This window comes from Leptosomus discolor, chromosome 1 (genome assembly GCF_034619465.1).
Source record: "Leptosomus discolor isolate bLepDis1 chromosome 1, bLepDis1.hap2, whole genome shotgun sequence".
Lineage (NCBI taxonomy): Eukaryota > Metazoa > Chordata > Aves > Leptosomiformes > Leptosomidae > Leptosomus > Leptosomus discolor.
The window spans coordinates 100,810,255-100,940,155 of record NC_141391.1 but is presented as its reverse complement, the minus strand read 5'-3'; the positions used below and the strand labels follow the sequence as shown (position 1 = coordinate 100,940,155).

Sequence of the window (129,901 nt, the reverse complement as noted above, 5' to 3'; positions counted from 1 at the left end):
AATATGGAAAATAATGTTATGAAACATGTACGGGGTGACAACCAACAGTGGATAAAACAGAACAAGTGAATTAGACATTCAAAAAAATTATTGAAAGAGTCTGGCAGGAAAAGTGACAGGTGAGGACTTAAGAATCAGAAAAAAACCTATAGAAATAAGTGATCATTTTTTCCTAGTGCAAAAGGTTGATATGGGGTGTTGTGATGTTCTGTATGATGATGTGCAAATTCGTATCTTTAAAAATGTTGTGGAAAAAGAAATTCTTAATGGAACAGCAGAATTTGCAGACTTCTGTGTGAGAACTGATTGATAAAAAGGAACTCTTTGATAAGTTGCCGGGTAGCCTATGGCATGATACAAGTATGTGGAATCCAAACAGGAGAAAGTACATTGCACAGTCCTACTGAAACTTGCATATTCTGCCAGCAGTAATACATTGAAGTGGCAGCGTTAAAAAAAAAAAAAAGAAGGTTTTTTTAAAGGATGTTAAAATAATCACACATAATTAAGGTGTAAAATTAACTGTCTCTTTGAGTGCTGATAGCACTTGAAAATAATTTGGTATTTATACAGATATTGACAACATCCACAGTCATATTAAACAAAAAAAATGTTGCCCAAAATTTATCTGGGAGATGGATATTCTGTAACTCTGCATGGTGTTTTTTGTGACAAGTCTATGTAGATAGCAAAGTCTTGGATCAGTCAACTCACTAGTTTGATCTCACTTGATATTTTTTTTATTTCTTTGGTCATTAAGCCTAGTACTTAGGTCAGAGCAGCCACTTAGAGGAGCAGAAATTGCCATGTTTTCCCAGGAAATAAGCATATATGCTTGCTATTAAGGTAATGTAAACCTCACATTTTACATCAGCTTTTATAATCAAGAAGCTTTGCATAGCTAAGTTTTGTAGTGGCCTTAAAGGAGACTTGAATGTAACAGACCTTTTTAATTTTAATGTTTTTAAATATTGATTTGGGACTGGGAAAAAATGGTATCAGTAACTGACATCAACACCCTCAGCTGCTTACGTTTTAGTGTGATATAAATAGCTTTTAAAACTCCAAGTCTAAAATTACAATTTATGGATTCGTTTTTATCCACTGATGTTTCTTTCTGCTAGTTGTAAGGAGTATGTAAATGAACATGCATTTTAAGGTACGTTAATGACTGGATATTTACAACCTTGCTGTTCTGATTGTTGGACTGCGGAGCTAGCTGAGATAGTACACAGATCTTTTTTAGTTTTCTTCTTGTCACATAAAACGATGTAACTTGGTCCCTAAAATATCTTTTTCCTTTGGCTTACTAGAGATATGGTGGCAACAAGATACCATCACAAAACGTTGAATGACACTACACATTTTTAATGACTTACTGTCGTGGGTTGATCTCTTTCAACATTGCAGAGACAAATCCTCAGCTGCTGGTTGAGCGGGACTTGGCATTGACCAAGAACGTCAGAGGAGAAAGTATCCTTTCATTGTGGAGAAGGCAATTTCTGTGGACAGGAAGATGCAAAGTAACTCTTCTGCAAGGTTAATTCTGGCCTTTAGGCCTATTCTCAGGTATTCAAGAGAAACCTGGTTTGCATCCTCTTGCTAATAATGGGCTACTCCAGCTTCTCAGAACATTATAAAGACAGACATAGAAGAAGAGGAAGCCAGCATGCCTAAACGACAAGGTAAGGGAGGTTATTAGAAGCAAGAAGGTATCCTTTGGAAACTGTTATGGAAATGCAGAAAGCAGGTGGGTTCATAAATTGTTTCATTAATATGATAAGGCAGATCACAACTGACCTTGAGGAATGACTTGCAAAGGCATGGAAAAAAAAAACCCAACCAAAACCCAAGTCCTTTTCCGTAAGCATCGGGAGGCTTGCCACAGAGTGGGTAGGGCCTGTGCACCGTCAAGGTGTAAAAGGAACAGCCAGAGAAAGCAAGACCATAGGAGAAAAGACTCCATTCATGTTCCTGCATCTGGGTTCACAGTGCAACAGCTTAGAGAATTCTATGCCAGCACCTTGCATTTTGGGGAATTTAGCAGATCTGTCTCAAACGTGACTGCAGGGCGGAAGAGGTTAGAGAACAAACAGGTAAAATCAGCAAGATATCATGGGGACCGGGAGGCCTCCATTCAGGAGTCCTAAGAGAACTCGGGTGTCAAAAAGCTGAAGTACTAACTGCAGTGTGTAACCCTTCCTCTGCTAACCGGGTGGGAAGGCAAACGTGAAGACCCAGGCAACTACACACGAGTGAGCCTCTTGTGTTGTCTAGGCTGAGCAAATAAGTAATATCTGTCCTACAGAGCACAATCACATGTGAATATGAATATGTCACATTCATATATGCCTGGCACAGCATATATGAATACAACATATCAAGGAAGACAATACAGCTTTTGTTGCATTATAACAAGGATTGCACATCTGTAATTCTTCGGTGATGTTACCATGTATGTGGACAAGGGAGATCTCATGTTTAAGGGTTACTGGGATTTCTGGGGGCAGTGAGGTTCCTAGACAAAGCTGCATTTAAAAAAAAAAAAAATAAATAAAAGCCTTTGTGCAACAAGAAGCGAAAGGAATGAATCAAAAAATGGCTAAATGACAGGAAACAGAAATAAAAGGTCAGTTTTCATAGAAGAGGGAGATCACAAGAGGAGTCTGCAGGGACCTGTGCTGTGACTTGTGCTGCTTAATGTATTCATAAATGATCTGGAAAAAGAGGGTGAGAGTGAGATATCACAGATTGCTAATGATACAAAGCTATTCAGGTAAAGGAAAGTTAGAGGACAAATGGTGATGCAGTTAAAGGGCTGACTGTGAAGAACTGAAGAAAGACCTTACAAGACTGAGTGAATGGATAAGAAAATGGCAGATAAAACTTGATGTAGTTGTGTAAAGTAGTGCACGTGGGAAAAGAATTATGTATACAAGCACGGGCTGTAAGCTGGTTTTGTACTCACAAATGAGATCTTTGGGTTCTGATGAATATTTCCACAAAAATATTGGCACAATGTTCCCTTTTACTCAGAAAAACAAATCAGATATTTGGAATTATTAAGAGTGGAACAGAGAACGAAACAGAGAACATTGTAACACATCCACCCCAGTATCAATCCATACTTCTCTGCATATTGAGTAGTAGGTACAGTTCTTTCCTTCACATCTCAAAAAGGGCATAATGGAACTGGAAATGATTCAGAAAAGGTTTGACAAGAATAACTAAAGAAACGGAATGGTTCTGTATGAGGTATACCTACGGGCTCTTTAACTCTGAAAAACAAATGACTGAGGGGAGATACAACAGAGGTCTACAAAATCATCAGTGGCAGAGAAAATATGAAGATGGAGATGCTGTTACTGTCTTTTTCCAATATGAATACTAAGAATATTAATGAAGCTGGTAGGAAGCCTGTTCAAAACAAAAAGATGGGTTCTCTACATGATTTTAAGCTGTGGAAATCTTTGCTGCGTGATACTGTAAGATGCTGCAAGATGCCAAAGGTTTGGGAGATAAACCCAACCAAACAAATTAACAGAAGAAAAGTCTGTTAAATGTTAAGGGCTGATAAATAAGAAAACATCACCCACCGTCCACACTGCAGAAGCCTCCAAACCACAGATTACTGGACACTGTGAGTGCTTGGAGACAACACGCTTACCTTGTTTGTAAGCTCTTCCTTGGGCATCCTCTGGAAACCAGATAACATACCAGATGAGTTTTAAGTTCTTAATATAGCAGTTCTTCATGCAAATACTATAGAAAAGAGAAGATTAAGAGGCCATGAGGTTTGCCATTATGACATAATTCAGAGTCGTGAAAGGTTAGGAGAAAGACCGATGACTTCAGGAAGGAAAAATCTTAATCCATGTAGCTGGAAAATAGTGTCAAAACCAGTTAGGCAGCGAAGTAGGTCACCCGTGTGTAAATACCTAACACCAGCCCTCTGCAGGGAAGGCATGCTGGTGTCTGAGGGTTCTGCTGGTGATGACTGGGACAGCTGCTAGCCACAAAGGCGTAGCACTGAGCAGAGGGAGAGAATTAACTTAGAAAGCAAGAAAAGAAAGAGCGAGCACATGGTGGAAGAACAGCTACTTCCTTGTAGGAGAAGAGGCCACCTCAAAATCCTTCTCCAAAAGGAAAAGGAAAATCTCCATGAATTGTCCAAAACATTTTGGTTTTGCAGGTGGCCACTGCCATTGTGAGAAACAGAAGAGACAAGAGTGCAAATGTGGGAGATAGTAATGCAAGAGGGAGCATGACTGTCAGATGAGAAGAAAATGTAATTTCTTCCCTTTGTATACTCAGAACTTCTCTCCTTTTAGATGTATGGTAGAACATGGTGTAATACTTCAATGCAGCTGAATGAAAAGCTTTTTATTTATTTGCATAAAGGTAACCTGAAAACAGACTGTATCAAAGATGCTCATCTTACCTCAGCTGTTTGCACATCTCACCAGATTGTGATGCTTGCTGCACTGGGCTGTATTAGCTAAGGTTGTGGTTCCATATCCTTTCTAATCACCCTTTCTCATTATTTAAAAAATCCTTTTGCAGTGGAGCTTTGTGTGCTTTGTTTCAACTCAAGAGTTACTGGGAAACTTAAGCAAAATCGGTTATTTTTTACTTACATAGCATGAAGGAAAATACATTTTCTGTTAGTCGCCAGTTGAAATGTCACACGTCCTAACACAAAAGATGAAATTTGGCTTGTGGGGCCATTAAGGAAAGGAAAACAATCTCAGTCTGAAGAAAATCAAATGAGTATTTTGATGCTGCCAGTATTTATAACTGAAATATCTGTATTGATGCAGTAAAAAACACTACTCATTCAGTGATACACAGCTAAAATTGTTTATGGTGCTATATGAAGATCAAGCTGCTGCAGTGCTGATTACTGTCATCACAAAGTTACCTTACACCCTTAGTAATGGCTTTAAAGGGTTATTTGGTTCTAACTATTCATAACCGAGTCTTCTGCCATTGATGTTTCTGTTGCAAACGCTGTGCCATTTTGGAGGTGGTAGGTCCAAGCCCCTGTCTCTCTCCTACACAAGCAGGGGACTGGAAAGGTGACAGTATTTAGAAGATGAGGCAGCTAGGAAGGGCTGACAGCTCCATCAGCAGTATGTAAACTCTAAAACTTAGTTGTGATCTGTGTGCCACAGGTATGTGAAATCTGCGTCAGACCGCAAACCTTGACACTTGACTAGGAATATGATTAATTTATAAATAGCTTAATTTTATTTAAATAAATGTGTTTATTCTTCTTGTACCCATAAAATGAAACATGTAAAAGAAGCTGTACTTTGGGCATCATACCAAAACTTTTGTCGGCTCTGAAGAAGCAGAGACTTAACACCTTTTCTTTCAGAACTAACTGTGGCAAAGTCACTGACAGAATTTCGTTATACAAATGGAAGCGGTTGCAGAAAGCCCTGTTTTTGTAGTTTATGATACTCTAATGGGAAAAAGAACAACAAATGCTTGGAAAACTTCCCTAGTTCAGAAGTAACTTTTAAGCAATTTTTTTTTCTTCTGTGGAACACATACAGCGACACTTGTGTGTTGCCTGTAAAATAATTGTATATTGTTGTCCCTTTGGCTAAGAAGTAGATGATCCTTAGGGCCCTCTGGGGTTTGGGTAAAAATTAATGACACAGACTTGGGATATTTACCATAATTTATTATACACTGATTTTACTGCCCTGAAAAGCAACATGAAAAAGACAATGAAAAGTTCTTTGATGTGTAAATCTAAGCTAGAAATATTTTTGCTGCTTTTCTCAGCCTTTTAAACTTGCATTTGGTTTGCAGTTGCTTATACATTTCCCAAACGGAAATATTATCCTTTCCAAAATAACCCCAAATTCTCCCTATTCCTTCCCCTTTAAAAAAAAAAAAAAGGGGGAGGGGGGGGGGGGGGGGAGGCAGAGGAATGAAAAAAACCAGCCTGAAGCAACACCCAGGACAGAAAACTTCTTCCAAGTAGTTAAAGCTTGGCAAACCTATAAACAATGGAAAACAAACAAACAAGGACTAGTTGGATGTTTGCCGCAGCCTGAATGTTCTGGACACACACACACACAAAAAACCCAACAAAAAAGCCACCCCAAAACCCCAAAAAAAACAAGGCCAGAAAGGTTTCATCTCTTTCTCACAATGAAGTTAGGGGGAAATATGTTCATTTAAATTTCTGTAAACCCCTTAGAATTTTAACTGAAAACTCAGTCCTCTGGAACCAGGTTTTGATAATCAGTATGGGTGCTGCCCTGGTGTCAGGGAGAGCTTTTCTGTTCCTTTCAGGTTTACCCCAAATCTCACATTATGCGTGCCTAAGGCTCTGACCACTATGCACACAAGTATGGCATGACGAAGACACTCGATGTGTTCCACATGTGCAGAATATGGCCCTCCATCACACATACAAGAGTGTCTGGTCTCAGTGACTACATGCCATGTACATTGATTGATTGTATTCAGTGCCAGGCTTATTGGACACCAGCTTTGGGACCTATTTGAAACTGGGACTTGGTTCTCACCCCAGGGCTTAAGAAGACAATCCTTCTTATTATTGTTCCCCAGTAAAATTATGAATGGCTAAAGAATCACAGTTCCCTGTGCACAGTAGAAACTTTGCTAAATTCCCCAAAGTTCCTGCTTCTCTAATTAATACAGCAGTGGGCTAATTGAAGTTGCTTGCTCTGGCGTGTAGTGGCGTCTGAGTTCTGGTCACCCACACCTCCAGCGGGGAGGATGTCTCTTGTCTCTTCAGGATTGCTGCTGCTGATGTCCAGAGGAGACAGATATCTCACCAAACGTGAGAGGACAAGGAGCAGGGTTACTGCGGGCAAGGCGATAGGTACAAATGGGGGGAAAAAGATCTGTGTGGTATAGGAGATATAGAGTCAGATGGTACAGACAGGAGTTTCAGCAAAAGAAGTGTCTGTAAGACCACTGTCCCATCAGAGCACTGGAACAGGCTGCCCACGGAGATTGTGGAGTCTCCTCCCCTGGAGATACTCAAGGTCCTCCTGGATGTGATCCTGTGCAACCTGCTCTGGGTGAACCTGCTTTAGCAGGGGGGTTGGACTAGATGATCTCCAGAGGTCCCTTCCAACCCCCACCGTTCTGTGATTCTGTGACTCTGTGACCAGCCTTGGGCCTCCTGCTTCTTTCGATAAACACTGGTCTTGCTGTGCTTTCTTGGGTTAGTACTACCAGCCTTTGCTTTACATCTTAGATAGAGCCCATGATGTTTTTGTAGTATTAGGGCTCTGCCCAATTTAATAAAAACATGAGTAACTTCCCGTAGCACAACTCAAATACAACATCTTACTTCACCTAGTTGAGCATTTGATGAGGGTAGCTGGCTTTTCAGTGTATTGGGGAGGAACATGCTCTGTTCAGTGGCCACTGGCAGTAGCCTAGCAATTAAAAGTAGTATTTAGAGTAGTTAAGTACCAGGAAGGGAGAGTTAGTAATTATAAAACAGGCGAGCTAAGTAACACAGTGTTCTACACTGTTTCACATAGGAAAGAAAACTGTACACTGTGTCCATTCCAGATATAAAGTACCTGTGTAAATTTGAGCTCTGGTTTTTTATTAGTCTCCCATGTATATAATTGGCACTGTGTAATCAGTATTTTATTAAATGAATGTAGTCTAGCCCTTCAGAAAATTTATTAATTCAGACTTCTAGGTGTCAAATATGGGATTTACATTCGATACTGATACACCTAGAGTAAACTTTAAAAGTCAGAGTAGGTACATTACATTAATTTTTTATGTACTACTACAGACACATCTTGGCTATGGCAAAGATAGAGTTGTGTTAAAAAAAATAGCTTAAAAATTAACATTCGGGATTTTTCTCTGGAGCTAGTGGGATTTTGATATGAGCATTCACAATTTAGTTTTTAGGCACTTTGAATTTTTTATGTGCTTTTCATTCAGCTTTGTTATATTTTTTAACTGCAAGTCTTCAAAAGTATGTTCTGCCTGAAATTTGGCTACAGTAGTCCAATTTCACATACCTGAGGTAACTCCTTGATCAATACATACACATTTCAGTTGAGGCTTATTGTGAAAAGACCTGCTATGACATATAGGTTGGAAGGGTGAAAAAAAAAGTGTTTGAATAATTTTTCAGCTTTTGTTTTTCATAACTGAGTTTTATATACCAAGAGATAAACTTTATGTGCTGTGAGCATAACTGTTATGTGCTCTGCTTATAAACTCGATGATGTGTGCACTCATAAGCGTGATAGTGTGTGCATTCATAAACTTGATGGGCCTTACACATAAAAATATTAGCTATCTGGAGTTATGTTAATTTTATTCTCCGGAAGGGAAAGAATTTATGGGCAATGCACTTAACAGAGAACAGAGAAGTGGTTTTGTGCAACCACTGGCATAGTGAGTTTCATGCACAGCTGCTGCTGAATGAAATCTTTCACATCTCTACAGACTTGCCACCCTTACCCAGTCCATTCTACAATTTAAAAAATGACAGATTTCTTCTGAATGACAGATTTCTTGGGAAACAGTTTAAAATACTGTTTATCAAATACCACCAGTGGAAATGCACAAAACCCAGCCACAAAAGGAACAGCAGCAGAAGTCCTTTTTCTCCTCCACTCAGTCAGGTTTCACAGCCCTTATGCAAACAATACATCTCATCTTCAATTATGCTACCAATGCTTGCCAATATTCCATCATCCCAAACATAAACCACATTTTTCCATACATCACATAACCGTATCCGCCTTCCACAATTAGTACTGGTGCAGGTAAAGGTGACCTGAAGGAGGTCTATGCTATTTACATACACGTAACAGAAGTAATGTGATTGCCAGTAGTGGCAGATAAAGTCAAATGTAGTTCAACATGCTTAGCAGCTTGAAAGGCAAACCATCGCTGCTTAAGAGACAAAATGCAGATTTAGACATTTCAATTTAAACTAGATCTAAGACTTTATTCAGAAATGCACTCCAGACATCCTGACACTGATAACACTTGACCACAAGTTTAGGCAATCTGTAGTTACGACTTTGTTGGTATGTAAACATATCCGAAACCAATCAGCGTGACTGCAGGAGTCTCGGGCGGCTGTAGCACACTAGTGTACAAGCTGTGTGCTTGTGTTGCTGTAGATTTACTCAATGGACAAAGCCTGAAACCGACCTTAATGAAACAACATGTGACGATACACGGTCCTGCCCAGGGAAAACCACTAATAAAGTACAGTCCAACAATCTATTCTGTAATGCTTATGGGGCCAGTTCTTGCCCAGAAAGTATTACCAAAATACAAGCATCTGGCCCAGCTCAGGATTTCCTGAATCAATCTGGAGATGGTTCAAGCCATGTTCACTAAGGTCTTTTCACAAATTTATCTGCGCTGAATAAATGAATGATCAGACTTCCCGACTGCAGCCGAGGAAGAAAAAGGATGCATTACCCCAGATTCTTTTTTTTTTTTGGCGGGGGGCCTGACCCCTTGTAAGGTTTTTCAATTTCCGGAGGCCTGAAAGCCATCACTTCTCCAACCTTTCTTTTATTGTTTTAACTCATCCTGGCAGTTCAGCAGGCAGGTAGTTTATATTAGCACAAGGGACTTTGGGGTGGAAGTCGCTAACACTGACACTAGAAGATAGATAGCCCTGTACCCTCTTTAAAAAGAATGGGGATGGAGAACTGTAAGGTCCAACAGTGTTAAGCCAGCCTAAGTCACTGCAAATCATCTAGTGACCTTCTGGACCCATCCCCTCTATTCAATCTCTAAAGGGAAGTGGGACTTGACTTAACCACAGGAGGAGCGGGCTGGCTGGCAGGCTAGCACCAAATTGTTCGTATGACATTATTCCTCCCATGCCATTTCAGATTTGTGTCCACACGTGTGCTTCCCCCAGAGGTGCTTGTGGCATTCTGCCCTCCCCAGACTGCTGCAGACAGCCTGGGGAACCTACAGCGGGAATACTTAAGGGATATCCTTGCACTAGCAGAAAAACCCTGCCTGGCAGCCGACGCGCTATTTTAGTAGCTCCGTTCTGGCAGGACTACCCCTGTGGGACTTGACACCGCCGGCCTGGTTGGCTGTACCGCTGGCATGCGGTCGTGATCGTGATGAGGTGGGCAGGGGCATTCTCAGCATAAGGTCAGCCCCGACCTCGCCTGCCCTACCAGTTCCCTGGAATAGCTCGTGGAGGTGAAACTGCAGGCCCCTAAAAAGCATGCCCTACAAAAAAGGAGTGCTAGCCCACATAGGAATTAGCCTACATTAGTGATGCCACGGAACATGCTCGAGGGCCACAACTGTGTGGATAGCCAGGGAACTGAGTCTGAACTACACATTACAGGAAGGTGATGTACACAGAACTGATTTGGTTTACATGCATATTTGAAACAAACAAATTCTTTTAGTCTGCTTTCATAAGGGTGAGTGGACTGCCTCGTGATTAGACCCTCTGTCCATCTCTCATAATAGGTTTTTAACTCCTAGTAATGATCGGCCACCTCACAATATGACAGACCCATCTTGGGCAGAGATCTCGAATAAAAGGGGTTCAAAGGAGTTCTGTGAAGATTGGTTTCTCACTTTAGGAAAAGCTGAACTGTAAGCTGAACTATTAACGCTGCTGTTTGGTCAGCTACCTGGCCAAGCTGCACACGTCTAACCCCAAATAAGTCACAGTTCACAGTCCCTTCTGCTCAATAGCTAGTGCAGGGTCACATGCTGGAGCTTTGGGGTAGTTCAGTGTCTGAGGTACAAAGGGAATCTGAAAACCTGAAATAATATATTGGGCTGGAAGGGGATAGAGGATCTGGGAGGTAAAAGGGATAGAAAACCAAGCATTCTTACTTTTACTGCTCCAAGAATGGTTTCTTAGTATGGTGAAATTCCTTAAGTGGCAAGTTTAGAGACATGCAATTTAAAGTTCATCACAATTTCTTTTTCTTAGCTAGCAGGAGGTTTTATGGTCATGTAGGCACCTAGCAGAACATACTTCTAAGAACTTTCTTAAACAGATTTGTGAAGTCAGGATACTGCAAACATCCTGTGTTGGAACTTCATAGACAATGTCCTTCCAGAGAAAGCACAAGAAGCTTTCTCCTAACATCAAGAACAAAGTTTTCATTTTAGCCAGCAGAGACATACGTTCTGCTACACAACTACAGAGTAAGGAAACTGCATTTTGTATCAGTGGATGAGCTTCCAAAGAAGCTGCCAATGAAGGACCTAATTTTAACAGGACTGAAGACAGTTTTTGACTCTTCCTGGAATTCCTACAGAGAAGCAAAAGCTTCACATTGAACAGGTGTAGGAGATTCAATTTAGCTATTTTATAATCAGCAGAACAAAACACAAATTTTTAAAGGGACATGAATTGTGTTGTACTAGTCGTTTTGCATGTGAGTGAAACTTTATGATTAAATTAGCATAATGTCTTTTTCATCTTTTCAAATACAGGGAAACGAGATCCCTCTAGAAGTTCAAAATTGAGGATGTAGAGAAGTTTCAAGATGGGAAATACTTGACATTGTAGCACTTGATTTGCAAAAGTTTTAAAGAATCACAATTCTTCCAGGTGCCCGATTTTAACAGAAAACTCTTCTGCACTCCTACAAATGCATTTATCATGGAAAGTAGTTTCAGGAGGACTTCTGTGATACAACTTTAAAGTATATGTTTCCCCTAAAACAAGTAACACAGCCTCTTTTCCAGAGGCTTCTTCCCAAAAAGCCTCCATTGTTTTGGGGAAGGACTTTTAAACTGGAGTGAGGAACTTGTCATACTTATGAGTGTGATCTTCAACCTGCCTCTTCATAGACTGAGAACACCAAGGAATACATGACTACCATTCAAGAGAATATCAGAGAAAACTCAGGGAGACGCACATTTTTTTTTTCATAGCAAGCCTCATCCGGCAGCAACAGCAGCAATTCCAGGACCTTCTGGTCCAGAGGCGTGCCAACCTACACAATATGCAGTACTGGCTGTCAATCCAAACCTTGTACTATCAAAGCCGGGCTCTGATGATGACTCAAAAGCGTATCTATCTACATTCGAATAGGTTACCATGGAAACCTCTCTGGCCTAAAAAGAGATGGACCACATTAGTTACTTAGCAGCACCTTTTTGACAGGCGAAACACAAGCTGCTCGCTCCAGATGATGGTTTGATTTAGAATTAAGTCTGTCTGAGAGCTGCCATGCCGTTCTCTGAAGTGTTAATGATGTAACTCGGAGAGAAGAACTTCTTTTGGGACTTTACTTCAGATTGTAGCCTAGTACCAAAGGGATTGAGCTATACGGTCGCTTTGCCTGAGAAACACAAGTTAACAGAACAGCTGACATGATAATATTTTTTCCTGTATTATGAAGATATCCTTTCTGAAGGTCTTCTGAGCTGGGTCTGCTGGCCTATGACGGCCACTCTTGCAGAGGACGTGCAGGATGCCAAGGATTATTTGAATTGCTACTGGCACAACACATCATCTAGACTGAAACATCTATTCCAAGTACAAACATTTAGCCCCGGAAAGATCAGAGTGCCCACGAGTGGTGCGAAGGATGCCTGGAGTTCAGACAGAAATGCACACTCTCCAAAAGAAAAACTGCATGGCTACAAGGGCTTCTTAGGGTTTGGATCACAGATGAAGACTTGCAGAACATATGGTGAAGAGGCAAATGGACCCCTCTACTCAATGTAGGAAGGCTGAAAAGGGAAAAACTGGAACATATCACCCATAACCACACTCCACTATCGGGCAACTGTGTGGCTGAAACAACAAAATGAGTATCTATCATTTGAAGCAGGAAGAGACGGATCCAAGCTGATAAGGTACTAGGCAGCTTCCATAGACTTGGGAAATATTTGGACCTTTAATTAGGAAAACGGCTTCATCCTCAAAATGGTAGAGATGGGCTTACTGCTATAATGCGCACCCAGGAGGCCACAAAAATGACTATTGCCGTAACTATACTGCTTCAATACTAGGACTGGCAGAGCGCTGGATTAAATAACTAAAGCGCTGTTTTAAAATACTAGTTATGTGAGTAGGCATTCCTAACTCTGGAGTTACGAAGTCCTGGTGATCTTCCACAGGAAGTGAGGAAGGTTCTGAAATTACCTATTGCTTCCAACATCTGGGAACCCACGTAAGTAAATCTGGCACCATGTGCAGACTTGTAGACTATGCCCATAATCAGAGGCAAAAAAGCAACAAACAAATGAGCAGAACTGGCCACTGTGGATGTAAGAAGTGCCACGTTTAGCACACCAATAGTCCGTCCTTTCACTACCAGAAATTTTAAAAACAACTATAAAACAAGCAGATCTAACAAGTAATTCCTTTCTAATCTTTACTGGGTAGAAGCCTCCAAGGGTGAAAGTAATGTTATGTAATTGTCAGCTTTCCCCTCTGATTTACTGATCTCCTTAGTCCATTTCTTTGATAAAAGAGAAGGTACATAGGAAACACACAAATATTTATTTTGGCCTTTATATTCATCTGCCATAATGTATCCTATTGTTCTTCACTTAGATGACAAACTGTGTGTGTTTTTTCCCCTTAATACCAATAATAATAATAATAGCCATCGGTCTGGGAAACCTGTTTTTTTCTTGCTGTGGTACTCCTGCACCTTCAGGAACTCTTGAATTATTTAAGTTCTAATTACAACCATTTCTGCACTGGTCCTAAGTCTACTTTGTTAACAGCATAGATCTAAATGCACATCAAAAAATAGAGGAAAACAGGAAGGATTGTATTTCTCAGCATATCATACTGAAAGACATGAGAGGCAGGATAGTCAACCAAGGTTGGCTGTAAGGAAAATTTCTGTCCTGTTAATTTAATGTTTTGAATGTTGTGCATCATGTCACATTGTACCTACTGAACTAAGAAAACTTTTATACTGTTTTGTTGATTCTTTTAAATCTGTTCTGTTTCTCTAGACTGTTGTACATTATTTTCTTTCTTAGATCTTACTGCTCCATACTGTATTCTTGCCTCCTCATTGTCATGTACTTTTTGTCTGATTTTTTTTTCAAGTTTTCTTCTTTTTGTTGTTCTTTTGGGCTCAAAATATTCAGCTTTCTGAGGGGTTAGTCTCTTAGGAAGAGAAAACCAAGTAATTTTTAGGGGTCTGTCTATGAATTCGTAAAGAATGTATGCAAACTCCTATTTTCAAGTGTGATACGGAAATACTGTCAACCTACTCTGGGTGGGTTTTGTTGAAGAGTTAAAAAAAAGGGCTCTCAGTCCTTCCTGTCTTAACAGTCCCTTCCTTCTTAAAGAAAAAGGAATGTTCGATATGATAACTTATTACTATGTTGAACAAAGTAGAAGAAGTTAGCAAGTATTTGATCCTGTTCTTCCAAATCCCAAACTATTTCTCATTGCTGCATCTTCAGTCTCTGTTATCTCAGCTACTTCTCTCCAAACCTGATCTCTTACAAAGTAATGTCTCTTGCTGTCATATTTATTGTTCGCCTGTTGTATGGAGTTCACTAGCGAAACCAGTTGAAGTGTACCTTCATCTTCTGCCCCTTACTCCCACCCCACATCTATGCAATACCGACTTCTTGGTCACACCAGTACAACCATTTATGAGATGCGTTACACAACAGATCAGGAAGCTGACCTGGCTTCAAAATCAACCCAAAACTTCTCTGGATGAAACAAGATTCTGGCTGAGTCCCAGCTTGGAAGACCGTCGCTTCCCAAACGCCAGACCCAACCTTTACCCTAGCTATATCTGCAGCACAGAAGAGGACTCCAGAGAAAGCTCTGTCCTGCTCCTACCCTGTGTGCTAGGTTTCCAGGTGAGGCAGGATTCTGGTAGAGCCCCAGCCTGGAAGATGCTCAGATCCCTAACCCTAGCCCTAAATCTATGGGCAGCAGAGGACACAAGTCCTCCTCCCAACGCATACAGACAAGCAAGCCCATCCTGACACCAGCTCTAATCCTGGATTTGGTGTCTGAAGCAGGATGCTAGTGGAACTGCAGTTCGCAGTGGCCTTGTTCCTGAATTTTAATGATGAACAGCTTCAATACTTTGGCTGTTGAGGACCTAAACAGAAAATGTTGTAGACCATCTGAGGTGTATATACACACTTTTCATGAAATGGACATTTAAGAGAACATAGTTGTACAAGAGAAGAACTATACACGTTATTCATTATCAAGATAATGTTTAGTTGTTTGTGCTGAAAAACAAAATTTTAAAAAAGGCCATCACCTTTTAAAGGAGATTTTACCTCAGACCAAGTTGCCACATACCATAAGCTTGGGTATAGCCAGCAAAATAAAAGTAGATGACTACTGAGCAAGTGCACAAACTCATGAAAATGCCATGATATTTTTAAGCATTAGCAAAAAAAGTATCAAAAAAACCCCAAAACACCAACCCAACAAGTTACATGCTGTAACATACTCTAATACAGAAATCGGTGTGACAGCTTTCTGTGAGCTTTGTAGTTACCTACATTGAGCCATGGAGAAATTATTCCGCCACTGCACGTCACCATTCACACAGAATGGCAACGAGGTTTTAGCAAGGTTTACAAAATCCTGATGGAGAGGGACCCTGCTGTCCCCAAGAGAGGAGCTGCCCTTCCTCACTGATGAACTGGGCAGAGCATATGCAAGACAGCCAACGCTTTTCTGCAGGGTCTGGGTTTCCTGCACAATACACCGTGTGTGCAGGTACCCTAGGCCAGAATGTGATGACACTAATTTGGGAGTCCCGGGGGAGAAGCTGGCGATCCTGTGGGCCTTTGTTACATTGCAGAACACGCCTGGTGGCTTCTCCTCATCCTGGGGCAAGGACTGTATTCTCGAAGGCAAAAAGAGAAGTGTCGAAAGCAGCTCAGAGTGACCTCTCAATCTTTCAGGGGCTGAGGGGAATGAGAAATGACTGCTTAAATCATGGTGCTCCCAGACACCTGCCACGGCTTTAAGGTGCAATTTCATGGCTGATTTAATCTAGCCTAACACCGGGCTGCTACTCAATGGGGTGGTCCCACAGTTCTCCCACCATAAGTTCCTGCTGTCTCCTGTGCATAAGCATTTATCCTGGCCATACAGAGAATTTTTTATTTTGGATGGGTGTTTCAGTCTGTTTGATAGTGCTAGCATTCCCTGCCCCCCCCCCCCCTCCCCCCCATTCAAGAGGGACAGGGAACTAGCTTAGTTGAGGGCTACTAAGATGACTGGGGGACTGGAGCATCTCTCTTATGAGGAAAGGCCAAGAGACCTGGGGCTCTTCAGCCTGGAGAAGGGAAGGCTGAGAGAGGACCTTATCAACGCTTATAAATATCTAAAGGGTGGGTGTCAGGAGGATGGGGCCAGGCTCTCTTCAGTGGTGCCCAGTGACAGGGCAAGGGGCAATGGGCACAAACTGGAGCACAGGAAGTTCCGCTTGAACGTGAGGAAAAACTTTACATTAAGGGTGACAGAGCACTGGGACAGGCTGCCCAGGGAGGCTGCGGAGTCTCCTTCCCTGGAGACATTCAAAACCCACCTGGATGCAGTCCTGTGTGACCTGGTTTAGCAGCGGGGTAGGACTAGATGATCTCCAGAGGTCCCTTCCAACCCCCACCATTCTGTGATTCTGTGATATAGAAAAAACAGGCAGAGGGACTCTGGACAGCTATTTTCAGCTGCAACAAAATAGTAGCTTGGTTGACCTGCATGTGATATTGCATTTGTAAAGCAAAGCTTAGATTATTTGGGGGACCTAAAGCTTTGACTGTTGCTGCACCTGTCTCCCTCTCCTCGGCTGCTTATTTCCACCTTTTAAGCCGAGATAAAAAAAAACTAAAATAGGAAGAAAAGCAAATGGAACAAGTGTTAGTAGTATGTCCTAATTTCTTCAAGGAGGATGGCTGTGAACTAAAATTACTAGATTAAAGTACCACATGTTAGAATTAAAGTATTAGATAAAGGCCATACTCTACTTTTTGATCTTTGCGGGCATTCCAGGAAAAAAAATAAATTAAAAAATCCCCATCACAGGTGTAAGCTAGCTGCAAGTCCACTCTGCAATCACGGGTGGAAGGGAGCCTTCCTCAGCAACCCTTCACAGAGCACACCCTCAACGCGCCTGCCAGATGAGGCAAGTTCTTAGTGTTTGGGTTTTTTTTTTCTTTTTCTCTTTTTGGGGAATATATTTATTTTTTAGCGGGGACGCAAGGAGCACCCCAACCCATCCGAGTCCCCCTGATACCCCGCGCCGCTCCTCCCGCGTGGGAGGGCGGCCTTCCACAACCCCACAGCCCTCCTGGGCCGCTCCCCACCGCGGCCGCCGCGGTAAGCCCGGCCTGCTCGGCCTCGCCTCGCCTCGCCTCGGGCGGCCGGAGGGCCCCGCTGCCCCCGCCCCGCCCCGGCCGCCGCGGTGCCGGCGCCCCCTGCAGGCCGGGGAAGGCGCGGCCACCGCCCCATAGGGCGGCGGTGAGGGCGGGCCGCCCCCTCCCGCGCGCCCACCGTGCGGCGGGGCAAGAGCAGCCGCTCCTCAACACCCCTCCCCCCCCCCCCTTCGCCCCGAGCGCCGTTACCGGCCTCGCACCCCACCCCGGCGTCTCCCCCTCCCCCACACCCCGGCGCGGCGGGGCCGCGCGGATACCGTCACACGCCGGAGGGCGGGGGGCAGCGGTTGCCCGGGCGACCAGAGCCCGCCCTTCACCCGTCGCTCTCTTCCCCGCCCTTCCCACGTCAGCGCCGTCTCCCGCCCGGCCGGGGTGGGGCAGCCGGGCCGCGTGATTGACAGTTGCCATAGAAACAGGCTCGCCCCGTCGCCATTTTGTCAGTTAGCGCTTTTTTTTTCTTTTTTAAAAAAAAACCTCTTCCCGCCCGAATCGTGGGGTTTATTTTTTTTTTTTTCCCCTTCCTCCTTCCCACCCCCACCCCGAAAGCCGCTCTCGCCCAAGAAAACGAAAGAACACCCTCAAAAACTGTCCCCCCGGGGCCCGGCGGGGACGCGCCAGAAGTTGCGGGCGGGCGGGCGCGGGCAGGCTCGAGGCGGCGGCAGCAACAGCAGCGGTGCGGAGCGGTTGCGGTGCGGAGCGGGAGGGGAGCGGGGAGGCGCGGCGCAGCGCCCTGGCGAAGCCGGTTCGCGAAGGAGGGAGGGAGGGGGAAGGAGGAGCGGGCGGGGAGGGAGGGAGGGGGAGGAGGTAGAGGCTGGCAGGCGGGGGAGGGAAGGAGGGAGCGAGGAGTTCCCGGGGGCTCGGTACGGCGCTGCGCTTCCCCCCCACCCCCTCCTCCTCCTCCTCCTCCCCCCGCCCGCTCGCGCCCGCCCGCCCGCCGCCGCTGTCCCCGCGCTGCCTGGCCGGGGCTCAGGCCGCCGCCGCCGCCGCCGAGCCGAGGTGAGGCCGGGCCCCGCCGCTGCCGCCGCCGGGCGCTGCGCAGGTTTGGAACGCGCGCCATTTTGTGAGCGATAGAAAATCCAGCCCGGCCAGGAAGCACCGCGGATCCGCCCGCCGGGCCGGGCCCCCCCCTCCCCTCCTCCTCCACCCCCACCTCTTCTTCGCCGCCCAGAGAGGAAGGCGCGCAGCGGATAGACCCCGCGGCCGGTACCCCCGGCGCCCCGAGCGGCACCGGCACCGCCGCCAGCCGTGCGGGCCCGAGCGCGGCGGGGCGGCCGGACTGCGGAGCGCGCAAGAGGGAGGCGCTGCCGTGCCGGGGCCCCTGGCCGAGGCCGGGGAAAGCGCTCGCTCTTCGCCCTGCCTGCGCCCGCCGCCCGAAGGAAGAGGCCTCAACCGGGAGAAGCCGGGCCGGAGCGCAGGGCCCGCCGCCCCCCACACGGGTAAGTGAGCCGCCTCAGCCGGTGGCGGGGAGCTGCGCAGCGGGACGAGCTGGTGCCACCTCCCGGCCCGGCGCGGTCGAGGGGGGCGCAGCGCAGGGGGCAGCTCCGCTGCCATCTTAGAGAGAGGAGGTGGGGAAATCGCCGGGGCCCGCCGAGCCCCGGGTCGGAGCTGGCAGGGCCGGGACCCGCACCGGGCTTTGGACCTGGCCTTCTTCCCCGCCCTCCGTACCGCCGCCCCCTTCTGGGGCAGGCCGGGCATGGCCGGGGGGCAGCGGCGGCGGCCGCGGCCTCTGCGGCCGATTTCCCCCAGGCGTCCGGGAGAGGCTGTCGCTGCCGGGTTGGGAAGCGGAGCGGCAAGAAGGGCCGCAGGACCGGCGGTGGAGGAAGGGAGCTCGCTTGGATCCTCGGTCGCTCTTATGCGCAACGCCCTGCGGTGGGCGGGTGCGAGGTCTCGCCCCGGTCTGGGAGCGGGGAGAGGGAGGCGAGGAGGGCGTCAGGAGTTGAACCATCAGCTGAGCAGGCACCTGTTGTGGTGGAGGCTTTAGGTGCCCCTGCCCGCACCCGGGTGAGGGGTTTGTGCCGTAGGTAGGTGGGGAAGTTGGAGGCCGATGTAGAAGGAGTACCTGTGTGAGATGACTGTCATCTGGGCGGGGGGTGGGTTGGGGAAGAGGAGGGAGAAGCAGTTGGGTACAGGCACAGGGACACACAGGCACTTCTGTGTTTTAATAGCTGGCTGCAGTCTTTCAGGAATTTAGCTTTGTGTTTCTGAAGAAATTGGAGACCTCATCTGATACGTAGGGTGTTCCTTCTCTGGAGTGGCATTCTCTCCCACCGCCACAAAATCAGAAAACACAATTAAAAGTACTGTAATTTGAAATTTCGAAATTGGTGCATTTTTGAATCTCAGTCAGCTTTGAAGTTTTCGGTTTAGTCTGTCCAAAGACTGTGTAGGGGTTCTTTGATCATGTGTCTAGATTGCTGCTGTTACTTAGTTCTCCTATTACTCCACAGTCATCGGGGGAAATAAACATTCATTGTTCTTTAAAATTAACAAAGACAGAATATCTGACTACAAGATAAATCAACAAGCGTGTTTTTGACAACCTGCTGTTTTAATCCGAATGAGAGTGTGCTGTTAAGTTTTACCAGTAGGTATATGTAGTCGCACTTACATGGATATAATATCATAGGGGGATCTGGATACCTAGAGGTTAACAACTTGTTTTATTATTGTGTTGGTATTTTATACTTTCCTTAAGAAAAGGTGTGTGAAACTGAAGAATCTGTGAATCTGGTGACAAATAAGCAAACATTTTGTTTGCAGTTGTGTTTTAATTACCTGCCTGTAACCAAGCAGAATTTAACTTGCCTCACTGGAACAGTCTGTAGCCCCAAAAAGTTTTGGTAAACTTGTTTCTCTTTTTCTCTGCACCGCCCTCCCCCCAACCTCTGTAGGTTGGATATTTTTGGAAAATTAATTATACTTTATAGAATTAGAATAATAACACCGAAAGTAACTGAGTATAAGATGGTATTTGTTAACTATTATCTAGATATATTTAGTGAACTTGGCGTGTATATATATATAGACTACTTTTGTAGGCTACGCTTCATGTTTTTGGCTTATATGAATTATTTAGAACTAGAGTATTTTTATTTGCAGTCTGAAGAAGAATATGTGTGTGAAGTGTTAAATTTACATTTTCTGCGTGAATTAAAAATTCTGTCAAAGTTTTTGAAGCTTATAGAGTTTTTAAATATTCTTTGACTAAAGCAAGAGTGACTTGTTCAAAATTGAATAAAGGGCATGGTCCTCTTAAATGGAGGAAAAAGGGCAATTCCTTCTGTTAAATTGCTGTGTACGCATTTACATATGACAATAGTTTAATATTGTTTTCAGGCAAATAGGTAAGAAAGACAGTTTGTTACATGAGCAGCAACGTTACAGTTCCTGAATCAATACTTGGGTGGATTTAGAACTTGTCATTGGGATCCCCTCCCCCGTGTTGGACAGTGACGGAGAAGCCACAACAAGGATAATTTTACCTAATAGCAGCCAAGACTTCTCTATTTCAGTGTCAGTTTATGGGTAGCATTTCTTACGTGTGTAAAATAATGAGGTAGTCATCAGGAATTTATCAATTTTTAAAGTATGTGGGGTTTGTGTAGACTGGGTATTAACACGTGATGACCATAAACTGCTTCGACCAAACTGGTTGATAGCTTAAAGTAGAAGGAAAACATGACTGGTACCTAGTAAAAACTGTGTGCCTTGTCCAAGCTTTTAAGGTTTTGTTTAATTAGGACATATTTGCTAACGTGTACCACAGTTTAAAATCTTAATTCTGATAGGGCCTTGCAAAGAAAGATGTGTTGTCTGGGTTAACTATATTATTAGCCTTTGCCTTAATGGACTTACTGTGGTATTTTTGTCATTTTAGTTCAAATTAATGAATCAATACCTTAACATAAAGTGAAAAGGTCCCTTTTAGTTTATGCTAATGTGTTTGACACTGTACCACCTGGTCATATGCTAGTATGTGAAAAGACTACTTAAAACACATGAAACACTGTACCTGTATTTCCTCTGATAGCATTTCAGAGTTTCATCTGAACTGAAATGGGTGGTGATTTGAAGACTAAAATGTACGCTTACCAAAGAAGCAATTTTGTTGCTATAATTAGATTCTCTTTTCAGCATTCCTCTTAAAACCTCTTTATTTCAGGTGTTTTTACCCTGGCTACAGGACTGTAGATTGAAAGTTGTTACGGCTTGTGTTTTTGAGTACGAATTGGAAGACTGGTATATGTTTAGTCTTTGTATGGTAATTTTTAATGCCATTTGGAGAACTCTTCTCCAAAGTGAGGTAAAAAACTTTCTGATACCTTTTTTTTTATGGGAGCATGGGAGACTTGTATAACTTCTGAAATCCTTTTGTAAATAGATCTGTTGTTGTAGAATAGGATTATTTACAGAGAACTGCCGCTTTTGTCTTTATAACTGAGTACAACAGGTTATTTGTTAAGTTTACAGTTTCATCTCTTTATTAAGATTTTTGGTAAGAAACATCTTTAAAAAAAATTATATAATAACTTTTTTTGATAATCAGACCTTACAAAGTCTAAAACACTTGATATGTTTATGCAATGAGACTTCTTTTTTGCTCTAAGACTATCTGAAGTAATACAAGAAACCTTTGTGACCAAACATGCCTTTCTTGTAAGCTTATGAGTGGAGAAAAAAGTAAATGATGTTCTGAGAAGGGGAATACTCTCCTTTTCCTTTCTTACCTCCATGGGTCCTTCAAGAGGAGACTTAGGGGAACTGTAGTCTGTCGATGGTTTAAAAACACTGGAGAAACTTTTGATAATTAGAAACAATTGTTACTTCCAGAAAGACATATTCTGTATGTACAGTTAACTAGTACCCTCTCTTCAAGGTGACACAATATACCAATGGAATTGCAATGACCTAATCATTAGTTGTGTGTAACAAGTAATGTAACAGTTTGTAACTGATACCCGTTGGTTGTTTTTTTCCCTTATGGGGAAGGAAGGTAAAATTCTGTGTTTGATTTGGTTTTATCCAAGCATGACTGAAAAAATAACTGCTTTTGCTGGTACAAATGTATGTCATTGCTTTAGAATAGGTCTCTAGTTCACACTTAGCCCAGCTTTATTTGGAGTTTAGCTCCGTTTCCCCTAATACTCATACATACAAGTCTTGTCCAGTATCTGTGAGTGCCTAATTATGGCTTACTTGCCTGAGAGCACAGATCAAAAAAGGGCTCTTCTGACTAGAAGGCACATAGTTATGAGACAGGCTAAATCCTATTGTCTTCATAAGGTTCCCTTTCTCCTCTCTCACTTGTCCCCCCTCCCTTTTTTTTCCCTCCACTCCCCAGTCTCTAAAGCATAGGTAAGTTTTTCCATTGTTGAAAAGGTTGGGGATGGAATGTCTCAATATGAAAGGTACTGACATTATTGTATCCTCATTCATTCCCAAATGTCCTGTCCGTCTGATTTACAGGGAGAATGCCCACTGAAGGGTTAGGGAGATGTGAAAGGTAGTTCCCAGTCAGCTCTGCTTACGTCCATACAGCGAGAACACTCTGGAGCCTCTGAAGTCTAGGTAGTAGCTATTTCGGGTACCCTGTATGAAGGCAAAACCAGTTTAATTTCGGCTCCGAATGTAGCATTTCTTAAAAGCAGTGAAAATGTTTCTCTAATTAAAATACCATAAGCTAGCACTTGTTTGTAAACACGTTCCTTGCAAAGTTTCCAAGGTCTTAGTAGCACTAAGTACCTGAAAGTGAAACTGAGTAAATGAAAGTGAAATTAACTCCATTAAGTGTCAGTTTTGTTCCAGCTGTGAGAAACCAAGCTTTCAATATATGTCTTACATAAAGTTCCAAAACTTTCTATTTTTCTTCCCCACCCCCCGAGAAAGATAAAAATAGGCTTGTGTTTTGAATCAGTTTAAGGAATATTTAATAATATATTAATACCTGTGTGTGTTGAAAAGTTTCCTCTTTCTTTTTAATAACCATTTGGATGATGAAATAAGAGCGGAATGGGAAATAATACAAATTGATTTCTGATGGCAGAGTTATTCTTTCAAAATATAATTGAAAAAATTTAGAGTGAATTTTGATGAGTTATTGAAAAAAATCAGACAAGTAGAAAGACTAGTTGGCACAGTCACAGTAAAATACATTTCAGTGATTAAATTGAACTTGCCAGTGAAAGTTTTAAATCCTAGTGTCCCCAGACCCTATTGTTCATTGGGTTTTGCCTTCCTGGCTTCCAGCACAGGTAGCTAATGGTTTTGTTCGTTCGAAATCCTGTTTACCTGTATGTGTTCAAATCCTGATTTGCGTTCCTGTGAACTATGTAAATTGCTCATAGCTTCTCATTTACTTTGCTGGTGGACCTGTCGCTGAGAAGCCAATGGGAGCATAGCGCGTCTGCTTCCGTTGTAGAGGAAACAGTTTTGTGTCCCTGCTATCAGTTTACTGTTCAAACTGAAGGAAGGGGAAAAAAAAACAAATATTTTCAGGTAAGGAAGTTAATGTGTCCATACTTACGCAGTTCTGTGTTTTCCTGAACGCAGTGAATTTCATTACACTGATCTCTGTCTGATCTGTCCAGTTGTAACTACAGCATTTTTTCCTATTTACGAATGTCTGACCATATATGTTCTTGGTTTTTAAATACAGTTTTAGCAGGACTTAGACATGTTATACATGTAGGGTATGTGTATGGTTAAAGACAAATCAGTTTCTAGGACGCTCCTTCAAAATCCAGTTGATATTGGAAGCTCGGTAACTTCTCTGGAACGTGTCTCATTCTGGCTTCTGTGTTGTTATTCTTTCTAACTTGTGGATAAGTAGGCATTAATTTAATGGTATGCCAAAAATTGCAAGTTAATGTTTGAAACATATTGATGTCTTTGTTAATGTTACAAGAAGTGATTGTTGCATGAAGATCTTGGCAGTTTCACTTTCTGTAGAAGTTACTCATAAATACTACAAATGCCGGGTCATGGTTGTGGAATAACACAATTGAATGTACGTTTTTCGGCATGATCAGGTGTTCATAAGCTTTGAATTCTGTGCCCTTTATTTAAGGGGACTTTCCTATCAATGTCATAGTGTGCCTTCAGAAGTTGAGATGTTTGTGAGAGGCCCTGTGCAGGAAAATGAGCATTACTGCAAATGCTGAACGTGTACATGATTGCACGTACCTGCCTATGTCTTCCCACTGAAATCAGATTTTTGCTGAAGTAAAGTTCTGTATATGCTAAGGCTACAAACTTACATTACGCTTTCCCCCCAAATCAGAAGCACTATTAGGTGCAGTTCTGGGAAGAGGTCAGGTAACTATGCAGTTAGTGCAGCTTCATTTTGAATGACTCCTGTGTCTCCTTGAACTTTGCCTGATGGTTTATTATTTTTAATACTCCATGCGTTTTACAAACTTAGTTTCTAAGTGAATTAATGTCTTCTGTGAACTATGTCTACTAGAGACAGCATCATGAATGATTCATTTATGTTGAAGGCTGAGTGGAAAGACTATATATGATACTGTGTGATAAACTATACTTGAAGTTTGTATTATAAGGGCGTAGTTAAAAATTACTTGGTTTTGCATTGTCGTACTACTTAAGAGACCTTAGTTGGGATCTGATTTCAGTTTTGTGTTGTACTGTACATACAACATGAAGTGAGTATTATTTCTTTCTCTATTTAACTAGGATTTCATGACTTTGGGACGCATACCCGTTTGTTCCTAACGTTCTTCTATGTTTTTGTTATGGCATTGTGTAAATGCAGACGTGTTTGTGGTTTGTTTTCCTTCTGGTAAATAAAAAGGGTTGTGATAGTCTGTTGTACCAAAGCTTAATGATAGAACATCTAAAACCTAATAATCTGGAGGTGTGAATAGAATCCGTTAATGCTATCTGATGTGGTCCTTACAAGAGGGTTTATCTCTGTCTTTGTAGGATTTGTTTGGGGGTGTTTTCACCTATGTATTTTACGCAGCATGCAGTCATGATTTGCAGTTCACAGTGTCCATATGAGTCTACTTTTGGTCTTTTTACCCATCAAAACACTCATTTACATATCTTTATGGAGTTAAATTAACCAGAGTCATGTTCACAGCATGGACATTTTAAAACTTTATGAGTTCAGTTTTGAAACCTTAAGAAATCCAGTTGCACATGTGGAAACATGTTGTTGGAGTACAAGTACTTCGCTGCCTTACCTTAGTGGTTAATGATAACACTTGACAAATTTTGTTGTCATTGCTAAATCAAGATTGGCTTTGCTTCATCTGATGGGGACCAGAAACTTGTGTAATTCTTTCCTTGTGTAAGGAACCAGCAAAATTGGAGACAGTTTCTGAATGGGAAGGGTAATAACTAATGCCCCTTTACTTAGCGTTGACAGATAATTGCAGTAAATCAAAATATTTTTTTGCTAAAATATTTCCATTTAATTTCTTACAGAAGTTAATAAAGCAAGGAAAACGTATTGACCAAGTTATGTGTTATCTCCAGTTCTCTGTTTTAAAGTACAGTTTAAAAAAATTATTTTTTTCTCTCTTCTTATGATGTGAAGAAGTAGTTGTATACCTGCATAAAGCAGGTATATCATTCTAGTTTTCTGCTAGATGTTCTGTTATTTCAAGAAATGAGGAAAAAAAAGTTCTACCTATAGTTCATAAGGTTCAACCATCATGCTTTGAAATCATTCTGTCTTCTGCACAATGTCTAAAAATGCTACTTTCTGATTGAATGGAGATACTTTAAAGTAAATTTGTTTCAGTTTAGCTACTGTTCTAATGGAAGTGAAGTATAAAAGCGAAATGTATGTGGTGATACACAGGGACATTCAGCTCAGTGTTTTGTATGTGAAGGAAAGGAATGTACACGTGTGACAAACTGACGTTTTTAGGAAGCCTTCTGAAGCTTTGCCAGTGTATGCATGGTGTGCTTTGCATTTGGAAACATCAGAGGTGGTCAGTGACTTAGGATCAGTCTGTATCCGTGATTTGTGTGCATATAGACTATTAGATTTCTGGAGTGTGGGGCTTTTATTTAATAGCAGCAAAAACTAATGTCAATAAGGTTTCTAAATGCTTATTAAAAAAAAATTAAGATAAAGGAAATAAAAAATTGTAGTCGTTCATGTCATTAAATATTTTCCTATTACTGAGAAGTTCATGGTAGACTTACATTCTGAAGCATAGGAGTGGTTTGGTTTGGTTTGGTTCGGTTTTTCGCTTTTTTCCCATTCTGTCCAATATAATAATTTCTAGTTCTTAAAAAAAAAAATAAAAATAATAATAAAAAAATATATTTTTTTTTTCTTCAGGGACGTGTTCTGATTGAGATCAGTAAATAATTTTTGTGTGTGTGAAAAATGTGAAAAACATTTCCTTGGCCTTAGTTTACTTTTGTTGTTTGAAATACACCTTTAGTGTGTATTTCCAAAGTCTGTTACAAGAGAGGGGGTACTTAATTTACCTTCCCTATGTCATTTGTAATCTTGTATGTCTTTACCGCTAGGTTTTTTTTACCTCAAAAGTATCGTCTTAGGCCTACATAGCTGAAACAGTATGTTGTCATACTATTGGCCTTACTCTCTTCTGTTAAGACTTTTGAGTGTCGTTGTTCCTACTGAATTTTACTGGTACGGGAGAATATGCAGTTATTTCTATACAAGAGTTTGAATATGGGATGAAGAGTTTAATTTTTAGACTTACATATTTGAAAAAATTTCCCTTGGTATTTTCTGATATAGGATCGTTTGTATGCTTTGCTTTCATTCTCTTTCTCTGGACTACCGCTACTTTAAAAAAACCCCACCTCTTAATCTTTGTTAAAACAAAACAGTCCGAGATCTCTGGTTTGAGGTGACGTGGAAGCTCAAGATACATTTTTAGCAAACATACAGTGGGCCCGGAATACAGTTTTGAAATTAGTCATTATGTATATTCTGAAACCTTTGAGCTCCCAAATTGACAGTGCCAGTTTGTTTATGTATTTGAAGAAACAGTTATGCATTATATTTCATATGTTGTAAGTACAGTCTTTCTCCTTGTATTTTAATCTTGAGTACCTCTGTAGAGTGATGTTTGACTTTATTAGTTATTTCCATGAAAATTCCCAAACTAAGTCAAGCACTCAAACACTGACAAAAATGGGAAAATTATCTCTTTGCTTTTGCTGGCCTGGACTATCTTTCTTCATGCAGTAAATGCAATTTTATTTTCTTAGGTATAAATTGTTAATAATTTTACACTGTTCAGACCTTGCACTTAGGCTCAGGTTTGTGACTTTCTTATAGGCTTGAGCACAGATAAAGCATTTTAGTACCTGGATCTAGCAAATGCTAACAGATTCTTCCAGCATCTTGTGGAACAGAAATGTTTTTCAATGATTAGGATCTAATGTACTGAAAAAACCCTCCACTGAATCTAGAAATTTTTATGTATCTTGCTTATTGGCAGTCTAACCTAAGGCACTGTTTTTTGGGGTGGGGAGAGGGATTTCAGAGATTTTAGGGATTTTATATAGCACTTAACTTCATGTTGCTTTCCATACACACAGCAGTTTTTGCTTTGCTAACAGGAGATAAATACATGTAACTGAGCTGCTTTTTAGCAAGGGGAATGAAAGCAAAAAAGGTAGTGACTTGCCCAAAGTTACATGGTGACGCAAGGGGCGGAGATGAGGTTAAGGTTTTGCGTGTCTGTCTTCTTAATAGCAGGATGCTATGTATTTGCAGTTGCCTTTGACTTTTTATATTCAGAGTGCTTTGTAACTCGGAGAAGCAGTCTCTTAAGGTTGGAGAGTGACTCAGCATATCCAGATAGAGGTCTGCTCAAGGAACTTAGGATTTGTTTGGAAATTTGGGAGAATTAGAGTTCAAACTCATTTTTCCCAAAGGGAGTTAGCTTGTCTTTTAAAAAAAAATAAATATTTTTTTACTTGCAATCTGTTTCCCCATTTGATACGCATAGCTCAATGTTGGAAGGAACTGGTGGAGTATTTCAGTAGACAGTATCATTTATGGGATCGCTGGCGTTTACTGTATAGCTTTGTTTTCTGTGTCCTGTCCTCCTGATGTACGTGTTAAGTATCTGTTCAGTAAATAAAATAGCGTTTGACTGTGTAAGTAAAGATTTTGTTGCCAAATACATAAAAGAGACAGAAATGTGTATTAGGCTTGCCTTAAACATTTCTTAACTTAGTCTGTGATTTTATGACATTTATAAAACTTTTTTTCACCCAGAAGGAAGAAGAGTCATATATGGTGTTTGCTCAGTTTGTATGATTGAACATCTCTATCTTACTACTACAGAAGCTCCCACCTCTCCTACCTGGTCTGGCAGGGCTGAGTTCTCAATCCGATGGGTGAGCCACTTGAGAGTGAGTGGTTCAGGGAACAGTGGGTTAGCAGTGCAAGCGTATACCGGGTGTGTAAACTACCCTTTTGTATGCTTGGGTTTGGCTGGCTTTCATGAGGGAAAACTGTGTAAATGTCTTAAATGCGACTCTTCTACAATAATAATCTGTGTTTAAGCTGATCAGGCTTGTCACAGAATCTTGAGACATTGGTTGGTAGTAGTGGCAGTAAAGGAAAGCAAACTGACAGAAGCTGATGAGTAAAGGTTGAAACTATTGGTCTTCTATTACTATACCTTCTTAAATTTGAGGGAAATTTGAGAAGACTTCATTATCTTTTTTTCATCCAGATCAATTCCATCTTCTAGCATGAGTTAAGACTGTAGACTGGTACATAATTTCAGTGATGAGGGAGTCTTGAAGGGCAACATGGCAAAGAACAGTGTATTCAGAGAAAAACACAAGCAACATTGATTCTTCTCTTCCCTTTCCTTCTACCCTAAACCATTTTCTCCTTCCACCCACCCAAATCTGTCTAATGTTTTTCTAGGGCTAGTGAAAACTACTTTGCTCTCCCCAAAACTGCATCTATGCCAAATTTGAAATAATTGATAAAAAAGAAGCAAAAAGATGAAAAGCAACAGCTCTTTGGTTTTTTATCTCACCTATGAGGGGTTTGGGACATGCACAGTATTTAATCTGATGATATTATATGTGTTTGTTTTACAGCATAAGTATTAGCAAATTGATGCTGCAAGATGTAGAGGCACTGAAGCACTTTGAGGGAAATTGTTGAAAGAGTCCTTCTAAGGCAAAGTGTGCAACAAGGAGTTCTTTGAAGGCAATTACTGCTTAAGCAGCTCCCCTTCTCTCCAGATTCTGGCTGCTTGTTCCCACCTGCTTTGTGTTGGCACAGCTGTTTGTAAGACCAACCAGTGAATCAGACTTGGAAACTGAGTTGGCTGAAATACATAATTTTATATATATAACATTTGGGTGTGTGTGTGGGTGGAGAATCAGGTTACTTTTCAGTCAGATCGGTTCCCAGACCCAGTACACTGTGCTGCTGCTCAGACATTTGACGAGATAATGGAATGGGTTGTGTGGGTGGACAGGAACAGGGTGCCTAGAAGAGGCAGGGGTTGGTTAACTGGCTCCGATAGCACGGTTACTTAATGGAGAACATCATTCTGAGGAATTTTTGCCACCCCTTCTGTAGTAAATCACTCTCCTGTCAGTGTGTCTGTCTCCCCCCACTCCTTGCTCTACCTCTCTCAGACTTCTGCTTGCTATCTCAAACTTCCATGCCTGCTACCTCTCTAATGTTCTCTGATGCTGTCCTGCTCATGTGCACTCTTTAACACGCGCTACCACAGTCTTACTTGATAACAAGTTCTCTCTCTTAACTCTCCTGCTTGCTGTCTAGCTCTCCTACTTACTCTTGATGCATCTGTTTTCTTGCGCTATTTTAACTCGTAGTCTTCCTCTAGTTTTTCCTCGCTCTTTTTAACAATTTTCCAGCTTCTGTTCATGCCCTTTTTCTCTCATGTCCCTTCTAATGCTCGGTCTCTCAAACGCCTCTTATTTTTCACCTGCTGTCTCTTGCTTTCTCAGTGCTATCTCCTGCTTGTTGTTTCTCACTTGCCCTTCCTTCCCCCCTGTAAGAACAGGGGTTTTATGGGGAAAAAAATACCCGTGTTTTAAAGACTAAAACCTCTTAAGAAACCCAAAGTTTTTAATTTTCTGTTGTGTTTTTTTTTTTTTTTTCTTCCCAAACATTACCACAAAACAATACAATATGTAGATTTCTTCTCATGCACTTCTGAAGTTTTTACTGGAGTTCTATATTGCCTTAAGACACGATATGTGCACACAAAATATATATTGTTCCTGTTTGGACAAACTGAAAGATGAATTGGAGTTTCTGAAGTTAATGTTCTAATAAAAGGTATTTTTCAGCTGTCTCTATAAAATGTGAGCATAGCTTATTGATACCAGAAGCTAAATTGCACAATAAACATGCTTAGTTTTCTTATTCCTGCTACACAAAGGAGACATGAAAAAATGTTTCTCTTGATAGTCCAGTTCTAACATAACCACCAGCTGGACTAGTTATGTTAAAAAACAAACAAACAACTAACTTTTGGAAATTCCATGCTTGCTTGTCCTCTTAAATAAGTGACCAGAGCTGCTGGGATTATGCTGATCTTTCACTTCCATGTATTCAGATACCTAATATTTTTGTTCAAGTTATATAAATTTTGTTGATAACTATTTGCTTGTTAATTGGGAAAGTAGACAGGAGTGCTGATTCCTCAATATCTGAATCCATCCATATTTTAATATCCTTCCATATTTTAATAATCCAAAGTGACTTCAAATAAAAACATGGAAGATTGGACAATGCACTTGCTCTTAAAAGCAGGAAAAAAGCAATGGAATTTTTCTGCACATCTTCTTTGCTTCTCCAAGTCATTGGGTGGGCTGGGGGCAGGAGCACCTTACATACCTTGCAAGGCATGCTTCCTCCACACAAAATGTGATGGACAATATCTTACTTTTGCATTCTTATATGAGAGCACACTTAAACAGATCACTTTCTGAGCTTGCAGGTTTTTGTTTCATTAGACCAGCTGTTCGAGGTCAAGTTATCAAGCAGCCTGCTCTCGGGATGTACATGCTAATAGGGCAAGCACGATATGATAGTTGTCTTTGGAAATGTTCAGTCGGTTCCTTCTTGGTTAGTAAATAAAAGTATTAAGCATAAATGCTGTATCTCTTCAGTGGATTGTGGCTTATATGATCGTATGATTTTATTTTTTTATTATTATTTTTTTTAATCCTATCCATCTCTTCTGCTTTGGGTCTTGTTTTGGTCTACTCTTCAATAAACTTGTTCATCATGCTTGTTTTATGCATGTGGTTTTTTCATGGCTAAAAACTTTTGGCATGTGTTAAACAATATGGCATTGCTCAGTTTCTAGGAGTAGTTGAGGTTTCTTAGTCAAATAATGGTTTAGCTACTTTGATGTTTAGTGCCTGTCTTTCCCCCCTCCCATCCCCCTCTTTAGCAATCCATTGCACTTTTCATAAAGCCTTGTTTATATTTTTCCCTAACTTGCTTTGGGTTGACTATTCTGCATTTCAGAACTTCCCACTTTGTCTTGGATGACATCCTGAAGGGCAACAATCTCCTTCACCCCTTCACGAAAGGGGGGAGGCCTGCTCAGTGGTTTCAGGCAGTGTCTGTGGCAGGTATAATCTGAACAGGTTAGCATGTCTGTTGTTCTTTCCTAAACACATGAAGAATGTCTCTATGCTTTCTAGTAATTCCTGTAAATCCGGTATGAAGCTCACTTGAAATATTTTGAATAAAAATGTCTTTGAGCAAAAAAAGGGAGAGTAGGCCTTGGCTGCTAGATCCATGTGGGGATCCATCTTCCTTGAGATTCAGTGTAGCACCACTGAACTCTGTAGAGGTCTGTTTCTCTTAAGCTATCTCCTTTATGTTCAGTTCAAGTAAAGTCTCAAATTAGCAGTGTGGAGTTCTGGCTTGTTTCCAAAGGCGGTACTTTCTTGCTTTAAAGAAAAAATAAAAAAGTCTTTGGAAGATGGAGGTCCCAGTTTTGAAGCCACTACATGTGGCTTTGCTTCTTCTAACTTACGTTAGAAAGGAAGATGTCAGCGTAGTGTATGGTGTTACGAACTGGGACAGAGTTCTCTATTTTGACCATCTTCATGACTATGCTGTCATGTTCAGTGTTCCCTTTTTGCCTTGCACTGGAAACTGTGGCTCTAGAGATGAGTCTGTTCGGCTGCAATTGGTCTGTTTGGTGCACCTGATATGAGCTGAATCTTGCTTTTCTTACCCCTTTTGGTATGCCTCTGTGATTTCATGCGTTGCTGTGCTGTTTCAGATGTGTCTACAAAAACTGTATTCTTCCTAAGGATACCTCTGCTGGCACCATCCACAGAGTGTGTCACATCACACTTATGACCTTTTTGTTGAGCTCTTTCACAAAATGGGAAAAAGAGCATCTGTATATCAAAAGTTTTTTACAGCAATCTTTCTTAAAAAGCACAGCACATCATTGTATGAAATACAGCAGTTCAGTAACATTAGTAGGAAATTAAAGAAAAAGTGGAGAAGTGGCTTTGTTTTGGAGTCTTTCCATCTAGCAAGCTATTCATGGTAGTCTGCAAGGACTTCAGTGGGATGCTAAAGATTTTCTTGCCTTGTTATTTCCTGGTTACCTCAGATGTGGTGGTCTTGAGTACTGTTTGGAGGCCTGTAAGGTCAGAATTTAAAAGCCTTTTTTTTTTTTTTTGATTTGTCCTCATATCCTTCCTGCAAACCTGACTTATTAAAATCGTTGTAGGAATTTTCATCAGGAAAAAAAAAATGCTACAGGAAACCAAGCTCCTCTGGTCAGAAACCTAGCAACTTCTGATGCTGGCAGAGATACTATTAAATAATCACAAAGTTGTATAATCTTAGCGTGTCCTAGAATTAGTTAAATGTGTAATGTGAAAGTTTTAGTGCAATGTGTGCTTCTTGAACAAGTGACAAATAACTCAGCATTAGATTGGTCAGTTTATACAGAGTCATTGGATGCTGGAATTGGTCAAGTTCATATGAACTGTCCCAAAGATTCAGCTTTTTCTATTTTTCTCATAATTAGACAAAAGTAATCTGAAGGGCCTCTGTTAAAATTTTCCTGGGCTTTTATCTTGATGAGAGCTGTTTTTTAGACTTTTGTCTTATGACTGCCATCAGAGAATATTAAAAAATGAATTCCATATATCTCCATAGTGACTGTACTCAAAAAGGGATTCAAAACATTATTCCAAGTTGACAGACTAAGCTTGAACTACACATTCAGCACCATAATAAAACACAGTTATTTTTTTAAAAAGATTGTCCAAAGTCCTTAAAAACCTCTGGTATATCAAAAAAGTGGCATATTGATTCAAATAGTTTGGCACCTTCTGTGTGTGTGAGAAACCCAGTAAACAAACCTGAAAAAAGTTGGTTTTCTATTGGGTCAATTAGTGCTAGAGCAGTAAGGGCTGGGAAAGGGAGGAATGTGGGCAGAACAGATCCCGCTGCCTCCCCCCTTTTTTTTTGTAGCAGCAAATGATTAGATTGGCTTAGCAATCATGTGCTACTTAGCCTTAACCTTCTTTTTCTGTTGTCTGAGTGAAAGCAGTGTCTCTCACATTTGTTGTGGGCGAAAGCGGTGTGTGTCTGTGTAGGTAGGTGTGTGTGGTCAGTTACTGAGGATAAGCTGACAGAAGGTAACTTGTAAACATGATTGTGAATTTGAACTCTTAGCTGTCCGATTTGGCTTGAGTTACCTTACGGCAGGGGATCTGCAACCGCTTGTTAGATTCATAAAACCTTTTCCACACCAGGAAGTCTGGTCTTCTATATTGATAAGCAGGAAATAATACAGTTTTAATGGTGATTGGCAGTCCATTCCATTTGATGAAAGAGTGTCGTGGTTTTCTTGGTCTCTGAAGGCTTGTAAATGACAGATCTTTTTGTGGGGTATTCCATACATTGATGAAGGCTTGATGAGGAATTACTGGATGAAATTTTAAAAAAGTTGTGTAGAATGTCATATTAGGTTATGATGAGTACATTCTGGGCTTAGTGGTGTGGGGGTTTTGTCCAGTTTGGGTTTTTTGTAGTGTGGGTTGTTTTTGTTTTGTTCTGTTTTGTTTTTAACCTATAGCAGAAAAGGTAATAATTGTATCTGGCAGAACAAGTGTTCTACAGTCTCCAGTGAGCTACCTGTAACCATATTTTGTAGAGGTACAGAGCTGCCATGAATGTTTGATGAAATCTTTATTCAATGTGATAATAAACGTACCCTTGTAAAGCTTTTGTTGGTTGATGTGTACCCACTATCTGTACTGGCTCTTCCCCCTGTGTGTGTATGTATTCATATGCATATATGACTTGAACAGGGTGTCTGAATTCTTCTTAATGGATTACAATACCATATAAAACTCAGCAAAATTTTGTGACCAAGTACCTCTGCAGTATTATCTTGGTATGTCTTGGCATATACCGAGATTTGCTTCAGCGTTATGCTTAATAGCAGGGATGGAGGCTAACAAGATAATAATACAAGACGTTACTGAGTCTGAAAAAGAAGATATTTTGACTTCATCACTAGATTATTTGAAAATTTACTGAAGTTCGTTAATTTATCTCATTCCTCAGTAAGAGTTTTCTAGGTCAGTGGTTCCTTAACCAGGGAATAAGGCCGTGGTACATGAACTACAGGTGGAACTTAAAACCGTGTTCAATTATGTTAAGTTAAAAAGTATTCTGGTAGGATGATTCATATTTTGTTAAAAATTCTTGGGGCTGATGGTGATCTATATTCTGAGAAATGTTAGGACTGTAGTTCTGGAGTGAATGATGTGAGGAACATGTGGAATCTTTATTCATATATTTATTTACTACATTGAGGGAACAAAGAAAACGAAAACCCATTTGTGCATTTTCTGTTGATCTACTTTGGAGACTTCTTCACCATAGTTTTGAAGTGCCTTGTGATGCCATATGCACTGGAGATTACCTCATGAGCATGATAAAAGAGTTACAGTAGTTTTCTACTTCAAAGATGGTTTAGGAGACAGAGAGGAGTTAAGCTAGGGCCACAGATGGACTTGTAGCCCTCATCATTGCAACCCCTCCCTCTTTGGTGCCTGGATGTTGCAGGGCAGTATGACATGGCCATTTGACAGCAGCCTAAACTGGCTCACAAGAGACTGTCTCTGTCCACTTTCTCCCTCAGTTTTAGCATACCTGCAAGTTCTCTTGTATTGGCATTTTTGCTTTACTTTCCACATTGGGCCAGCTTAAGAAGCTAAGTACAAAAACCTACTGATGTAAGTAGGGTAGAAACTTTACTGCCAACTTAGCTACCTAAACTGTTTCATCTTGAGGTGGGGGAGCGTGAGGAAATTGAGCCTCGTCTGCAATTTGCTCTTTTATAAGTAGTAGCCCTGAGTTTGGTGAGCTTGTGAAGGCATGCGCTTGGTGGGAAGTTGTGTGGCATAAACAGAGCTAGCATCTGTTTTGGCCTTTTTGTTCTAGATTTAAGTTTTTCTTAACCCTTTGCTGAGCCAGTTTGGTTTACTAAACTGGCAGAAACTAGGTGAACCTGCTTCAGCAGGGAGGTTGGACTAGATGGTCTCCAGAGGTCCCTTCCAACCCTACCATTCTGTGAAATGAACCTGACAAAGATGTGAACAGTTTTTAATTGCGTTGTTGAGTTGGTTTGTTTCACTGTATGTTCACCGTGAACACTGAAGCTTTCTGACGAAGGGGGCACAACTGTGCACCTGAGAGTTGGGAAAGACAGAGGGGGACTGCTGCCCTTCCTGGCAGTCTGATGTGTTCCTGAGATGGCGAGAATCAGAATTCACGTTGTTCGACTCCAATGAGAATACCTAGATCACCGGGCTTTTCGGATGTTCTTGGCAGCTGTCCTCAAGTCCCGTGTAGTCTGTACTATTGTACAAAAAAGAATTAAAGAATCATGGGACAGAGGGAGAGAAGGGAAACATGACTCTCTAATCTAGTGATTAGTGTGCTTACCTTAAGGGAAGAGGAGAAAAGAAACCTGTCTGGGATTTAATAGTGCTTAGGCATTTTACAGGAAATGGCTCCTGGATAATGTTTTATTTTCTCAGTGGAAAGATATTAATGTGAATTATGGAAATGTAGCACAACCACCAGGTTAGGAATAATATGCAAATAAAGTGGAGAGAGTATAGATGGAACAGAATGCTTTGTAGAGGGGTTATATTCTACTCACTCTTCAGTTATTTAGGGGGCTTTAACATTAATTTTTTTATAGTAGTGAAATTAAGTTAAATTTCTTAAGGACTTAATATGATAAATTGCGTGTCTTTGCATTTGTTAATTTATATGTTGAAATACAAATACTCTGTGATATTTTTTTAAAATGTGTGTAGTAAGTGTAATTCCTAAGAAATAGGTGATATTGTGCTTATGCTAGAGGTGTCTTGCATTTTGAAAACGGTGCGTTTCCTGAGCTCCTCTAAATTGTGATCTTCTAATATAATATAATATAAATAATGTTCACTATGTGATTGCTGCAGTAATCCAAAATAGAATTATTTTTGCTTTAGAATTCACATTTCTCTCCTACTGTTACATTGGTCAACCTGAGCCTGAATTAGGACTTAAAGCATGTTGTGGAAAACTCTCTATATACTTAGGCTGGGACACTGAGAGCTGAATGGTAAGGATGCTGGATTTTACTGTGGTGAAAAATCTTTTTTTTTGTTCATTTCGTTTCCAACATCAGAAGTTTGTAGTTGGCATGCCTGATTAAATTTGTTGCTTCAAATTTATTTATGTAGACTATTATGACAGACACAAACTATATATAGAAAAGCCTGCAAACATTTCACTTGCGTTCTTGAAGTAGAGGTGGGGTCTATTACTATCGATATCAAACCCGCTGTTAGCTGTGGTCTTCAACATGCTCTGTGGCAGTTTGGCAAGAACTATTGGAAATGCTTTAGTTACTTCTCTTGTACTGTGTTCTCAGCCTATACAGCAAACCTTGTTATAGATAGCTGGTTTGTCAGCTTTCTACTTTTCCTGTGGACAAACATGGTCTGTTTAGGTAGTGAGCTTTTTAGGCGAGGATCACCATTTTATTGTGTCACAGAACACCTAACGCAATGAGGTTCTCCCTCCATGAGCAGAATGCCCTGTTTATTACCCCAGCACAGTCCTAGAGCATGGCTGTGTCACTGCCAGTATCAGTAAGTATTTGGACTCCTGGCCCTGATCTGGGTGCTGTGAGTTTTAAAGGTCCAGAACATCAAAGACTGCGGAAAAACACCAATAAAGTTCTCTGTGATCGAGTAGTATTATGCAGAATATAAATGTGTTAGCTTTATGCACACGCTAAAAAGAACAATTAGGTTCTTACTTACTGTGTAGATTTTTAAGCTGAAAGTCAGGCTCAGGCTGTGAAGCTGTGCAGAGTCAGCAGAAAACTGATCAAAAAAGGTGAGTATTTTATATCATGCTAAATTGCAGAACTGACTCAGACTGGGGCAGCTGCCAGACGTGGTGCAAGAGATGGGCCTGCACTGAGTGGTTGAGGGCAAGGAGGGGTGTACGTGGGAACACAGCAGTCAAATCTAAATCAACTTTGTTTTTTTGGGAACTGCAGCCTGAGAATTTTTATTTTAATGAAACAACTCAGTTTATTTACCATCAATTTTGGGTGTATCTGGTTGGAGTCTTGAACTTGACCACTGTCAATTTTCAAAGCTATTGGACTTCATATGAACTGCTATTTGAAAGCTTGTTGAACAAGATTTTTAGGCATAGTGTTTCCTTACTGACGTGTCTGGTGAAAGCTGGAGCTTGGTGTTTGGTTTCCAAGTTAAAAAGAGCTGGAAGAGCAGTTATGGTATAGATAGTTTTGGAAGCAAGAGCTTCCTCCCCTTTTTCTTTAAACAACTTTTAATTTCTCTTTCCCATCTGTGAGCTTAGGGTCCCAGTTATGTTGTCAATATCCTAAAACTGCAGATGTAATCCTAAAATTCCCTTCAAGCGCCTCTTAACATTGATGAATCTAATTAAAAGGCGAATCTGACTTCTGTAAGCAAACTTAAGTTGTGGTTATGTCCCTATTTATTACACTTGCATGGCTATTCCATATTCCATTTTAGTACTATGCAGAAAAAGAGAAATAATGTGGTGGGACTTCAGAGTTGTGCAAATAGAGAAGTGTGTCCTTCCACTTTGAGGAATGTGTTTAGAGTTACTTTTAGGAATAGCCATTTGTGAGCCAAAACTGCTGTGGTTGCTGCTGTCAACCTGCTAAATCAGTGTTCCCCTCGCCTTTCTGGAGAGACAGTGTGTACCCTATTTCTGAAGTACTGAGTTTGACTATTTTAATATGAATCTGAAGCCTGTGAACTTGTCCTGCTTAAAAATCATCGCCTGATGATAAGACAAATTGTGTCTTGTCTACATCTCTGAGAGAAGACCAAAAAAAAGGAGAGAGCTTCGAGCTGGGGCCATCCTCCATGGCAGGTTTCTTAAATGACTGTGCTCTAGATATAGTAATTTAAGTATTTTTTCCTAGTGACTGATGAGCTTACCATCAGAATGATGTTGTGGCTGAAATGTTTTGGAAAGACTTACGATTCACCTAGTTCATTGATTGGTTTTTAAGGGTTAGAGTTTGGTTGGTTTTTTTTTTTTGGTTTGTTTTGTTTTTTTTCCAGACAAGGTTGATATGGAGTTCTGCAGGATTTCCAGGGCGAATAAAGTATATATTTGTAACTGAAGAAATGTCTTGCTTTTTCTGCTCCTTTTAGATGCAGTGGCTCAGAAACATCTCTGAACAGGTGTCCCCAGAAAAACCCATCTGAGTGGGTGAAGTCTGATAGATGCATTAAGGAAAATTCCGATGTTTGAGAGCTAAATATTTTAACTTGGTTTCTTTGGATACAAGGTGGAAGTAGACAAGCTTCAGTTTTTCAGCCTCAACTGAAGCTTGGGCAACTAAACCTGTTTTGTGTTAAATTGGAAAGGGTATCAGCAGTACTTCTGCATTTTCACTTTTTCATATCAGAAGTATACCCGCTTTAGCAGAAGGTATGGGGATTTATGGGGTGAAGTCTAGTTTAAGACCCAGGCATATAGTTAACACTTGACCAGAGGGTACCTGGCTATGTCTGTGCCTATCCAGTCTGAATCCTCTGAATAATGAAAGGCAAAGGTATACTGTGGCGTTGCAGTTGTCAATGGGAGGTCTCGTATGGGGATCAATTAAACAGCATTTAGTCCATGGTGTGTTTGAAAAGGTTAAAAAGTATTTAAAGGCACACAAACCAATGTATGGCTGAAACAAGCCACTTAACCAAAGTCCTAAAATAAGCATAATCTATTTATGGAGCTAGCCAGCAGTTCACAGTTGTGTGTCGTTGGTTGTTTTGCTTTATTTTTTTAATTTGGAAGATTGTAGGTGTTCATGTCTCCATATATTAAAATATTTTGGAAGCCTTCAAGATTAAAGGTACTACTGTATCAGGGCAACAAACATCTAGCTTGTTACACATGTACTTGAAATATGTAACTTTAGATCGTCTTTGAAAGTAGCGTTGGAACTATCTGCTGCCAAAGTTGAAATGGAAAAGAAGTCTTACTTCATTTAGACATGCGATAGCAGCTCTACAGATCCTTTCCTAGGCATCTGTGTAAGCATATAAAGTATTTTTGTAACAGAGTTTGTTGTGGTCTGGGTAAGATTTTACATTCATTCTGGTTTTGGTCAGTTCTGTTACACTAATGTTTACTGAAACATGATGATAACTTCTGAATTTATTAACTTCTGGTTTGTGTTACATGTACATTGCAGCACGATACGGAATTTGTCATGCTTTAGGACAGAATTAAAAGGGGGAAAAGCAAAGAGTTACGGAAGCAGTAATGGTGTCAAAACCCAGTAACATCTGAATTTGGTAAGGATGGGTCACTTAGCTGAAGTCGTAATAGTTTGTTTAAAAACCTGGTAGCTGTGAAAATACTATACCATTCAGATGCCCATTTTAGTTTCTTCCATTTCTTGAATTTTTTTTTTTTTTTTTAAATAGCTATTTTGGCAAACTTTTGGACAGAAACTGTTCTTTGCCTGTTCAAAAACAGTATTTTATGTTTTCATCAGTATAAAGACGTTGCAGTTAAGAGTCTGTATTTGCAGGGAAGGACAACCGTCCTTACCTCGCATAGGCATGTAGTGTGCATGTGTGTGTGTCTGTATGTATGTACAATATGTGTCTGAGCTCTTGCAGGTTTTCAGAGGTAAAAGCATTTCAGTATGTGTTGTTTGCCTGGAGAGCACTACAAGTCCTGTCACAACCCTAGGGTTAAAAAGTTGAAGTAGCTGCATTGGTACAGTAGCTGAGAAGGACAGAGCTTTGAAAATAAAGGGTATGACAAAGAATGGAAGTAGTAGTTAGTGACCAATAAATTGGAAGAATAATAAGCTGTACTAATATCAGGGTTGTAGTAAAGATATGTAAGTTGAGTGATGATTTGCCACATTCTGTGGAAATTTTAGGTGTTCCTATGAGGGAGAAGTAGGAAGGTTGTATTCTCTTGAGGCTTTTTAGGTCTAAAGTTCTAAACTGATGAATGGAAATATATAGTGGCATATGTTTTGCTTTGCATTTTTGAAGTTCTTTTCCCAAGTACAAGGAACAGAAACTGGTTTTGTAAATTAAAGGATCAATCTTTTCGAGGGCATCTAGAAAAATGCCAGCTCTGAAGAGCATTTTACACCTGTGAGAGCACATTACTCTGGATAGACTAGTTTACAGCCCTCACGGATGTTCTGCTTTGAAATGTGACTTTACTCACATGTTACTGTTTAGTTCATGTTGAACATGCTAACTAAAATGGCTCTGTTTCTAAAAAAAAAAAAAAAAAATAAATCAATTAAATCCTTGCTTGTCAAATGTCGCCTTTTAAGGAGGTCATAGGTAAGGAGGCGTGTGTTTAACAGGAAAAAGAATTAGATTGTTATATACATCTGGTTTTGTATGATGACAGAAATCATTCTAAAATACCTGGATTTCATAAATACCCTTCCTTTTCCTAAAATTCTATTGTCTTCATGCTTATGTGAATTTGAGTTAGAATCATATAAATGGGACTCTAGTAATCACATTTGTACAGTGAGGCTGTTAAACAGTACAGAAGCAAGCACTTGTTGTAAGAGTTCAGTGACATCCAACAGTTGCAAATGTTCTAGCTGATATTGCAGGTGATGGATGACAACTGGTGTAGTGTCTCTTTGCTTTTGGATGAGGGAGGGGAATGTAAATACTGTGGTGTGACTTTGCTGATCCAAAACAGTTAAGACGTAACCACATCTGTTTTGCTTGACGCTATTAAGTAACTGGAAAAATAATCACTCCCCCTCTGGTTTGTCATTCCTTACATGGTCAGTATACTGAAAAATATTTTACATTTGTGCTTCTAAAATTAATATTTTTAGTTAATGAGTAAGAAAAGAAGCATATGCAAATTATCTAAAAAATCTGAAGTATTTGAACTTTTGTGTTAGCGAAAGTGTGGAGCTGTTTCCTTCCTTCCCCCCTCCCCCCCCCCCCCCCGCCCCAGTTGTGTCAGTTTAATTCTTCCTAAAACCACAGGCTTTATTCTGGGGTTCACATGAACAAATTGATATTTTAAAACCAAATCCTGAGTTGTCTGGCTGTATGGGTCAAGTATAAATTTTACACTGTTCAGTTCCTTCATATACAAGGAAGGCAGTACATTTTTTAGAAGTTAAGCGTTTCTTTTCGTAAAAACTGAGTTAAAAAATTGTATGTTATAAATCAGATATTTCAGAGATTCGGATTGCACTCAAGTCTTACTGAGTTAATACTGGTGGGACACCATTGTAGGTCCTTCTATGATAAAATTAAGTACACTTCAGCATTTAGTATTTTGACACCAATACTGGCCTAAGAAGCCCTTTTTGTCCCAGCTGTTTGTTCTTGCTGCCAGACTGCTGCACATCTGTAGTGGACCAGATTAATGGACGGATGTGGGATAAAAAAATAGTGGTCTTTTTGTTTGTTTGTTTTTCTTTATTTTTTTCTCTCCTGCTCCCAGTGCAGTTTGGTGAGTGACCCTGTAATAGTAGCACTGTCTGAGCCAAACAGGTAGTGGTGTAAAGGATACAGGCAGCTTAAGCGGTACTGTTGCTGAAAAGAAATTCTTGCTCTCTTGCAACTTGTAGTTCTGCCTTTGCCAGGTTTGAATTTGGGCGAGAAACTTCATGATTTCAGAAAAGCTGCTTGTGCATGCTTTCACACTTAAAGGATGGGTTCTTGGATCAAGTGTTGTAAATTTAGCGTAAGAGTGAAACCAGTAATTCACAGTATCTACTTTTTAGAGGAACTAGTGCTTTTTGGAACACTGAAAATAATTTTACAGTGTGTAAGAAAAATGATGGTTAAGAGTGTGTTGGTTTAGATGTATTGTTTCGTAAGCATCTCGCAGATACTGATCTTGAAACTTACAGTGTCTTCTAGTTCAGCAGGGTGTATTTAAAGTCATTGGGAGCATGCAGTACAATACAAGCTCTTTGAATGAATGGTGTATTGGTGAAATCTAGTATGAACCCAGTTTTGAATGTCTTTTCACCCTAACTTGGAAACTAGTCGTGTACAAAAATGCCCTCTTCCCAAAACTTTAGCATTGCCTTTCTTAAGCATGGGGTAAACTGACATATGAAGGTGACTGTGTGCATAGTTCTGTTGAATACATAAATTGAACTGAAGAGAGGTGTATGATTTTTTGGTTTTTTTTTTTCTTACTGAATTATGAATTCTAAAACTGGAAGATAGTCTTAATGTAGTTGTTGACTATTTCAATAAAAACATTCAGCTTACAGATTTTCCATAATACCAAAGCACTTAAACCTGGAGAAAGGGATGTGTGACTTGTTTGGGAACTTACTGAATGTGATGCTGATCACAAATTACTCATATTATTTGCTATCAGGTATAGAAACAGGCAGGTGACCATAAAAGTGGAGGGATATATTGTGTTTTCCTGCTGAAACTGTATCAGCTTTTAATTTAATGTATGTGATTTTGTGGGTGAACCTGAGATGATATACTGAGTTCTGCTTTGTACATTGGATATATGAAGTAGTCTTTTTTTTTTTTTTTTTTTCTTCCCCCTTTTCATTCTTGTGAATTATTTCTTATATATAACATCACATCTGTTGGTCCTAAGTAGAACAGAAGCGGTAAAACAGAAGCGTGTGTTTGATTTTTCAGATATATGTTGATTTGTACATCTAAACACATGTAATTTTACCTAGTAACAAAACACACTGTATGTGCTGGGTTCTGTAAAAACCATGATTTTGAAATTCCTCAGTTGTGTTTCTCTGGGAACTAGTGCTGGAAGTTTACAATCCCTAGCACCCTGTGAGATTTATTTCTTTGAAATTCCAGCAGTATTGGTTGTACTTCACATTCTGTTATGCAGTATTTTGAATACACCAAATCTGATGTATTTGGTGAATCTTTTGCCCTGTGTGCCTTATGTCAAGCAACATCACTGGTTGTCTGCGTTAGTTTCGGGAATAGGCTGTTGAGATGCAGAATAACAACACCTTAAGAAATTGCTGTTGTATAGATTTATATATGACTAGATCCATTATATTCCAGTATGTTGTTAATCTCAATTTACTGGTGTATACCTCTGGCTCATTTTCCTAGTAAATAAATAAATATTTTTGCTTCTAAGTAAGTATTTATATTTTATGTGGCTAGCAACAGGCCTGCCTGCATTTACCAAAGGTCAGTGACCTGAATTATGTTCATCTCTGACAACAGTGTATATAGTCATGAGATGTGCAGAGATTTCTCTGGTACTGCGTATGACTTTAGAAATCACAAAGTAACATTCTCACAGAGGAAAAACTTCAAGAACTTTGTTACGATTAGTTTGCCAAAGGTGCCATATTGAATCTTACAATACAGTGGTACTGAATAAGGAAAATATATACAAAGTGTTTAATTAGTGAAATGTAAGAAGTCAAACCCTCCCCAGCAGACCTTTAATTTAAGCTCTCGGGTGTGCTATTAGTGATATTCTGAAAACTCTTATTTAAATTTGTCGTGGAAAGAATTCTTCATGTATGCTTAAAATTAAAGAAAAAATTTAGTGAAAATGTGGCCTTTCTTTAAAGGTGTTTATGATAGTTGCCTTTAACTCTTTGCAAACTTGCATTGGTTAGAATTGGATAGAATCTTTTAACTCTAGATGCTTTAAATTCATATAATATGTTGCATATTTAGTTTGTATAATGGATATGACATGTACATTCTTAAGTTTACACAATAATATGGTTTAAAAAAAAATTAGTCTTACTGCTCTGCTGCATCTAGATTCAGCTGAACTGGCTTTCTGCTGTGCTCATGTGTAATAAAATGGTCCCTATTTGCAAAACCTCATGATCTGATGATATCCAGGCAAACACAAAAAAGATAAATGGGGGGGAGGATGATGAAACATCTTCAGAGAGATGTTAGTTATGGTTTTTGCACTTTAACTTTTAGGTTTTTGGAAGAATGACTGCTCTGAAAGCAACTTTGCTTTACAGTGAACCTATTGCCATAAGTTGGGTAGTGAGTGTTTTGAAGGAAGGAGTGGATGCTCCTAAGGAACACAGTGGAATAAAACATTGGTCCTTGAAGAGGCTAATGGACAAACTAGGCTTACGGTGTAAGAAAAAGTCAGAGACATGTTTATGTTCTTCACAGTCACCATCTTTATAATATGGTGAAGTATAACCTGGGATAAAATGTGCTCAGCATCTTTGGCTTATCTAACTAAACATTTTGTAGTAAAGCTGAACTCTACACTTGAAATTATTCATGAATGTGGAATGGCTTTGCATAGATAATCCCATTATCTGTATTTTGAAGAGATCAGAGGAGCATTGTGTGGGTAGGAAAGATGAAGAGTAGAAAGCAACAGTAATTAAAATAGGAAATAAAAGCATGAAGTAAAGTTTTAGCATGGTGGCTTCATACACAGTTGATTTCTAAGAACTGCTCTCTTTGTTTAAATGAGACTTCAGCTTTTATTCTTTTGTTTGCTCTACCACTTTCAATAATTTGCTTTTCAACACCTTTCTTGTCACCTCTTCCTCCCTCTACTCCTTTATTTCCAATTAACTTCTGTTCTGTACCAGTAAGTAGATCAAACTGGGTTCTTGAAGCCCAGTAAATGTTATTACTGAGGGGATTCTTCTAGTAATGATCTTACAGACTGTGTGATGAGTGGGTTTTGTTCTTGCTTCCTCTTATCATCAATTTATTATCTAAACCAGGAAGTCCTTGTACAGACTGTGTCAAAGGCTTTTGATTTTAAGAACTTGGCAATGCAGAGGCACAACAGAAGACACTCAGTTTGATGTGTTGCCCTTGCGGCTATTATAGGCGATTTGGTTGTATCTATTTAAAAAAAAAAAAAAAGTTTGAAATATTACCCTTTTGTGTGTCTGTGATACTGTTACCATCACAGTAACTCATTGTCTTTGTTCTCTGCTAATGTTTTAAAATTACTTTCTATGTTGTGGATCCCTCCTTAGAATACAGTGCTACAACAGACACCTGCCTTTCTGCTCCAGGTCTTAATTCCACGCTAGTTGTCCAGTTCTTCAGAATGTAATAATTGTTGGAGATTTGTAAGGAGACTGAAGAAACTCAGTGGTTTGTGATGGATGTATTTTGCTGGTTAGTTGTGAAGTGGGCAGAGGTATTGATTCCTGGTTAATAAACTGTTAATGACTTTGTAGTTACATCAGCAACTCTTCTTATTGTTGGTAGCTCTAATGTAATTTTCTAAGTTCTAAAATAATTCAGGTCTGTGTGTGTTATCTGTCCAGTTTGTTTTCTCTTTTCTTATACCTTTGTAAAATCTTTGCGAGGTAAATACTTTTTCAGAGTTAGTATTATAAGTGATCTTAAGATTTTCTAGATTAATTTCCAGTCAGCAAAAAAGCATAGCTTCCCCTGTGTATGAAGTTGCTTTACTGCTTTGACAAAATCAGCTGTGTGACTTCAAGATCTGTAGCTATAGCTTGGTCGTCACTGTGTTTGTTGGATAGTATGTTCTTATTGACTGATTGCCTCTTCTTATGGTTTGGAGTAGAGCTGGCAGCCTGTTGCCCACGACAGTGCTTATGTTGCTAGCCTTGCAGTCAGTTTGATACAATATTAGGCTGTTGTAAAGCGCCAGAGATGTGCTAATGTGCTGCTTTTGGAGCTTACCGTTCCCATTGTAGAACGGGCAGAAGACAATGTATGAACGCTCTGCAATCTGTTTTGGCTGCGAATCAGCTAGCTCTGCTCAAACTGTGTTGATAGTTTGAACTAAGCTAGCGTAGTACTGAAACTGGCCTTGTACTGATGCAAATGAGAGGTGATCCTTGCTGTATTAGAGCTACAAGGTGGTAAAGACAAGAGAGTGATGCCTTCAGTCCTTGCAGCTACTACTGGAAAAGGCTTTCTATAATCTTAGTGTCCATAGATACTGCAATTTAAAAAAAAAAAAAAAACAAAAAACAAACAAATAACCACCAAACACAAAAACCCCAACCAAAAACAAACCCCAAAAGAAAACCAAAAGTGTCTTGGCCAGAGAGAGCTTTCGAAATGGGACTATAGCCCTGTAGCCTTAAGACACCCATGTAGGCTGGACATACCTGATGCACCAGGACTCTTAGTGTTTGTTTAAATCCAGGGACTATTGAGTGTAAAGAGGAGAAGAGTTTGTTCCTCCTTCCTTTTTTCTTGTTCTTGAATATAAGTGTCTGCCTCTGCTGAGTTTAGTGAGACTATACTCAGTGCAAGACACTGTGTCAGTCTGTGTGATGTATACACTTAGCATATGTACCAGACTGAATCTTTTATCCAAATTGAAGTGATTTAGGCATGAGAGTGCCTAGTTTGTAGGATCTTGTGTAGCTTTAGGCAATACTCACCAGCCTTGCCAAGTTCATGGCTCCTGTGGATGTGGCAGTGACATTCTAAGTCTCTTTGGAACTTCAGCAGTAAAAAACCTAAGGCTGTTGATTCATGATGTGGGATGGCCAGTTTTTGTTTGCCCCCTCCATCTTTGGGAGGCGTGACAGCAAGAGTTCACCTGCTCTTAAAATAACAATAGAATAGCTGCAACATATGCTCCTACGTGCATCAAAAAAAGTATTTCTTCTTTGTCTTTTTACCACCCCATTTTGTGTCTGTGCATGCATGTTGCATTGCTATGGCACAAGGAAGAAGCCAGTGTGCTGACTGAAAAGTTAGCTGGGCTTAGGGTATATTCAATGCTTAAACAGTCATTGTTGATGAAGAAATGGAGTGAACTGCAATGTTTTCTGCTCAAATTGCTGCATTTAAGTGCATTTTAGCCTAGACACACTTTCCTAGAGTTACATCTGTCGGGAGGTGTTTAGATAGTAGTAATGTAGACTCTACAATTCGAGCTGTTAGGTGATTTTCACAGGTTCTTCAAAATTCTCGGTAATTTGTAAGTGGTTTTGGTATTTTTGTAGGTTGTAAAGCACCAATGATATTTTGTTGGAGAACAAGCGAAAAGCAAATACTTGAAAAGTGCTTTCACCATGGGTTGGTTAGTTGTTGGGTGTTGTGTTTTGGGTTGGGTTTTTTTGGCATAATCCCACAGTTCTTTTTAACTTTTCTTGGAAATTTCTTTGTAGAAAATCATGTCTCTGTATCTCTTTGTCTTGTAGAAGATTATAATTTTATTTTTCTGAGTATATTTCAATTTTGTGTGAGGTGAACCTAGTTCAATTTTGTCTGAGATATGAGGAAAAACCTGATTTGTACATTTATGTGTTTATATGCCTTTGTAGTTCTGTAGTTTGTTGATTCAGTAAAATCCCACAGAAGTTCAGTTGTGCTTTACAAATATTGTCCTGAGTTTCTGTAAAAAAATCCACATATTTAGGGGCTTTGCAAAGATGAGTAACTATCAATAATTTCACTTTTGCATGTTTGAGAACAGCTTTTCTTGGATGAGCTTGATTTTTCAGAACTGTTCAATGACCAGTTGAAACCTGAGTCAATCTCTGAAATTTCGACATTTAGGTAACTTTTTTTCTTACAGTAGATGTCAGTGGAAGATAGTCTTTGTAATGCCTGTCTCTGCTGTTGGAAAACTTCATTTTCTGTTGAAACTTCCTTGGTTTAGCTCTGTGGTTATACCCGAGAGCTAGGGTTGAACTAAGCGCTATGTGGATCTAGTAGATGGAGGTTTATGTTTTTTTCAGGTATTTTATTGGTTTGTATTTACATTTACTTCTTTTTTTCTTCATTTTGCAGTGTTTGCTGCTGGACTCCCCCTGTCCCCCACACCCCTGCAGGATGATATGAGACTTGAAAGAAGACGATGCATACAGGTGATCTTATTTTCAAAGGCTTTTGGAAGGGAAAATCTTGATCTGCTTTTTGCTTCTGTTGCATTCTCTGTACCCTCGACATTATGTTGTTCCAAACTTAGTAGAATGTTTAACCTTACAGAATTTTGAAATCTTTCTTTGCCCTTTGAAACTCTTCTGCAACTGTTGGAAGAAAATGGTATCCCTGAATGGAAATACTGTTTCCAAAGTTTTTATGCAAAAAAAAAAAAGGGGTTGCTTTTAAAGATGCTAACTAAATATACTGCTTTTAGTCTTGTTTGTTATTACCCCCTTTTAATGTCCCCCACTTGCCTACAGATGTATGTCACCTGTTTAGTGAGACACTATTTTAATCATTCATTAACTTTCTTTTAAAGAAATGTTACGGATCCATCTGAAAAAGAGCGTAACAAATTAATAGCTAAGTTCATTATGCCTTACCACATGTTTATGTCCAGTTACTGTAGGATTTCTCAAGAATTGAGATAGGATCTCTGAACATCTTTGAAAGTCAGTAGCCATTCTTAAAATTAATGGGTTTGGAAGTTCTTCCATTTTTCACTAATGAAAATACTCTTAAGTGCCAAGTGTATTTGCAGATTAAATAGCGTATTTTAAACGACACTGTTTTGCTGGAAATATGGTTAATATTTTGACATGAAAAATCGGAAGCAGCAGAAGTAGAATAAAATTTAGGTTGTACAGGAGGTTTGGTGTAGTTCTTTATACCCAAATGCCCTTATTTAAGCAGTGAACAGTTCTGTGACTTATATTTTGAGGTCTATAACAGTGTAGTACACATAATAAGACAGATCTTTTGCTTGCTTGTTCAGCTTTAAAACCCATGAATCCTTGGGGCTGGAAAAAAAGCTAGATAGATTGACGTATGCATGCAGATCATCTCCTGATTGACAGTTTTCAGTTGCATCAGCTGTTCATGCATAAACAGCTTTAGAGGGTATATTTACATGGAGCATGTTGGATTAAGACCAAGATGCTGTAAGTGGATATTTCATTCTGTGAAAACTAAACATTCGTTCATTTCAGTCGAATGTTTGTAAGTGTGTGTTGATAGTTCAAGTAAAACTGGGTCTAAAGAATTCTAGAATTAGGTGGGGCAAAGAGGAGGAGAAACAAAAACTGTTCCAGAGGGGTATTTAATTTGTTTTAAATTTATAAACCTAGAGGAATAGCATTTAAAGTCTCAAAATTGAATCTTTCAATGTCCTGTCAAGTTTGTGGACTCTTGTATAGTAGACACTCATTGCAATTGATAACATTGTAGGGCACTTGTTTGTGGTAAGTTTTGTATTATAATACATTAATCTGTTTTAAAACTTAAGCACTTTCAGTGCTTTTTGGTCAGGATTTCTGATGATGGTGAGCTTGTTGAATTATGAGCGTGAAGACTACAAATGTATACAAGATTTTGAATTTTAAGTAGTAATGCTGTCTTCTAAAGCAAAAAGTCTTTATTTAGAAGTTCCATGCTAAATCCAGAGTGAAAACCAGTGGTACCTTGACAAAGACTTTCAGGCTTCTGACGTGTCATGTAAGTTGGAAGTTAGACAAGTAAGAATTATTTGCAGTTTTCTGTATATTAGGAGAGCCAATCTTAGTATGCTGAGGTTCTGAGAATAAACACAATTTGCATGCTCTCCAAAATAATTACAGTACATTTTTTCATTTTAATGCAGTAACAACAAGAGTCATATGATGACGCTGCTGATACCTTTCTCAAGTCTAAAGTAGCTGGTGAGAGCTCAGGTCAGAAATTGAAAGGTTTTGTGGTTATTGAGGACAGTTCTCTTGCGTTTGCAGCAAGGCTTGGTTCTGAGGGTGATGGCTCTGGGTGACTGATCAGAGGAGCCTGGAGATGTCTAAGCTACCTTTGCCTAAAGGATGAAAGCTTCTATAGGGTGAATAAATTATTTGTTATAATGGGCATAACTTCATTTGACTGTAAACTGACCTACTCTAAAACCCTAAAATTAACCGTGGCTTAACTGGGGGAAACAATCCTCTTGAAGAGGATTTTTTTTTTTTTTTTTTTTTCACTTTTTCTATCTTGGAATACTTGAATTTTAGATCACCACTTAAGCTGAAAACACAGAAATGTATTAAGGTCCATTGCTTTAAAAAAAAAAAAAGTGTAAATATGAAGAAATGGTGAGATTGAATCTTATTTTCCAGTTTGACTAACCGGGAAAACAAATTTGCAGCATGTCTGACTTGTCTTTTTGCCCTGTTCTTAACACCTAAGATATGTAGGACACACATGCAGAAGGGCACTTTAAGATACTGTTTGGAGAATTGAAAGATTTTCAATAATTGCTTTTGTCAGCCTTGTTAACTTGTAGATTTTATATACTGCTTTTCTGTGAAACACCCTGCAAAAAGCAAAGCTGAGGGTTCAGCTCATCATAGGAAAAGCTAAATTTATATTTCAGACATGCTTGTGCATTACAAATGCATGTTGTGATAAAAAAGTTAATGCCTTAGAATGTGCTTTTGATTAAAAAATATTTTCAGAATGTGGATTTTTCTTTTTTGCTTCTTTGTACTTTGAAAGTCACTCTCTCCAGGACATTTTGTGAAAGGAAGGAACCCTAAGTGCCAGTGCCATTACTACCATTATGGTTGTAGTTATTACGCTGATAATCATACTAGCAAGTGTTTACTTCTTATGGTGTAGTAGCATCAAATTTGGGATTGGGCTGTGTATTTACAAGCAAGGATTCATCTTGTATTTAAAAGTTCATGTTTTCAAAGTGATTGCTATGTCTTGTCCTGTACCTGTGAAGCAGAGTATAACTGTGTGGTTGCTGTTACTTTTTTTTCCTCCTCTTTGTGGAGGCTGCCTTATAAAAATGGATGGGTTTTATAACAAAGAACTTTCTGGGTTTGGCTTTGATTTTTCTAGTTAGCTGCAGCCTAGGAATATGTAACTAAAAATAATTAGTTGTCTGATCTTTAAGCTTTTGAAGAGCTTAAACCTTCTTGTCTTTTCTTAACCTTTGTAAGAAAATAACTCGTATCTCGGATTAGAGTATAAGGGACCAGTATAGATCTACTGAACCGAAAGTACAAGTTCCAGAAGGATCCATTCCGTAACACCACATGCTGATCCACTCTGAGGAGATTGACTGGTAATAGTTATTGTTGAAATGTTGTTCTTGAAAGCAGAAGGTGAGGAAGAAGAGTCTGCACGTTCTAAACTCCTTTTTTATGATGATGATGCATTTTGTATTAAAACACAACAGATACCTCCTCCTGATTTAGATCTCTCAGAAGACCATTGAACAACAATGTTTGGGACATATCTGCATACTAAGGGCAGCATGGAAACAGGGTAACTCTTATCAGTTGTGTCTTAGAGACATATATAGTATGTAAATATTATCTTATTTCTGTCCAATTCTTATGCCTGTATAAACTGATCCAGAGGTTTGCTAATGTAAAATCATTTAAAAAAAAAAAAAAGTGAAGTGATTATTTTATCTTTAATTGTGTGGTAGAATTTATTGTGTATTAACTTTTTTTTTAACACATTCACATTTTCATGGATACATTAGAATGTAGAAAACAGATCAAAATAAGTTATATCAAATTCTTCTCTTCATCATGAAAATATACTGAATACGCCAAGGATGTTGAGAACCAAGCGATATAAAATGTGAAAGTGGTATATTCAAGTTTGATAAAACATTCGAAGTGATCATATTGCTCTTAACTTTAAAAGATGTTGTTCATGTTTGGAAAAGGAAAAAAAAGCAAGCCATTCCACTACTACTCAATAAGAATAATGCAAGAACAATGAAATAGTAAATACTTGCATAGATACTTGCCTTTTTTGTTGGTGGTGTTTTATTTTTCTCCACAGCTGCATTGCTTACTAAAATGTAACAAATGCAGAGTAAAGATGTCTGGGAAGTTCTTGGCTTGGATTGAGTTTATAGTCTTGCAAGTGTCTAGGTGTTAGTTTTATGAAAGAGTAGACTGAAAATTTAGAATTGGGCCATGCTCTCGCGTCTTGTATTCCTAATATTTTAGCTACTGATTTCATTGAGCCTGTAGCTGTTTTGAAGATTGTTTTTATATGCATCAGTAGTAAAAAAGCAAACCAAAGCAAAAAAACCCCACTGCTGTTCTTTAGTCAGAAGAAACCAGTGTCCAGTATTGCTGCTCTGTATTTTGAAGTTCATCCGTGTTACATTATATATACCAGGGCTGCTGATATGCCTTTGAACTAGTTTGTTGAGAGTTACAGGGTTTTACCAGGGAATTCCAGAAACTTATTGGGGCATCACCTTTTTATCACTTACCTGTATCTTCTTGTGGAAATGATGACTGTACTATCTATGGTTCTACTTAAGTAATTGCATACCTGGAGTGTCTCTTGTGAGATGTCTGTTGTTGGCATAAAACCAGAACTGGGTTGTAAAGGAGCAAACGTTTGGACTGTGTGCTAATTCCATACTGAAGCATGGTATGGGCTGGTTTCGGTTTTGTTTCTGGTTGGTGACTTTCATTCCTATTAGACTGATCCTGTCCGTCAGTAACTTGTTCACAGATTTGAGTGTATCATTACAGGCAGTTTTTATTGGATATTCAGGTCTTGGCCAGGCAGATAAACAGAAGTTTAACACAAACAGAAGATGCCAAGAAAATAATGTAAGAGACGGGGTTGCTTATTAGTCGTGAAAGTTTTAAATATAGATAGATAAAGAGCACTTTGCATGAATAATAATGCTTTTAGGTTAACCACTATTTTTACATAGATCACTCTCTTTGCAGGAGTTGTTTGTGCTGTCTTTCTGCCTGTTAGTTTTTTGTCAGCAGTTGAGAGAAAGCAGTCAGAAACAAGTTGAACATAGTTGCTTGCTGAAGGGCAACAGTTATCATATTGAAAGTGGGAAGTTCTGCTTTTCAGAGATGGAGTCATTGACCTCAATGAATGATAACCTTGAAGTCAAGGGACTAGATTAATGCTCTACTTTCTCTATTTGAGATCAGAAATGTGAAAACCTGGACAGCTAAAGTTAGACTCATGCATCCATATTTAAAAAGAAGTTGCCTATTTAAAAGAAAAGGGACTCTTTTTCCTCTCCTCCAAAATTGCTTAGTACCCATGATATTGAAGATTTAAGTTTTCAGCCTCAGTTCTCATCTAAGAGGAAACAAATGACAAAAATCCCGTTTCAGAGTTTTAGCATGGAAGTAGAGCCTGGTGGAGAATGCTACTTTTGTTCAGGAAAAGTCTGGAGCATCTAAACAAGAAAATCTTCAGAGGCGTCTGTTTTTGTTTGTTTTGTTTCCTCTTAAGAGAGCGCAACTCTCTTCATCTTGAGAGAAGAATTCCTGTAGAGTGGCCTGTTAGTTGTCTAGGGGTTTTTTTTGTATCCCGAAGTTTCTTTAATGTTTTGCAGCAAAAGTAGTTGAAATATTCTTTCTTAGGCTGTTCATAAGTGGGGCTCACAGGGGCATTGGGTGGCAGTGGTCAACAGCAGCTTGTTTCTTCAGGAGGGCAGGGAGAGGGGGTGATGCAGAGCTCCAGCTGTTGCAACTGAGTCTCCCTCTCCTGTGTTGGTGGAGTTGAGATGTCAGCTCAGGGGACATCGGGATAGGAGATGCAGAGGAGCTTTGCGCTTTGAAAAGCATTACGTTGCTGCATGATGCTTGAACTAAAAGTATCTTAAAGATACCCATCTGTAGTTTTAATATTTTGGAACAGTAATTTCTATTAATTTTGTATCATTATGTGGTCCTCTTTTAAAAGTTTTTTTTGAGGTAACTTTCAACAAAGTGTTAAGTGATGGGGACGTTTCTTTTTAATGAACAGTAGAGCTTCAGCAGTGTTGTGAGGCTGAAATTTATTTCTGTTACCTATTTCTAAGAGCAAAGACTCACTTAGACTTGAGAAAAGTTTGATTTTGAACAAAAAATTCAAACTCAGATTAAGAATTACAATCTTAACTATTATAAAACCCACTACATTTCCAGAATTATTGGTCAGTCCACTGAGAATGCCTGAGGTCTGTGATGAACATAACACTACAAATATAGAGTCTTTCTTGTAGCCGTTAAAGTCATCAAAGGAGCAGCTGTAATGAAGCCCCTGTGGTGTCCGAGTGTTCAGTTTGTGAATGAAAAGTAAAGGTTCTCTTGGGTAACGCAGTAATAGGATGGCTAGACTGCATTTAGAGCTGCTAATATAGTCTTGGCATTGTGCTATATGATGTTGACTTACTGGCTTAGGTGTTTGCTGGTGTGAGCATTCTGTCTTATGCATCATATTGTATAACAGACACCTTCCTTTTTCGTGTTTCGTGTGTGTTTAGTAGCAAACTGTGTTGACACAGTGATACTGTTTGCTTGGGTTGGGAGGCTTGTGAGTGAAGTTAAGAGTGGGGATGGGCTTTGAAGTGAATATTAGCCCTGTGCTTCTTGAGGGAAGGCAATTGGTTTGTATCTAGAGGAAGCTTCCTCCCTTGAACTCAGCAATGGGCAACACTAGTTCAAGAGCTTGCCCTTTACAGCTTTCTAAGAATCACATCTGAAGTTTGCCATTCCTCAAGTACATCCTAGGGTGCAAATCCTTCATTGCACACAGCAGTAGCTTTATTTGGATTTGTTATCTGTGGAGACAGAATACCCTGAATTAATCAGTTTTGACCAGCCTTAGAACTAAACAAGCTAAATAGAGGCTTAGCTTAAACATGCACCACTTCAGTTCCTTAGCATATCCTATGTAGAATCCATAAGCAGGGGAATAAATGTTTGTGGGAGGCATCCTATTTTATAAACCATGCAGTCAGATGTAAATAACCTCTCCCTCCATCCCTGAACAGTTATATTCTTTTGGGGTTAGGTTTTAAGATATGGAGAGAGAGGCCATAGGATGGCTCTCTTAACAGCCAGCAGCCACTCTTGAGTACTTGATAATTCTTGTTAGGAATTCTGTTGATAGTACTTTATCAGTTTGGTGGGGTGAAAGAACTATGTAAATATTGTTCATAAATCTTGCTGAAATTGGACATTATGACTTCTTAAAAACTGTTATTTCTCTGGGTCTAGTCAGCATGCTGTTTCCTATTCAGTTCAATTCATCCCCTGATATATGATTTTTAATATTTTTTATATTAAAAGCTCTTCCAGACAGTGGTGACCACATGTTCCATTAGCTTGGTGCCTAACTGATACGCCAAGCCAGTATGTTACTAGCCTGTCAAAGGAACATACGATAGTTAAGACTTCATGACAGAGTTTTTTGCCTAGCTACATGTAGGGGAGTAAGAGTTCCTTTCATCAGGTTTTACAATAGTTTCCATGTCTTAATATGCAATCAACCATCCATGCTTATTAGCTTGGATAATTCCATAAGACAACTTAAGGATGTACTTGTCAGCCGTTTTATGTCACTAAGTGCAGTTTAGATGTAATTTAAATAGGTCTAGTTAAACCCTTTTGTACTAAGGAACATAAATAATCTTGGAAAATGTCGTAAAACTGAGAATGTTTCAGTTCTCAGATTTTCATCTTGACACTCTTTTCTGAGAAATGAGTATTTGTTTATAAGCTGTTATGGACGATGATTAGATTAGAGAGCAAGAAACAATTGTTTGTTTTTATGAGTGGTGGTGAGACATCAAATTTGCAGTTTTAACCTTTCTGTTATCCTGGCAACAGTGGGTAATACACAGTACAACATATATTGATCAACCAAAGTGATATTCCAGAGCCTTGTTTCTGAGGCCCAGCACTTCATTGATACTTACATCTAACTCCTGTTGACATTTTGCTGAGTTAAGTACCTAATTATCTTTGAAGATCTAGATTTTAGTATATAGCAGATAGAGACAGCTGTTGAACATATTTGCTATAAAGGTGGAACAGGTGGCAGCAGTTTTGTTCCAGACATAGAACAGAGATTTGTTCTCGATTTCCTCCTCCCCCATGGAAATCTACTGGTTCCTGTGTTTTCCTAACAAATTGGTTATTAAGGGTCCCTTAATCCTTGTATCCTCATTTTTTTAAGTTCTAATTGTACTGGTTAGTTCTGGTTCTCTGCCTGGTTTCTTTTTTGCGTATTCCTGACCTATATTTCATTGTCTTATTAAACCCACTTTGTGTGTGAACAGAGAATCCAACCTAAAAGTTCAGTACGCCGCCCAACGCTGTTACCTTGCCTCACAGTGTCTTTACTAACATCACAGCGAATGTTCCATGTTCATGCATCTTGCCTATTTGAGGTCAGTATCTTGGAGTGAACTTGCCACTTGTTTGCACTACCCCTGAGTTGTGGTGTAGAAGGATCGATAGATGTGCTTTGCCAGGAAATGAAGTAGAAGGATCATGTTTGCAAAGATGGGTGAAGTTGGTTTCATTCTTACCTGGTTCATGGACACAAGGGATGTTTCACCTGGTTATGTAGGCAGTAAGGCATTTTAATAGAGAAGAAGCATTGTAGTGCTGTGATTATAGCCCACAGTTCCTCAGGGCTGTCTCACCATACCAGAGGAATAAATAACTATTTCTGGTAGTACATGGATAAATCCAACCATGTTTTGATGGATTCTTTTAAAAATGCTAGCTTATGTGTAGTAGGACTTTCATCCATCTTCATGCTCCTCCAAGGTCACTGAATATGCCTGGATGGTTTAAACTGAGACTGCAAGTTTCTATATATTAGCAAAAGTACATATGATTTCACGTGGCGTATTTTAATGAGTTCTGACTTGCTAGTAATGTCTCGGAAGTAGATCAGATTCTTCTCTGTGAGTTGGATTGAATATAAAACTGGTAAGTGATACCTTCATGTAGGTGTGGAATATTGGCTTACATGTACTAGATCAGCTTATTAAAAATACATATATTAAAAAAAAAAAAGAAACAAATATGTTTACCAAGTTTTGTACCTTCCAGTGATACAGAGGCTTTGTGCTAGCTTGGAATGAAAGTGTGTGTTTGCCTTTTGAAATATTTCACTTAGTAAAGTTTATCAAAATACCTGTGAAAAGCAACAGAGGTCCCTCATGGTTTCATTTACAACTTTGTTTTAGGTAGGGTTCCATGTTTTTATGTTAAAGTGGGCTATGTGTTCACTCCTTAAAGATTGTAAGAAAGCAGTAATCTATTAATTGATTTTCTCTTGTTTGTTAATATCGTTACACATTTCTGACACTTGCTGCTGTAAGGTCAAGTAATCATTTTACAGTGCTAAGTAATTCTTGGATATGTACCTGAGTAAAATGACATATAGTTTATGTCATATAGTTTAAGTGTATTTCTGATGCTTAGTCTCAAAAGGTGGTATACAAAAGCTAGTGTTTCTTTTAAGCTAAACGTTCGCATCTCTGAAATTGTCTCCAAAATTCAGTTTTTAAAAACTGGCATGTTGAGACATTAAAGGAAAACTCTGATTCTAGCATCAAGATGATTCTGATAAATAAGTAACTGAAAAAGTAAAAGGTAGTCTTGTGTACTTCAGTTTAGACTAGTTTGTGAAGATCTTTTGAAGACTCGCAGCATGGCAGGGTTTGGAAGGGACCTCTGGAAATCATCTAGCCCAACCCCCCCTGCCAGAGCAAGATCACCTAGAGCAGGTTGCACAGGATTGTGTCCAGGTGGATTTTGAATATCTCCAGGGAAGGAGACTCCACAGCCTCCCTGGGCAGCCTGTCCCAGTGCTCTGTCAGCCTCAGAGTAAAAAAGTTCCTCCTCACGTTCAAGTGGAACTTCCTGTGCTCCAGTTTGTGCCCGTTGCCCCTTGTCCTGTCGCTGGGCACCACTGAAGAGAGCCTGGCCCCATCCTTTTGACACCCACCCTTTAGATATTTATAAGTGTTGATAAGGTCCCCTCTCAGCCTTCTCCAGGCTAGAGCCCCAGGTCTCTCAGCCTTTCCTCATGGGAGAGATGCTCCAGACCCCCAGTCATCTTTGCAGCCCTCCACTGGACTCTCCAGCAGCTCCCTGTCTCTTTTGAACTGGGGAGCCCAGAACTGGACACAGTACTCTAGATATGGCCTCACCAGGGCATGTATGTCATTCGCATGTGTATGTTTTGTACTTGGTGATCTTCCACATCAACTAATTGTTCCTGTGCAGTTTGATCTCACTGTGCATTTGTCTGATTAGAGCACTGGCTTCTTTTAAACCAGGCACCTCTCAAAGAAACAAATTCACCAGGCCAAAATCTTCAAGCAAGCAGTGCAGTTTTTCGATGATAGCTTTTGACATGTCTTCCTTCCTCTTTCTTTGCATCCCAGTATTTTACCAAAAAAAAAATGCATTCACAATTGAACATTTTCTGTTTTGCCATTTTCACTATTTAGAAGGAGATTTTCTCAAGATAGGTAGAAGGCACTATTTGTAAAGTATGCCGAAAGAGAGCTGCAAGAGCAGATAAGAGTCAGAAGAGATTCAAGAATGAAATTTCGCAGACAAAAAAGCCCACTTCTCTGTTAGTAGATTGAATGTTCCCAGCCACTGAAGCCGATCACATGGAACAGCACACATCTGTGCTAGTTAACTGTCCTAGCCTGTAAAACTGGGTGGCTGCCTGAAAGCTGCCTATTGGGAAGGATTCCTGGAACATGCTGACTGCCACACATTCCCAGGAGTTACTGGGGAAGAGTGCTAGTTGGAGCGCATGCTATGAATGCTCGAACGTTTTACTAACACAGTGGGTCATAGTTCTGTGTTTAGGAACCTTCCTGGGCCCAGCTGAATCTGTTAGTATAGACGTACACAGCTGCTGGCTACTGAACTATTAAGCCTGCTGTTGTCAACTAGTCCTTAAAGGAGGACTGGTGGAATCCTTTTTCCTTTCCCTTTGGACTTACTGTTGTCTTTGAAGAAGATTGCTTTTTTTCATCCTGGTAAACCCAAAGAAAACACTATTAATTTACCTTTTGTTATGTATACATTTTATATATATATATACGTGTGTGTGTATGTGTATATGTGTATGTATATAAGTTTTCCTGACCTGGAGCTGTGGGGATATTCATTTGCTTCCTTCTCACTTACAAAACGCGAGAGAATTTTTGTGTTGCTTTTCCGTAGGATTTCTTGAAAAAAATGTCTTCTTTTCTCTTTTCTTCCATCTTCTGACAAATTGTATCTGTAAAGTTGTTCTTGTCCTCTGGCTTAGGCTGAGTTTATGGACTTTATGGGTCTTCATGACTTGTCTTCTGAAGAAAAGAGATTCTCCTCAGAAAAAGAGGCTGTTTCACACCCAAATCAACTGGTCAATTTTCAAGTGAGGATTCTGCAACTTGAGTTTAGAATGCTATGTTCAGCTTTGTATTCCTACAAAGATACTGGTAGCAAAAGGCCCGAGGCAACAACTGTTTGAATCTTGAGAAAGGCAAAAAGTAGTTGTGTTTTTTGTTTGTTTGGTGTTTTCTGCTATGTCTGGAGGCATGTGGCGCTCCAGGGGAAGGCAAGAAGCGAAACTTCATTTTTTTTCTTGGGAGAAATCCAGACTCTATAGGCTGCCATCCAAATGCAAAAAATTCTGACATGCTGTTCAGAAAAAGTGCCACCAAAACGTAGCTAGCTGAATACTCCACTTTTTCAATAGAAGGCAGTTTCCTTAAATAGAATTCGGGAGCTAACTTCGTCTAGAGCAATGATTTGGGTTAAAAACACTGCCAGATCTATAGTGACGTCTGTTTACTTGAAGTCGTTCACTCTGGCTACAGGTATTCAGCTCAGATGCGTGTAAACACTCAATGTATATTAAGATAGCTGAGGAATAATTTGTGTCCTGTAACTCTGTGATCTGTAGCCTATATAATACGAATGAAAATTTATTTCACCATTCTTTCAGGGAAGGAGGGGAAGGGGTTGGTAGAGAAGAGAATGGAATTCTTGCTTTGCACAAATACACTTGCTCATGATTTACAGCTTGGTTATCATTCAAGAGTATTTTAATACAGTATTTTATTGTTTTACTTTGCATCACACTTTTTTTCAAAAGATCTGAGTTGATTAGCAGTATCTTTTTTCCATCAAAAATCCACATTATCCTTGACAACAGATTAGCAGTAGCTTTGTCTTTCCAAGAAGCTGAAGTAAACCATTAGGAAGATGGTTAATCTCCCTCTTATCTAAGCCTTTTGATCAATTTAGAGAAAAGTGAATTGATGTCTTATGAGCAAGTCTATGTAGCAGGCTACTTAAAGTGATTTGGACTCCTTTCAAGATTAGCTTCACAGTTATTTATCTAATGAGTCAGCTGAATTTCATCGAAGACCAGGTAATTAGACAGGTATTTTACCTTTTGGGTTAACGGGACCTCTGACAGAGTTCTGTCTTTCCTTATTCAGATACAAACTAGCTGCAAGAGTTGACCAGTTTTTGAAAGTAAGAAATAAATGCCTTAAAGTTGTTAGAAGCATCTGTATAAGATGCTCCATGGAGAAGTATTAAGATGCTGATTTTTAAAGAGTCAGTGGATCTCTTTTCTCCAGTTTGTTCTGGGATCTTCAGTACACTTACAGGGGAAAGGACAAGCATGTTACCTTCTAAGAATGAATCTGTGTACCTAACATGCTTCTGACCAGTAATTAAATCCTGTCTGTTTGGTTCCTCATCTGAGTAGACAGAATGACTGTAGTATCTAATACTCTTGATTACAGATGGCAGTTGTATGCATGAGTCCACTATTGATCCTTCTTCAAGTTACAGTCCTTGATTCTCAACCTTATTCTTTGAGACCATGATCTTTCCTTCAGAGTTCAATAAAGTAGTAGGAACGTGTATGCACACGCATACGCTTCTTCCAGGCAAATTGCCCCTTCTGCTGATGATCATGGAGAAGATAGTTTGGATGTGTTGTTCCCAACAGATGAGCCGAACTCAGCTAGCCACCATTTTGGATACACACAAACTGAAGAAGGATGGAAAGTCTTCTAGTGTTTCTCGTAAAGCTTTTCTTTGTTTGAACAGAGTAGAGCGGAGTGGAGTACGAAGCAGCACCATTAAGAAATATTAGCCTCTTTTATCAGAGTTGTCAAAAACTAGCTGAATTTTGCTGGGGATACTCAAGCTAACATATAAAATGAGAGAAGGTGGGAAGGCATCTGTTTTTCCCCGGTTTTGGAATTGAGTCTAGTTTTTAGAGTAGCTCTGCAAACTTTATAGATTATATACATAGATAGCTATTAAAAATGTTTGCTAGTAGTAAATAGATTAGCTCTTGGCAGCATATTCGGTTACACCAAAGGCAAGTAGAGACAGATTGGGACATATATGCATAAATTTGTATTCTTACTTAAGAGCTTTTCAAAAGCTTTGTTTGCACAGCTATGCGTCTGTGATAACCAAATGATACAGCTCCCCATTATCTCAGGAATTTTGGTCAGTGTTGAGAACTTCTAAAATTTCTCTTCCATATGCAGAAACATGTTTGTGTGTTTTCTCCAAAAATTGTGATAGCTTTATTGTCCTTGATAAAGAAAGACAAGAGAATGTCCAGTGAGAGATAAAAGCGGAAATGGAGAAGTGGAAGTGTAACCATTTCTTTTCCTTTGGGGGGCTTCAGTCGGTCTGTGATTTTTGGTGTAATTTTTTTTGTTTGTTTGTGGTTTTCTTTTTTTTTTTCCTCTTTTTTGTTTTTGGTTTTTTGTGGTTTTTTTTTTTTAATTTCTTAATAATAGTATTTAATACAAAGTTTAGGTTCTTACTTGGCACACATTAGCCTAGACATACTCATTATTTCTTTAACATGTCAAGGTTAGATAGTTGAACATTTTTCCTTTGTCATCACTAAGCCAATATGCTGAAGTTTTTTGATCCTGCATTTCTGTAAATAAAAGAATTGCAGCTTCCCACAGCAGAGTTCTTTCCTATTCCCTCTTCAAATAGGATATTGGAAACTTTGAAGAGAAAATATGAAGAGAAATCCTTCTGCATAGACTAAACAAGGCTGTAGGAACCTATCGGGTCACATTCTTGTGTGGAGGTGTTCTCCTCATGACAGGAAGACATGCTGAGCCCAGTCTAGCTCAGTCTTCTATTTACTGGAGTTTTAAACCCTAGGCAAGACAGGACCACCAGCAAGTTTCAATATTCTCTCTGCAGATAACTTTTTTCAGCCTCAGAATCAAGCAGACAGGTCCGTGTCTTGAATCCTGTGCCTTTTGAGAAGGGGTAGTTGGCTCCTGAGCATTAATCCGCAGTGTGCCCAGGTGCAGACTTCTGACTTGCGTTGTGGTCAGAAGACTTAATTTCTCCTGTGAGGTGTTTCCCAAGTTTTTCAGGCCTACTGAGATGTTCACTGTAATGTCATGCCCATGAGTACGATAGAGACAGATGATTTAGAGAAGTCGTAAGAAAAACAGAACATATACAACCAAAACCACAGTCTCTGCAGTTAAACTCTGGACCAATCTTACTACAGTTTCTGCGACTATAGAAAAACCACAGGGCTGTGGCCGAATATGAATGTGCTTAGTCGTTCACTACTGAGGACTTCACTTCCCTTGAAAATCCATGGAGGTTGAAGTGGAGCTGACTGGGGACTTCATTGCTGTTACAAACTTCTTTCTTATGCCCAAGAAGATTGTTTGGCTTGCCTTCTCTATTTATACCATGAGCATTTCAGAGAAATACCTCCATGGCCCTTGGGCATGCTTATGTAGGAAGACAGATCAGGTTATGTTATTCTCCATCTTCTCTATGGTTGTGGAGCCCACAGTGAAGTATTTATCAGCACATGAAGAAGGCTATCTCTGACTTGAGTCCTTTTAATATTGTTTGTCATCATTAGTCTCTGTGCAGCTCTGCCTTTTCATATGATTCCCATTTTGTAGCATAAAGTTTAATTGTTGCTGACATTTTGAAACATTGGATTATTGGATACAGGTGGCCAATAACATGGCAAACTCAAGAGTCTACCATGCTTCCGTCTCGCCAGTAATGGCAAAGGCAATTTCTCCGTTTCTGTCCAGTCCCTTTTGTTCCTAGAGATGTTAGGAAGTTTCTCCTTACCCTTTTGTGGGGCAGAGAGAGAAAGAGGGGAAGTCCTCTTTGGCACCTTCTGTTTGTACATGATGGGGCTCTCTGAAGTTGCTAAGAACTGCAGCATTTCTGCAAATTCCTATAGAAGTCTTGAAGAGCCCGTTGGAGATTGACTGACATTTTGAGACAGTTTTGTGCTAGCTTGTACAGCCATGCCAGTGAACAACACCATATTGCTTTCAACCCAGATGCTTTGGCAAATAGCAGCTTCATGTGTTGCCACTGCTTGGCATAATGACTGATGCTACAAAGCAGTAGCAGGTGGTTTGGATTTTTTCTGCTTGTTCTGCACCAAGTCCCTATTTTTTGCAGTGGCTTTGGAGCATGATAAACAATATTACTTTTTTTTTTTTTTCTGGTAAGGGTTTTAAATGCTTAGATGCGTGTGGTAAAAAGTTGGGCTCAATGGTAGTCTGCTGGAGGAGGATACTAAGTTACCCAGCTCTCATTTTCTTTTACAAACATCTTACAGGTGACAGATACTATGCTTGTTTTATACTTTCCCCCCAAAATGCGTCACTGTAGTAACAGAAAGTCATATTACTTTGGCAATTGTTTTATAACCACTCCAGTTTATGCCCTGCTGTCAGTAACTTTCCTTTTGTACCCCTTTTCAAGCTCCTTTCACCACAGTAGCCTAACGTAGGCCTCAGTGCAATACGTCTGCTTTTTCAGTCATGGGGAGGAGGGCACTTCAAACTTCTTCCCTCTTATCTTAGCATCTACTTGCTAGAGAAGAGTCATGCTGTTAAAAGATGCATCTTCAAGTGCATGTTTGCCAGAGTCCTCTCTGTGGTAGCTGCCTGCCATACATGAAGCATTGGCTGTATATGCCCATTCATTCCATAGAGCTGAAGAGGTAACGTGCCTTATTACAATAATGCTTGGATTAGAAAGTTTACTGTATGTATATTTACTTTTTTAAAAAAAAAGTAATGACATTTTTTTCTAAATCAGTTAAAAAATGATCTTTCATTCTCTTACTTCACTGAGAACACACTTCCAAAATTTACCACGTTGCTGAAGCTCTGAAACGCATTGTTATCTAACCTTTCAAGATAAAGAGATTGCGTGTTAATCACTTCACTTTTCTTGACTCGCAATGCCTAGACCCTTGGTAACATGACAGATTAGGAGATCGTGGTTCTTTTACATTACAGTACAGTCGTGTCTAGTGCCTATAAATGTAATGTTCAGTATGTGCTTATGAACTGGATGTATACTCTGGCCAGACCTCTGGCACAGTTGTGTTTGAAACTCCGTAAGAATTAAAAGCCTGCAGGGGTTAGAACTTTGTTAGCATTTATGCTATGAACTGAACTTGCGATGATCTCTTCACAGAACACAGTTGTTAGCTGAACCTTGAAGAATTACTTGTCTGTTTAGTGTTTGTATTCCATTAATACTTTTACACAATCTTCTTTCCTTAAAAACATCCAACTCTCTTTCCTTAGGTGGAATGTTGTTCTCCCTCTGCACCTCTGTGCAGGCAAGAAAACCCAAACCAAAACCAAAACCGCATCTAACCATCTGGTCAGATTTTCCTTCATGGAGTGGTGGAATGGTTTCTTCCCTCTCTACCCCATTTCTGCAGTCCCTTTGAAGTAACCTGTCTCTTCTGGTGGTGAGGGTGTACCTTGCTGTCTCCGTGTTGCTCCCCATATCGATGCTGCAGATGCATGCGACGGGCAGCTCTCTCAGTAGCCTGCTCTGAGAACTGGGGTGTAGAACCAGAGACTGATGGAGAGAGAGGCTTAAACGTTACAGTTGAGGCATGGCAATTGGAACACGTTGTCTTTGGTTTATGCATCTTCCATAACGTGCCTAGAGGAGAGAGGCGGCACCCCTTGGAAAGGAGGAGCCCAGTCACGGCAAACGCGAACTCAAGTCTCCGCTTACAGAGTTGTTGTACCCCGGGAACAAGATCTACAGATGCATGTAGCTGAAGATATAGATGAAATGTAAAGGCTTTAGATTTGCACAACTCTGGTGCTTGAATGGTGTTGCTCTCATCATTATTCTTGGTGTGGAAAAAGAACTATTTTAATAGTTAGCTGTAATTTTTTAATACCTACTCAGTTACATTAGAAACAGTAAAGCCTTTGAAGGAAATGTGTGAATTATACTTCAAAAATAATTTTCTTCAATCATAGTATTATCCTAAGGGAATAGCAATGCAGTTTTTTATTTTGTTTTGTGGATGTTTGTTGTTATTGCTTTGGTGGTTTGTTTTGGTTGGTTTTTTTTTTTTTTTTAATTTTTCTGTTTTTTAAATTTGTGCTAAAATGAATGCAGTTTACAGTGAGCCCTGCTTTCGGGTCATATTGTTTGGATTAATGAAGCCTGGTATCACTGTCTTTGGTGGTTGGTAGTTGCAAGTATGTATTCGACCATACTTAAGGTTTTTTTCTCATGAAAGCTAGTACCTCAAAATGAGACAAATCCAAAGTAATTACTTAAACTTAAAAGTGTGTATACTAAATACAGAAGTTATTACAAAGGCAGGAAATTGGTCTTTCAAATATGTGGTTTGGAATTGCGAGGTTTCACTGTACTTGTGAAAGCTTGGTTTTATTTCTGATTGTAGATGGAGTTCTCTGTGATTAGCAGTAGCTGGATATGGAAATGTTACAAGTTTTTACTGGGGAATGATTTGTTGTTTAATGACTGAAGAAGTCCGAATGCAGTTCATCAGGAAGTAAGGACTGGCTTGAGACGTCTATTGTAAAATGCTGGTGTCAGAATGTCAGTTACCAAATCGTTGAAACACAGTGAAAAAATTATATAGTTACAGTTTACAGCTTCTAAGTATTTTTTAGAGGAAAATAGTTCTGGTGCTTCCAGTCATCTTTGGAGTTCATAAAAATAGGAAGCAGTGACGCTCTAACTCGATAAGTTACTGGCATTTTGCTTATTTGTCTTGTCCTGCTAGATACACTTCTGTCTGGAAGTCTCAAAGGTGCTTTGACTGCACCACCAGCTCGGTCGTACAGTGACCGCTCTTTTTGCTGGCGTCTTTTGATGACCTCAAGGTATTTTAAAGCTCACATGTTTTTAGAAGATATTTGCTGAAAATACAGTTTTGCTGCCTATGTATCAAGTAATTTCATTTTTTACAGTTGGTTATTTTTTTTTTAAATTTTCAGCACTGTATCAGATGAAATCTACCGTTATGATAAATACTGGAATGTAAGTTGGATTGACATAACCTAATGAAATAGTTTGAAAATACATGTGATTATTTAACTGTGGTGTAGAGTGAGAAAGATTTTGCATCAATTCACAATACTGTATTTATTCAAACTACAAAAGTACTTTCAGATCCTCCCCCTCTCTCCTGAAAGCTGTTTTCTTTGGTCAGGTATTGAATAATTTATATCATGTGAGACTATTGCACATGATGTATTCATCCCTTGTTTAGCTCTTACATTAATGGTTTGGCATGCTAGCTGTACATTGATATGGTAGATGCTTTCCATTTTTTCTGTAGCAACTGTTTAAATATATCTTGTGCCTCAGTAACTACAAATGAGAAATGACTTGAATTATTCTATTTCCCTTGATGGTTTTTATGCGTAGGAAAAGATTCCTTTTTTAATATATATGTGTTTGTACAGCAGATTAAAGGAGAGCTTTAAAAATGATTCAGATATTTATGCTAACCTTATATTATGTTCAGCTGGAAATGCATGTGGAGTCCGAAAAGTGAAGTTCAGACGTTAGGCTAGCTGTTAGCCACAGGTATTGATTAGGTACAAGATACTTGGTGTTTTTCACATCTTGTACGGATCGTGTGGTTTGATGTGTTGCCATGTAGCAGGTAATTTGTATTCAGCCTTTAATTAGCTTTGCACTGTAAACCAAAAATTGTAAGTAATGTTATTTATATTTTCCTTGGAGATGGGGGGAAGAGAAGGCACTGTACCAACACAAGAAACTCTTACTTAACAGCTGATAAAAGTATTACTTTGAGAGGAGGACAGTTGCACAGACTAGGAGAAGGATTAGTGCCGCAAAGTACTGGCCCAGGCTGGATTGCTTGGAAAATCTTGTAAGCCTGTGGTCAGATAACACTGCTGCTGCTGCTTGCTGCTATTGCTGCTGCGCTGGTAGAGGGCTGGTTAGATGAGCATAAATCAAAAGGCAGTAATTTAGTTTCCAAAGTTAACACGAGATAAAGAATAGATGGAATTGATTTTCTGTGTGTGTCAGAGGGGCTAGTGCACGTACTAAGATAACTGTGTATTGTAGGACATATAAGGAAATATTTTGGTGGTTTTACTATTGATAAATTTTCAAAAATGAAGTTGTTAAATTTTCTAAGCGAAGGAGACAGTAAAACTTTAATTTGCGTTAGCGTCAGGCTGTGGAACTGAAATTTTGGGCAGATGCTGTGATTCAGGTCTGAGAAGTTTGGAGTGTCACAGGGATTGATAAGAGTTCCTCTGTGCTCTTCAGCCATGACCCAGGTTAGCGGCTGACACAAAGTCATAGCCCTCCTGTAGCCGGTCGGCCGGCAGAACAGTGTCACGGCCCTTTGAGGGTTTGAGAGACAGAGGCTGCTGCTGCTGCTGCCGCCGTTGCTGTGTGTCCTGTACCTGGTGTGTACCTGGACGGGAGATGTCGGTGGCCGGTGTCAGGCACCTTCCCCAGGCACTGGAGAACCAGAAACACGCAAACACCCATCTCCCAGGTGAGTGACTTGCAGTAGCACTTCCACATCCCTGTCGGGCTGCGGAAAGTGAAGTAAAACATGCAGAGGATCACTTGCGTCCGCCACGGTGTAGAGGGAAGCCGTGCAGCTGCGTTCGGCTTTTGAAGAGAGAGGCAATTGCTTCCAGAGTAAGTCTGACAGTCTTTGCGTTTAGAGACTTCATTCGAAGGGGGCTGAGCGATGCTGGTTTTCAAAATCCACGTCTGCGTGTGTGGGAAGGGACCTCCTGAGGAGCGTTGGCGGTGGTGATGGTCAGTAGCTGCTGTACGCCCCTCTGTGTTCACACTGGCACAGGCGGAGGCGCTTAATGACAAACATTCTTTCAGATAATTTTTTAAATTGTTGGGAGAAAATTGCTAATTTCTCATACAGTGCTTCAGCTTCTTTATGTGCGGTCTTTACTGGTGGTTCAGTTTGGTCAAATGAACTGAAATTCATTTACTTAAAATCTGTCAGTGGGGTAAATAATAAAGGATATTCTTTCTGTAGTGTTTTTCCTCTTCCCTAAACCCCAACAAACGGAAATTCAGTATCTGGGGAAAAAGGGAATGACATATTCTGGGGAGCACGTACTGTCCGGTGCAGTACAGCAGCCCATCTCATTGTGCGAGGTGATCTCGCTGAGCCGGCGAAAGGGAACTTTGCTGCTCGTGGCTGTTGTGTGGGACCCTCTGAAGAATCCCTAGCAGAGAGTGGTGGGGCACGGGCCGCCTCGGCTCTTTCGGCGGCCCGGGCCCCTCCTCGGCGGGAAGGGGGCTCGAACCCCGCTGCGGCGGCGGGCGGGGATCCCCGTGGATCATGGCTGCGCCGCCCTGCCCCTGCGGCGGGGGCGAAATGTAGAACGCGGGCCCGGCCCTCGCTCGGCGGGGCCGATTCTGCTTTACACCGGAAAGTGTTAACGACAACGTGAATATGTGACAAAGCGCAATTGCACTGCTTGTGGATGGCTTGTTTTCCGATTGGACAATGGGCAGCGGCTCTGCCCTGGCAACTGCGGGCTGCGATTTGCATATCCCCCTCCGATTGGCCGCTTGCCTGGCGAGCTCGCCCAATCAGGCGGCGGAGTTCTAGTGGTAGGCTATGCTAATTACCCGCTGTTGCTGGGGTTCGGGGTGGTTTCCGCGCGCCGCGCTGCTGCATTGTGTTGCCTGGTGAGCGGCGCTGATAAATGAGCAGTTAATGATCCGCAGCAGCGCCCGCCTCCCGCGGGCGGGCGGGCTGGGAGCGGCGCGAGGGAGGGAGGGGTTAACCGCCGTTCGCGCTCGCCCTCGCGCTGCACCGGCCGCGGGAGCGTGTGGGGGGGGTGGTGGTGGTGGTAAAATGTGTGTGTTAAAAATATATGTGTGCGTGTACACCGCGATGATTAAAAAAATCCTCGCTGGAATGGCTTGAAACCGTGCCGCGGAGATGGAAGCGGGCTGTTACCCACTTTTTTTTTTTTTTTTTTTTTTTTTTTTTTTTAAATTAAAGTGCCGTGTATTGAAGAAACCAGATTTATGCAGAAAGCGTGGCTGTGAAACGTTAATATAGTCCGCTTTAATATCAGTGCTTCCTAAAATGCAATAACCTTTGCATCTGAGATAAGTATCTGTAGCTGGTGTGAATATAGAATAATCTATTTCTAGAGCACACACTTGCCTTTTAAAAATGGTGTATTCGCGTCTTTCCCTCCCCCCCCCCCCCCCCCCCCCCCCCAATGCAACCCAAAAACCAAACCCCCACCTTAGCTGTACCAGTTGAGTCTGGATTTTTTTCTGTCCTATATAATTCCTGCCGAAGAACACTGGGAAATCTGATCTTAAAATATTTTGGTTGCTCAGATCTGTGTCTGTTTCTTTCTTGCTGCTTTCCAAACGTGCCTTTTCTCCTGTTCAGTCGGGGGTTGGTTTGCCGCCTTCAGTCCTCTCCCCCACTCCCTCCCGCTGTCTTCCATAGCTGTCCGAACTGTGGGCTTTCTTTGCATAACTACTCACATTCTTTCTGTCCAACTCAGTGAAACTGACTGTAGGGTTAATGAATTATTTAACTGAGCAAATACACCTCCATAGGTTCTATGTTCTTCCCTGCCATCTCCCCCCCATCCCCCTTAGCATAAGTATCAATATGTGCCTGAGGTTGGATACCACCTAGCATTTACTAGTAATGCTGGAAATTACTTCCACTGGCATATTTTTGACAGGTATAACCACGGTGTCGGCAGATTTGGAATCTTTTGAGTCCAGTTCGAGTTGGAATTTTGGTACCATTTGACAACTGTTTGTTTGTGGTTTTTTTTTCCAAAGTATTTTTTGAAAACATCTGTGCACAAAAGACTTTTAATTTTTACAAATCTGGATTAATTGGTACTTTAATACCAAGGGAACAGACAGCATTCTCATGATTTAATGCATATACTTTAGGACTAAACAAGTCTCGGGTTTTAAACTAAACATTGGAGCACATCAGTTCAGATGTGTGATAGTCAGCAGCCATTTACAAGCCACTCTCACCATGAAGACCAAAGCTTACTGTTAAAGAGCAGCCTGTGATTAAATGATTTTACTGTGGTGGAATTTTAATTTTTCAACTGTTTTGTAAACCTGCAGAAAGCTGGCAGCAGAGGTAAGTCTAATTGCTCTTGAATAAAGCAAACATTTCCTTTTAGTGGGGAAACTTGATGGTTTCTAGTGCATTTTAGAAGCTAAAAGACTAAGGTAAAAATGTAATTTCTATGCACTTGAAGTGGAGTTTGCTTGAAGCCTTCTAAAAAGTGAGTGTACAGATTCTTTTATAGCATTTTTAATGGAACGACTTTCATAAAATGCTGTCAATTTAAACTTTGTCACTGAATTTCTATTGTCTGCATTATGAAGTTACCATGACTTACAAAACAGCAAGTATTTTTCTCCTTTACGTTTTCTCGCTTACTGAATGTGACAGAACTTTCTCTATAAACAGTGGTTTTCTATTTGTATTTGTGTTTTTCACAGGTTGCACTGGGAACTGAAGGACAGGTGTGGGCCTTTCACCTAGATTAAATATGGTTACGTAGTTGGAATTAAGTAATTGTTTTTAAACTTTTCTTTGAATAATATTCACACTTGATTCTTTGTTTCTATTTTAAGAGCTGTTATGAACTTTCACTGTGATCATAAGAAAAGTAGATCTCCGTTTTCCCCTGTCTTTATGTTCCCCCTTTTTAAAGGGCAGGATTTTCATTAAATTAGAAAACTTATAAACCATATAACCTTAGACATAATTGCATAAAATCATAAAATAAACATAAATTTGTAGGGAGAGAGGAAAAAAAGAAGTATCAGAAACCTAGTCTTGGCACGTTTTCACCAGCGTTGGTGTCCTCTGAAAAATGACTGGTTTATTCTTTTGAATACTTTTAATAATTTTTTTTTTTTCAGTTTTAAAGCAAATATTAGTTGTCATCTTTAAATATACTTTATTAAGTAATAAGTAAGTATTGATTGCTCAGCCATTCGGTTTCACTTAGTCATTTGGCATAATATAAATGCCATGTTGGGCTGAGCCATCGGCCACACTACTTGAGTTTGCCCAGTGTTTCTCAAGCAACAGGTTTATGATGAAGAGTTGGACAGAGTTACAGTGTGGTAGGAAAACTCCTCAAGAAGATTGAATGTGTATTAGAAAAAGATAAAACCTTCAGTAATAAATATGTTGGCGTGTATGCAGTTGCACAGTTGAGAATGTTTCTTCTCTAGATACTAGAATACCCTCTCCTGGAGTATGAAGGCAGTGTGTCAAAAGAGAGCTTAAAAAAGATAAACCAACCCCCCACCCACCCAACAGGAGAGTAAACAAGTTGGTGATGTGAGACCTCCCATTCATTTCTTCATGTCAGTATCATTGCCTCTTTGCATAAGGGCAGCCTTAAGTTTTGTTACTGTTCATCAGAGGCCATCAGATGAAAACTGCAAATTCACAACAAACAAAAGGAGGTGGTGCTTCACACAGCCTGTAAGCTGTGGAGACTTTTGCCATGCGATCTTCTAGGTGATAAAAGCTGAAATGCAAAAAGTGGATCAGCAAGTCCATGGAAGAAAAGGATGCATGATAGATTTGTACATATACATGTTAATCACAAAGACTCTATGTCATGTGGTTCCTGGACTCGAGACTAGGTGAATAGGCCTGGCACCTACTGCTAGGTGCTTGCCTGGGTCTCTTCCAAAAGACGACTACTCTTGGCCACTTTCAGAGGCAGGACACATGAATCTTTGGTTTGATACATGAGTAATTCCTATGTTGGTGCCCCATTGCTTGAAAGAACTATGCTGCTTTTCAGTACTTGGTCCCACATGAATCGAGTTACCCCTTCTTGTTTGGTTTTGTTCGCAAGCAGAAATGAACATCGATTGCAGACCTCTTTAATTTGGTTTACTTTTCCCAAATTCTTGAAACCTAACCTCCTGTAAAGCTACTCCTCTGTGAACCTCTGTAAAACAGAGATTTAACTACTAGTATATGTTCCTTGTCTTCGTGAAGTCTTTCAAATTCTGTATATACAAAATTAGAAATTGAAAGTTGTGGAACTCTTGTGTGTCTCCCTGTTTTTCTGCACTACAGAATAAAATCTGATTTCATAAGAATATTGGAGAAGAAAGTTGTTGTTTGTGAATTACATGGATTCAAAACCAATGACTGCTCTATAGAAAATATATATATATGCAGACAGTATTAATTTTCTTCGGAGCACAATCTGAGGAGTGTCAGGGGATATTATGTTCAATACAATGAAAACAAAAAGATTATTGTATGGCAACCTATTCAGCGAGCACTACTTGCATTCTGCCCCTTAAAATAAATAGGGTATTCATGTCACTAAATAGTATCATAATTTATTTACATAGAGGCACTAAATTAAAACTGTGGAAGTATTCTGGTGTTTCCTAACTTCTGTGCACAGTACTCTTCAATTTTAATGTTCTTTCAGTCCAGTGTATACCTAGGTTGAGGCTTCTTGTCTATGTGAAGGCCTGTACGTAGGTTCAGTTCTCGCTGTTTACTTGTGGGGTTGTAGATTTTTTTTCAGATGAGTTCTTAGGCAACCTGCTTCTCAAGAATAGAAATGTGAAAGCAGAGTTCTTACAGAGCTTGAGATTTTGACTGAAAGTTAAGAGTACTTGCATTTCCTGTAGGTTTTAGCTGAGAATTTTGGCAGTCTTGGGCTTTGTTTATAGAAAAAGTAGTTTCACTTTCACAAACTTTTCTTAGTTCTAAGATTCTCCAGAGTATACTTAAAGTAATATTTATATGTTAATGAAATACAGATTTATATAGTGTTGCCAGTGGATTAAATCATAAGTTGCTCATGAGTTTTAGAAATTACCTTCCCTTGTTGTGGGAGGATTATAGTGAGCAGTGACATTTAGGTCTTTCTGGTACCAGATTTTTGAAGTGGCTAGAGAGAGATACATACCACAATCTCTCCCCATCACAGGTCTTAGCCACTGTATTTCTGCAGTAGAGGGAACCAGTTAGTGTCCCCTGCCTACAGGTCTTACTGCACAAAAGCAATAAAGCATGTGTGTGCAAGTCCTGTCCAAAGTCCACCTCCTGCTGCAGTTCTTCCAGGGAAGAGGATAGCAAAGACAGGCACGACGATGTCAGAACAGTTACTGAAGCCTGCTTTTGGCCTGCCTTTTCTCCAGGTTTCTTGCTACATCTCAGCCATATGACCAGACATGTGACAGACAAGTCATGTCGAAGGTCTGCAAACTTGTTGGTAAAGGTGGCACCCAGAAGTAATTTTACGTGACCTCCTAGGCACTTTGTCTTCTCCTCAGCTTACTCCATGAGGAAAGAGCACAAGCAGGAGGATTCTGTGGGCTGGGTGTATTGGCCTGGTGAACAGGACTTGCAAGTGTGGTTGTTTTTAAGTTTAGTGCTTCATTTTGCTTTGAGAGAAAGTAGTGTTTGGCATTTCTGTACAGGGAAGTTGACTGAATAGTTATTGTAGAATAACTTCTGAAGTAGCCATTCTTAATAACATAATTCCTTCACAATAATATATGGTTCCTTCAAAGGAGGAACTAGCGTGGGATATTTATAACGGAGTTGTTTGTTCTACAGTAGCTGCTGCAGGTAATTTCCCTTTGTTCCCTGGATTCTCTCACAGCTTTCCTCATTCCAGAGCAAGCTGAGTGAAGTCCATGGACCTTCACATTCTCATGCGGTCATTTTAAATGCAATGCGTGAGGACAATAGGCAAAGCAGTGTTTCGGTAGAGCAGTAGTTCACTTAGAGTTCAGGTTGGCATTGGCTTATTGCTTAAAAGATGATTGTTCTAAACTCTAAAATCCCAAGGGCTTGACATTTATTATGCTTAGGCAGAACTCGTGTAGGTCTAGCTTGTCTTAAATGTGGGTTTATTTGAACAGAGAGTTCTCAAGATACAAGTGTTCGTCTCTGTTGCTAATTGCTCGCTGTCTGTTTTAGGATGTGCTAATACAATGCAGAGATAGTCAGATATTAAAGTAACGCAGGTTAGTATTCTCACTTTTCCAGACTCATTTCTTGGAGGTACACTCGACATAATAGCTGAGGTATCATAATGATCATTGGTACTGAGAACTTTCCCAAGCCTGGATTTTGAAAAACAAGGTTTACTAGAATCGTAGAATCACAGAACAGTTTGGGTTGGAAGGGACCTTAAAAGATCATCTGGTTCCAACCCCCTGCTGTGGGCAGGGACACCTTCCACTAGACTCCAAGTTGCTCCAAGCCCCATCCAGCCTCGCCTTGGACACTGCCAGGGAGGGGCAGCCACAGCTTCTCTGGGCAACCTCTTCCAGTGTCTCACCATCCTCACAGGAAAGAATTTCTTCCTAATATCTAATCTAAATCCACTTCCTTTCTGTTTAAAGCCATTACCCCTTGTCCTGTCACGACAGGCCCTTGTGAAAAGTCCCTCCCCACCTTTCCTGCAGGCCCCCTTTAAGCACTGGAAGGCCACTATAAGGGCTCCTCCGAGCCTTCCCTTCTCCAGGCTGAACAGCCCCAACTCTCTCAGCCTGTCCTCACAGGGGAGGTGCTCCAGCCCCCTGGTCATCTTTGTGGCCCTCCTCTGGACCCGCTCGAGCAGGTCCGTGTCTTTCTTATGCTGGGGGCCCCAGAACTGGATGCAGCACTGCAGGTGGGGTCTCACCAGAGCAGAGTAGAGGGGCAGAATCTCCTCCCTCGACCTGCTGGCCACACTGCTTTTGTTGCAGCCCAGGATACGGTTGGCTTTCTGGGCTGCAAGTACACATTGCTGGCTCATGTTGAACTTCTTATCAACCAACACCCCCAAGCCCTTCTCTTCAGGCCTGTTCTCAATAAAAAATAAGGTGGATCTTATATGAAGGAAGAGGCATGTACAGTTCCTCAACTAGTAACAGGATTTTCTTTGAGGAGATGTTTGGCTGTTTTCACATTCAGTAATTTTGAATACAGAGAAAAACCAAGAAGGTGGATGCCTTTGTCTGTAGTGGCATAGTAGGGATTGGAAAGAAAAAAATTTGAAGTCTGAATCGATCATATGCAGTACTAAGAGCTACCATACTTGGTCTGTGGTATTGGCCCACAAGCTCTTGAACTCTGAGTGTGGAAATGAGAATACCCATTGTGGTGAATGATACAGTTCACACTTTTATTCTCTGGTCGTGTTTTCTGGTGGGTTCTCATTCAGCTGCAACATATCACTGAGATGGAATACCTCTGCACATTGCTGAATGACCCAAATAGTAGAGATAGGATAGGGAAAGGGAGGATGGGGCAGGAGGGAGAGGAGGTGGAAGGAATCTCGAAACATTTAGGGCCAAAGCAATGATCTTTATAGGGAAAATGTTGAAGAACAGGAAGAAAAGCTCTAGTAATGCGAAGAGAATGAAAGAAGATTGGTTGTGCAGAGGAGAAAGTTTCATACTTCAAAATGAGATGTCGCTACAGTCCAGGATAAACCCCCTGGCACTGATATTGGCACTGATTCCAATTTAGTTCTGCATTATTTCTGCCAGTTAAATGCTATTGTGCCATACTTTACAGGTCTTTAATTTATGGATCCAATAAGAAATTCTGCCTCTTTGAGCGGAGTTGAACAAAGAGGTGGGAAAATGGGGACAGTGACGTTATTAGGAAAGAGCCAAAGCGTTCTGTGGAAGTAGTAATCACTGCCTGGAAGCCAGATGCAGAGGACTTCAATACAGAAGGGGCTATGAAGTTGTTATAATTTTACAAGAAATCAGTTACCCAGGGAGCAGGTTAGTGGTAGGTTCTCAAACATGGGGAATGACTGCATTTGAACTTTTAAAAGTATGAAATGAAATGCTGCTGTGACTTTCACTGCTTTTACCTGCTTTGTCTTGCACAACAGTCGGTAGACAGTGAAGTATTTTTAAGGCTGTTGCAAAGGGTATCTTACCAAGTAGAGAACTCTGTATCTCCTGTTGTCATGAAATTAGTACCAGCTGCTGCACTGGAAGATGCTTGTGTAACTCACAGGGTCACAAGTGTTACAATGGTCCTTTTTTGGTTTTAAATTTTAGTCGTGAGGTAAGTAGATATGAAGAAATATGAAGGAAATGTCACTTCTTTTAATGTTATAATGATTTTAATGTCTGAATTTGTCTCCTTTTTTTATCCTTCACTGAGTATACTTAAATAGAATACTTTGGTAGAACTGTGACAGAGGGACAAAGAGATTCACATACGTACCTTGAGAAGCAGAGTATATATTTAATGAGTTGGGTGACAGAAATGCAAAGAAACTATCTAATTGCTATGGGGATTTTCAGAGGCAGTCCCACATGACAGAGGAGCTCTATCTAACAGTTCCTTGATTCAAAGAAAGAAATCCTGTCACTCACTTTGTGCTGACATTCGTGGCACAGTATCACAGAACCGTTGAGGCTGGAAGAGACTTCTGGAGGTCACCTGCTCAACCAAAGCCACCTAGAGCCGGTTGCCCAGTGCTGTGACCAGCTGGGGTTTGACTATGGCCCAGGATGTGTTATCCACAGCTTCTCTGGGCAAGCTGTGCCAGTGCTCAGTCAGTGGCTGTGGGACGAGCTGTAGCATGGCTTCCAGTTTTATTAGACATCAGTCAGTCTTGTCCGAAGAATAGACTTCACAATGGCCCAGCTGTAGGGAAAACTTCAGTTAAAATTTTCATATTCTTAGATACCAAGTTTAAATGACCACAGTACAGAGATTATTTTTTTTTTTCCCTGAAAGAGTGATCCACTCTTAGGGTGGCACACAGTCACCTGCAACTCTTTATAGTCAATCGGTGAATATTTGGGCCTTGCTTTATGTTCAAAGGAGAAGGCCAGCAATACATTGCACCACTTGCTTACCTTATGGTACTTTTTTTGGGAGGAGGTAACGTCTAAATGAATTATGTAGGCTGATGTCAAAATGAGAATAATAGAATCTGAAATAGATGAGGTAGGAAATTGAATTTTGAAACTGCATTGAGTTTTTAAAAATCTATGCAAAATCATATAAAAAAATTTCCTATATTAAACCAACTGTAGCTCATTTATAGACTGTTCAATAACTGCCATCTCAAGTATTTTTCTGCTTCGAGTTTCTGATTTCTTGGTACTTGGAAAAGTCATTTAAAACAAACCTATTTTAAATGAGGGGAGTATCTCCTGTCCTCACCAAATAAAGAAATACATTATCGAATTTATGCTCTTCCACTGTATTAAGATGATGCTTTAAAGAAATAAACCGTAGCTTCTTTTATATGATAGGGCAACCGGTTTCCTCAGTATCCATATTTTCGATAGTTCAGACTTATGAACCTCTTTTGAGGTTATAATTTGTTTTCTCTATCATCACATTCATGCTGTTGGCCCCCTTTTAAACTTTTTCTTCTGGTTGTAGTTAGCAGTAGTTTGCTTATACAGTAGTGTAGCATTTTATTAATGCTCACTTCGTCCTCACTTGTTGCTTTCCAGAGACAGTAAATTTACAAAAGTCCAGAGGTTACTATTGTTATCATTTATATTTTTCTTATTTTATTGTGTATGGAATGTCACTGATGAAGCAGAGTATCTGAACAGCTTCCCTTCAAAAGAGCTGTTTCATTCATGACTGTAGGAGGAAAGGACATAACGCTCAGAAGGCTGAACTAAAGGATGTCTTCTGTAGGTGCGACTTCTTTATGACAAGTTTGATTTAGTCTCGTCACAGGCAAATAAATGTTTGTTGTAAACTGTAACAACTTAAACTGCAAGTATACATAAAAGTGTATATTTTTATGCCATTCCCTGCATTAGGTAAGGCCCATTCATAAGGTAATTCTACCCACTCCCAATCTGTAATCTCTTCCCTTAATGTACTTGATGCGTAGAGACCTTGGCATACGTCTTTGTTTTCTGTCACTTTATTTCCTTCCCAAGGTGCTTCACAGCATGTCATCATTTGAACTCACACTGCTTAGAAGGGAAGATTGATGATGGACTAGACCTTGTTCCCTTAGGTATTTCTGTCCTGTAGGAGTTATGGATGTGGCGTGGTAATGAGCTCCTGTGGATTTTAGTGCTCCCATAGTGGTCAGTAGATCACTTCTTTGAATGTCCGGAGCTCTCCAAATGAACTTCAGCCACCAGGGGTTTTGTGAACCTCAGTTACTGGATGTAAACAAACGTTCCTGTTTCTACAGCTGACTGACTCCTCGGCCTAAAACTAAAGGAGGTCAAGATTGCTATTCTAGCCAATTCTTCTTTCTCCCCTCGTGTCTTTCTAACGTGCCATTAGGTGTTTCTTGGCTCATAATAGTAAGTTGTGAGTATTCTCTTGGGATTAGATGAGCCAGGGTAAGACTGCAGGTATTGTGGAACGAAGTCTGAAACATAGCAAGGGCAGGTATTTCATCAGGGACTGTATCCTGCACAATACTTGCTTTTGTTGATAGCTAAGACTGCTTTCAGCAACAGAAATCTGTGAACTCCTGTGTCTCCATTTCAGTGACAGTAAGAAATCATAAAGAGGAAAGTTACTTGGCTACTGATCTTTCAGAGCCTTGTAGTTACAGTTCTTAAACTTTTGACCCAGGTGATTGTTGCTTACTGCTAATATGGTTAAGGGTTGATAATACACCACCATCTTCACGGAGGCTATCAAAATGCCTTTCTATTCGGTGTAAGAACATGCTGTTTGAGCTAGCCAATTTCCTTCCACCTACTTGTAACAGACTTCACATCATGAGACTCTAGTCAGGCTCTTGGTTTAATAACATCCCTTTTTCTGAGATTCAGTGCTGCTCTGTGAAACCAGTGTACATTTCTACCAAAGAACAGTGATTTATAAAAAGTTTCTTGTTGGGTACAGTTTTGTTTGGTATATGTTGACATCGTAGGTTGTGTATGACTTCCCTCCAAGCAAATAGGTAACTGCTTGTTCATCACAAACACTAAATCTCCAGAAAATTTTAAAATTGAATGACTGAAATAAGTTATTTGTCAAACTGTGGTTCTTAGAGAAGCTTAGTTTGTGATTCTGCAGTCCAGTTGCCTTGTTATAAATTATGAAGCTCTCTTTTCTTGAGCATTGCTGTTGAATTAACTGAACTGGTCCAACTAACCGTCGTCAGTTTGGAAGACCAGTAAAGCTACAGCCTCATTGTCCTGCTAATGGACTTGGGAGAGAAAGGGTGTGCAAGTGTGAAAAGTTTAAAGTTGAATTGAAACATCAGTATTACAGCTGTTCTTTTGTGGCATAATTATACTTCTAACCCTTTTCTACTTTTCTTTTTGGGTTGTTTTTGTTTTTGTTTTTGTTTTTTTTTTAAAGTGTGTGTAGTTCATTATTCCATTTATCTTCAGATTTATTGTGATCTTTTGAGTGAGTGTCAGAAGATAGTATGAAGTCAAATTGTAAGTGAGAACTCCATGCTACCAGTTTTTTTGTGTGTATATATGTAAACTTTCTGCTTTTTTAGGGACATGTGCAAGTGCAGAATTTTTTAAAATAAAATTTGGTTTTATTAAGTTATCTAATTTGCTAGATACCTAGTATGCTATTGGGAAACTGTGGCCTGGGGTAAAAAAAAGTACAAGAAATAAAACTTTTTAAATAATTGGCTCGACAATTTAGAATTAATGGTAAATTTTGACTATCTGATTTAAATAATTTTGACTTTTAATTCAGTCACCATGATGTTGCTACGTGAGATTATTTTTTTTTCAGGTTAGGCAGAAAATCAGCAGAAATTAAAAGAGCAGAAAGTAGGCATACCAGATAACGTCTTACACGTGTTCACCCATTCTTACAGGAGTGTTCAGTACATCTTGAAAAGTAAATGTACACTGCATTTACCAAGTTGTATAAATGGAAGATTAACTCTGATTCTCTAGTAAAAATGGAGTTTAGATATTAAGAAAATACAGTAGTGAGGAAAAAAAAATTTATATACAGTTTTTACATGATCTGACAGATGCATTAATATCGAAAGGAACTATGATATCTTTGAGAGAGATCAGCTGATGCATTAGAATCTTTGCATGTATTTTCCCCTATATTTAAATGTGAACTTGCAAAGTTCATAATACATAATTTTAAATTTAAAAAAGAAGGTGACAATCTGTTGCCAAGTTCATAGGTGAACGTAAGATGTTACTTGGAATGAAAACAGAAAAAGATGCAAGTATTTTAACAAGTTCACACTCGTGTATTTATCGCTCATTTTCACTGTATCTTTAAATGTTGGAGGACAGTTTCAGAGCTTATTAACATCTGTATTTGTATTAAAAAAATCACAAAGCAGTTTTAAATGGATGTTTTACAGAAGAGTTAGAGTAATTTTCTGTTCAATGTTAAGTTGACTTAGCTTATAATTGTTTTAGGTCAGGAGTGTCTTTATTTTATTTCCATTTGTAAGGTCATCTTGATAATTTACCTTGTTACCAGAGGCATCATAATGTACACAAGAAAAATAAGTTTTCATATATCATAATTATTTCATGAAGGTTTGAGTTTGTTTTGGTGGTGGTTTTATGGGCGCTTTTTTTTTTTTTTAAGTAAAATATTGGAAGATTTAATGAAACATTGTAAAAATATGTGGGTGCTTGTGGACAACCAGTTCATTTTCTGGAGCAGTTTGTTCTATTAGTCTTTTAGTAGTGCTGAATTGTAACACTGGAGAAAAATACCAGGAGTCTGTCAGTGGGTATTTTGCTGTACAATTTTACTTCACCACTTTTAAAGTAATAGTGATTATACTATATATAGGCTTTCTTATTTATAGCTGTTTGAATATTGTATTGACTTTTTTATTGAATGTGTTTTTCTAAAATGGTCTTAATGTAAAACGCTTTTTGATTTCATCTTATGCAGTTCTTCCACTGCCCTGATAGGTGCTGAGTCAGCGATGCAGTATCCTTTTCAATATTTCATTTTATTTTATTAACTTACAATAGGTGGTGAACTGAGCAGTCAGTTATTTTTAAGAAAGCCAAATTGATGGGCAGTGTTTATCTGCTGTTTTCTACTGGTTATATTTTCTTGCAAAGTTTTGATTGTAAAGGAAATGGGGATTTCCCTTGCTGGTTATGTGCTTGATCATTTCACATCTTGCTTCTAAGTTTAGTCTTTACCAGTAATTGTGCTTCCAGATTTCAGCTTCTGATTCCACACGTATTCCTTCAGTGGCTTTAGTGTGCCTGGCTGCTTGTCCCATCCTGCTCTGTCTCTTATGTTGTGCCAACATGGCAACCATGAAGAGAATTTCCCCCCTTTGGCATAGTCAGCAAAAAGCAAAAGGATGGATGTTAAATGTGGAACATGCTAAACTTTCATTAGCAAACAAAGAAAACTTAATCCTGTTGGAGGACAGTGAAGGACCAAGTAGACTATGAACCAATTAAATGCCATCTGACAGATGTCTGAAACGAGTTGACAGGTGTGGGATCTGTCCCTGTTAGAGGCAGATTCTGTGCCTGTAGAATCTGGCATTTTTCAGGATGTTATGGAATCTAGTGCTTTATCCATACGGTTTGCCATTCTTCGGTAACTTGACACCAAGTGTTTTGTGTCTCTTGCTTTGCAGTTGCTTCTTGCAGTCTGATTTCACCTTCCCAAGAAGGAATTAATTCAAGTTACAGTGCTTGCTACCTATAGCTTGATGAAACTCAGCAGCAGGAGTCAGGAAGCTGGGTTGAAGTACAGTGTGTGTTGGAAGAAGGGTGGAAGTTAAATATGTAGGCTTGTGAGCTAAGCAATTTGTAGAAAGGCATAAACATTGAGGCCAGGCAAGATGAGCTGCTGAGGCTGAGCACCAGCTTTTCTTTCCTTTTGGTATAGCCAGTCCAGAAAGTTGCTGTGAGCAACCTTGAAAGGCAGAACTTGTGTGATTTTCTGGCTTTCATGGAATCCATACGCAAAAATAGTATTTTTGAAAATAATGCCTGTCAAATGCCAATTGAGTTGTGGCACGTAGGTGAAGATGTTAGAAAAGGGATGTTAAGGATAAATAGGAACAAACGATTAATTAATAACTTGTCACAATGAAATAGGAAGAAGCACTTCAACTACGTAATTTTACATGAGGATGATTTCTGAATTTGTTGTGTATGAAAATTTTTGTGAATGTTAAAATGGTGAAACTATTGGGGTTTATAAGCTCTGGAAGCTAGGAGACGGAGGCTAACTGAGGTAAATGTTTTCAAGCCGTTAGCTGCATTAAAATCTCACATTGCCTTTGCAGGAGGAGAGACTTCAGCATGCAAACCTTCATCTGTTCGGCTTGCACCATCGTTTTCATTCCATGCTGCTGGCCTTCAGATGGCTGGACAGATGTCCCATTCGCATCAGCAGTACAGTGATCGTCGGCAGCAGAACATAAATGACCAACAGGTTTCTGCCTTATCGTATGCTGACCAGATTCAGCAACCTCTAACATTAACAAACCAGGTAAGTGATAACAAAAAAGTCAGTTTAGATGTAATAATAATTCTTTCACACTCATAAATTACAGGATCAAAGCATGTGTTTTTGTGCGGTTGGGGGGGGTGTTGTCTTTTTTTTTTTTTTTTTTAAAAAAATAACTAACTCACTCCTAACTCTTCAAGGATGGATGGGCAAATAAGTTTCTGGAAGTTGTTTTTAAACATCTGGTAAATATTTATTGTGATTATTCTGCTTCTAACATGTTTGAAATGAGACAGGAGAAAGATTGTCCAAGTGGAGAGTTGGAAAGAATTTAATAATAGCCTTGGGGGGGGGAGGAGGTGCTGTTTGATGTTAGAATGTGAATTGGTTTATTACTTGTTCTACTGGACAGTGTTTTAATGCAGAGTCACTCTGTATTTGGAATGGAGCAGTTTGCACAAGCGACACATTTTATTAAGGAGGATATGCCTTTTTGAAAAAAGCAAAATCTAAAGCTATGCTGTCATTGGGATTTTACTACTATTAATTTATTACTTAAGTGTTGCAAGGAGGGAAAATGAACACAGGGATTATGATGATTAGGAATGCTTTTGAGCTGTCAAGATCAGTGTTTCTTCTGTACTGTGTTTGAATTGCTAGAACTGCTGAAGTGGCTTCCTAACTAATAGTGCTAGGTTGCTAGCTACTAGAGCTAGTGTTCCCTGGTGTACGAGATAATTCTGTTGCTTTCTTAAAAACAGCACAGCCCAGTTGTGGAGAGATGGATGCAGATAGGTTTCAAAGCTTAAAATCCAGAAGTCTGTAAGTCAGAGCTTCAAAATCTGTTGCAGGCTGATGAGGCATGTTCCGCTTAAAGAGGATGGAGAGTGAAGTCTTTTGCTGCTGCTTGATTCAGTCTGTTCTTTTGTTCAAGATGGCTTTGTTAGCAAAATTGACAGTACCGTCAAGAGATGCTCTGTAGGAAGGCACTTACGCAGAAAGAGGGAAGGGTTAGAACCGATGAGAATGGTCAAACCAAGTGCCAGGATGTTTGCTACTAGGATTTGGAGATCTGTAATGGCTAGGGCTCTGTGAAGATGGCAAAGTGCATGGAGCTGGCAAAGGGTGTTTTTTACTTTCATGAGAGCCACTCAGTAGGAAAGGTAAATCTGCTCATATATAATAGTATTTAGCTTGAGAAATCTACAAAGGTATTTTGTGTGGCTTTTTTGGGGTTAAAAGTCTCCCAAAACCTCCACAATGAGGTCAGTGAATCAGTCTGCCAATTAAGAAAAGTTGCTAGGTTCCTCAAACCTTAAGGTACTCATCAAAGTGTTACAATCTGGCATCACGTTTGTGACCTTTGGTGTACATTAATGCTTAGTTGTTCGTGTTCTCAAATCAAAAAGCAAAATTAGGGAACTTTAAGAGGTATCACCATCTGTTGCTGTTTGTGGTCACAATGGCTTTAAAATAGTAGCTGAGTAATAAAAAGATGAAAAGTAGTTTTCAGAGAATAGCCAAGAATTGTTGACCAAAGAAAGCCGCTCACTGAGAGGAGGATGTAAATGTAGGGAAAAGGTTTGTTTGGCTCTGGGAAGTTATCCATACGAAGAAAGGATCGGCTGGCCACCTTGATAATGGCAATCAAGCTGTCTTTGCACCACTAACTCTCTTTTATAGAATCAATGGCTTTGTTTTTCCAATTCTGTCATCTTCCTAGTTTACTGTAATTGCACTGTTGAAGTCTTTATAGTCCTCTGCCTAAGCAGCTCAGACGTGTTACTCCTTAGTCCTTTGTGAGCTGCGTTCAGCACCCTTGACTTTGATGGTGGGCAACCCTTTGAAGTTGACTGCTTGCCTTTCGTGACTCTTTCCTCCTTTGAGTTCTTGTGCTTCTCCACATCAACAAGTCCCATAAAGAGTTCTCACCAGATTTCAGGTTGGTATGGAGGTTTTGTGTGAGCCTCTGTTGGGGAGTTTCAATGGCTTTTTGCCTTTGCACTGCACTTCTGGTTAATCTTACCTGCACAACCAAATCCAGCTGACGGCTTTATGCCAGTTGGTCAGATCGTCTGCTCTAGACCTTGTCTCTGTGCAAAAAAATCGTTTTCTTGTTCTTTCTGTTTCAATAGCCATTTTGTCAGCTGTAGTTCATCTTGATTAAAACATAACTCTTAGTCTGTTTTTCTTATAAAAGCCATGACCCTCTATTGTTGAAGGCTTTGTGCTCTCTCGCATTTCTCCATTGCTGTGGACTACCATTTTGCCTTTAGCTCCAGATGTAATCTGCATACCGTCTAAATGATACGTGTATCTTACAGATTCTTTCGTTGTGACGTTTCTACAGGAATCCTTTTTATTCAAGGTATTGCCTTGAATATGCTGCAACTTGTTTCTCCCTGTCCTTGATAAAAGCAGTTCTGTCCTGTATATGTCAATTCTGAAAAACTCTTGCTGAGATTTCTGAACCGTCCTTGCGCAGCTGTTTTGTTCCTCTGTTGGAGTCCCCCCGCTAGTTCTTTCTGTTGTTAAGTGCTTGTCTGTTGCAAGAGCTTCTAACACCAGACTAACCTTTTAGTAATGACAAACTCTCTTCAGTTGCCTAAGGTGACTTCTGTGTTTCCAAGCATGTATGGTTAAGAAGATCCAGTTTTTACCTTGGGCAGCAAAAAGGATAGGCTGAATGTCTGTTGTACAAGGCTTGAGAGATTGATCTAATGGCCGTAAAAAACAGGAGGAAGAAAAAGGTGACTTTTGGCAGATACAGGAAGTGTAATTCTTAAAGGGCAGATCCTGGTAGTGCAACGTCTCGCATCCAGTCAGACAGAGGAGAAGTCAGGTCTCTGAGCTTCAGCTTCCCAGAATTTCCCAAGGCAACAGCAGTCAGCAGCCTAGGCGGCTGGGTCAGTAGCCCCTGTGGGTTCCAGCGTCCAGCGGCTGACGAACGGCGCGCTGCCAGCCCCGGCGCTCCTGCCGGCGCTCCGGTACCCCGCCGGTGCGGCGGGCGGGCGGGCGGGCGGGCCGGGGAAGCGGGCGCTCCCGGGCCCGGCGGCGGCGCTTTGCCGTGCCGCAGCCCCCATCTGCTGGCCGCAGCGCGCACTGCACCGCCCGCCGTCGGCCCTGCGCTGCGCGGGGGGCCGCCCGGGGCCGGGGGCGCCTGCCCGCTCCTCGCCCGAACCTTCCACCGCTAGCGTAAGCCCGCTGCTGTTAAAGCGTTTGCGGAGCAGCGTGGCGATCTTTGAGTGAATCTTTCGTGAAGGAATGGAGAGTACAAATGTTACAAGGGTCACTTTCTGATTGCTACATTTGCTGAACTTTGTAAACAGCGTATTTTGTCCAAATCCGGAAAAAATTGACTTGTTTGAAAATAACACCCAGGATGAAGTCTCAGCTTTTAGGATGCTGAAGTTTTATTATAGAAATACTAGATAGCAAGGAGTTCCTCTCCGAAAGAAATTTCTTTGGACTGCAGCAAGGTGCATAAGCTTGTCAGTTGCTAAGAGTAGCTGTAGAGTTTTTAGCATGTAGAACAGCAGCATTTTCTGTAAACGATGTCACTTTGGTAAATAGCAAAGATGATCTGCCTTATTATGGTTTTTCAGATTATTTTAGTGTCTGTCTTTTTACTGAGGACTGACTCCTTTTTTGGAGAAGTATTGTCTTGTTCAAGTTCCCGTAATGATTTTCATTCATAACCAAATAATAGGGAAGCTAGGCCTTGAATGTTAATTTATTGTTTTATCCCTGCTCTGTCCGGCTTATTTTTTGATTTGTAATGGCTTGCAGACCATTTTCTGTTATTTTATGAGTCATTCGCAGTTGCAGATTAAAGGTTAGGAAACAGTAATGATAATTTGTATTAAAGTTATATAAATTATGTGTATTTATGTGATACGTTACACTGAAAATATTATTTATATGCTTTTTTCTTGCACCTATTGCTTTATGGCTATGGTGGCCAAAACTTACTCATCCCGTCATTGGCAAGGAACAAATAACAGGAAGATACTTCAAAGCCAACTAGATTGCTTTGCTTTTCACTTATTTATGAGGTTTTAAATTACAGTTAAAAACTTCCAGCTCTGTCCTTTTTTATTTTTATTTTCTTCAGTAGTTAGGCTTAAGGCTTTTGTTTCCCGAAAACTGCTGGTTTGTAAGGTTTTACTTTAAATTTGTGACTCACCAAGTGCCAGAACTGCTGGCAGGATGGGGTCCTGCTCTTGGTTGTGTGGACTTACCTCTCTGATGGGTGCCAGAGCCAGCTTCAGGAAAGCAGTAAGAGCATGTGGCCTAGAGTGAACAGAAAAGACAAGACCTGTGGGACCTGTCTCCTTTAGCAGTAACAAACAGTAATACTTCTTTGTCCAGTTTCAACTGGTTGCATCTTGAGAGTTCTGCATAGCCTCATGTGAATATGAGATAAGAGCTTAAAAGTTTTCACAGCTTCAAACAAGCATTTCTTTTGTGCTGTGCTAATGTTTATCTTCATCATAGATACTCAGATTGCCTGAAACTTTTTTTGAGTTAAGTACAAAAGATTAGAAAATTGATGTGCCTGATGAAGAAGTTGAGGTGAGATTCCTGGGCAGATCTTGGTAACAAATTCCAACAGTTTAGCTTTCACGAAGCACCTGGAATTCAAAGATCAGGCAGACTGTGAAATATCTTTCTCTATATATGTATTTAAGATCACTTATCATCTGCAAAACTCTAGGCTTTATTGACCAGATGTTGGCCAGAGATTTTACTGATTGCAACTAGATTGTTGCAAGTTAATGTGTTCTAGCAGGCAGTAGCGGATCCTTATTTCAGTTACTTCAGCTGCCTAATCAGTAACACCATTATTAGTGAAGGTGAGACTTCACTGGACTCTGTCATGACTGCGAGCATGCAGTCCATTTCAGTAAAAGGATTTCTCTCACTTTCCATCTATCTTGGACGTTTATAAAAACATATTTATGCTCCAGCAACGAGAATTTCAGAGTGGGGGTTTTTATTCCCTTTCTGTTACACCCCCTGCTCCCCACTGCCTTTTTTTTTTTTAAGAAGGTTGGGCTGAAGCAGGCAGGATAAAATCTTGGCAGATGACCCTTCTTTCCTTGCTGGTTTTATTTATTTATTTAACTTTAAACTTACATCTTTCTTACTATTACTTCTATTCAGCAACCTTATTTATTTAGGGAAGGAAGCCAGAATAGGAAGGAAGTACTCGCAGAACACAAGTCAGTGATTAAAATAATTGGACTGAAATTCTGTCCCTACCTGCGTACAGTTCTGGCTCTGAGTACAGTCAGTTTGCGGAATAGTCTTGCATTTTTTTTGTTTTGTTCTCTGCCACATACGCTTTTTTCTCTTTGGTAATTTTTCTAAAAATCTGAAGTTTGCTGTATGTTATGGGGAAGTGTTACTGTGGCTTCTGGTTATAGCAATTAAACATCTGTTTTGTTGACCCTCTGGAGACACCATCTATTATGTGGCTGCCCACCACGATAAGGGATTAGTGTTGACTTCCTGTCCTATGTTGTTGTGATGCAAGAAGGGTTTTGAATAGCAAGTGATGTAGAAGAGGCGACTGGTCCATTCAATTCTTTAATACGGGAGTCTATTAAATAGGTCATTACAATTGGAACTCTTGCTAAGAGTTACCCTTATAATAGAAATCTTCAGTATTTATTCTGTTTGTAAAATGGAATAGGTACTATACGCAAGCAGGATTTTTCTTTTTTCTTTGTTTTTTTTTTTTTTAATGAATGTGGATGGTGATGGATCTTCCTTTAAAAAAAATATCTGATTTAAGGCCCTCCATTAACAGAATATATACATATATATATATCTGCTCAGAATTTTCTGTAATCAAAATAAAATGCTTTTAGTAAGGAACAGTGCCATCTGTTTTTCTAGATAAAAAATGTTGTCTGTTCCTTCATTCATTAAACCTCAAAGACTGCTAGTTAAAATAACACACCCGAGTTAAAAGTCAGTTTGCTTAAAACATGGTTTGTCTTAAATGTGTTGAGTACACGTAAGTGGGACTCTTGGTTGCCTTTTTTTTGGTGTTTATTTGATTCTTCTTTGTGTAGATCAGTTACAGGTTACTTCTCAGCACTGTCATGTGTGCTTGGTTAATAGGTAAGAAAATCAAATTTCAGTTCCTTACTTGTAGTGTAATTTTTGTCATGGTACCATCCCAGGTAGCAGTACTGTTGCTGTTGAAGCAAAGTGTGGACCAGTCAGAATGTGATGGGTGTTTACTGACATACATAATTGTAATGAAAGTAGTTTCCTGTCTCTCAGACTTGAAATACAAGCATATCTTTTGATTTGTAGTCTATCTTTACGAAGATCTGAGGTTGCAGTGTTCCTGTCTGGCCACCAGATAGAGACTAAAGCTTGTGCAATAGGATTTTTCTTTTTCTTAGTGTTTTTTTTTTTTTTTTTTTCTTCTTTTGTGGTTGCACATTCTTTGAAGCCAAGAGGGAAATCAGTATTACCCCGACGATAAAGAATTTGAGACTGTTCTTGTATAAAATGGGTAACGACCACTTTGTTCCATAGTCTTCCATCGTCAGGAAGAAGGGAGCAAGAGTCTCCAAAAGGATCTTGGGAAGAGAATGGTACAAGTTTTGCAATATAACAGAGGGAGGAGAAAAAGGTCAATTCTTTCTCCTCTCCCACCCGAAACTTCATGAACCCAGGACAGCAAAATAGTACCTGTTGAAAAGTTCATACAAATTAAAGTGTATCCTCAGAAATGTGTGGCTGTTTAAATGCACAACTAAAAGCACAATTTTCAAATAAGGTACTGGCTGCAAGCGTCGTAGGGGTAGCCTGCAGAATTTTAATTATTTATGAGGAAGGAACAGCAACAAATTAGATTTCCGCCCCCCCCGACTGCTTATTTTGGAGTTGAAATTAGAAGAATTTTTTTTAAATTTTTTTTTAAGTAAGCAAACAAAATCTTCTTATAAATTAGAAAATAAACATGAATAGTTGTCCTACAAATTCCCTTTCCAAAGCAGAGCAACCTTACATCTGAATAGTTGATTTGAACTATGGAGTTCTTCCGACTGAGACTCTTTCCTTGAAACTTGTAACCTGCGTAATGGAGACCCTGTTCTGGCCATGTCAGTCTAGGACAGAAGACTGGTCCCTGCCAGTGTTTGTGCACCACAGCATGGTTTCTTCTACCAACAAAATCTACCAGTGTTCACATGTTCCAGTAATCTCTTTAAGTCGGATTGAGAAATTTAAAGGAAATATTTGCATTTGAAAAGCCTGTAGGTGACAGCTGGAATTAGGACTAGATGCCCTTTAGTTGTTTAACAGTGTCTGGGAGAGAACCAAGAGATCATTCTTAGGTGTGATTTGTTTAATGGTTTGCATTTGTTTGACAGATGAAAGGAAGAAACAAAAATGTTTTGTAAATGTCGAATAGTTTGTTTAGGAAACTTTAAAACAGGCTTCCTGATGTTTACAAAATGGTTGTGCTTGTAATAAAAAAGAATTAAGGAATTAATTTGGTATATCTGCTTAAGGAAAATTGATGGTAGTGGGTATATCCAAAAGTGAACAAACAGCTAGGGCATGACTCGGGTTAAAATCCCCTGAGGGAAGTTTTAACAGTATTGCATCGTCTTTGAGAAACATTCCCTGATCAAAAAGACCACAAGTCAGCAGTCTTGCAGGGGTGTAAAAATGTTTGGTGGGCCTATTTGGAGTGGTGTGCATCAAAGCTTTGAATTGCCATTTCTTGGGAGCTTTCAGCTCCACTCGGCTTTGTACCTGTTGGGAGTCCCAACCTCACGCAGATGCAGTAAGCTTACTGGAAGTGTCTTGCCTTTCCCCACTCTCTTTATCTCTCTTACTTGTTCATGCTCTGTCTTGCTCTTGCTTGCACTGTTTTTCACCCCACGTGGTCTGTGCAATCACCGGAGGAGAGCGTGATCTTAGCTTCCTGGTATGGGTGTCTGGGTACCTGAGTTCAGGTCCAGTGTCAGAAGCACAAACTCTCTATTGCTTCTGTTTGTGAGAACTTTTTTGCGTCTCTTCAATGTGATTTATTTTTTTTTTTTCTTAATTTGGTCATTGAGTGAAAAAAATGAGGTGTTTGCACAGCCACCATTATAAGTGTTAAGTAATACCATAAAAGATAGAGGAGCAGTTACGCTTTTCCAGTTCATTTATTCGTTCAGTAATGCTGCTATGAAAATCAGTTTCATTATTTTTGTTAACAGCTTATGCTCTTTCCTCAGCTCTGCAGGAGGCTACATATCAGTTTAGCTGTAATAGGAGGCAGCAGATGAGATTAAGCACTTGGAAGCGAAGAGAGTTTTGAGCGTGAGCATATCTGATGGCACGAGATGAGATAATGGGAGATGAGAGTTGTAAGGCTGAGTGTGGTGGCGCTCGGTCACCTAACCCTCTTAATAACGAGTAAGGAAGTGGAAAGAGCTTTCACATACATGAAACAAGCTTTTCTCCAATGGAGTTGCTTAAAATCGCCCTGTGGTTTTCTGTCGTTGGGAAGAGAGGGAATAGAGAGAGGCAGGCTAGGGAACCAGTCACACTAACATCACCGCGTCTGATGCTGTCACTGGGTGAGACAGAAAAGCTGTCAGAGCTTGGCTGCTGGTACAGTTGCGCAGTTGCTGAGCAGGTAGTTGGCTTTAGTCAAATGAAATGGTTTGTGACTTAATTTTTTTCTTCCTTCTGTGTGGGGATACTACTCACCTCTGGCTTGCCACTTACAACTTTATCTTCTCAAGAACTTTTATCTTCTGAGATTTCAAGCAGATCTTAAGGAGGAATAGGAGCTGATTGGTGGATCCAGAATTTACATGGTGTATGTGTGCAAAGGGAAAAAAAGAGGCACAAGAATAATTTTAACACACACAAGTCTTGTTTCTTCAGGAAACCAATTTTAAAAATGGCCTGCGGTTGAAGATGGTTTTGTTCTAAATATCAGTTTTTGTAAACAAATGAGGAACATAACTACATTTTCAGGGATGTTGTATTAAAACTTTGAAAGTAGGGATGGTGTTCATGTGCATGCTTTAGATTTCTTTAGGATTTAGGTTTAGATTTAGGCCTGGATATTGCAAAGTGTGGTAGGCCTGAGGCTATTTTATTTGGAATTGAATAGTTCAAATGTGGCAAACTGCTGCAATTTTCCAGCAGTTGTTACTGTTAACTTCCATTTGTGGTTTTAATGCAGCTATACATTAAATACGGCTACAGTTCAAGTATCAGTCACGAGGTAGAGAAGTAACGGCAGCAGGAATCTCTGTTGTCAAAGGACCTGTATGTTTAACTGAGAGAAAAACTATTCGTTTGGATTAAGCCTGTTAAGCTCTTTCTTTCTTTTTTAAAAATAAATTATTTTTAATTAGATATATTAAAAATAGCTAAACGGCTACTTTCTTTTGATTCCTATATTTGTTTTTCTATTTTTGATGTCAGCCTAAAAAAAAGTTGCAATGAAATAACTCATTTCTGTGAGGAATGTCACAATGTGATGTAGTAAATGTATCATTGAAGTCCTAGCTTTTTTTCTAAGTTATGATATGGTCATATTACAGAGGCGGATGCCCCAAACTTTCCGTGATCCAGCCACTGCTCCATTGAGGAAACTCTCCGTAGATTTGATCAAAACATACAAGCATATTAATGAGGTAATGGCTCCAGCTACTTTTGTATCAATGCAAAGTTTTTGTTTACAATACATTATTAAGTATATTTTCTATGAATAATCTTGTGAAGAGATAAGAAAAATCAAGCTTTCTCTCCACTGTTCACGTCTCATTTGAGATCGTTGATGTCACGGTCCTGCTTTCTGTCCAGTACGTAGGAATTTTTATCCTGGAACTTATTTTTTGGTGTTCCATAAACAAATGTTGATCTTTTCTGTTGCATGATAAGGAAGTACGAGTGGCACAAACACTCTTTTAGCTCACGCTATAAACCTTTATGAATGTGTCTAAGGACTTTTCAGGAAAATAATAAAGTGTTTTCCCTAAATTGTTAAATATTGTTGGCAAATGTAAAATGTAAAAATTATGTGGTTAATATAGGAAAGCATCAGTTAGTTTCTAACTCTTTGGCAATTGTAGGGAATGTGAAGGGATTTCTGCATTGATTAGTGACTTCCTTGGAGTCTTCTTTCCCAGGATACTTAACGTTTTTAATTTTGCTGTGTGTATAGTGCACTGTGATGTCTCTTCTTTTTGCACCTATGAACTTTAGGGATCAGTGTTATTAGTACATTTATTTAGATCTGCTTTCTGAGGTTTTAAGTTATTCCTCAAGACTTTGCTTTGGTATAATGACTTGACTTCAAATAGAATGGTAGCAGGAGAGGATTGCTTGTTTTTCCAGTAGTAGAAGTTGCATTTTAAAATCACAGGATTAGGTATGGTGATTATAAAAGCTGATTTTATTCTTTATTGAATTGATGTCCTAAAAAAGTACTCTTAAGGTATACACTTTTCATGTTCAGGTTTACTATGCAAAAAAAAAACGGCGGCATCAGCAGGGCCAAGGAGATGATTCCAGTCACAAAAAGGAGCGAAAAGTTTACAATGATGGCTATGATGACGACAACTATGACTATATCGTAAAAAATGGGGAGAAGTGGATGGATCGTTACGAGATTGACTCTTTAATAGGCAAAGGATCCTTTGGACAGGTAATGTGTATCAGCCAAGCAACATATGATTCATGTGAATCATCATATTCATTTCATTTGAAGTGGTACTCCTGTTTTGATTTAAAATTAAACTTTTTTCTTAATCCTGTTATATTGAGTGCCTGCTCAAGACACTCAAGTGTGGTGCTGTTTCTTGTTACTACAGATACCATTTGAATGTACTTGAGTATGTAGATCTGGTAAAGCATTTTGCAGTGAGCAAATCCTGAGCATTTGCTATCAGTTCACATTTTTAGCTGCTTGGCTTGGGTTTTTAAATTGAAACAATAGGCCAGTGCTAGGGATTGCCTATTACAAATGTTACTTAGTAACATCTGTTTCCACTGTTTGTAGCTGTAGCCAAGGCTTGAGAAAAGGGCTGAAAGGAGGCTAGAGCTTTTCTTTTGTTGTTTTTGTTAGGTTTTTTCAGATTTTGCCAGTTGCTTTACAGTATTGTTTTTGATGATTCGATAATTGTGTTTGGATATAATGCTTGCCTTAGGGAAGCCTCAGTGAAGCTCAGTGGCGCCTTGGTTCTATTTTGTGACGTCACTGCAATAAACATCACATGATCAGTTGTGGCTTTGTTGTAGTAACGAGTAAGAGAAGAAATTTAAGAGAAGAAATATAAATGGAAGGAATAAAAGTTCTAAAAATGTTTTCTCTGAGCTCAGAAGGTGAAGAAAGTTTAGAAAGTGAGTTTTGGTGTATTTTGAAAACTTGAGAGATTTTACTGATGCATTTGACTTTTCTCTTTCAGGTTGTAAAGGCTTATGATCGAGTAGAACAGGAGTGGGTGGCTATCAAAATAATAAAAAACAAGAAGGCTTTCTTAAACCAAGCTCAGATTGAAGTGCGACTGCTTGAGCTTATGAACAAACATGACACTGAGATGAAGTACTATATAGGTATTTGAATAGTTAATTCTTCGTTTTTATTTAATCAAATTATGGGTATTTTAGATCTTGCTATAGAGTGTAGGATGCTTCTGGTGCTAAATAAATGAAAGGAATAATGCAACTTTTAAAATTATTAATATTACTTAGTGCAAATTTTCCAGTTTGCTTTGCAACAGGACCAGATCCAGAAGAATACAGAAAAACACTTGGGCTAACAGACTTGTTACTTTGTGGCATTGAGATCTTTCCTAGAATTTTCTTTTTCCAGTTAATGATATGGACACCTGAAGAAGTGGCCATGGACTGGCTTTTCCACAGAGGCTGGGATCTGTGGTAGTTTGCGTCTCTTTCATTAGTTGGAATATATCTTAAATTATCTCAGAACTGTTATGGATAAGAGCGTGCATATTTAATGTAAACCAGCATCATACAGTAGTTTTATGGCGAGGTTACTCATTATTTCTTGATCATGTGTGCTTTAAAAAGCTCAAAATTTCGTATAACAAAACTGAGATAAAATTTGTGTAATGTTAAGACTTGCCCACTTATAGCTCAGAAAATACTTTAAAGCTTATAATTTTGACGGTTCCTGTAGATTGGAATGCTGTTTCCTTATTATTATAATGCTACTTGAACTTTATAATGATGATGAAGTTAAGTCAGCTTGTGTAAAATGTTTATTAAATCCTGTCTATCCTCTGGACTAGAAAATTGGGCAGAAAGGTGACGGAAGGAAAGCAACAGCATGTTATAAAGAGAGATGGAGAAGTATGAAAAAGGGTGATAAAGGAAAATGAAACTCATTTTAAGTATTCTTCAATTTGTAGAAGCTAAAATACTAACAGCTGTACTCTTCTGATTTGCGTGTATATATTGGTTTACCAATTTTTCTTTCTATAGTTTAGAAAGAAACCTTTGAAACGATGTTAATATACATTGGTATTAAATTATCTGATGAGTATTCAGTTGTATTTTAACTTGTTTTATAAAGTACTATCTTTAGAATACATTTTATGTATTCCGTGTAAAAGATTTTAACAAATTTATTAATAACATGTTTACAGAAAACAAAAAGTAAACTTGTCAGCATACTATGTCAAAAAGATGTTTCAAGAACATTAAAGACATGACCGTGTTTCAGATTAATACGCAGCAAATAAACATGCTATAGGCATAAGCAAATAAGCTCTTAGAATTTTAAATTTTTAGAGAGTCTGTTTGTAACATCAGGTAAAATGAAATAGTCCAAAACTCACCTCTGTGAGTTATGGCAGGTTGGAAAGCAGTGCTGAAGCAAAAGAAAGAAAAAAGTTCTGATAATTTTGAACAGTGGAGAAATAATATATGCTGCCTTTGCTTAGGCAGGCGATTTTGGGCTTGTTTTAGTCTTGTTTCAAGCTGATTTCCAAATTAGGGTATATTTGAATAGTTCCCCTTTTATTTAACACAGTACTTAATGGATATGACAGCATCAGTAAAGGTCAAAAATCCCAAATAGATAATGTTTTGAATTAGTACCTTGTATTGCATGCTGTGCAAAAACTGACCATGGAAAACTGAGATCTCTAGGCACTTCACTGGAAGATATTTATAAGTATAGGAACAGTTTCTTGTGAACATACCTTTGCAACAAGACTTAATTGAAACATTCCAACATATTAATGTAAAAAATAAGTTGTCTGCAGGACACGCGGACAATTCACCCTCGCATAGGCTTTCAGATACATGCTGAGAATAGCTGAATAAGGCTGAAAGCATTGCAAGTGTTGTGATACAGTGTGTGATGGAAAATGTAGGCTTCAGGGAGGACGTAGTTAAATACACTGTAGCCGAAGTTTAACTGCTTATGCTTCTGTCATGTCTGTGCTAGTACCTTCAAACCTTCTGACTGGTCTCCTTCAGATCTAACACAAGTGTAAGAATGCATTAAGGTCTTCAAGTTTTGTGAAAATTGGTGGCAGAGTGGAGGAGAAATGTTCAAATGTCACGTGTTCACTGAAGGAAGGATGTGGCAAGTTCAGCTCTTATCCAAACTATCTGAGCTGTGTAGTGGTTGCAGTTGGTACCAGCTGGCCAGTACCATGCTGGTAGTTACAAATCAGTGGGAGTAAGTGGTGATTCTTGCCGCGTTGGCAGGTCCAGCAAGCTTAGGTGGTGTGGGGAGGAATTGGAATCAAGTGTAGGAAGACCGCAAGGACATGAAAAGGTGTTGGTGCTTTCACGGTGGAAGAATAGTGGAAATAATGGCAAAGATGAGAAAATATGAGAGGTCTAGACAGTGATGTATTGCAGGAACTGGCATCAGGGTGGAAGCAAATGGTATATTGTTACAGGTAAGTTGTAAGGGACCCATGAAGAACTGGCTTATGATAATGGAGAAAAAAAAATCCATAGGACATCAAGTAATGACCTTAATTGAATGTCTGAGTTCTCATTGTGCTAGTATTGGTTCAAGGTTTTATTATGACAGAAGGGGGAGTGTGTTGCTTTTTATCTGAGGGCTGAAAGTTTTTTCCTATTTCAATTTTCTGTTACTTGTGGCAACTGACCTGAATGATTGACAGACTGATAAACCCTGCTTGCCTTTAAACAGATTAATGTGATGAATTTTTCACCTGTTTCATGAAAAAAATTGATTTGCTTTGGACTGGATTGGTTGCTTTCATAGATTGAGATTATGCCTGATTGAAATGTATATGGCGCCTTTGGGATATTGATTAGTTTTATTAATTGAAGTAGTCAATTGAAGCCGTGGCTTATAAATTGCAATAATGTCTTAGTATATTTTAAATGAATCTGACAGTCAGATATTTTCCCTGTAAATGTAAAGGAAATGCCTAATAAATAATTCAGTCTGAAGTGCGATATCTGCTTTGCTGTTGAAAATGCAGCTGTATGTGCACTTTTTTCCAATCTGCTTGGACTTCAATACAGTTTTAGCTTTAGGAGGGTGGAGAAATGAGCTCTCCCCTGAAAAAGATCAAAAGTGGTGTGACAAAAGTTGCATTACACACACTTGGCGCTTTCTATCTTTTTTGCTGATATTTGTATTTATCCACAAATGTGTTTGATAATAGGAGAGTGATAGCTTATTTTGATAATATATCCTTTCTATCTTTTACATCATTCTTTGGTTAATACAGCTTTACTGAGCTACACGTGAGGACACTTGAGATGTGTAAAATGTCCCCCTGTACCCTAGGCATGGCAGCAATAGTCCATAAATAATGACAAGTGTAGGGAAAAAAATCTGAACTGTATCTTACAGTTCAGCTTCCTGCATATTGATTGAAATATTTAAGCATTATGTTGTAATTAGTATTTAATACGTGCCACACAGGATATGTTAATTATTTTCTTCCCCTTTTTAAAGTGCATTTGAAGCGCCACTTCATGTTCCGAAACCATCTCTGCTTAGTCTTTGAAATGCTGTCCTACAATCTGTATGATCTGTTGCGGAACACCAACTTCAGAGGTGTCTCATTGAACCTGACACGAAAATTTGCACAGCAAATGTGCACTGCACTGCTTTTTCTGGCGACTCCTGAACTTAGTATCATTCACTGTGACCTAAAACCAGAGAATATCTTGCTCTGTAACCCCAAACGAAGCGCTATCAAGATTGTTGATTTTGGCAGTTCGTGTCAACTTGGACAGAGGGTGAGTATTCGCAAAAATTCTATTTATGCTACCGTTGGATACACATGAAAAATTTAATATTTTAGAGTCATAATAACTAGATAGCTAACAAACTTTATTAATGATAACTTAAATGAAATAGTAACTAATTTTTACATAGGGTGTTAGAGAACAAGTCCATAGGAGCCTTAAGTCTGAATTTTAGTGCCATAGTGGATAAACTTTCCCCATAGTGATAAACTTTCTATCTTTCTTTCCTCCTTGGTTATGTTTTTGTGCTATGTTAATGCAGAATGCATGAGCACTTGATTGTAGGAGTCTGCAGTGCTATTAAATAAAATACTCCTGATATTTTCTTACTCCATATGTGTTACTCCTTCCACTTCAGCATGTCTTCTGTTTAGTGTGCCTTGAGATAAGGTATTTGAGGGTCGAGACAGTGCAGTAGCTGGCTTTTAAAGATACTGGTTATTATAACTAACCCAATTTTACAAACATGTTAGCAACTGTGGAGAGGCTGAACTGAGTGTAGTGGTGGTGTTGCTATGAGTAAAAATGCGTATGTGCAAAGCATTTCCAGGAAAAAGGGCCAAATTGCTTTCTGTTGCCAGTTCTTCAGTTTAGGGTAAATCTGTACTATTAAGTAGTTGTCTAAAAATTTTGTAATTGTGTCCTGTTGCTTATGTACTTTGAAGATGAGTTTATTTTTTATTTGAGCTGTTAGAATCTGTTGAGCATAGTCTGTCCAGCATAGCAAATTAGCTCTGTGTTTGCTTTAAGAAATGTTAAAATACACAAAAGAACTAGCAAGATATTAAGATCATAAATAATTCTGCTTGGGTGCCAAAGCCTATTTTCTTTAGGAAGAGCTTTGAATCGTATTCTTTAAGTCTTTTGATTTGTATTGACAACTTGCTCCCTGAAAAGTTTATCAGGATGTCCTGTTCAGCTTGTGCCTTACAGTCCTAGTACAACTAGGCTTGTTCCTGGCTGAAAGAATTACGTTTGGCTGAGCAAGTCACCACTTCTATTCAGGGTATCTTTGCTTTAATTCTCTGCACTGAAAACAAATTTTTAGCTAGAGAGGTAAGGAAGACTTCTATAGATAGACTTTAGTTTCTTTGAAAAAAAGGATTTTTAGCCTTCCCAGGTCCATTGCCTACCTTTGTCAGTTTGACCTATAGATTCCTCCTCTTGGGGAGCTGGGACTGGCCAGCAGCACCCCGTTGCTTTTTTCCTGTCAGTTTGGGAAGAGCAGGTCAGAATATTGAATGTTGTACGGAAAGCAGTGGTGAGATGTATATTTAGATTAATAAAAGGACTTCTTGCTACAAACTAGAAACTTCAGCCCAGGGTGAAGGAAGGCACCAGGAGGTGAAATGAGATCTAGATGGTTTAGGTCAATAAGATAATTTTGAGATGTTAAAGTGCGCTCATGCAGCCCTGAAGGCCAACCGTATCCTGGATGCATCAAGAAGGGTGTGGCCAGCAGATCAAGAGAAGTGATTCTCCACCTTTACTCTGCTCTTGTGAGACCCCCACCTCGAATACTGCGTCCAGATCTGGTGCCCTCACCATAATAGGGACATAGATCTGTTAGAACAAGTCCAAAGGAGGGCAGCAAAGATGATCCAGGGGCTGGAGCACCTCTGCTAGAGGATAGGCTGAGGGCAGTGGGATTGTTCAGCCTGGAGAAGAGAAGACTGCGGGGGTACCTTATAGCTACCTTCCAATACCTGAAGGGAACCTATAGGAAGGCTGGCAAGGGACTTCTTACAAGAGTGGCCAGCGACAGGACAAGAGGAAAAGGTTTTAAACTGAAGGAGAGTAGGTTTAGACGAGATCTTATGAAGAAATTCTTCAGTACGAGGGCGGTGGGACTCTGGAATAGGTTGCCCAGAGAGGTTGTGGATGCCCCTTCCCTGGAGGTGTTCAAGGCCAGGTTAGATGAGGCCTTGAGCAACCTGGTCTGGTTGAGAGGTGCCCCTGCCCATGGCAGGGAGGTTGGATTAGGTGATCTCTATGGTCGCTTCCAATCTAAGCCATTCTATGATTCTATGTTAAGAAGGACAAATACAAAAAGCTGGTGTTATTACTTGTTAAAAAGCGGTGAGGAGGTATCCATACCTTTGTGGAAAGTGCTGGATAAAATTGCATGTTGCTTAGAATATGAAGCACAGTTCTGTTTTGGTGGGTTTTTTGTTTCATTTTTTGTTAAGGGTTTTGGAGGTGGGTTGTTTTTGTTTAATTTTGGGGTTTTTTAATATACCTACGATTAAGGCAGTCTTCAAGTTAAGAATCAAGATTGAATTACCTGTCTTGTGAAATGAGGAGGATAGTTGGATGTGGAAGGGGGTTGCTTTTTCCTGTGTGTTGTTTTCTAGTTCCTGGAATCACCTGGTAATTTCATTGCATTTCATCACATGATAATAGTGGCTTTTGATCTTTTACTGTCGGTTTTGTCTGAAATGTTAGGTGTTTCTGATGTGGCTTGTGGAATAGTTTTTCTTAGGGTGACGCTAGACTAAAATTTTGTGTGATTACCTGTAATTGCATGCGATTACACGCATTAACCCTGAAGTGTAAAATCCTGACATCATGAGTGAATCTGCACTTCCCCACCTCTCACCCCTGCCAAGAAAGTGTGGATGCTGGTATTTTGTTAGGAATTAATATTTGCATATTTTTATTAATGTAATGCATAGATGCTTTTCAGTATCACTGGTGTCTTGGCTTTCCCTACACCAAAAACGTATTTCAATGGTAGTTCTGTTTTGTAATAGAGAATTATCATAGTGTTCTTTGGATGCTGTGTATTACTTTTAGATGCTTTTATTTCAGATATACCAATATATCCAGAGTCGTTTTTATCGATCACCAGAGGTGCTACTGGGAATGCCTTATGATCTTGCAATTGATATGTGGTCCCTTGGGTGTATTTTAGTTGAGATGCACACTGGAGAGCCTCTTTTTAGTGGGGCAAATGAGGTATGCAGCTATATTACGGTACAAGTAATTTGATTTTTTTTTTTTTTTTTTTTTCTTTCTCATCATGACTTTCAATCTGTTTAATTGTAATGCATGAATTAGGGAAGTCTAGTAGTTCTGAAATGAATAAATGTCAATGACAGTGATGTCTTCTGTCAGAGCTCCAACTTACCTGTTAAGACTTTTCTGTTTCTAGGTCTTCCCTCTTACTCCTTATTCACTAGTTTGTTTTGTATGTACTAGATTTTTCTTAAACTCATAATTATTTTGGAACTTGTCTGGGTAGTTGCATTTGCTTCCCATGTGAGTAGAATCTCACTCTGTCACACTGCTCAGCTATCTGTCACAAGTTCTTCACAAATATTCTTTGTTTGGAACAGGTGGATCAAATGAATAAAATAGTGGAAGTTTTGGGGATACCACCTACCCACATCCTTGACCAAGCACCAAAAGCAAGAAAGTTCTTTGAGAAGTTGCCAGATGGCACTTGGAACTTGAAGAAGACCAAAGATGGAAAAAGGGTAGGTTACACAACTAGGACAATAATATGGACCGTTTATTTAAAAAAAAAATGGTGAGGTGGTACTTTGTTTTACATCTTGCCTTACTGACAGTGTAGCTTTATTGTCATTTATTATGGTTCCATGTTGTAAGAGAGGTTGATTAAATAGTGCTTTCTGTAGTGCTGAATAGTTTCTTAGTTTTATTTGACTGACTTCCTTTTATGGCATGCTTATTAAACTGTGCACATCCAAGGCTTAATATATATAAATTAATTTCAAGCAATTTCTGGCTTCTCAACAGGAATACAAACCACCCGGAACTCGTAAGCTTCACAATATACTAGGAGTTGAAACAGGAGGACCAGGTGGACGTCGTGCTGGGGAATCGGGTCATACTGTAGCTGACTACTTGAAGTTCAAAGACCTCATCTTAAGGATGCTTGATTATGACCCTAAGACACGAATTCAACCTTATTATGCCCTACAGCATAGTTTCTTTAAGAAAACAGCAGACGAAGGTACAAACACAAGTAACAGCGTGTCTACGAGTCCTGCCATGGAGCAGTCGCAGTCTTCAGGAACCACCTCTAGTACATCTTCAAGCTCAGGTAAGTTTTTCTCATTGACAGGTAGCAAAATTGTATTTCCTAATCACATCAAAGGAGTCTTAACTAGATAAATGTTCTCTCTTTTTTTTTTTTTTTTAATATGGTAGTCACACTCATCAAAACAGTTATTTTAATCATCTGGAACAGGTATCTACTCCAACGAAAAATAAAAAATGGATGAGGAAAAATTTGAGTGATTATCATAGGTCTTGTATTTTTAGTTTGAAGGAGTTTAAATATCTTCATGATGTCATTGTTTTATAGCTTACTTTAAGTTTTGTGTCTCTTTAGTTAATTGTGCATGTTACAATTTTATAGGTGGATCTTCTGGAACAAGCAACAGTGGAAGGGCACGGTCAGACCCCACACACCAGCATCGACATAGTGGTGGACACTTCACTGCTGCTGTTCAAGCTATGGACTGTGAAACACACAGCCCACAGGTATGCTTAAGTAGAGCATTTGTCTGTTTGATTTATGTGAATTTTCTGAGACTATTAAATCCCTAAAACTAATTAACACTTTCACTTCAAGATTGAAGTGGTTTAGACATGGAACTAGTCATCAGATTTAGTTTATTTTTTACGCCCAGCTCTTGTATAGTCCTTTGCATGTTACGTCAGCCACTTAGGCAAAAGTACTGCAGGTAGCTGTAAAAATTTCCATAGATTCTGCAGAGGTGAAGGTTTTGTATTAGTAGCTGTAAGTCAGGTGGAGCTGTCAGTGCCTCACCTTACACAGGGCTTAAGGGTACACAGAACTATGCATCTTCTGACCCACGGAAGAACTAGCTCGTACTTCAGTGGATTCCTGCTGGAGTTCTTACTTATGTTTTATGGTGTTCAGGTACTTCACCAGTATTATCATTGATGAATTGCTGTTTATTTAATACTTCGTCTTGGAAAGAAGCAACAACTCATTTATTAACTACAGATAATTTAGTGATGTTTTTATTTTAGTACAGAACAGATAAAAATAGAAATTCTCCCAAGTAGACATTAGTTTATGCAACAAATATGTGTGTAGCTAGATCTTGCTATTTTAGTAGTCTTTAATCCACTGTGTTCTTCCAGAGGTGTGGTTACTACTCCTGTAATGCTGTTGATACCATTCAAGATATGAAGTGCAATGTATTAATTTAGCTTAGTGTACTTCTTGTATCCAGAGGCCTGAGTCAGGGCCTTATTGTTCTACAAATTGTGTTGTACAAATATGTTGCTGTTATGTGAAGCTGCTTCTACAGTTTTGACTGTAAATTTGTACAGTTTATTGCACTTAAACTGTTTGTTTGAAAAAAAGCATCCAGAATGTGAACTCATTTTTCTTACAGTGTATTTAGAAAAGTGTATTAGGAATGCTTCTTAACTACATGCTTACATTTCTAGAATAATTTTGCAACTGCAAGATTTGGCTAACTTTTTTTAAAAGTTGGCATAAACATTAATAACTTAATCTCGCTCATGTGTTGCAGATGGACAGATTTGAGTAAGCATTTTAATTTTTATTTTGCTTATTGACACAGGTTCGACAACAGTTTCCTCCTCCAATTGGTTGGACAGCCACTGAAGCTCCGACACAGGTCACTGTTGAAAACCATCCAGTTCAAGAAACCACCTTCCATGTAACCCCTCAACAACAGAATGCATTACATCATCATCACGGAAATAGCTCTCACCACCACCACCACCATCACCACCACCACCACCATCATGGACAGCAAGCCTTGGGTAGCCGGACCAGGCCAAGAGTCTACAATTCTCCAACAAACAGCTCCTCCACCCAGGATTCTATGGAGGTGGGCCACAGTCACCACTCCATGACATCCCTGTCTTCCTCAACTACTTCTTCCTCTACATCTTCCTCCTCTACTGGTAACCAAGGCAATCAGGCCTATCAGAACCGCCCAGTGGCTGCTAATACCTTGGACTTTGGACAAAATGGAGCTATGGACATGAATTTAACAGTCTACTCTAATCCGCGCCAAGAAACTGGCATAGCTGGACATCCGACATACCAGTTTTCTGCTAATACAGGTCCTGCTCATTACATGACTGAAGGACACCTTGCAATGAGGCAAGGAATTGATAGAGAAGAGTCTCCCATGACAGGAGTTTGTGTTCAGCAAAGTCCTGTGGCTAGCTCGTGACTAAACTGAAACTAAGTTTGTTTCTTGTGTGTTTTTATAGAAGTGGTGTTTTTCCAAAAACAAAGTGCAAAGCTGCTTGAATCAGAAGGAGATAAACTCACTGAACCGCTACAGGAGGGCAAAGCTGACTATTTTTTTAAACTTGAAAAGATTGCAAAGGGACAATGAAGTTTTTTTTGTTGGTTTTTGGGGTTGTTTTTTTTTTCTGGTTGGTTTTTTTTAAGAGCCATGTCTGGACCCACCTTAACGGATAGCTTAGTGGTGTTCACCTTTTGCTTCCCCCATTTTAACTTGCCACAACCTAGTCATAGTTTGGTTTTTTGGGGAGGGGTTGTTTTCTTTTGGTCTCATTCAACAGAGGTTATTGTTCAAATGTTAGTTGTAGTTGCAAACTAGTTTCTTTTTAAAGGCATTGCACATGATTTATAAAAAGGCCCTTTGAAGTTTTTGGGTGGGAGGGGAGTGAGTAATATATATATATATTTTTTTTAGTTCCCCAAACAAACATGGGCACAGAAATGCAGTACTGTAAGAAAGAGGGACCTTCAGATTACACAAATATATATTCTTCAGCTGTAAAAAGGGACGGTTGTAATGGAGTTTGTAAGGCACATTAAGCATGCTAAGTGGCGGTGATCAGAACTCTCCTTTTCTGAATCTACTGAGGATCAAAGCAGCAATTGTAATGGGATTCTGTGGGTCTCATATTTTGGAGGCCACAGTCAGTTAGTATTGAAATATGACTGGTTTCATAACTGAGGTGCACTGAGAAGCAATCAACGGGTCGGTCCTGGCCAGTCCTGGGGAGGTCTAAGTGGTGGTCTTTGGGATAACCTTTGGCCTTATGGATTTGGACTCTTAAGTTAGAAGAGCCTACCATTTCAGATGCAATCACTTTTGGACATGCTTTTGCAGACAGTCCTTAATGCTGAAAACACAGAGAATGGGTAATTCAAGAGGCCTTTCTTTTAAAATAGACTTTTGTGACCCACTTATTGTAAGGTATTGCAAGGTCACTTTGCGTGTGTCATAAAGTTGACTTCCTTATTGGTTGAAGGTCACAGGAGTAGTGGTTTGCGTTTGATGGAAATAGCTACAACTGTGTCCCTTCCTGCTTTTTACTTTTTTCTTTTGCTTTTTCTCGGCACGTGGTTTCTCCACCATTACTTCTGCACAAAGACGTCTTCTGTTCATCCTGAACATTTTTAAAAATGCAGAATTTTATGTGACTGCTTTTTTGCCTCACAATTATGCTGTGAATTTTACAAAAATTTATTTTCTTTTTTGATAATTTATTGTACCAAAGCTGTTTTTATAGCACATAGATGTCTGTAACCAATAATGTAGCAGTTCTGCACTTTGACACAAGGTGTAACTAGACCATTTTTAAATGTCAGTTGAAAATTATGGCTGTACTATTGCTTAAACAAAACTGGAACTGTTGTTGAATTCATAGCCAATACATTTACAGCAATCTGTGTACTGAACATAATAGATTGACATCTACTTCGAGACTATAACATCTGTTACATTATAAATGTGTTCAGGCTTCTGAAGGTAAAAGGGACACTAGATCCAGAAGCTATGAAACCAGCAGTTGATTCTTGTATTCCTTATTAACATAATTGTAAACTTGAAGGCAAGACCTTGATTGCATGAACAGGTCCAAAATAATAGTCTGAGTAAAGCAAAACACTCACGTGAGACCTGAGGTTAGCAGGCTGTATTTAACAGGTGCCTAATTTTTGGGTAATGCTGCCTTAATATAACACAGTCAGCTTGGCAGTTGCAAAATTTACGGGCCCATTGAGAGATTTGTTTGTACGAGAAGTAAAAGTTCCGTGACGAACATTTGAAAGAATAAGGGTAATTCCTTGGTTGCCCATCCCAGATTAACATTGTTTGCCCATTATATATTACAGAAGCAGTGATCTACCTCTGCCAGTAAGCCCTTTTAAAAGTTAATTTAGCAGAAGATTCAGAGTTCATACTGGGCAGTTCCATGCGGCTAAGTCACTTTTTCAGACTAAAGGGTCTGAAAATCTTTTTTATACTTAACAGTGGCAACACAGCAGCTGACTACCATGTAAGCGGGAATGGATACTTGGGATTACCATTTTTTTGTAAATCATGATTTTTCTTAATCAAGCGATCCATATTTCTTTAGTATCGACACGTCAGCCCTGTGGATGAAAGTGTGGGGGGGTGGTTCTGTTTTCTTTTTGTTTTTATTTTTAAACTCAGTAAATGAGAATTTTACAGGATTTGGAAGGCTGTCACGTTAGAAACAGGATGCTGAGTTTAGCAATATAAAAAGGAATCCAGTACTTACTGCTGTCTAGGAATATAAGGGTAATACGAAATCTGGGTAATTTTTGTGTGCGCGGGTTGCCACACCTTAGTAAGCGCCAAAAAATAAAGCAGTTAAAAAAAATCGACATAAAGAAGAAATCATAAAATCCAGTGCTTCTGCATACTGTGTTATGTTACAGTCCAGTTTTGTGTGCTTTACTACACAGTTTGGTTACAGGACTTCTGTGCATTGTAAACATAAACAGCATGGAAAAGGTTAAATACCTGTGTTCAGATTGTAAGATCTAGTCCGGACTTGCTGTGTATATTGTAACGTTAAATGAAAAGACAAGCCCTTTGTATTATAGTCATGCAGTCTTATGTATGATAAACAGTTGAATAATTTGTCCTCAGACTCTTTACTGTGCTTTTTAAAAAAAGAGTAATTTAAGAAAAAATGTAAACATAGTAAATCTTCCTATGCAATTAACCTACTCCAAGCCATGGTATGGTAGGTATAATTATACTATAATATGTAAATATCAGATACATTGAAACAGACTTAAAAATATGAAAGTAAAAAGTTGGAGGCATAACAGATAATTTTGAGTTTTTAATTGAAACAGCAAGGTATACGAATCGTTGATGTATGAACACAGCTCTGCTTGATTCCGATGGACTGTACTTGTAGTCTGAGTTCTTTATATTATCATCTGTTAGTTTGAATGTTCTGATGTGCACTGCAGCTTTCTACCTGTTACAGACTAGCTGATTTTAAGGCCGGAAGTGACCGTGGTAATGAAATAATCTGACTGGCATGCCGTTATCCCTAGAATTCAATCTAGTTATTTCTTCATCATGAAGCCCGAGTCTTTTGGGTGCGGTAGAACATACTTTTGAAGAAGATAGCTGATTTTCCTATAGATTCTTCAAGTGTGAGGATTTTTCTGTGTCTCTTGAGTGATTCAGCTAGTTTATTTTCCATTCTCTTAGTCCTCCTTCGGTTTTAGGACTGTTTAGTTCTAGCTGCTGGCCATCAGATAGCTGGCTGCCTATTAGAATAACGAGTAACTACTCTAGTTTGAACCTATTTCACTTTATTCACATAAAAATATGTTAACTTTAATAGCCTATATAGATGGAGTTCCTTAAATCTCTAACTATAAAGCTTTTACAGCTCTTCTGAAACTTCAGATGTTTTAAAATCCATTCTAAAGCATGGATGTAAGAACTGCATACAGCATCTGGTAGTGATTTCAGTCTTGCTGTGTGCGTGTAGTATGTTCAGGTACATTCTTGAACCTTTCAGTTTATATCTTCGCTTGTTTGTTTATACCTCCAAGGATTGCATTTTTAAATCTTTCAGCCTCAGTTATTTGCATTAAAAGATTGTAAATTTAGATGATTATCCATCATGATTCCTAAGTCCTTTTCAGAACTGCTGCTCTTCCAGGATGTAGTCTTCCATCCTGTAAGTATAATGATGTCTGAATGGGACTGGTTTACACAAGGGTTAGATTCGCTTACAGATGTGACTCGTCTCCATTCTACCATCGGTATTTTCATTAAACCATCGATGTGCTTATATTTTATTCTTGATAACTGAAAAATCTTAAATACCTTTGAGGAGAATTCCTGTTGAAACCCATCAGAAACATCCTTTTTAATGAGGAAGTAATCTAAAGCTCTAACCTTCCGACATGGTGTGGTGACTATTTTGTGTTGATTTACAGAACAAATATATTTCTTTAAGAACATCATGTGGAACTTCTGAATACTATGGAAGTATCTATCTAGCCAAAGTTACACGAGTAACCGACTACGGAGTAGAGTTATTACTGAGTGCTGATCTCGTGAGGATAGTTTGTATATAGCATGATTTTGGCAAGGATTTATTTTACTTAAAAGGATGGGTATTAGAATTGCACAATATCTTAACATCTGTCAAGCAAAGAAAGACACCTGGCCAGATTGTAGTTTTCTGTTACATATCCCTGGTTTTGTGGGGTTCTACAGAAGCAACCTCATGTTGAAAAGTTTGCAGCTGGTATTTATTTCTGCACCTCATAATGATAGTTGAACTGTTTTTTCCTTATTGATTAAGATGCCTTGGTTTTATTTCAACACTTCTCCATCCTAGCCCTGTCAAATACATATGATCTGCCTAGACATGAGAGGATTTCTAGTTTCTGTTGTTTATTGTGTTTTATGCTAGATGTTACAGAGCATCACAGAATTCAGTCACAAGATGGTCACTGCGACTGTCGTTGAGGACCTGAATGATACGAGAACGTGATACACTTCATAAGCCAGACAAAGATGGTAGTTAAAATTTTAAACTTCAGGCTCCTGTGCTGCATGGCAGAGAGAAAATTTAGTTCACTTTAAGCAATGTTGGTAGATTCTAGAAGGAAAGTGAGGATAGAAGATTTAAAGAGGCCACGTGTTGGAACTGAAAGGATGTTCTGTGTGGGAGGGAGTCTGACCAGTGTGAATGATCACATGGGGGGGGAGAGAACTACCCTCAGCTGGAGTGGAATTGTGCAGACCTTACCTGAAAGTGAGACTGAGAATTTCTTTTTTTTATGGTCCTGGTCCTAGGAAAGCACGTGAGGGAAGCTAAAGGAAAAACTTCATGGCCATGTTGAACGAGGCTTAACAGTTCTGCTTTGAGCGGAAAATACATTTTTCACAGGAGGTTGGGTACCAGTAATTTACATGAGAGATGTCTAGAATGTAGCTGCGTATTCTGTTTCGGGTGGATTTGAATCCAGGCTGTTTATCAAGTGGCAAGACTTGGGACAGATCTGGAAGTTTGCAAGAGAGCAGAAATGAAAGTTGGGATGATATTACTGCAATTTAGAAAGGTTAAATTGAAGAAGGAGGATTGGATTTCTGACAGCAGACCAAACGAGCATGTGCTGGAGAGATCAGCCTGGCGGAAGCAGCAGTAATGGGTAGAGTGGATTGTCAGCATGTAGGCAACTGAAGGGATTTTAATTTATTCATTAACTAGGGTTGAGGTATACAGGTTAAAATGGGCTGAAAGCAGAGCCTAGTGACACCTTTAAAGAGGCAAACCGCAGTAGATGTTACAAATGGAGTTTCAAAACTGTAGGAATAAAAAACCCAAAACCCCAAGCAGTGTGTGTTACTGAGTGAGTGATTATCTGTTAAAGCTTGTACATGTGTTAAGGAGGATGAGGATGGAAGTGAGACTGACCAAAAACATGCTTAAAAAAATTGTTGCCATGGAGCAGGAAGGGCACTGGATCTATATATCCTGAAAGACGTTTTACTGTGGATCCACCTTAGGTCCTCATTCCCTAAGGCAGGACCTCCTGTTTCACAACAAGCAATTTCTCCTCAGTAAGCACCAGTGAAAAGTATCCCAGCTACATACTGATAAACAGTGTCACTGTGAAAAGCTGCTGAACTTCAAATAGAAAGCTAGCATGTAAGGAAAACAACCCAAGCGTTTTGAGTCTAAATAACAAAAAGCATCCGCTCTTTTTTTGAAAATTTAGGCTAGTAATATTCTTACTGGTAAGGCAGAACTACTGTTACTGTAAAAATAGCACAAATCCTTTCAGGAGGAGTGTACGGACCAGATCTGGCTTTCTAAACCAAGTTCTGGTAATCCTTCAGAGTAGATGCATCCTGGGCTGGGGCAGATTGGTCTGAGTTTTGGTAGAGCCAGTACTGAAACCCACACGTAGACCGTGCTTTTTGGACAACAGAATGTAATGTGACTTTAGGTAAAGAAGGCGATGCAATTAAACGTCTTATGTAGTACAGAATTTTCTTCTCTTTCCTGTACATCTTCGCAAGAGGCATTTCTCATCTCTGGTAAGTTGTGCAGACCCTCTCTTAGTCTCCAAGTACTCCGTAGGAACAGCTTCATCAGGAATTTCTGCTTCCCGCTGCTGCACACTCCAGCATCCTGGAATACAATTGTCATCGTGTCTTGGCATATGTCTTGGTTGTAAGGGCATTATATTTTGTAGAACACTGCATCTTGCATGTCAAATTTAGTTTAAAGCTGTTCAGTTAACAGAGAAAGTACAAAAATGTTTCGACATTTTGCTTCATCAGTTTTGCGTGCAAACGGACGAATCTCATGCCGTTGTTTACCGTAAGGCAGCGTTGAAGTGTCTCCTAGAAACATGTTGGTCTCCGATTTGAATGCTTTTGTAATATATGCAATGTTCTCTTGCATACATTAGCCATTTGGATTCTTCGTTGTTGCAGCCTCCTGGTAGAAGTCTATCATGAAAACTTCCTGGGAAGTCGTCGTTTTGCCAGTGGAGCAACAGATGAGCAGCTTTATTCCTTCTAGAAAAAGAATTTGAGCCTAAAGGATTGCCTGATTTTTTTTAAATCATGTATGCATTGCTGTTTATGATTTGTGCTCATACCAACATTTTAATTCAAAGCATTTATTTGTTAAAGGGTGTTCAAAGTTGGTATGTTTGGCTGTAGGACATGCTTGTTGTCTTAACGTGTTTGCAGTGCGTTTTCCCATTCATTTTTCTGCATAGTCTCAGCCAGTTCTCACCACTTAAGACAATGATATGGCAGTAGCTATCATTTTGAAGATCTGGCTTGATAGGTTGCTTCTGGGTTTTTCAAAAAGAACTCTGTCCTTCCTACTGCTGTGCTGACTTTGTGCAGTGTGTGTATAAAGAAATTTGACTTAATTTTCAAGTCAATCCACAGACTGGTCCCTAAAAAATAACTACAGGATGAGGAAGGTGTTAAAGGCATTGCTTCTCCAATCCAGTTTTGTGTGATCATCACAGAGACGTGTCCTGCTGAGCACTAGCTTATGAATCTCTTGCAAAATCCCATGGATTTTAAGAATTTCTTGAAACTTCAGATCTTAAGGGTATGCGATGTGGTCTTGAGTAATAAAAAGAACAGTAGCATAGATAAGACAAAAGAAATTAATGACCAAATCCACCACCTGTAGTTCTCCCCATGAGAAGTGGGAGGAAAGGAGATCAGTATGACAGATGTTGACTGTCGAAAGACAATTAGTAGGTTAGTGATTGGAAAATTATGTATGAAAAAAAACCCAAAACTGAGTTTGTTCTAAAGGAACCAACTGAAGATCTCAAGCAGAACGCCTCTCCTCTCAGGCTGCCTTCTTCAGGATCTCTCTCCCCCTCCTCACCAGTAGAACAGGTCTGTTCTGTACCATTTGCTGCTGTGTTCCAAAGTGTCTTTTCCTTCAGATTTTCCTGCCAAGCTGTAGCTCATTCAGGACTCCCTTCGTGACTTCTTCCCAGCATCAAATGTCAACAGTTGGTAGATCAAATTAATTTTTTTGAGACTGCAAGGATGATGATGATGACCAAGAGGAATTCTCTTTACCTAAAGCAGGAAGAAAGGCTAGTCCGGAATGGAGCACAGCCTGAGCTATACTGTGGTTTTAGTGCAACAAACCCTTTATAATTTGCACTCGAAGGAAACTCCATTTGGAGACCTTGGAGTCAAGAATAAGCTGAGGGAATTTAGTTTTCAAAGCTTCAGTCTCACTTCTCTGCTTTCCTAAGCTAAGTGCAGCTTAGTACCAGTGGGATTCCTCCTTTTTGCTGCCACGTGCCAGAGCACTCGCACATTTGTATTTTCCGAGTTGGTCTCCTGCTCCTGCAAAACGTTTGCGTTGTACATGAGGAAGTTTTATCACTTTTTTTGTACACTAGCTAAGTTCATGTTTCTTTCAAGAAGAATGCTGTACTTAAGTTTCTTCTATAAATAACCCACTTTATTGTACTCTTCTCTTATGTGTGCTATCTCACGTCAGCCTGGTAACTTCAGCACGCAGAGCTAATACTATTCTACGTGAAGGGGTGTTTGCTCTGTAAACAAAGCGTGCTACAAGTAGAAACATAACAGTGTCTGTAGAGGTCACTTTGATACAGTGACAGTATGAAGGTTCATGTCCTGACATAACCTCAGTGACCTGGGAAGACAAATTCAGGAATATTGGGAGCCAGAGCTTTGAAATCAAGAAATGTCACGTTCAGAGTTCTTTCATGGGGACAATGAGAGATTTTTGTCTGAAGAAAAAGTAAAAGAGAGTAACTTTGGCTAAAATCATTTTAATACTCTTTTCATTTTCTTTTCAGTAGAAACTGGGTTTGTTTCCTTCTTCAGAAACAATAAAATTGCACAGCCTTTCCCCCCCCCCCCCCCCGCCAAGTTCCCATCCTTTCCCACTGCTTCTCACTCCTCTCCCCTTCCTTACTTTCCACTCCAACCCTTCTCCCCATTTTCCTATGCTTTTCATCTTTTGCTTCTCTCTCTTTTTACTGTCTTTCAGCCTTCTGTTTTTCTCCCCGCCTTTCTTTTTTCCTCTGCTGCTTCTGTGTCTGTCTTTTCCCTGCTGTTCCCACTGCTTTTCCCTGCCTTGCTTGGGTGCTTTTTCCAGTCTCTCTGCTTTTCCTTTTCACTGTATTTCTTTCCTTTTCCTGCTTGTTCTCTTCTTATCCTTTCACAGCTTTTCCTGTCTTGTCTGTGCTTGTCTCCTTGCTTTTATTTTCCTGCCTGTTCTTCCTGCCATGCTTTCCCTGTTTGCCTTGCTCCCCCCGCCCCCTTTTCAATACTTTTCAGGTCTTCCACCCCCCTCCCCTGCTTTTCCCTTCCTCTCCATTGTTACTCTTCTGGCTTCCTCCCAAGTCTTTCAGGTTTTCCCCTTCTGTTCTTTTTAGTGCTTTACATTCTTTTCCCTGCTTTGACTTCCCCCCCCCCTTGCTTTGACTTCTGCTCTTTTCCATTCTTCCGGTTTTCCAGGTTGTATCTCCCCCACCCGCTTCCTTTCATTGCTCTTCACTATGTTGACTTCTTTTCAATTCCTATCTTTTCTGCTTGTTTTTTCCTCTTTGTCTTTACCAATTCCCTTTCCACCATTGTTTTGCATTGCTTTCCCCCCTTTGCTTTCCCTTCACTGGCTTTCAGTGCTTTTCTCTTCTTCCTAATGCTTTTCAGGTCTTTCCCTCCTCCTTTTCAATGCTTTCTGTGTCTTCCCCTTCTTCCCCCCCCCCCCCCCCCCATTCTTTTCAGTGCTTTTTAAGTTTCTTCCCCCTTCTCCACTTTGTTTCAAATGCTCCTCAGGTGTATCTCTTCCCCTCATTCATTTTCCCATCCCCTACCTGCTTTGACTTCTTTCCCATTTATTTTCCCATCTTTTCCATACCTTTTGGGTCATTTAATTTCCCCTCCACTTCTCTGTTCCCTGCTTTTGGCTGCTCAGAGCTCATTATTTGTTTCTGCACACATCCCCCATCCCCCTTATATTATTTTCGTTGCTTTTCACTGCTCTGACATCTTTTCATTGTGTTACATTTCTTACTTTTTTGCCACCTTCTCTTCTTTTTCCTGCTTTGACATCCTCTCTCATATTTTCCCCCTTTTGCCTTGTTTTCACTGCTTTTGTGATCTCTGGCGTTTCCCCTGCTTTTCAGGTCTCTTCCTTGGCATTGCTTTGGCTTTCACCTGCTTCTCTCATTTTTTTCTCCACTTCTCATTTCCTGTCTTTCCCCTGCCTTTCCCTCCTTGTCTTTTCCCTGCTTTCAGGGATTCTCATCTTCACCACCCCCTCACCCCCCCTTTTCCTTTCTTGTCACTGTTTTGATACTTCTTTCACTTCTGTGACCTCCTTTCCCTTGCTTTTTAGATACTTTCCATGCTTTTCATTAGTTTAACTTTCTTCCTCTGTTTTTCCCTCCTTGTCTTCTCCTTGGTTTTCTATCCTCATCCTTTCCTTCCTTTTTATGCTTTTATTCCCACCCCTTCCCTGCTTTTCAGTACTTACAGTCTTTTCTCTGCTTTTCAATTCTTTTCCTTGCTTTTCTCATCTCTCTTACTTTCCCTTTCTTTCCCCACCACCCCTGCTTGCCACTGCTTTGACTTCCTTTTCATTGATTTTCGGGTCTTTTCTTCCTTTTTCCCTTCCTCCCTGGTTATTGCCTCTCAATCTTTACCTGCTTTTCTTGCTTTTACTTCTTTTCTCCCCTCTTCTTTTCAATGTTGGTCACCGTTTTGACTTATTTTCACAACTACACAGGTTTTATCCCCGCCCTCCCCCATCTTCTTTTTCCTGTTTTTCAGGTCTCTCCTTTTTCTCACTTCCCTCCCCCCTTCCCCTTCACTTCTTTTACCTGTTTTTCCCTTCTCTTCAGTTGTCTGACTAATTTTCACTGCCTTTCAGATCTTTTAACTTCTTGTCTCTTCCTTTCCCTGCTACTCACCGCTTTGACTTCTATTCCCTGTCTTTCTGGTCTTTTATTCCCTCCCTGCTCCTTCTTTCCCTACTTTTCATTGCTTTGGCTCTTTTCCCAGGTTTTTCCTTCTCTTCTCTGCTTTTCACTGGCTTGACTCCTTTTCCCTGCATTTGCATGTTTTGATTTTTTTTTTTTTCCCTGTTTTACTTTTTCCCCTTCTCCCAGCTTTACGCTGCTTTGACTTCTCTGCTTTTCAGGTCTTTTTCCTTCTTTTCCCTTCTTTCCCTGCTCGTCATTGGTTTGACCCTTTCTCACTGCTTGTCAATGCTTTGACTTCTTTGACTGCTTTTCATGTCTTTTCCTGCTTCCCGCCCTGCCACCCCCCCGGCCTTTGCCTTCCTCTTCCCCGCTGTTTACTGCTTTGACTTTTTTCCCAGCTGGTAACTGCTTTGATTTCTCTTCATTGATTTTCAAGTCTTCCCCCCCCACCCCCACCCCACCCCTCTTCTTTTCCCTGTTTATCACTGCTTTGGCTTCCTTTCACTGCTTTTCTTGTCTCCCCCCTGCTTTTTTCCTTCTTTTCCATGCTTTCCACTGCTTTTTAGTTTGGGGTTGATTTTTCTTCCCTCTTTTCCCTCCTCTTTTTTCCCCTGCTTTTCAGCCTCTTCACTGCTTTGTTTTCAACTTCTTGTCTGGTCTTTTCTTTTCGTTACTTGTTACTACTCTGACTTCTTTCCACTGCTTTTCAGGCTGTTCCCTTCCTTGCCCCACGCCTCCCCTCCCCCCGCCCCAGCCCTGCTTCTCCATTTGCTTAGCTTGTTTGACCTTTTTTCTGCTTTTTAGATATTTTCTCTTCCTCCTGCCCCCCCCCCGCCCCCCCCAATTTTGCTTCACTTCCCTGCTTGCCCCTTCCTGTTTTTCACTGCTTTTTCCTGCTTTTGGCTGTTTTTCCCTGTTTTCACTTTATGCGCTCCTTTTAGCTACTTTTCAGGTGGGTTTTGTTTTGTTTTGTTTCCCTACTCCCTGCTCTGCTTTTCCTTTTCCTGCTTTTCACTGATTTAACTTTACGCTCGTTTCTGATCTCTGGTTTTCCCTGCTTGTCACTGCATGGACTGCTTGTCCTTGCTTCTCGTGTCTTGTGAGGTTTTTTTCCCCTCACCTCCCTTCTTTTCTATGTCTTTCGCTGCTCTGACTGCTTTTTCTTCTTACATACTTCTCACTTTTTTGAGTGCTTTTTGCTGCTTTTTGTTGCTTTGCTGCTTTTCAGGTCTTCCCCTCCTCCTCTCCTTTCCCTACCTTTTTTTCCCCTTCCCTTGCTCTCTTTCTTCCCAATTTGGCTTCTTATCTCTTTTTTCAGGTCTTTATCTCTCTCCCTTCTTTTGCCTCCCTATTTTTCTTCTTTACCTCTTCCCCTGTTCCTCTTCCCTTTTCTTCCTTCTTCTTTCCCCCTTTTCACATCTCTCCTGTCCTCATCAGCATTCCAGTTAACCTGTCTTGTTGGCTTCAGTACATGGAAAAGGAAATAAAATACATGTGTGAAGTATATAGGCAAAAATAAAGTGCTGATAATCGTGAAAACTTCTAATCTTACTTCGTCACTTTGATACTTCAAAGCTATTGCCATGTTTTTCTCTTCAGTCAAATCCATTTCAATCACTTGACTGTAGTGAGGACTTGATCCATTGAGGAGTCAGAATGCATGCTGTAGTTTGCTAATACAATATAATGGTAATGTTTATACTTGCAGATTGCAGATAGGTACATGGGGGAAAAAAGGTCTGATGTAATGACTGAATGTTTCATCCTTGAATAAAACATTTGGCTGAGATTTGAGAGATGTGGGATTCTAGTCTTGCCTGTCCGTAGGGGTTCAAAAAGATACTCGCATACCACCATAGGGGTGTCACTTTCGTGCGATTTCAGAACAGAAAGTGAAAGAAAAGGAAGAAGAGGCACTGTGCACCCCACCTCTTAAAATTACCTTATTGAGGGTCCAAGATTAATTTGGACAGGCAGAGAATCCAAAAGAAGTGTGTAACCTTGTGGCTTTGAAGCATTTCCTAGAAAAGGAGAGTGTTTAAGACCATTTGTACAAAAGCACGATGTGAAATGGGTGTCAAGTATGTTCTATTAAGCTGAAAAGAACAGAAGGGTGGCACAAGCGCAGGAAAGGTAAAGAGATTAAAAACTCAAGTGGGGGGTTAATGCAGGGGTCTAGGTCATTGTGAAGGGAGGGAAAATGTCCAGGTGTTCTCTGTAGTAGCACTTCATGCTTTCAGGTGTCTAGGTGGCAGGCAAAATGGTGCAGATGGCTGGAGGCAGCTCTGCAGAGCTTACGTGCATCCCACAGATTCATCCCTATGGGAACGATGGACACATACCGGTTTTACATTGGTGGGGGGGTTGTTTCATGAAGACATATCAGCAACTTTCATTTTTGCAGCTTTTTCTATAAATGCAGTAGGCATGCAAGTTATTAGTTAATAAAATAATACAATGGTAATAAACCAAAAAAAACCCCCTTTTCAGACATGCTGAAAAATTAATCTCATCTAATTGGCTATCATCACAATATCATAATGAACTGTCTGATTCTAGCTTTCTGTAGGGACCGTGCTATGGCAGTATTTGAGCATCACACAATATTTACAATACACCTAATGTCATGTTGTCAGATTTATGATTTCTTTGGCAGAAAAGAAGGAGAAAGGCATTAATTCTAGGTGTATTTTACAACAAATTGCAAAAACTAGTAGCAATGAAACAGCCAGAAGATAAATTTGCTTCTATTTTTTAAAAAAATATTTTTATTAGGAATCAAATGATCAATATAGCATGATATAGGCCTTAAATTAGTTACAGTTTGAAAGCAAACACTTGAATAGAAACCATATAGTTAAAGGAAGAAGCAGCGGGGGGATAGAACAAAAGCTAAAGGTAATACAAAGAAGTAAAGAAGCAACACGAAATGAATAAAAAATATAGCACAATTTGTTTTGTAAAATAGAAAATACTGTTAGGGAAGGAGTAAGTAACATGCGGCACCACACCAAAATGAAAATTTGAGACAGGATGCAGCAGAAGGAAGGTAAAGACTTTCAAAGAAGAGTAATTATACATAAAGGAACATTAATAGTGAAGTACAAGGGAAAATGACTCTGAGAGAACCTGTTTCCACCTTAATTCCTGAGGCTCATTGTTTTTTTAATTATTTATTAATTTAGCCTCTAAAAAGGTGGCAAAGTATAAAGATAAAAGGGCAGAAAATTTTTGACTTTATTCAATTTTCTACCATTTTTCTCATTTTTTTTTATCACCTAAAGAAAGACAAAAGGAGTGAGAAAGGCTTGTCAATAAGGCTGATGTGTTTAAAACAGAAGATTTTCAACCTGTGGATGCCTGGAAACTGAACTACTTAAAAGATTGTGAAGTTAACCATGGGAAGCAGGTCTACTGTCAGTTGGTTGAAATTTGCTTTTTCTAGGCTGCAGGAAGTACTGGGAACTGGAGCAAAGCGTGGTAGGAGATAGTAACAACAAAAACCTAAATGCGGGACCTGGTCACTGTGGTTTTTGGAATGTGAGATGGAAACATGCGATGAATTTGAGAACTTCAGCTTTAACTCTTCTAAAACCATTTGTTGATTAAGTTTCATTATATTGGGTTTGATTGGAAGTGAGCACTTCTAAGTGGTGGTTGGATTATTACACTTGCTTTCTGCCCTTGGAGTTCAGATTTATAATCTGAATTACCAGTAAATTGTGCCAGAGGACCCTGTCAAAGGTAGTTTTCATGTATATATTATGATTTGACAGCGCAAGACAGTATTTGTTCAAATTGTGGTTTATGGTATGGGTCTGATAAGAACTCTCTGCCTTCCAGCATCCTCCCTCGGTACCAGTCTTGCAATAACAAGTGCAGCTTCTGGTAAAACACATAAGGGAGATGATATAGAGATCATGTTGAATTTTATGGCCCATAACCAGTGTAGAGAAGTCGCCACAACTTACTGAACCTTGAAGACCTGAGGCAGCCTATGAATTAATGAGATTTAAAGCAGAGTCAGTCCTCTCCCTGCCCATGCCTTTCTTCTCTACGCCTGTGATGCAGCACAGAATTTCAGCCTTTGTCTCTTCTTGAAGTGCCCGAAGACTTCAGTCCTGCCTCTGCAACAATATCTCATCCCTGAGGATAATGAAATATTTTCCACAATAAGGTAAGCACTCACACAAGTTGTGCAAATAGTTGAGTATATGTCCATAAAACCTGCTTTCCAGGAGCACATTTGGAATGAAATTTGATTGCTTGGGTGTTCAAGATGAACAGACATAAACTCATCTGAAACAAACTTTCTGCTCTAACAAGTCATTGTTGAAAAGCCTCTTTGGCACTTACACGGTTCTAATTATTCTGATATTTTGTATGTGCTATATCTCTCTTATCAAGGGCTTTTGGCAACTATGGTAAATCCATTTTGTTTTATCTTTCTGTCATCTTTCTGTGCCCTCAGGTGAACATATCTACTCTTTGTCTTTCTGAAAATTAAGCTGCCTGTTTGCTAGTTCTTCCTGTTGATGTTTTTAATAATAAAAAGTTTTAGTAGTTTTTCTTTGTAATGGTGAAAGGCTTGTCATGCCAAGGTTCTTGATCTAGCCACTTTATACCACGTGGAAATCAGCTGTAAACTCAAAGTACCCAGTAATGAATTCATTCTCTTTTAGAGATTAACCTCTGGAAGCCATATTACTCTGATCCAAGTACCAGTTGCATGGGCCATAGCTGTAGCCAGTTTAACATTGCCCCCCCGTTTTCTGCACAGATTTTGCCTGTGGTTTTGACGTATAGGAGGTGAAGAAGCCTTCCATTTGCTCAAATCTCTGCCAGTTTGACATGAGTTTCCCTTGATAAGAGAACTGATGTCGTGATTTTTATGCCTTGTTCTTTATTGCCTCTTTCACAATGCACTGCCTGGGCAATTTAATTTCAACTTTTCCTGGTTTCAATATCAAAATATTTCCTGTTCAAAAGTTTTTTTGGCTCTAGACTTTTTGGCTGTATGGCTGTTTTAAAAATGATACAAAGCACATGCTTAAAGAAAATGTTTTTCTCATAGCAAAAAGTATTGGGATTTTAGTCGTTCTAAGTGGAAATGATTTGAATGGTTTAGTCACTAAATGTAGTAGTTATAATTTGAATAAATGACTGAAAATCGGAACTCAGAAGAGATGATATTTATGTAGCCTTATCTATAACTATCCATCTTGCTATAAAATGAGAATCTTTGTGGCATCTTGTTTTCTGTTTTGTTTAGTTACTTTTTCTCTGATGAAATATTACAATTAAATTCAGAAAGATATAAACATGTTTCTGTAAACAGAAGTCATAGAACAACATGACCAAGAATGATGAGGTTTTTGGCACATACTGATAATACAACTGTGACTTGTAGCTGTGTGTTCACAATATACCTCCCTACGCTAGAAGAGATTTTTATTTGAACAAACTTTCTTTTCTTTTCTGATAGCTGTTCTAATAGTCTCATATGTGCCATCTAGAGGTTGCTTTGGTGGAACAGTCTAGAATAGAGTACCTTGCAGAGGTAAAGTAGTAATTTCCATAAGCAGAAGTAGTAATTTGATTCTTACCTTCTTTGAGCTATACAATGAAATATGTGATTGAGAAACAAGAAAATACATATATTTTTTGCTTTAATTATGATGTAAAACTTAAGCCATCACGTAGCTGCTTATAATCACTGATGCTTCTCATGGGTTAAGAATGGTAACAAAGAGAAGAAACACAGAGAAGAAAATGCGATTAACTGTATCGTGGCCACCCTCAGAAAAAGTGTGCTCTATTTGGATCACATTTCTGCATTCACACCTTTTTCTGCATTCACATCTTATTCCTCATTACTATAACCTTAGAAGTCTTTCTGCACTGTCTGTCCACTGCTTGCTTTGTTCCTTTTCCACAAAGGATTCCGCTTCTCAAGATTTTCTAGTTCTGGCAGAAGACAAGAAATGGAGGGACACAATGAATCTGTTTACTGGAGTGCTCCGCTTTCATTTTCAAGGAGGAGTCATTACAGAACCCAAGTTATGAGCAGCTAAAGAGGAAAGCAGGAGCAGAGGAAAGAAGGAAGAAACCAAGCAGTTAATTAATTAATTACATTAAAGTTTATCCTTCTACCTGTCTACTGTGATACTGTGTTTGTGTCACGCCATCTGTGTCCAAGATTATGAACTCATTGTGGTAGAAATTGTGAAGAGACTGACAGGTGCACCTGCAGACGATCATTACAGAAGGGGAGAAGGTAGGTCAGGTAGATATAAGTGGTTCTTAGGGTAATTTGGGGAGTCCTCCAAACCAGCCAAAACCTCTGAGAATCTCTGTAGTCCCTTGGACTGTAACTGTACCTGTTTTATTGCCAAGAGGTCCCTCCTCACCCCATTTGTCTTGTGAGAGGTTTCCAGAAAACTTTTGCAGGCCTCCTGTCTGGATGGTCTGCTTTTGGGAAACCCTTCTCGTGGAAATAGAGCACTCTGCAACTTTCAATCCGGCGTGAAAGGGCCATTTTGAGATAAGGCTCTTTTGAGACTCCCTGTTGGGTTTTTACAGCCCTAAGCACTCCTTCAGCGGGTTAGTAGGCAGGTTTCTTCAGCCTGTGGAAATAAATGTGATAGTATGCGGATGAACAGTACGTGGAAACCTAACAGTTCTGATGAAAGTCTGCTAGTGAGTCCTGTAGCAGTTGTTATACCACCTTTAGATGGTACCATCTCCACAGGATATGCCAGATGTTGGTTGCTCCTGAACCAGAACTGGGCAAAGGGGAGATTTCTTCCAGAGTGAACCTTGGACCTGTGCTTACACCACTAATGCAGTCGTGCTTAAATGAAGATGCTGAGCAGTAAACTGTGACAGAGGTGTAGGCACATATTCCCTTCTGCCATTCCCGCTTTGGCAGTGTTATGACAGACAGCGGCAACAAGGTGCTTAGCTGCTGGTGTGAGATTCTCCAGAGATTATCCGTCAAAGCTAATAGTTCTATATGGGAGCAGCATTTCCAGAGGAGCTTTATAGTATAGTTTACTTTTTTTTTCCCCCACCAAGTTTTTAATGAGCTATTTAGAAATATGTTAGGAATGACTGTAAATGGAGAAACAGCTTTTGAGCTAGTATTTCTGGCTTTCAGATATGAAGTCCAGAACAGCTCACTGTGTTGTTATCTCTGACCATACTTAGATGGGAATCTCAAACAAGGAGTAATAAAATATTTTCGCTGCTGTTGTAAGATACATGTGACAGTTGGAGCCATTCAGTGTCTTTGTAAAGCCATTTATCTTGAAAAGGAAAAGTTCTCTTCAAGTTTAAAACTCTTTGTTACAAGCAAGAAATTAATTTACATTTCTTGAAGTGGTCATTCTTATGGGCAAGACCACCACCAACTTTGCTTTTTTGGCAGCAACTGTAATAAAATAAGAATTCTGGAATAAATGTTGAATCTTACAAATTGTACAAAAAACTTTCAACCAATCAGTCTTTAGAGAAACTGAATTATTAAGTAAGCCATGTTTTCTTTTTAAACTTATTCATCATTTCCAAGCATAAGTGCAACCACTGAACTGTCTTTTAGGACTTTTAACAAGAGGAGGAGAGAACAGGATGAGAAATAGGAGAATGAGATGGACAAGTATAGACAAGAATGTAGTCCAAAATATAATTTATTACTACTTCTGTTGAGGTAACATTTTATCTTGCTAAGTAAAGAAGAATTCATGGTGGCAATTGTCCTGTGAGGTACATAATTTCTTTTTTTGTTGTGATAGTCACAAGCAGATGTGGCTAGAACACAGGGGAGTCTGGCTGTGAAGTCTCCTTACCTTGCCCAGCTTATGTTTGATGGTTGTTTCTTTTCTGAATGCTGCTTCTGCATGTTGCTGAAAAAGAAGCTCAGGCCTCCAAGTTGGAGTTTGGACGAACGTGTATATTAAAACTATATGCCTTGTGATTTGGTCCAAAAAGTTGCCCAAGTAGCCTGTAAAGAGTCAGTGAGTCAGGTCATAATGTATGTCTTCAGACTGTTGCACAGTCTGTGCACGTGAGATTTGCTGCACTTGTGCAGACCGATTTGCTTTTGTGTGTTGTGCTGTTATTTCTGCATGCACAGGAAAGCTGGGGGCATCCAAAACGCCTCAGACTGGTGAAAGTGACTTAAATAAAGACTGACTATGTGGCATGCACTGTGTGCTACTGCAGTGGTGCGCTGGCTTCCCTGTGCATACACTACTTATTGTATGAGTGTGCCATTTCTGTAAGGCTTCTAGAAATTCCGTAGATTACTAATAAAAGTGGTTGTCGCTCAAAGCTGTAGACCTAAAAGATAAGCAAAGACACAAGTAATTTCTGGAAGGCAATGTCTGGATTGATAACAATCACCCCATTTCATCAGGGTAAGAAATAAAAAATAATTATTAATAGCTTACGTATTAATATTTTGTCATGAAACTTTGAAGACTACTGTACTAAAAATCTTGTTTCTAAGGAAATTGTAATGAGAAAACAAGTTTTGACATCTATCCAAAACCCCTTTCCTTAATTCTCACTTCTGAGGAAGGAGAACACATCCTTTTTTGTGGGTAAGTGAGTGCTTATACTGCCCTGGGCTCATCCCTCTTCTGCTCTGAAAATAAAAATTTTCAAGAGCGTGGACAAGTAGCTCATGACCTCTGTAGCTAACTGTAATTTGAACAAGGACAAGAAGATCATTGGAACAGGTTGCCCAGAGAGGTGGTGGAGGCCCCACCCCTGGAGACATTCAAGGTCAGGCTTGATGGGGCTCTGAGCAACCTGACCCAGTTAGAGATGTCCCTGCTCACTGCAGGAAGGTTGGACTAGATGTCCTTTAGAGGGTCCTTCCAACCCAATGCATTCTATGAGTCTATTATTCTAAGTTACAGAGTAAGTGTTGGAAGACCAAAAGGATGCAGTTGCCTTCCCCCGAGGAAGGAGTGGTTAAACAATCAGGCAGCATCCGAAGGTCTAAGGCATTGGGCTTGTGTTACAACAAACTTTCCATACCTGTTTCCCCTGTGAAGTGCAGGTAGTTGCACTTTCTTGTCTGACAGGGTGTTATCTGAAAGCAGATCTGGTAAAGATGTCTTAGCTAGAGAAGAACCTAATTCTACTGCTGGGTGATTGGGAGCAGTGAGACTCTGGTCCTCCGTGTGTTGTCAATTTTGTCAATGCAGGCACATTTCAGGTTCATTTTTGAGCACTGTAAATGCTTCATTAATACTTTTAGTTCCCTTTCAAATATTTTCCTGTTTTCTGTTCAGTTTTGTCTTTATAGTAATTTCTTTTACATGTGTGAAAAAGGCTGAGGGAACTTTGTTCCCAGACAACTAATATGGAACTTCCCTGAGCAAAAGGAACTGATATGGAACTTCCCTGTTGCCCAGGGAAAAACCTGGGAGACACAATCCATTGTGGTCCAAAGTAGAGTTGTCTGTAATTGTCTGACCTAGGAAGTGCTGAAGTGCAGACTTTTCTCATTTTTCTATGACTCTTCTCAGTTGAAATGTATTTCTGCCCAAGGCAAAAAGAATATGGTATGTCCTTAGCACTGATCACTGGTCTTGCAATTACTGACATTACTGAAAATTAACGATGTAGATTGTTTTATCAGACATTTACTTCATTGCTGTGTAAATTCAGACTAGAAACCCTGAGCCCTTGTTTGTTTGGGTCAGCTTGCTTCGAAAGCTATTGAAAGCTTCACGTGTCCTCTTGACTTCCTTAGTAAAAGTGCAGTTCGTTGTGGAAAGAAACCAGAGTGTGGTACAAGTTAAAAAAAACCAACACCCAAAGCGAGGGTGCGGAGATAAATGGCAAATCAAATTGTAGGGTCTGATAATAGAACAAATAATAATAAAAATGCTCTGAACTTCTCCAACTAATAGAAAGTTGAGCTGTAATCACCATATTTTTTATTTAAATGAAAAGCAAGCAAACAATATTCTTGACAGAGAAATGTAGATCTTTTATTCTGCTCCATTGTCTGGAAAGCAAAGGGAACAGGATCATTCCTGCCCTATCTGTGTACCTCTGGCTGTGTACAGAGGAATCAAAGCCATCTGCTTAGATGGTTTCTGCTCTTGAGGAGGAGCTCCATGGGAGCCTGGGGGCAGGGAGGGACAGCAGGCCTCTGTTTTAGAGGGTAGAAGTTACCACAATGCAAATGAAAGCAATAACAATATTTGAAATGACAAGCAAAAGGACGTGTATCCTTATGAGACATTTAGACAGGGGATGAGGAACACAATGGCAAATCCTGTAAATGACACGGGGTGGTAAACTTGGGCAAAGTTCATGAAAGCTGTGAGAAACCTGAGAGGCACCTCACCAAGCTGGGGAATTCACTGAGCAGCACGCTGCCTGCAGTTGGATATCTGCAGCTCAGTGAAAAGGTCCAGGGGGAAGGACTCTGAGAGGAGCGAGAAGAAAGGATGAAGGGAATGGAAAAACTCTCGTGGAAGGAGACTGAAAAGGCTCAGCCTGTTTATTTAATCAGAAGGGACAAAAAGCACGTAAAGGAACTTAAAAATATACCCTGGTATAGTGTAGTGAAGCCTTCTACTCACCTTTTTATTTGTGAGGTGAAATACCGTGAAATTGTTTTGCTTGAAAAATTGAAATTGAATTGAAGTTGAAAGTGGCAAAGTCAAAGCTTTTCTATGCTTTGCTCTGCTAAGCTAACGTAACTCATTCCTGTAACTCTTGTTGCAACCAAGGACTGAAAAGAAAGCATAAGAGAGTATATGGATAATGCTTAATCAAAATGAATAACAGGTACTGAAGAAAACAAGCATGCTCTATCTTAAGGACATTAATCAATTCTAATTATTTAGAGCTAGGAGAAAACTTTCTTGCTACTTGTTTGTACAAAAAGCTGCCCGTGCTTTTTTCATCTGTAGCTACTCTCTTGGAAACTCGGGTGCTTACTGTAGTTGGGGAGAAGATACTGAAGATCTTTTCTATGACCATGTAAGGGCTTTATGAAAGCCTGCCTGTCCTGCAACCTTCTCCTTCATCACCGAATCCACATTCAGCTTCAGCTGTATTACATAAAAAGCTCCTTGTCCCTTTTTTTGAATGTTGGCCAAACTCACACAGCTGTGAGTTCAAGAAGGCATGCTTTAAAATCCGAACAAGAGAGAGAAGGATTTAGGAGGGGTAATAGGAGAACCAGGAAAAAGTAGATCTAAGCATGCACATTTCTACCAATTTGTTTTTCCTCTAGTTTGGAAAGAAAACCATGACAAGGTAACTCTTCATCATTATCTGAAATAGATTTCAGTCCAACTCAGTAGAAGGGCGTACTTGGAAAACCTTAAGAAATAGTTGAATTAAAGTGGGTTCTTAACACATCTGACATGGTTTGTTCATGTCTAATTATAGCTACTGCTCTGTGTGTGCATTTGATTTTTGCAGCGCGGCTGGAGTAGCTGTTTCCCTTGGCACTGTGTGTGCTGGCCTGCCACCCCTTTCTTCATTCACTGAATTCTGACACTATGTTTAGAAGCACCAGCCATCCAAATTATAATGGGCCTCATATTTTGCATTTAGACTGCAGAAGTTAGAGCCAATTAAAACAAGTGCCTTAGTACTTGATTAGTTTTTTTTTAAACTTCATTTTAAGATGTTCTCTTAAGGGAGATTTTTAATGAAATCTATTTTGGTATGGTACGCTGAAGATGCACTTATTAAACAGGCCTGTTTTTTTAAGTCCAGTACTGTGTGTGCATTTGATGCAATTTCCCCTCAAGTATTAATTTAGAAGAAGGAAAGACTATTTCTTAAACATGGGTTTGAAGAGGAGGAAAGGATATGTCTCCAGGCATGTACCCTCTTCAGTCTCCCAATAACAGGGGCTGGAACAGTACCTGTCTCTGGGCACAAGAGAGGACAGTAAATTCATGTGTATGCAGCCCCCTTCCCATCTGCCATGGAGTGGCCCCTGGTTATTCTCTGTGTGTGTGAGATGAGAGTTAAGGCACTAAGATGATTCTTGAAAATTAAGCTCTATACCCAGCTCTGTGCCAGATTTTCCGCCTAGCTTCAGACAAGCTACTTCACTTCTTCCATCTCTGAGTTACACACCTTGCAAAAATCTGTAATAATGGAGCTTTTGATAAAAGATTGTTTCAGTCTTGCATCTTTGTGATTATGATTTCTTCATGAAGTTTGAATAGTTTCTCTTATGGGCACAAATTGACGTAGCACATAAGGCAAAATATTATACTTCTCCTCAATGAGTATCTCTGTTCATTCACTCTGGAAAAGGTGGAAAAGGACGGTGTAGTTTGTGACTAGTCTCAAGTAAAGAGGTAAAGCAAAAGCGTATGATATCCTGTCTGCTGAAGAAATGAGAAAACCAGTGAAAGTACGCTTGAGTCCAGCAGTTCTGGACTTTGTCTAGGTATAGCATGAGCAAAAAAACCTTACAAGGCTGGATTCCTCAACTTGGGAAAATTAAAAGGATATTTTGACATTCATTAAGGAATTTAAAAAGCCATTTGCTACAAAGTAGTGAAGGAGGAATTTGTGCTGTATTTCTGGGGGCAGAAAGATAAAAGTGCTAACTCAGTCTACAATGCTTCAGGAGAACATAATTCAAGAAGGGGAAGACATACGCGGCAGATTAGATAAAGTGCAGAGGCTGCAACTGTCAACACAGAAATAACTGAAAGTGAATTTGAGGTAAGAGATATGAAGGATGAACAGCTATTAATAATAATGAGACATTGAAAAAATCCCACAGCCGCCGATGGAAGAAATCTGAGAACGTAATGCTATTAGAAGGATTTGTAAAAATAGTAAGATATGTTTGCAGGGGATGTTTCTCAGTCATGTTGGTGGAGTAATGGAATATAAAATGCAAGTTTCTAGAGCTGGCACATCAGAGGTCCGTAAGCAAGTTAGATTTCTGGAGCTAACCAAAATCCATGCCAGAGGAAAAACCTTACAGAAATAGCTGAACTGCTGTATCAGATGACTGCAGCGAGACTACATTTGATATAGCATGGAAAGCAGAAGCACTTGTACACATCAGTCAAGAGTGGAACGTGACAGGAAGAAAGCAGAGTGGATAAAGTTCAAAGAAAGTAAAGAATTTAAGCTAGGCAAAAAAAAAAAAAAAGAGGGAGAGAAGTAAAAACTCCATTAAATCCATCTATTCTTGTGATGCAGTTATACTTTTCAATGGGCAGGAACTATTTTTTTCCAGCCATTGAGTCTGGACAAGGATATGGAGGGGAAAAAAAAATCAGTGCAGGCTCAGAGGAAAAGGTAGTGTGCCGGCTGGCTTGAGTGATAACAGGGTTTTTTTTCAATGCAGTGCAACTGAAGGAAAAGCTGTCTGATTGATAACACCCTCTTTTCTTTGCAGTGAAAGTTAAAGAGATCTGGTTGTATGTATTTGAGCATCCCTGGCCTGATTTGCAGTTTATAGGAGAAACATTTACAAAAAAAATATAATTCATTCCTCTCCTTTTTGGCATTAGTATAAAAATACAGGATGTTGTTATGGTAAATTGTTAACCGGCAATAGCACGACCATTTGGCATAGAATACCAAATGGCATAGAGGCCTCCCTGCGTGTCTGCTGGAGCTTCAGCTTCCAAGTAACCCAAGTCTTAACAAATTTAAAAGAAAGTATCAATTTTCATGGATCACAAGACCAAGGCAAAATAAAAAATGCCCCTATGAAATGGATTATTTCACATAAATACCTCTTGTATTTGCTTCTGTTCACTGAGAACCAGGAGACTCTTATCAAACCAGCAAGGTTTGGTTTGTTTTTTTTTCTTAATTTAGTTCCAAATGGGCCAAATTTGCCTAGAAAGATTTCAGTCAGCTCTGCTGATGGTTGTTGCATAAGAGCATCCCTCCCTTGGAGGGAGATGTGGCTCCCCTCACTGATCTCTTGGGTATCAAACAGCCACATGCAGGCAGCAGGTTGAGCGTGTCTCTGGAATTAGACCGGTAACTTGCACACCCTGGTTATTGTTGTTCAATGAGGAGTAAATATAACAGCTTTGCAGCCCACCATGTTAAATGGGGTTCAACAATGTGTCATTTACAGAACCAAATGGTTTTAAGATGATCCTACAATGTGCTGAGTAGCTCTTATAATGTTCATAGACTCTAATTTGGGAAAGGCATTTGTGCGCACCCATGACCTTAAGTGCACAGCTCTGTTGCTGTGCTTAAAGACAAAATTTCCTAAATTGGTGTCACAGTACCTTCAATTCTTATGGAAAAAAATACAGAATTAAAATTGAAATGTTGATGCAAATGTTACTGCCTCACTCTTCTTCCAGCACATTTTAGCAAAACACAAAGAGCGTTATTGCTGTTACGCTAATAAAATATGCATGTTGTTTGGAGGGTGTAGGCTCATGGTTCATTTGTGTAACAGCAACTGTTTTCTTAGTTTTGTGCAAGATGATAATTTGATTTGAA

General features: G+C 39.7%; 1 protein-coding gene across 1 annotated transcript; it reads left to right on the top strand.

Moving 5' to 3' along the window:
• The first annotated feature begins 18,791 nt into the window (after positions 1-18,791).
• Positions 18,792-107,979, top strand: DYRK1A (dual specificity tyrosine phosphorylation regulated kinase 1A). The gene is made up of 12 exons (XM_086477680.1): positions 18,792-18,818; positions 48,694-48,770; positions 83,219-83,424; positions 92,964-93,056; positions 93,881-94,069; positions 94,830-94,977; positions 98,342-98,628; positions 101,449-101,595; positions 101,976-102,116; positions 102,400-102,706; positions 103,025-103,149; positions 104,229-107,979. Exons 2-12 carry the CDS (start codon positions 48,761-48,763, stop codon positions 104,850-104,852), a joined length of 2,277 nt encoding a protein of 758 aa, XP_086333806.1. The 5' UTR covers positions 18,792-18,818; positions 48,694-48,760; the 3' UTR covers positions 104,853-107,979.
• The last annotated feature ends 21,922 nt before the right edge of the window (positions 107,980-129,901 follow it).

Bases quoted from the DNA above. Each gene is read 5' to 3' on its own strand.
- DYRK1A (XM_086477680.1), top strand. The intron at 93,057-93,880 runs GTAATGGCTCCA...TTTCATGTTCAG, and splicing joins CATACAAGCATATTAATGAG to GTTTACTATGCAAAAAAAAA. The intron at 94,978-98,341 runs GTATTTGAATAG...CCCTTTTTAAAG, and splicing joins TGAGATGAAGTACTATATAG to TGCATTTGAAGCGCCACTTC.